The sequence below is a fragment of the Astatotilapia calliptera genome, chromosome 7 (genome assembly GCF_900246225.1).
Source record: "Astatotilapia calliptera chromosome 7, fAstCal1.2, whole genome shotgun sequence".
Classification (NCBI taxonomy): domain Eukaryota; kingdom Metazoa; phylum Chordata; class Actinopteri; order Cichliformes; family Cichlidae; genus Astatotilapia; species Astatotilapia calliptera.
In genome coordinates, this window is record NC_039308.1 from 58163617 (window position 1) to 58307795 (window position 144179).

General features: G+C 39.1%; 2 protein-coding genes across 11 annotated transcripts; both read left to right on the forward strand.

The window, feature by feature from the left end:
* The first annotated feature begins 2070 nt into the window (after positions 1-2070).
* LOC113026874 (voltage-dependent calcium channel subunit alpha-2/delta-1) lies at positions 2071-80231 on the forward strand. 10 transcript variants are annotated; one of them, XM_026176104.1, is made up of 42 exons: positions 2071-2383; positions 10892-10973; positions 11199-11315; positions 28713-28772; positions 31105-31140; positions 32033-32162; positions 39399-39530; positions 42899-42968; positions 43590-43640; positions 43862-43961; positions 47399-47557; positions 49208-49312; positions 50260-50338; positions 50769-50818; positions 50924-51013; positions 51142-51216; positions 51295-51375; positions 51747-51821; positions 53700-53759; positions 56656-56712; positions 56986-57057; positions 57595-57656; positions 57992-58068; positions 58972-58983; positions 60337-60345; positions 60684-60744; positions 60823-60914; positions 61922-62003; positions 64075-64137; positions 64732-64835; positions 65322-65411; positions 65499-65566; positions 65658-65696; positions 65783-65854; positions 73234-73386; positions 73571-73623; positions 74039-74094; positions 74225-74351; positions 74991-75103; positions 76017-76099; positions 76433-76512; positions 78173-78279. In XM_026176104.1, the coding sequence occupies exons 1-42, from the start codon at positions 2295-2297 to the stop codon at positions 78207-78209; spliced, it is 3303 nt and encodes a 1100-aa protein (XP_026031889.1). In that variant the 5' UTR covers positions 2071-2294; the 3' UTR covers positions 78210-78279. The 10 variants fall into 10 exon arrangements, with proteins under 10 accessions (XP_026031889.1, XP_026031890.1, XP_026031895.1 ...); XM_026176105.1 differs by lacking the exon at positions 76433-76512 and having other exon boundaries at positions 78173-80231; XM_026176110.1 differs by lacking the exon at positions 53700-53759 and having other exon boundaries at positions 56641-56712.
* Positions 80232-89326: 9095 nt separating this feature from the next.
* hgfb (hepatocyte growth factor b) lies at positions 89327-108639 on the forward strand. The gene is made up of 18 exons (XM_026176113.1): positions 89327-89478; positions 91940-92096; positions 92357-92469; positions 93054-93168; positions 94840-94988; positions 96567-96687; positions 97729-97847; positions 100999-101164; positions 101261-101394; positions 102194-102287; positions 103429-103559; positions 104439-104468; positions 104960-105065; positions 105619-105693; positions 105825-105974; positions 106065-106171; positions 106331-106473; positions 107012-108639. Exons 1-18 carry the CDS (start codon positions 89427-89429, stop codon positions 107183-107185), a joined length of 2136 nt encoding a protein of 711 aa, XP_026031898.1. The 5' UTR covers positions 89327-89426; the 3' UTR covers positions 107186-108639.
* Positions 108640-144179: the final 35540 nt, after the last annotated feature.

Sequence of the window (144179 nt, forward strand, 5' to 3'; positions counted from 1 at the left end):
GACTGTATTGAAGCTGGTTTGTTCTTTAATGTTTCCAGTAATTTTTGTAGATTACCTATAGGTGGCAGTATCCTCTGTCAAATAAACCCAATACAGCTGCTCTTTAACCAATTATGGTTCAACACATTATTCACTTATACTCATTATATAAATCTCCAGGTTGCTCTTGGATGTCAGTATTAACTTTGAGGTTAATATTCAAAATAAATATTCTGTACTCTGTGCAGATATTTTCAGTAAATTCCTCATATGGAGTAAGAAAAAGCCCATACAAAAATACATTTTAAGGCAAATTATTTATTGTATGTATTCCTGTTACGGAATATATGTTAATCAATCTAATCATCTAACTACATTATATGGAATACAGTACATTAGTACACGGATAGAGAAAAACTGACTTCTACGGCCTGTCTGACTGATGCCAGAAGATTTTATTCTGGTCTTTTTCCAATGATCATTTCTTAGACTATATGAGAAGGTATGTAGCAGTGACTCCTTTTCAGGGTGCACTGCAAGATCCTTGAAGTACTGAATGGGATTGTCTGCAGAAGAGGCCACCATCTCTCCATCTCCTTCTCCCTCTCTGTGCTCTTTTCTCCTGTCCAGTTCTCACTATTCGTTCCTATCCCATCATCAGGCACATCTGCTTCTTTTCCTCTCTTAGGAGAAATGAGGGTGGAAAAAGGTGTAGGGGGAGAATTTGGGAAAGGTGATGTCACAAGGTGTGAAGGATGAGAACAGTGGAAAAACTGAAGGGTCAGCGCAACAGTGTAGTACAGTAAGAGCAATGGATAGGTGGGGAGGGAGAAACAAAGAGAGAAAGGGGGAAATGGGAGGAGGGGAGGGTGAGAGGACAAGAGAGATGGTGTGTGGTTGCCAAGCAACAATTGATAACCAAATCCCCAAGCACCGTGCTTGTGCCGCCCTGCCCTCCCTCCAGGCTTGAATTACACACACACACACATGTACAAACAGACACATGCACAAGCACACACAGGCACTTTGATAGACTAGGTTTTATGGTTTTGCTTTAATTATTCAATTATTCACAGGGTGATGATACTAACAACTTAAAATATCAACAAAAACATTACTACTGCAGTTGTGCCAGACTTTGAATTTATATTGCAACTTTTAAAATTCGATGCGATGTGCAGCACATCTTTAGAAATGCAATTTTATAAAACATGATGGATAGTACTGAGATTTATTGGGCTCTAATACTGTACTTTGCTGGTAATTTCACTCGTGCACTATATGTGTGAAATCAATGCAGCTGCCAGCCTAGTATTCTCATTCATTCTCATGTGGGACAGTTAGTCTGCTTGCTGTCTAGCATAACTGGTAAAGATTGTGCAGTCAAAGGCAGTAAATTCTCCCCTATCTCCACATTGTAGGCAATGATGAGAGGTTTTGAAGTATTTTAAAGAGAAAGCCCTGAACCTGTATATATTTGACTGCATATGTTGTGTGGGTGGTATGCCAGTTAGTCCCTTCCATTGTTTTGTTTTTCTGACTGATGTTATAAAAAGAACAGAAAAATTACATATTTGCTACTTAAGCTGCCCACCTGAGAGCAAGCACACATGGTGCCTGTTTGAAGAAAAACAAAAGTTATCAAAATTTATTTCAAAAGACCACAAAAGTTATTCATTTCAGTTCAACTCAATTCAATTCACTTTATCTATATAGTGCTTTATTGTGTAAACCAGAGACCCTAATACAATAATTCAGAAAAACAGTCAAACTGAGCAAGCACTTGGCAACAGTGGTAAGGAAAAACTCCCTTTTAACAGGAAGAAACCTGTTAAAGGGGAGAAAGAGAGACAGGACAAAAACACACTGTGAAAGAGAGCCAGAGATTAACGATAACTAATGATTAAAAGCACCAATTAAAGTTATGCTTTTTAGTAATCATTTGTGACACCATAATTATACCTTTTCCTTTTATTGCCTACACAACTACTGTTTGTCATAATTGCATCCGGTTAATTAAGGGACAGACAAAAAGAGCGGGAACAGCGAGAACGAGAGAGTGAGTGAGTGAGTGAGAGAGAGAGATAGCGATAGCGAGAGAGAGTCTGGCATCGCATTCAGATCCAGTACCTGTTAGAGCGCTGGATGGCCGAGTGATCAGATTAGAGGTGTCAGTGTTCGTTAATCTGTGAGGGAGCGACAGGCGGCTACACGCGCTGCTTTCGCCCGTCGTTTCATTCAGCGGCGGTAGAGGGGAGTGGAGCAGATTCTATATTGACGTCCATCGGGGAATTTCCCCTCTTTTTTTTTTTACAATGGATTCCTGCGGGGTACGAGCCTGGGTGTTTCTGTTCCTGCTGTGGCAGGACGGTTGTTGGGCATCGCAGTTTCCGACACAGCTCATGTAAGTAGGCTACAGCTCTTGTAATCCTGTTTCGATCAATTGATGTTCTGGTTTGCAGAGACCTTGTTTCAGGGAGCTTTTTTGCTTTCTCTTTTTTATTCTCTCTCTCTCTCTCTAATGAAACACTCACGAGTGTATAGGCTTCATGGTGTGCGTGGGTGTGAGAGGGTGGGCAGGTCATTTCATTCATGCGGTGGTCATTTTGATAAAGACAGCTTTTTTCAGACCTCTGCCTGCTCGCGTTGTTACGCTGATTAATGTTGGTTACCCTAATCAGCAGTTTGTCACCGGTGGCTTGGCGAGCCGTGACAGCTCTTCTATGAAGTTGTAGCCTAGAGGAGAGTGGCTTTGCTCGGTCCTGCTGCTTTAGCCAATAATAAATGATAAAAGTTGGCGTTTTTCTGGGGACCCTCATTGGCCAAGAACCAGGTGATTCTACCCTTTGAGGTTTGTTCCTCATATTGTAAACTGGAGTAAAACGCCCCTATTTTCTTTTAGAATATTTTTTGGATTATCAACATAATATGTAAAAAAAATATGCTTAAGTATCGTTTACAGGATATTTAAACTGTAATTGATAATTTATTATAAATTTATGTAAAATCTTGTAAAAGGTGCTTCTTTTCTCACAAGAGGGGAAGGCCTCTGAGAGACATTAATTTTCCTTCATATCTTAAAAATACAAACTTTCGCTTACTGCAAAATAATATTTTTGTTTGATATTAAACTAGATAGCCCCCAGGGTAACCTATTACATCAACTCAAAACTATTTTTTTCTTTTCGTTTAAAAAAAAAAGTTATATATTTGTTTCGTTATATTAAATATATTTGCGCTATTCAAACATGACCAGGCCACCATCTTCTAAGGAAAGATGAAACGTGAATGAGTCAATATATTTGTCAGAAAGGAAATTTCCGGTGGTGGGGGTGTAGAGAGGAGGGGGGATGGGGGATCTTAAACCGGTTTACCCAAGTAATAAAATAGCCAAATATGGAGAAAAAAGTATATCTCAATAATTCCAAGTCTTTTTTTCAAAAGATGTTTAAATTCAGTATTGCATTGCTGCCAGAGCATATAATACTGAACTAATAATAATCATACGCTTATCCACAACCACAAGACAAGATTCTGACTCATAGATGGAAAGGAAACATTTCTTCTTTATCAAAATGTAAACAGTATCAGAAAAGATGAAACAGTTGCTGAAATGTTCACTGGCCTAAACTGCTCTGGTCTGTTTAGATTATAGTAATGCTGCACTGTTTACTTTGGAAGACTGATCAGTGCACCCACAACAAGTGCTCAGAAAATCCAGAAGCCATTTTATTTGAAACAGACTTACTGAAATGTTCTACATTTTTTTTGTGTAGCTTTAAAAAAAAGCATTTTTTTTCAAGATGCTTTCTGCATTTGATTTGCTTGTGGATAATCTCCTCGCTCTTATTTGTAAACTTCATTTACTGCTAACCCATACTCTTTCTGTCTTGTGTTCTTTAGACCTGCTGGCAAATTGGCCAGGTTTCAATTGTAGCGATCCTCAGTTTCATTCAGCTTCTTCTCTGTGACAAGCTTGTTCTTCATCTGCAGAGAAGAGCTCATCCTGTCAATAGAAAAGAAAATGAGACTCCAGCTCCACCTTCTTGAACAGCAGCAGTCCTCCTTTGGCTCAGGTGCACTGAGAGCTAGAGGGCCACTCTAACCACAATCAACAGCAGGTGAAGAACTGCTGTTGGAGATGGTGGAGCTGGAGACTGAGTGGAGATGGCATATGATTTATTTATTTGTTTGTTTGTTTCTCTCCCTCCCCACCACAAATAGATTCTCCATCTGTATTAAACTATATTAAATAATTCAGTTTCACCACCTTTGTATCTTAATGTCCCTTCCTCTTTTTTTGTATACTTGAAAAACATTTTGCTTAGAAGTGGAGGATGCTGTGGGGATTCATTTTTGAATGAAGAGCACAAACCAGATAGTCCTTGTTCTTCATACTTCTTTCTTGCCAAATGGACTAACAAACAGTAAGCATGAAAGTGATCAGTAAAAACATGACTGTCCTTGCATGCTTTTCTGCACGGCACAATACCAACAAAGATATTTGTGAGAAATAACTGATGAATGAAAATAGTTCCAGAAAGAAGAGAAACTAAAGAAGTTTCTTTTTTTCCTTTTAAAAAAAAATTTGTTATATTGTGCAAGCTAATGAGATATAATAGAATTATTAAACATAGGCATCATGAGCAAAAGAGATATTAAAATGAACTGTATTTTACACTCTGTTTTATTAAGTGCATCCTCCTGGATTACACTGATCAAATGGATGGAGAGAAAACATTTTCATTATGGATAAGCTGTTCTGGCAAACTGTAAACACCTGCTCTTCTGTCTCTTGACAATCCTAAATAGCTCTGTTGTTAAAGTAGCAACTCTGGAGACAAAACATCTTACATTACCTTAGTTCTCTTCAGCAACTATTTAAAGTTAACAGAAAATAAAACTGGGGCAAAAGCTTACTTTAAAGACATCGCATGGGAGTTTTTGAATCTATTACTGTGAACCCATGTCGGCTGTGGTAGGAATATATCACAGTTCTACTGTTTGTCCCACGGTTGTAGAAAAAAAACAACAACCCCCCCTCCCAAAAAAAACAGATTAAGGGTCATGAGGTGGTCAAGTAATTTTGATGTTCAAACCCTTAACTTCACATTAAAGCAACGTTTATTATCTAGGTCATGTTGAACAGGAACTGAATTGGCCACCTGGGTGTCAGAGGCTTCAGAGTGAGGGCAGGCACTGCAGGTTGTTTTGGTGCAGCTGGTGTTTCCATGCCTCATTCTGCTTTTCTGTCTGGACTGGACCTGCTTCAGTCTTTGCCTCTATAATGATGCGTAATTAGACTGTGGTTTAATACAGCCGCCTACCGAGATACACATCATGGGCCAGCTCATTACTCTCTCTAGTTCCAAAGTGATTGTACCACAACATCTGTCTCTCTCTTTCCTGCCTTGTTTCTCTTCCTCTCTTTCTGTTTTTTGCTCTCATTTGCTCTTCTTGTGTCTGTAAAACAATGTAGGGCAGTGCCTGACCCAGTTGCCATTGGTATATGCATTTGTGTCTGCGTATGTGTGTTTAATTATCCAGCATTGTACCACAGGCTACAGTAATCAAAGCCCAGAAACCAGAGTAGAAAAATGTTGCTACCTCAGCTTAACAACATCGACTTTATTAATGTTTATTACAGGCACCTCTGGATCACCTTTTTGATTTAGCCATTGATAACAGCCCACCTTCACCTTATGATGAGTGCTAGAGTGCTAGCGCTGTGAAAGATGATAAAATGACACAGATCAGAGTACTTTGCCTTTTTAGTCTAGAAATAGAATAGATCAAATTAAACAAGATGGATGGTGAATATGAGAAAGAAATATATATATATATATATATTTATTAGTAAGGTGCAAGGACACCATGTTCAACCACTACAGCTTCACTGTGACTCTGCACTGATTCTACAAGTGTCTGAAAGTCTACTGGATGGATGCAACACCATTATTTCAAAAGACATACCCTCATTTAATGATGGTGATGGAGAATGCTGTTGAAAACATCAATTCAAAACTTCCCATTTGGGAGACTGGATTGAAGCAGCAAAGGTAATAAAATATGATTTACACCAATTTCATAGCATTCAGTGACACCTTGTGCCCCAAGGCTGGTGCATTGTCATCTAAGACAAGATTACTTCAGTCAGGATAGATGTACTTTATCATAGGGAAAGGGTGATCAATCTGAACAACTTTGTATTGATTTGCAGTAAATCCTAATTAAAAAGAATATTTGATTTCAAATATGCATATAAACTGACAGATATGGCTTTGGGGTGTAGCATTGTTCTATACTATTTTCCTCTGCTGCAGGAGTCTAGTGAGGTCTGTACTAGTAAGACCAATTCCCTTGCATGTTGCAGTGCTTGGTTTCTGTGTATACATAAAACAAATGAGCTTTTCATATAGGTTTCCAAACAAAGTGAGTAACAAAAAATTTCCACGCACCCATACTGTACTTGAAGAAGAGCACATGCACACATACCCTGGTTATCTCACAACCAGAAATTTACGCTGATAAGATTCCACAGAAGCTAAACTCAGGAAGTCAGGTGAAAGTGCCTCTGCCTTTCTGAATGCCAAATTCCAGGAAGCACACATACACTCTAAATCACAGTTGACTTGTCTGTGCTTCAGGCTTCAAGAGCTAAGGTCCACATAAACACACACAGTGTGTAAACAGTACAGTTTTGTTACACCCAGTGAACAACAGGATATTAAAAAGGGTCACAAAATACTTAAAGTCATGCAAACCCTGGCCTATACTGCTAAAATTACAAGGCAGAGAAAATTATCATTCTCTTGGTAAGGTTGTCAAGTTGACAATGATTATTATGAAACAATTAACAACTTATGACAGCAATAGATCAACACAAAATATGGGTAACAGGCCCATCAGCATAACACGTATAATCTGTATTATCCAATAGGCCATAGGTTCAGTGGAAATAAGCAGCCTACATGTGACAGGTAATAATATTTGCAGAGTTCAACTTTCCTCAAATCACTATGGAGTTTAAGAAGCTGTACTTTTTTCAAGTTGGAGATTGAGAAGCAAAGATTAAAATCTCCTGACTTACACTAGTAAAGCTTTCCCTAAACTACTGTATTTCACATTCACTATTCCCTGTGTTATTCCCTATCTTGCAAAGTGTCTCATCTTTCTCCACAAGTGTGCTTGCTTTGAATGTTCCTCATTCACTGTGGATTTTGTATCCCTGATGCATTTTTTCCTTGCTTTTTGATCTTCTGAACCTTTCTGTCTTGCCAACCCCCTCAGCTGTACTAAATGTCACGGTCGATGTTTTTCACGTAGTAAATTGAATGACTTTCAACACACCGCTGCAATGACAGTTTTTGAAAGTATTTTCTGAGTATGAATATTTGATTTTCAATGTTTGTTCCTGCGTGTGTGTGTGTGTGTGTGTGTGTGTGTGTCTGTGTCTGTGTGTGTGTGCATGTTGCTTCAAGGCAGCCGAATTGTGAAATGGATGTTAATGAGAACCTCTCTATGCTATATAAACTTGTCATCATTCTCATACAGTATACATGGCAAAAAAAGTTTCTACATCATTGATCTGCAGGGTCCATGACCCCTATATGGGAAGTCTGTTTCAGCTCTCTGATTAAAAAGTCCTAAACTCTGATTCTATAAGTCTCTTACCCAGTAAGTAATGCAGAGTTCAGCTGGAGCCGATATATGTGAGGGGACTCACCCCTCTGACTGCCTTGTAATCATCCAAATGTCCTCCACTGTCGTCATCTGATAAGAAAAATGCCCGAGTAGCCTTGCAGGATCGGCCTTATCACCACCACTCATTACTAAACGGCAGCTCCCCTCTCAGGCTACGTCCACACGTACACGGGTATTTTTGAAAACGGAGATTTTCCGTTTTCGTTTTAAAAAATAATCCCGTCCACACGTAAAGGCAGAAATGAAGAAAAACGCTGCTAGGAACATGCCAAAGCAACAGGTGGCGATATAATCCTAACCTGTAGAAATGTTGACCAATCAGAAGTCTAGAAGCCTCGGTGGGAAAAAGTAAACAAAGCTGGGGCATTGAAGCAGAACCGAGTCATATGTGTGGAGGGACAGTAACTGTGTATATGTAAGCATTTAAACAATGCAGAGAGTACAATTAACAGTAACAGTATTGTTGAAATTCATTTCACCGAAACAATAACGTGGCGCACAGTGTGACGTCAAAAAAGGCGCACACCTTTGACGCTGCGTTTTCTCCGTTTTTCTCGTCCACACGTAAATGCAAAAACGGAGTTTTCAAAAATATCCACCTTGGCCGGAGTTTTTAAAAATCTGCGTTTTCAGTAACCAAAAACGCCGTTTACGTGTGGACGAAAGGTGCAAACGCATAGAAAAATCTGCGTTTTCAAAAATACCCGGCTACGTGTGGACGTAGCCTCAGTTGGGCACTTGTTAATAACTGGGTTGATTTTAAAAGCCAAGACAATAGGCCCCAAGGGAGTGTTGTATTCAAATGACTAGAGTAACCTGTAAGAGTTATTTGGACTAGTAAAGAACGATACTCAGATTTTTACCAATACTGTTTCACAAAAGGTTAAAAAGTGAATGTCCACAATTTAGACAAATTGCAGGAAATTTTATTATAGCGATTTAGCAGGAGCAGAGCAAAATCAAAATCAAAAGTCATAATTACAAAATCAATAATCAAATCACCTGAACTATAATTATCTTATTAACTGACTCTGAGCTAATGCTGATTTTATTCTTATCTTCCGTGAGGAGAGGTTGGAGAAAGGGTGAGCACAACCAGGCCTAAAGATGCACTTATCCCCGTGTTCTGAGTTGATGATAATCACCCAACAGGAAATGAGTATCCCTTGGGAATTTAGTGGAAGTATGTTGTACACACGCGCACACACACACACACACACACACACACTGAGCAGAGAGGAAAGCCAAAAATATACAACCATTTTGCTGGTCCACAGGTCGGGCTGGGTCAGTCCCTCTAGCGTCTCTGCTGTAATTTTCAACTGTGAACATCTCAGGTCCAATCTTCTGAGCTGCTCATCTCACAGAAGACAAAGGGGAAGAACCCTATATCTCTTCTTCACTTAACTTTTCACGCTCACCCTTTCTCCCCTATCTTACTGGATGTCACATCTTCTGAGACGACCTCTAACTGGGGACATCCAGTCACATTATTGGAGATTATGTATCGGAATTTCAGGAGCAGGACCACGCCTCCAAGCACACTCCTTCCGGTTGTCATCTATATAGGTTCCCCCAGTTCTGCAAGCTGTTCATTCTCGTTTACGTGCCCCACCCTCCCTCCCTCGTTGTTCTCAATTCTTTAACTTCTTCACTCCTATTTACTACGTGGGGATCTGCCAGGCCCGGGCGCTGCCGCCAGTCCCCTTCGAGGCCTTCCCCACACCGCAGCTCAATTCATGTCCAAGCTTTCACCTTTACCTACTAAAACGCTGTCAAACTTAAAATGAGGACGTGGGCCCAGCATTAACATCTAATCACCTGATGTCCACCCACATCTTATCTATCTCTATTTATCTATCTGACTTACGTGATTTAACGCAAAGTTTAAAGTTTAAATTTTAAAATCACTTCATTACATTTCATGTCATTGTTAACACAGAAACCCCATCACATTTAAACATTCAGTCACATATGGATATAATTCACTTCATGTTTCATTCAGTTTATGTAATTCTACTTCAGTTAGATTTGTTTTTAGCAGATTCTCAAATGAACATTTGTTGTAACATAATCCCTTTTTAATTCAAATACAGAGGAATACTTTCTTTTACTTTCTTTTAAAAACTGTGTTTGTCAATCATTTTTTAATACAACTTCTTTTTATTAAATCATACTTTTTATCAAAAAAAGTCAGACATTCATAGACTGGTGGCTCCTGTGTGTCACTTTCACCCCTACCCTGCACGACACACACATACACACACACCCACACATACCAAGGTCAGACTCTGTAGAGGTTCTCAGTGAGGTCTGTTATTAGAATCAATGCACAGGTTACATTTTCTTATTTAATATCTGGGTTACACTTACACCTACTCATTTTCAATATACCTGATGATATTCTGAACAGTATTAAGGATAATTTACTATCAGCAAATTCATTCATTCATTACAACTTCACATCACCTGACAACATGTGATTATCCTAACAAGCCACTGTCTCATATCATGCATAATGTCTTAGGTTCTACTCTTCCCAGTGATCATCCATGGCCACTTTGTTCAAGTGGTACATAGTGAGTAATGGAGGAGGATGAGACTAAGGTATAAACCAGTGTGTGGCACAGTGACTGATGTACCACGACGACACAGAAAATAAATAAATAAAAATAAAAGGCAAGCATCAGGTGAGCAATTTTCACTCAAGCGAATGGGTACCATCATTGAGTCTGTTGTTTGGTTGCTATTATTCGTACATCAATGGCACCAGCAGGCTGGAAATGATTAAAGCTCTTTGAGGTATAGAAAAGCATGTTGGTCTTAGCTACCGCCCACCTCCTGCCTGTCCACTCACATCACTGTCACTAGTCACAACAATAGCTGGCACTTATCTGATTGGTTGACTTCATGTTTGATCTCTCTGAAAGCAATTGTATTAGTTGACATGCAGTGACACAAGCTTTATTAGATGACATTGTGTTTGTTTCTGGTGATCTGGGTTTGATTGGTTGACATTTTGCCCGACCCACAAGAGTGATTCTCTTTGACCTTGTTTGTTTTTGCATCAAGTGACTTGGTTGGTCTTTTCAGATGATTGATATACGGTAGATTGAAAGACAGTTTAACTGAAATGCATGCAACGTCTCTTCTAAACTGGTTATATCTGAGCTACAGGATTGGTTGTGTGCATTTCTTTGCCCCATAGGATTAAAGAATGGGTTGATCAGATGCAGAAAGAGCTTGTTACCCTGGCAGACACAGCCGCAGCTGGGAAGAGCCTCACTCAGGTATAAACACCGGAATATACACAGACATGCATAAAATCTGAGCATAATCCTATTCCTTTCTTAAAATTTAAGTCAACCCCTTGTATATTTTCCCCTAAATGTTTAAACTCTTAATTTCCTGTGAAAATTATATTTAGTTTTAACAATAATTTAAACAAATGAATGTGTGTACAAAAAGTCTTTTTTGTATTAAAACAGCAATTACATTTGTCTTTCTCCATGTAGATTTTTCTGAGTAACCAGCACCTCTACACTGTGGAGCAAAACGATGCGGAGGAGCTAGTGGCCAGAGCAGCCAGGAACATAGAGCAGCTGCTACACAAGAGGTCTGCTGCCTTGGAGGTAAAATTCACTCCTCTCAAAAGGAACCAACTGTCAGTTTGCAATTTGTTTGTAGCTTTTGATGCTGCACAGGACAAACTCTTCAAGTGCCATGACAGCGACCAGTTTTCCATCTGTTCTTCTCTAAGACTCCACCATGGATATTAAATAATCAGAGTGTGATTGTAAAAACCTAAAGATAAACTGGAGCACATTAGGTTTTGGTGACACAGGGATGTTTGTGGTATTTAGTCATTGTAAAAGTAATACAATACAAATAACAGCAGATGAACCGATTTGTCATTCAAGTGAAAATCACATCAGGAATTCACTTTGGGTACATTTAATTCATTGCAGACCAGGGATGAAAACTGCCAACACGGATAAAAGCAATTTGAAAAAGATGATAAAAAATTAAGTTGTTCTTATGTTGTTTTTTTTTTTGTTGTTTTTTTTGTTTTTGTTTTTTTTTTTTGGCCTGTCCCGTTTGGCTCTTTTGCCATCAGAATTGTTGTCTAAAGGCAAAGAAAGATGCCCAACGGATTTACTTTACCAAACTGACCATCCCAGCCTTGCCGTAATGGTCCATTTGATTCACCTTTTATTGTTTATTTTATTTTCACTTACTGAATACGGGACAGACTTGACTGGGGGAAAGAAGGGGAGAAAGAAAGAGGGAAAGAGAAACAGCTGAGAAGAGGGACGGGGGAGAAGGGCAAAAGACAAAAAGTTGTTTTTATGTTTGATTTGTCTTGAACAAGCACGACACCCTGTGCTATGTGTAGATTTTGTGACAGTCCCAAAACTAAAAGCAATGAGATACAAAAGCCTTCTGTTTTCTGAGCTGCATCTGTCACAGACAAACTTGCAAAGTCATGATCATGTGTTATTAAAGGCAACAAAAAAGTTAAAGAAAATTCAGTCTCTATATAGCATACAAATTTAATAAAGGTAGCTGAATTATGTTTATTGATGCATATACTGTATGCATCTGACTGGAGATTTAAATCTTCACATACATTGATCTACATCCACATACAGTAAAACGAAGTTTAGTTGAATATCCAACAATCACACCTACCAGCACAGCAGTTGTAAATGGGGAGAAACTATATTTTTATGCCAAACTGAATGATTGCTTTTCCTTAAGTAGGACACAACATATAACTGTAACAGCATTATTGTGTAAAGCATGAATAGTTAAGTTGAGTAATTCACAAGTTATTGCCCAAAACGTAACACATAATTCTGCATTAACACCACCATCTGCGCATTATCTATTTGTTTGCATATTTTTCTGGCTTAGTTTTCCAAATGTGGTTGTTTTTTATTTGGTTGAAGTCCAAAGCCTTTAAATAGAGTATCATTCAAAACATTTTTAGAGTGGTTTAGTAACAGGATCTTCTAGTTGTTTTAAAGTACACAACTACCCAACAGTTGTTCAGAACAACCTTTAGGAGGTCTGTATTAGGGGTGCAACGATACACAAAATTCACGGTTCGGTTCGGTTCGATACTTTGGTGTCACGGTTCGATATTTTTTCGATACAAAAAAATGTTCATGCATTTTTAATTTGTCATTTATTAAAATTATAAATATATTTTTTAACTCAAAAGTACAGTTTTTAAATTTAACCCTAACCCTTGTGCGTGTTTTTTATTTTGACAGCGAATGCGCACCTGCGGACCACTTATGTGCAGCCCTGGTTATTTAGCTCATCATATCGCAGCCACAGAAATTATTTTGTCCATGAAACCATAAAGCTGCACTTTCTTTTTGCCTTATTGTCTGATTTGTCATAACTTCTCCGTTTTGTGGTAAGCTTTTCTTTGGCTGTCACTTCTTCACCCTGACCTGTCTTATTTGGCTCAGCAGAACTGAAATGCTTTTACACATGCACTCACATAAGCTCAGCGATTCTCTGCGCGATCAACCTCTCACATGTTTAAGCTTGCTGCGGGAGATTTCACTTGTCATGTTTGCATAGTAAGCTAATGATTAATAAGACGATGTCAGAGGAATTGGTGCACAAATTATCATCACTCACAGATCAGTGCTGTCGCTCTCTATACACAGTTCGCACGATTGCAAAGTGAAAGCAAAAAAACAAGCGCAAATTCAAACGCGACTTCAATATGTCACATATTGACAGTGGCTCACCGATGCCAATGACATAATTACCCAGCTACATTTCTGAAAGAATGCAAACGCATTGACATATATTTTTCCTACAATAGCCCGACGGGCAGGGAAGAGATCGCTGATGAAAAAATCGCTAGCTCCGGGACGTCGGGCTAGCGATATTGCAAGCCCTGTATCTGATTGAGGAATCACTCATCTTTGGAAAAGAGAGTTTATTACAGAGAAATGTCTCTTTCCAAAATAAAAGCTATACTATCCGCTTCTTCTGGGCTATATTCTCAGCAGCATAAGGAGAATCATGTGCTAACAGCTGTCTAAATGACTCGGCTAAAGTTAGTAGCATGCTTGCTTTTTTTTGTCTGCTTCCACTTGTCTTTGCACTAGGATGATGTCGGCGTAAATGTGCAGTCATATTCGTTGTGTTCCCACTAGTGCTTTCAGGTTAATCTCGTTGAAATGACCTTAACGCCACAACACGGCAAATCTCCGTTAACGAGCTACCGCCGATCGCTCCGTGCATGGGGCTAGACGGCCAACACGTTAACGAGCTAACTGCGCTAACACACTAGTTCACACCAATGTAATTGAGCATTGCATGGCACATCCAACATACTGTTTTACTTTAGTCCATGACTCGCTTACCTTCAGGGTCATGCGTCACATGAAAACCAAAATAATTCCAAACGCCAGATCTGAATGAGGTTCAATTTTCCTGTTGCAAGGAGAGCTTAACTTCTGTCTCGCTAGCTTGCCCTGCGCTCTTCCTTCTGACGATGCTGTCTGTGTTGAGCGCTCAGTGGATCTGCGCTCGGCAGTGCAGCCTAGGCGGAGTAGTCGAACACAGATTCACTGAGCGCTCAACACAGACAGCATCGTCAGAAGGAAAATTGATAAAATAAATTACAAATGTTGTATTGTTCGATACATATGCGTACCGAACCGAAAGCACTGTATCGAACGGTTCAATATCGATACGAATATCGTTGCACCCCTAGTCTGTATGTTATCACAGTCTAAACCTGAGGAGTGCGTATTACTTTTGATGGACATTTTATAGCCAACTAATGTTTCTGTTATAAAGGTATGTGTGTGTGACGATTTATAAATCTAATTTGGCTCCATAGTAGAGGATAGATGCTGTATGCTAAAGGAACAGTGGGTGAAGCATATACTTAAAAGAGTAGAAAGCACGGACTGAGATCTTTCTTCTTTTGGACTGAATGTGATAATGAGAGCCTCGACCCTCGGGATGTTCTCCCCCCCAATTTCTTTCTTTCTTTTTTAGGGCAGAGATTCTCATCTCCACTAGGAGTCTGAATAGCAAATTGCCTTTTTAAGGCCTTGCAGTTGTTGTCTAATTAGTAATGGAAAGGGAGTGTTTATGAATGTCCATAAACATGTGTCCTGCCAAGTGTCTGTCTTTTGTTTGTTAAGTAAAGCCACTCATGTTCTTATCAATTTTCCGAGTGCTGGTGCCACAATTTGCATCAGCAGCAAAGTGAATATTGGCTCTACTGCATGGAAAAGCAGTAGAAGAGAGAAATGGCTGCAATACTGGGCAATGTTACGGTGTATTTTCTATGTGAAAAGTTCATAAGGGTAGGTGGTGGGTGGGACGTCAACTTTATGTTGACAGTTGATCCAACCTCCACACATCGATCACGTCTCACTCTTTATTATGCCTCATCTTCTTTTATGAGTAACCTCAAGGCACACTGATATTGGATTCTCTGTCATGAGATGTATAGATGAGAAGATAAATGATAAATGCATGCTGGGAAAGAGGCAGGTCCACATGAAAATAATGGCTATGTGGATTGATGGACAGATAGACAGTGAGCAAAGGATCATAGTGAGAGCAGCTGAGGAAATAAAGAAGGCTTTTAGCGAATAGTGCGATTGGTTTCCCTTTTGGGTATAGTCTTTCTAATACTTGCAGACCGCATACAGTAGGAGTGAGAATAAACACCAGCAAACTCAAACCAGAAGATAGTATACAGGAAGCAAACTGTCCCACTAGATTTCAGTTGTGCTTTGAGATTTTTGCTGACCAATCTTCTAAGTCAAAGGAGGGCTTTTTGCTCTAAACTTTATTAGGCAAAATGCAGGAAGCGAATCTTCATTGCAACTGGGACTTCCTTTTTTGCTCAGTGCTTTTGATATGAGGTTGGAAGTGACTCGCAATGTCAATATAATTGGAGATTGCCCAAGGCACTCAAGCCATTTTCACTTACTTGACAAGTGCTTTCAAACTTGCATCCTCCCGTTGGCTTTCGTCTTTCTCTTTCTTGTGTCTTGTCTGTCTCTCTTTATCTGATATCTAACTCCGTGTGATGGATGACCTTCCAAAGGCTGCAGCTTACCTAGCCACAGGTGTGTGAAATAAGTGTCCATTTATGTGTGCCTATTCATGCTTTCATAAATAAGTGTGAGGCAGAATGTAGCATGCATTATTAATATGTACTTGGCTGCACACTGCTAGGAGAGATCACTTTATCAAAGGTTTTACAATGGATACTGTGGCTCGAAGCCCAGTGGGGAACACTCACACATTTAAACATGGAAACATTCACCGTTTGGACTGTCCACCTGCCCACTCACTGATCCACCCACTATACATCATTTGCTACATAAAAAACTCAATAGGGGATATTGGCAGACAGTTGTTTGATAGAGCTTAGGCACTGAAATGTAGCCACCTACACACGCATGAGCCAAAGGGCCAAAGTACCAAAAACTCCTCTATAAATTTATAATAAATTCTAATGAATGCATATTTGTATCTTTAAATTCAGACCACTTACTGTTGATTTCCATCTTATTTTTATTCTTGTTACTTTTATTATTATTATTATAATACAGAGAGCATAGTCCATATGCTTAAACAGATTTCCATTATAATGGATTTATCTCAACCAAGAATATTCTTGCCTCTTACGCTGAATAAATGGCTATCACACCTTCATAAAAAACAGTATGAAGCTGTGAAAGGGTCATTAGAGTAAATAATTCTGCTTAGGGTGATATCATAATGAAAATCTTGATGTCAAATACGCTTGACCACTCGGCAAAACTGTGTGAGACTCTCCTGGCTTGAGTCAACACATCTTGGAGAGATGAGTTGATTCACAACACATCTCTCCTTCCTACATATTCAGCTTGTTATCTGTTTCCCTGAATGCCTAAGTACACTGTAATTAAAGGCTCAATTATTGATACAGCTAAACTTGTGCTACAAAAGATAAACTAAATAAACACTGAAGAAAGACACTGATGCATGCTCACACATCAAACTCCCTCTTTAGTATACCTACTGCCCACACAAGTGCCCTGTGATTGTGTGGGGTCCCACAGTTTTTTTTGGACGTCCATTTGAGGTTTGCTTCATTGATAACATCACTTGAACTGAATGTAACATAAAGCAGATGTTGAGTTTTGGTGTTGCAGGCTGAGTTATCACTCTAAATAATATACTAGCATATTTTTAGACACTTGCTCTTTGAATGGGTTGTTCCCTACATCCAGAAACCACATATCAGCCGCAGTTATTTGTTTTTACTTGAACAGTCTGCATGGGGTAAATGTGTATGTCTACAGTACTGTATGTGTGTGTCTGCACAATTCCTCTTTTCTCCTGAGGTGAAGGGCTCTATCCAGTGACTAATGAGCCACTCCACAGCATTACTTAGAGTAATCCCTCAGCCTGCAGCACACAAAAAAGGAAAGAAAGTCTACAGGACACAGGTGGTGGTGTGTGAGACTCTGCGCTGTAAAATGGGGTGTGTTGGTACATGGATATTTGCAGATTAATGTGTCTTTGCTAAATAATCTTAATTTTACAATGTTGGCAACATGATCATGGAACTCTCTTACAGAATAGCATTTAGCAGTAAGTTGATAAAATACTTAATTTTTTAAATATTTATTTTATTATTTCGATTTAATGCAGTCTACAGACGGATACAAGAAAATCAAAAAGCCACAGTTTGTGGCACATACACTACTTGCTGGCCTTTTAAGGCTAAATGAAATAGAAATAACAAGAAGGAACAGAAGGAGCACTGTCAAGCCCTACAATGTGAGCTCTAGTAGGCTACTCATGTGCATGTTTCTGACCAAACTGTCAAAATCAGACTCATTGAAGGTGGTATGAGGAGCCAGCATCCTTTAATGGGACCTGTGCTCATGCAGCTCGATTGGCATGCTAGATAATATTAAAGCTTGTAGGTCCACCACTGGTCGCAGTTGCTTTTGCAGATGATAGTGCAGGCATTGCAACGTTTGCCACCACATCTCCAGACTCTTTCATGCCTGTGATATGTGCTCAGTGTGAACCTCCGCTCATGAAGAGAAAGATAAGAAACAAACCAGAGGAAGAATCAGTCATGTCTGTGACCACCACCTGCAAAACCATTCCACTTTTGGGGCTGTCTTGTTGTTGTCTTTGCAGTGCAACTGTTGTCACTCTGCATCAGATTAATTCACAATGGTTTTATGCTTTCCAACTGGAAAGATTTTAAAAAGATCTCTGAATTTTAACTGAGTTTGTGTTACACTGAAATGATCAAGTGTTCACTTGTTTTTTTACCAGTGTTAGCTAGCTGCTAACTAGCAGCTTATGTGTAAAACTCATCTTAATAAAAAAGAAAAAGAAAATCCTGATTTTGAGGCCCAGTCGATGTGATCTAATACATTGATTAAAACTTTGCTGTTAGAATTTCCTAACACGATTAGCCCACTGTCTTTAATTATATACCTTGTTGGATATGCTAGCTGGTACAAAGTTTTTGTCTTGGTTATTTGACTGTCAGACTGACCAAAATACAAGCAAATCAATGACTCATTGACTACTTTGACATTCTGTAACTTTATCTATAGTAGACATAGAATAAACAGTAAAGTGGTAAAAATATTATATTTTTCAGGTAGTCTCCACTACCAAAAACGTGGTATTAGGTAAATCTGGATTGTGCAAGAGTTGGCAGTTCATCTTGTAATCGGAAGGTTGCCGGTTTGAGCTCCAGCTCTGACAGTCTGGGTCGTTCTGTCCTTGGGCAAGACACTTCACCAGTTGCCTGCTGGTGGTGGTCAGAGGGCCCAGTGGCTCCAGTGTCCGGTCGCCTCGCCTCTGTCAGTGCGCCCCAGGTCAGCTGTGGCTACAGTGTAGCTTGCCATCACCAGTGTGTGAATGTGTGTGTGAATGGGTGAAGGACTGAATGTAGTGTAAAGCACTTTGGGGTCCTTAGGGACTAAGTAAAGCGCTATACAAGCCATTTACCATTTTTCAGTGATTACTTCACTTAAAAGAGGGAAACAAATGCAAAGTATGGTTCAAGACAAACAACACAATATCATAACATTGGAGTGCTATTTTTATATATTTATACATATTTATATATTTTACGTATTAAGCATATACGGAGGAAAGAAATGTCCCAGCTGTCTTTCAGACATTTCCCTATAATGTAAGCATGATATGGTAATGAAAACATTTAGATTACAATCATATCAATAATGAAAAAAAATCATAGTCATATCTATAAAAGTGTCATTCTCAAGATTTCCAGGGTAATGCTGCAAAGTTCAGTTATCCAGTTCCCTCTGTTTAGAGATGTGTGTTAAGTGTTTAATGTGGTATTTGTAGATCTCTTTAATGGAGTCTTTGTACCCCAGGTGTTGGACCATATTTTTATTAATCTGCTGCCTGCTGTCACAATGTTAGAATAATGAGCAGGAGACGCATTTATGTGTGTGTGTGTGTGTGTGTGTGTGTGTGTGTGTGTATGTGTGTGTGTCTGTGTACCAGTGTACAGCAATGAGTAGTAGCTATGACACGATCAGAGACATTCTAGTCTCCAGAACAGATGTTACTCTACATCCCATCACAACTGTGCGCTGATCATACTGTATTAAGCAGGTAAACGGTGTTTTTGTGTGTGTGTGTGTGTGTGTGTATGTGTGTGTCTTTTTCTGTGAGCATACATTTATATTTATTGTTTGTGTGATAATGAAAAGAGAAGGGGGGGAGGACTGCAAATAGGAAATTCTAACTAGACTTCTAGTAGGCCAGGGACAATAGCCTAATACGCTAATCAAGATGAAATCCAAACTGTGTTAGTGGATTACAAAATGTATTAAAGCCTTTTGTGGTCTAAAGATACTGTTCCTTCAAAATTAACACTGATCAATGCCAATTAAATGTGGCATGTAGCATTTTTCAGAATCAGCATTTCCATACTTTGTAATTATTGCAATAATTGAGATGAAACAAGGTAATTAGGATCAGCTCTTACACTAGCATGAGTGTCTCTCTGCCATTCTGCTCTCAGCTGCGATTACTACCAAACAGTATATCTATGCTTCCTTCGCACATGTTAATTCTTTTACAGATTGTTATATATTGTCTGTAATCTAATTATAATTAACCAATAGACAGTGAAATAATAATATTTCATAATAATAAAATGAATCAGTCTAACCAAGGATAGTAAATCCTTAACATTGTTTTTCCTCGGGAAACAAGCAGAGATAAACTGAGCAGTCAGAAAATTGCAAAGAGTAGAAAAAAAATGAAATAAATGTGTTTTTTTAATACTAAGATTTGTTTAATGTAGATTTGAAACATGAAAAAAATTAAATACTGCAGTTATCACCACATATGATAGTGGTGTATAAAGGACAATGATGTATATTTTCCTACATATTATGGTGTTCTGTATGCTTATGCCATAGTTTTGGACATAAGGTTTTCTCTGATTTGAATAGAAAACGTTCATAAAACCAGAAGATATAAAAGCTCAAGTTTTAATTAAATGAACATTAATAATCTAATCTTAATAATCTTTTTGTAACAGTATGGTAAGCATTGTACTCATGATTGACAAAATTGATAAGTAAATAATAGGTATATATATATATATATATGTATAGATCTTAACGGTAAGTAGGGATGGGTATCGTTTAGGTTTTATCCGATACCAGTACCAAACCGGTACTTCTGAAACGGTGCCGGTGCTTAAACGGTGCTCAAACCGGTGCTAAAAGAATGGAGAACACAAAATTGGTCCAAAAACCTCTCATGTTCAGCTGTTTTTCTTATAAAAAGATAACAACGTTAGCCTTTTCTGCAGCTATAGGGGATTTATGGTATCAGTCTTGGCTGGAAGCAGTGCTTAAACAATGGAAAAAACACAATCTTTGTCCAAAAATGTTTAACTGTTTTCCACTTTTTCTTTGGTCATTTTAGCCTTTTTTGCCAGGGTGAAGGGAGCATCTGCCATCAAACAAGAAGACAGCCGCATGTAACTACGATGGTGTTTGCTAGTTCACCTTACATGCATTAATGTAATAACGCGGTTAGCGTACTCAACGTAAATTACACACGAACAACATTAGACTACTCATGCAGAGAAGCTGCTGCTGCTGCCATCATCATCCCTCATCATTTCTGCTACACTGGCAGGGCAAGGGGCCAGGACTCTCCTCTTCGGGTTTTTGGGGGATGTTGCTAACTCCGGGTCCAATAACAGGCAACCCACCTGCAGTAGATGTGCATGGTGTGAGGTCTCGCAACAAGCTATCAAATACGGCGCATTTCTCGGCTTTTAACAAAATGCTATATGTCGCCAGGTGTTTTATCAGATTCGAGGTGTTACCTCCTTTGCACAGTATCACAGTATCACCTTAAAGCACTTGTTGCAGGCTGCTGAGTTTGCATCTTTTGCTGTGAAGTACAGCCAGAGTTTTGACCACTTCGCCTTGGGCATTTTTAATCTGTAGCTCTGCTCTAAAAGAACCTACATACCTGGGCCCGCCTACTATCCTTGGAAACGTAAAATGATTGGCTAGAATCTAAAGTGTATGACATATCAGGAAGAAAAAGCACCGAAATAAAGCACCGAAATGTGCGCTGCTTTTTGGTCTGGTTACTACCGTTTATGTCAGAACCGGTGCCATAATGGCACTGGATACCAGTACCCATCCCTAATAGTAAGCATACAGTAAGCACACCTAAATCTACAGTCTCTCCGTGTCAGAAATTCTATATTATAAGATAAAGCACATGCAATAACAGAGAGAAAACCCCAACAATTAGACACCCAATAGGAATTTTTGATTGGTGACAGTGGGAAAGAAAAACTCCCTTTTAGACTTCAGGTAGAAGCCATCTGCCATGATTGGTTAGGGGTGAGGGGAGAGAGACAGGACAAAGTACACACTGTGGAAGAGAGCCATTCTTGTTGTGAAGTGGTAAGCATGCAAGGTTTCTTTAGATCAGAGTGTTTGTAAATCATAATAACAATTTGAGGTTGTACGAGAGGCTTTCAGGGGGACCGTCCAAACAGTTGTGACTGCATATCTTTGAACACAGCTGATATACTACAAGAACATGGCATTCTCCAAGTGTACTGGAAAGAAGTATATTAATACCAATTATCCATCCATGGTGTCCACATAGGGGATATAGCTACACTTAGCAATAGATCTCTGAGATACATGCATGACAACAAAAAAGCCAAAATACTAAATGGAATGGGGAGCAGGTGTACATTTACTGTTCCTATCAGCAAGGCTCTCCCATGGGTTCTCGCAGCTGCAGATACCTCAGGTCTGTCACTCTGTCTCATGCTTTCTTCCTCCTTTTACTATCTCACCTTCTTCTCTGTGGATACTTCCATCCCTCCCACCTTTTCTGTCAACTCTCTGTTCCAGTACACCCAGTGCTGTCTCCTCTTTGTTCAAATCCTGGCCTTTTGTCACAGTTCTCTGTCAAACTGATATTTAAAATCAACCTTTTAGCTATCTCCTCTGACATCTCTCACTGCTTTATCACTCACTCTATTCTTCTGCCATCTGTCTCTTCTTTCTCCATGCAGCTTTCATTTTAAACTACTACTGTCCTGTCTGTCTGTCCTTTGCCCTGCTCTCCATGTCTTGCCATGATATGAATTCATTTATTTTCTTACTCTTTTTGTTCTCCTTTATGTATATTCCTGCATATATGTAAAGTATTTATTTATTAGACACGGATGAAGGTGTTTTTGTTTGTCCTTTTCCAAACACGGAAACCATCCCGTTGCTCAGTAAATCATCCATAAGCCACCCAGCTATATGTTTTCCTCATTCCAGTGTTCATTCTGATGAGCTTTGTTTTAATGAGTTTACTTTGAAGGCAGTGATCATGCTGAGTCAGAGTATTGTTTTTTTTCCTCTCTCTAGACTGTCCTTTCTGCTAATACATCTGCTCGTTAATTATGTCCTTCCCTCTTCCCTTTTCAGAGTCATCTCTTTCTTTTCTATTATTTCTTTTTTCACACCTCCCCCATTTTTACTTTTTTTGCCATCCATTTGAGACGGAGCTCATTATGGCAAGTAAAAAACACGATGTCTGGACACATCAGAACTGAGAAAGAGTAAGATAAGAGCGAATGTGGGTGTTAATGATCATTTAGACTGTTACTACTCTTGTAAGTATTGCTTTGTTGTCTGTGGGAGTTGGGCAGTGTGCACTGAACAGCCTATTGATTTCAGTGTCTGGAGCCTTTAGACACACATAAACACACACACACACACACACACACACACACATATACACAGGGTGTCTGGGTTGCTCTGTGAGGTTTAGCAGAGCCTGTCTCATCTTCTCTGTCTATCCTTTAAGCTGTGCTCTGCTTTCTCACTAAATGCATGGTGGGCTGCTGGGCGGCCCTGGCAGAATGACAACTAAGAGTGGTGAGAGCAGGGCAGAAATATCTCTCTGTGGGACTAGTAGGACTACCTAGCACTCAGGTCAGCTCTCAACGGCAGTAGAACAATGATCCTATACATCAGTGAGTAATGAGTAGTTAAAAGCTGTATCTGCCCTATTTGGCTCTTAGAATATTAATCTGCACAGCAGTTGTTAGAGTCATCATGAGGTCATTTTTATGTTCATCTGAGAAAAAAGATAGAGCTCACTACTAACTAGCTTCAGTTGCGCTGCCTGTAGGTTTTATTGAACATTTTTGTCATAGACTGCATTATTCTTGAGAACTCTCTCTTGTTCCCCCTGTTCTCCCTGAAATCTCTAAACCGCCTCGTCCCCCAGAGAACACGACCCAACTTCAATGCCACGTTGAATGAAATGTAACTCGGTTTTTAGGTATATTTAGATGTCTTTTAAACTTTTAACCAGTAAAAATTTTTATCAGTACGAGTCTGAAAACAACTTCTCTTCCCAAGAATCATATACCCAATTCTCACTCTCCTGGTACCCATGCTACGCTCTGCTGCCAATTGCAGAGGAGTGATAGTTCTTCTCAGGTCTCCAGTGGTCATGAACTGAAAGAGTGAGCTCATCATGGTGTCCAACTTTCACAATTAGTGAAAGTGAGACTAAAAAACCATTAGGTCGGGCGTTTTGCAGAGTGTAATCCATTATAGTGCAAATTTGTGCATTTTAGTGGAGTAACAGTGGCTTCTAATCAATTGGCAGAGACAGCAGTTTTCAGCAGCTCTAATGAACTGTTGTGCTCATTCAGAGAGTTTAGCTGTCACTCACTGAGTAGCCTCTTCAAATCTAGATCCCTCAGTGCAAAGCGCATTTGATTATGTTGTTGCTTTCTTTGGCTAGACTGATAACCTTTGTATGTGTTTGACATAAAAAAGAGAGAAAGAGAGAGAGGGATGCAAGCAAAATAGAAGGGTAATTAGGTATCTTTCCTCGCACACTCATTCTCACCCTCCCCCATATCTCCCAGGGGGTAGTGGAGACTCGTCAAAGCCCTGTCATGAATTTTTAACATGCCTGTTGGTCTCTTAGGAAGCGTGTGTAGATGTGTGGTATCTGCATGTGCATGTTCATATACAGTCAGGCAAAAAAAGGGATTTTCACATGTGTTTTTTTCACACAAAGTCTTATATAATTCATGAATGTCACACTAATGGCTTAAGTATGATGTACGATGTATCAGGAGTTGAACAGCTGTTGGTTATATGCATGTATCATTTCTGATACAATGTTTTGCTGAAGGAGAAACCCAAGGGAACATATGGATAATGCCTATCCATATGTTTTTAGACTACCTTGATTATGTGTTCCTGTATCTTTTTGCACTGATATTATGCAAGCTTATCATTTTATGAGCAATAGCCTGGTTTTCTGTTTATCTGATGAAGCTCAGTTAGTGCACTTGGGTTGATGTGATGCTACACTGTTGACATTTGACAACTCACAAATCTCGCCAGTAGATCAAAAATGCTCTATTTTTTGCATAGCGTATCTGCTGAAGGCATTTATGTCAAACTTAGCCGAGTCAAGTTTCTTTGATAAGTGATGGTCTCATTTTGGGATCTCCCTGTTGCTAAGCAACATTATCAGGGGCACCAATGTCACACTTATCTATGACCTCAAGATGATTTTACAAGTGCATCGGCACAGTTTAGAATCAACTTCCACTGACCGACACATACAGTGGTGTCAAAAAGTGTTTGGCCCCTTCTTGATTTACTAGTGTTTTGCATATTTGTCACACATAATGTTTCAGATCATCAAACTTATTTTGATAAGATAAGTTACAATGATGATTTCATTGATTAAGAGAGAAAAGTTATCCTCGTTCTGTTTGAAAAAGTAATTGCCCTTCTTATTAAAATAATGAATTAATTGCAAAAAACTGCATTTTTTGGAAACCTGAGCTCAGTTTCACCAAACACACTCAGCCCTGACTATTGGCAGACCTGTTGAATCAAAAAATCACTTAAATAGAACCTGTTTTATAAAGTGAAGCAGGCTAAAAGATCTCAAAAAGCAACACATTATGACAGGATCTAAAAAAAAACCCACCTGAAAACAGTAAACAGTTAAGTATGGTAGTTGTAGTGTGATGGTCTAGGGCTGTTCTGCTGCCTCAGGAAATTTAAGACTTGCTGTGGTAAATGGAACCATGAATTCTGCTGTTTACCAAAACATCCTGAAGGAGAATGTCCGGCCACCTGTTTGTGACCTCAAGCTGAAGCACACTTGGGTTCTACAGCCGGACAATGATCCAAAACAGGAAGTCCACCTCTGAATGTCTTAAGAAAAACAAAATAAAAACTTTGGCGTGTCCTGGTCAAAGTCTTGACCTGAATCCGATTGAGATGCTGTGGCATGACCTTAAAAAGCAGACTCATGCCCGAAAACCCTCCAATGTGGCTGAATTACAACATTTCAGCAAAAAACAGTGGGCCACAATTCCTCTACAAGTCTAATATTTAAATTTGTTTGGTTCATTTGAAACATTTAAGTGTGACAAACATATAGAAAAACAGGCAATCAGAAAGAGGGCAAAAACTTTTTCACACCACTGTAGAGTCAAAAAGATTCAAAGAACAAGAAATATGAAGCTGGAAATGAGCATAAGTGGCCAACTTTAACATTTTAAAATAGAGTAGAACATGCCGATCTGCAGAGTTAGGCTTCCCTAACCAAACACATGGTTTTAAAAATAGCAATGGTTTCATTACGATGTGGGAATGCTTAAAATAAATAACAAGACACCTCATGTTTGTCTGCATTGTGCAACTGCCAGTTGGACATGTTTTCATTTTACTCCAAAAACTGTAACTTTTAACAGAGCTTTTGATTTAGATATGCAGTTGGAATCACTGACAACATCTAAACGCTTTAGTGATTGGTGGTAGCAGGGAGCAGTGTCTGACTCTGTTTGACTATGATGCTTGCTACCACTAACTGGTAAATACGATTCAGCACTTGATGCATTGTTAGCACATGCAATTTTTATGTACAATGTACATCGGTCACAATGCTTGTAATCATTTCACATTTTTTTCACTGTTTTGGGTTGGTCAGTGTGTACGTGTGTATATAGCTGCAGCAGGGTGTATATTTAGCGGTTGACATCCAGTGCATGGGAGCTAGAGAGAGGTCTGGAACAGAGCCCAGGACTGGAGGCCAAAGGAATGGAACTGTTGATCAAAATGGAACGATTGCCGACAGCAGACACAGGGTCACATAAACATACTCCGTAAAAATACCAATTCAAAATAATATAAGCATCTCATCCAAAGATGTGTCCATCTAGCATGCCTGTTATATATGCTTGCACGAGCCAACAGATGGTTGTCAGACAAAGATGCAGCTATAAAAACAGTTTTTCGTAATCATATAAAAAGATTTGATTCTAACATGATTTAACTTTGGTGTTGTGAAGGAAGATTCTTTGTCCTGCTCTTTGCTTTCATTCCTTATCGCACTTTTGTTCTAACCTCTTACCTTTTCCATTTCTATGGCACTAGTTATGAAACTTGGAACAAGATGTTTTAAAAATTGATGCAGGCCTCGTGGTTAAATTAGTCCACAAATCAAAGTAAAAATGTAGAAATAAGGTATCTATCACTCTGTCCCCTTTTTGAGCCATTTTTTCCCCTTTTGTTAGCACATTTCTCAGTTCTGCCTTCCTTTCCATTAAAAAAAAAAAAGAATTCAGAAGATGAAATTACACTTTGCTAAATTATAATGTAAGCATCACCTGAATTGTATAGCACAACTGGAAGGTAATATCTCAAGATTTTTCAGTATCAAGACATATATATTACATTTCAACCTTGTGATCTTGGATAGATGTTTATTTCGCTGGATGCACATCAGAACTTGTTTGTTCCCAGATGGAAGACGCATTGTTATTATAGTTTGTACTTGCAAGAAGTAACAAAACAGCACGTATATGTGCAATTGCAGGAGAGATGACTAGATTAAAGGTGAGATTAATTACATTTTCAATTAAATTCAATTGCATGTATATAGTGCCAAATAACAACAGCAGTCACCTCAAGGTGCTTTACACTGTCAGGTAAACACCATATAATAATACAAGTGTGGTTAATTACATTTATATTCCTTTATATAATTCCTTTTTGATTGATAGCTTTTTCAGTGGGTAATTTATTTGTTCTTCACTTTATTCACTGATCCATCATTTCTTCCTGCACTGAACCCAACTTATTTTATTCAGTTAGCTCTATGTTTCACACTCTCTGACTCGCTCACACATTCAGCCACACACCCACCCACACACTACTTTCTTACAGTACAACCTTTTCATTTTGACATTCTGATACTCTGTGGCGTGGCCTTTAGCGGACAGTGAGTGCTGCAAGACCTTGATAGCCCTGTGGTTTGAGCTCTGCAAGTGAGATCATAATCATTTCTCTCTTGTCTCTAGGGTGGTCTCCACCGCGTTTTCTAATGTGCTCTCTTTTGCTCAGGTTTTCTCAAATGAGAGAGATGTTTTGAAGGAAGGATACCCAGTATATGTTCCAGGCTAGGGCTGGGCTGTATCATACCGTTCACGGTAATACCAGTGTAATGTTATGCAACGATAGGAAAATGAAATATCGCGATAGAATATGGGTAAAACGCGCATGCGCAGTGCCTTTGTTTACATACGCACATGGCGGCGACGCAGAATGAGAAGAGCAGAAGTGGATCGTTAAATGAAACAGATGAACAGAATTGGTTTGTAAAAATGCTGCAACTTCAGTGGTGTGGAACTGGTTTAGCTTTCATCCGTCAGATACACAACAAAGCACTATTTTTGGTAGAGCATGCCAGTGGGCTGTCATTATTACCGTGTTTTTTTGGAAAATATGGCACACTTAAAATCAATCCTTTGATTTTTCTGAAAATCGACAGTGCCCCTTATAATCCCGTGTGCCTTATGTATGAATTCTGGTTGTGTTTACTGACCTCGAAACGATTTTATGTGGTACACGGCACTTGAAAATTTGTCAAATGTTTCAGTACAACTTTGCTGAGCTACAAACCCGCACCGCTTGGTGGATTATCGGAGCATTACGGCTATCGTAGGCAGGCGCCTCGCGGAGTGATACGTACTGTGCTTCAACATAATATTACCGTATTGTGTGTGTATAACCTCTTTTTAAGTTTTGTGAATATTATACATGGTTATGCTGAGGATATGTTGGCCAATTTCCACTGGAAATGCCTTTTGGTTAAACTGTCAGCAAGGAATTTGCATTTGCACTGTTATTTTTTTTTATATAATTTTAATGCACTTAAAAAAGCTGCTTGTTTAAGTGAAAATACATTGATGTTTTTTGGGGTTTTTTTGCACTAATAAAGTTCAGGAGTTGTAAAGTATTTTGTCTAGTGTCAATTATATCATCAGTTATATCGTTATCGCAAATTTTCAAATGTATATCGTGATAAATATTTTTGGTCATATCGCCCTGCTCTGCTCCAGCCTAAATCTTTTGTCATATTTCACTTCCCAGAAACTGGCCACAGCTGCTGAAGAGTTTCAAATGAAGCATCAGTGGAAAGACGATTTCGAGGTAACAGAGAGAGAGAAAATACAGAAAAAAAATGTTTATATGTGTTTTTTATGTGCTATCTATTAGGGATGGATGAAAAAATGATACAGCATTGTCACGGTCCGCTGTGACGGACCGAGTGGAGAATGCGTGTAATGGACCCAGGTGCGAACACAAGCGAAGATACAGGAGTGGATTAAACAAAAGCGAGCCTTTTATTATGGCTGATGAAAGGAACAAACCAGAGTGAGGGCAGCATAAGAGTAGTAGCTAAACAGAAACCTAAACTGGACATAAACTATGGAAAGGCTATGGCTGGAGATATGGAACACAGGGGGTGGGAACACAGACGACGCGACGCAGACTACATGAAACACAGAGACTAAATACACATGAGGAATGATCAGGGGAAGTGGCCACACATGGGAACGCAGCTGACACACATGAACTTAACGACAGGACAGGAGGAGTGAAACTGAATACACTGACAGTGAATGCAGGCCTTCAAAGTAAAACAGGAAACATGAGACATGAACCAGGGAGACGTAGTACAGGGGGAGGTGACATAACTGACAGCATGAACTTGACAGTACAAGACACACAGACATAAACACACGAAGGGCAAGGGAGACGTAATGCAAGGGTGGTATATACAGATGGCTGGACTAACTTAATGAACCTAAACAATCAATAAACATCAAAATAGACTAAACACAAAACACTGGGTCGCACGACCCAGGACCATGACAAGCATAGTACTGCTGTATTTAGGATGGGGATAATATATCGATACAGGGACACTAAATATTTATATTTGATTAAATTAATTAAAATACTCTGGGAATACTAGCTGTCTGGGAAACAAGACGACTTGTCTCATGCACCATTATCCTGAGATAACATTAGCTGAGCAAACCTACATTAACAGGTTGTGAAAAACTGTCTGGACACTGGAAACATTTAGCTCAACAAACCTACCTCCTAATTCAGAAAAGGCTAATGACTCAGCCATACAAGTAAAAATAGGGCAGCAACCAAACAAAAATTAATGGCTGCCTGGTAATTGTATGGTAATTGTTCACATTCCTTTGCCGATTTCAACTAAGGGTGACTTAATTGTTGCCCAGAGCTTGAGGGTGTGGCACAGTAATGACCATTTTTGATTGAAGCTTTTCAAATAATTCACATCTAATTTATAAATGCAGACAGATTGCCATCATATTGGCATCAGTTTGAATGAGTCTTTGTCAGTGAGCACAACTCGAGGGGACTTGACTCAACTGGCTGCCAGCTGGTTGTATTTATAGAACAGCAAGATTGCTGAGCGCAAGTGTAGTGGTTAAATGTGAATTTCTGTCTATGCAGACAACAACAGATTTTGTGATTTTCTACGATTTATCACAGTTAACTGGTGCATTACCAGAAACTGAGTGCATGTGACGTTCATGCAGCCAACATCAACCTATTCGATCTCAGACAGATAACTAACTTCATCTTATGGCAACATTTTACCGCAGGCTTTAGTGATAGTGTTGGCATGCTTTATAATCTCATTTTGCCAAAAAAAAAAATTAAATAAATAAATTAAATTAAATTAAAAAAATATCTGAAGTGAAATCCAATTTATCTTATTGGATAAATCTGATAGTGACAAAGTTTGAGGACAAAATTTGATGTTGATTAATCACTACTGCAATACTCTACATATTGCACAATGTTAAAAATCATACTAATATTATTGTTTTGTGAGTGAATAATTGTGAAAATATCATATTGTGTTCCTACGTCTAGCAGACGCACAGATACACAAATGGTGATGCATGTAGTCTAAGTTTGCTAGACTTAGAATAATTTGATTGTGTGAATAGTTTTTACATGTTTTCAGCATCCATCATTAGCAGTGAGTACAGTTCCTTTTGTTAACTGGTTTATTGCTCATTATACACTGTGTTATGATACATGCCCCTCATTTTCAATGACAGATGCTTTGCCTTCTAACAACCCGGGTGGCAAACAATTATATAAGAGAAAAAAGCAATGCTCAGGAAAAATACTTGTCACAGAGGCAGTTATTACATTGCTATCTCAGAGGCAAAAAATGCTTACCTGGAGCATTGCAAATGGCTGCAGGGACAGAGGGACATGGTGAAATATGACCATACCTTATTTATTTAAGCAAAAACACAGACTAGTATCTTTTTAAACTAAATAATAGAATTAACAAATGGCAAAATAAAGAACTGCTTAGAAATTGATCAAATATTTAATAGTTGCATAAATGTTAGGGTTCTTTGTGCAACACCCTGAAGCATCCAAAAAGAATTTTTTGTGCTTCTTTGTCACTTGTTTACAGGATGATGAAATTGCCTACTACAACGCAAAGGACAATGTGAGTGTGCTTTTTTGCCCTCCTCTGTTAATTTATTCTCTTTCTCTTTGAGCCCCTGCAAACACATAGGTCATACATGCATCATGAATGTGCTTTTGCTACACAGCATCCCCACCCCCACCCCGCCTTCATTGCCTCATATTCCCTCATCTCCCTCATTTTACTCCTGCAAAAATCACCACATTTTCACCCCCGCTTTCTCTTATCGTCTTAGCTCTGTACTGCAGCCCCCAGTTTGCTGCTTCTTGGAGCTTTTCTTCCCATGTAGCTACCTCTCTGTCATCCCTCCTTCCAGCCTCTCTCAGGTGAAGAGGTCTCTGCCATGTTTCTCCTCTAATTGACAGATGAGATGTATGAGCTGGCTAGGCTCTTGCTTTATTAGGAAGCAACTGTTCGCACCATTTCTCCCTCCCCCTCTGCCTCTCTCACCACCTCACTACCTCGGCCCCTCTCTACCCTGCTTTCGTTCATCGGTATCTCATCTTTTCCTCCCTGTCTCTACTGCTCTCATTGATGTAAATTGGCAAATGCACGGCAGGAGTTATAAATCTCCACAAGGGGCATAAACAATCTGAGTGTCTCCGGCTCCTCCTCCCAAATGAAGATGATAAAATGAAAAAAAGCGAGACATCATCACGTAAACAGTCAGGTTTTTTTTTAAAGCATGCAGGGTGTGAAAAGTGCAGCAATGTTGTTATTATGGTAGCGATGAGCTGTTGAGAATGTGCGTTCAGGCTGTTGTAAAGTCTTTCGTTTTTATGGAGACCAACAAACCATGTCATATATGTGCAATGTGCCTCATTAATTTACATAAAGATGTCTGCTATGATTTCTTAAACCTATAGTGAGAACAGCCATAGATAGTGCTTTGAATCTTTTTTTCCCCTTTCAGCTGGATGCAAATGAGACAGAGGGAAGAAAGAACAGGATTCGACCAGACTTTCAAGAGGACCCCTCGTTTAAACGTTTGACTGACTACAACCACACGGCTGTCCACATTCCCACTGACATCTATGATGGCTGTGAGTGCATCGTCACACACACGCACACATACCAAAGTGGTTACTATGGATACGGCTGACACACCAACCCATTATGAAATGTTTTTTACAGACTGTGCCTCAAGCAAAGTTGCCCTTAGCTAAAAGATGGGTTTAACAAAAAAAGCCTCATACAAGTAATAAGCTCTCCTGTAGTAATCGGTTACTTAACAAAGCTGCCTGCCCTTGGAATGTAAAAGAACAGGAGGCACGACAACTGAAAGGATTTATGTGTTTATGTTTTCTTTTTTTGTTTAGAAATATTTTTGCTATTGGTAGTTATGCAGCTTTCAGTTTAATACTCTGTTTAACCAGAACTAGAATGATAAGTATGCATTTATTAAAATTATAAATCATAAATGTATTATTCATATGAATATTGCAGCTATTGAATGTCTTTAGGAACAGATTGATATAAATAGATAGATATAGGAGATATAATACACTTATATCTATAGACTATATTATAGATATTGACTATAATAGATATATGCATGCAATTTTTGCTTGAGTGGACACTTATATTTATTCTTGGCACAGGTATTTTATACTGTTAGCCATAAAAGAATGCAATGTGCAACTGAACTGCACTATACACTGGATTGTGTGTAAATCCTGAAACAATAATATCATCTGTTGAAATATATCAATCAGTACATTTGCATTGTCAGCATTTTTTAAGAACAGAATGGTTCATTTCACTGCACCTGCTACTTGTGAAAGGTTGGTGAATGTTCACTGAACATGTAGTCAGTTTCTCAGAATGCGAAAAAACAAAAATAGGATCATGTATACTCAAGATTATAGAGAATATTAATGATAATCTCTTAAAAACTTAAACATGTTGAATAAACATTTGGTTGTCATGATCTGGATACAGGAAAATTAAAACCTAAGCAGCTTTATGTTATAGTCATGGCTGTTTTCATCTATTCATACCATCCCATACTCAGGCTTTACTTGATGGGGCTGTTTCAGTCACATTGGATGTTAAAAGTCTTTAGCCTGCCAGCTCATACTACAAAGCGAGTGCAATATTTACTTGAAACAGTTTTAAAATATAGCAGGTAATCATTTGACGGATTCATAGTGAATGATCGTCACATATCCTGTAAGTATGTCTTGTAGTGAGAACATGTCTGAGGAGGCTGTTGGGTATTGTTGGACAGCAATAGTCGAAGCAGGAAGAAAGCATTATCTAGTAACATGGATTGGAAGATATCCTGTTAAAGAGTATTTTTGCTCCTTTTGTTATAAAAGTACATTTCTGATCATTTCAACATCATGTGCTGACATTTACCTTGAGTGATACAGCATAATTTAAATCTCGAGAGTCTCCCTGACATTAGCACAGCTCAAGTTGAATGTCAGTGACTTAAGGGTGCCTGGCTGAATAGCTTAAGTGTGGTTTGAATTATGTAATATTTTTAAGTGGCTTTTCCTTTATTCTATTTTTTAGATTTCAACTTGTGGGGTGATGTCCTTAATATAGTGTGACTTACGAGGAGAGGAATAAAGCTTTAGGTGATTTGCTCAAGTATGTGTCACCACAGTAGGCCTTGGTTCTCGAAGAACTTCAGAAAGATTCCAGTTTAATTACAATCTGGTTTTTTAAACCATCTTGCAGCAGCATTACTGAATGATGTGTGTTTGTATCTGTGTTTCTGTGAAGAAAGACATCTGTGTGTTTGTGGTAAGATGTTCAGTAATTGGTGTAGTGGAATCAGTGCAGTGGAAAGTAATGCGTCAGCAGTGACTTGGAGAGACAGCAGGATGGAATGACTTCCTCAGCATGGACCTCAGCCTGCTGGGGAACCGTCTGGCCCCAAGGTTACCTGCTTCACCTTGTTGCTGACCCCAGACACATGGGCAGAAAAGGGAAATGTAGATTGGAATGGAAAGCTGTCAGGTTTTGTTATCTGTGGGTGGAAAGTCTAGTTTATTAGCATTTCTTTTGAACTTGCTGTGAATTTGTCAATTTTTCCCTGAGATCCCTATCTGGCCTTTAATCTGGGCTGGGTGCCACAGCTACTCACGCTGCCTTTCTCTCACAAGGATGCTGTTTATTGGTAGCCTGTAATGAGTATGCATGCATACGCTGAGCTTCTGGGACCTACCCAGCGAGATGAAAGAAACTTTAGGTGTGTGTGTGTGTGTTTACGAGGAAGGACTCAAACCTGGCGGTACACTGTGGGCAACAATCTCAGGTATGGAAATAAAGAACCAGACCATGCAATTTTGTTTTGAGATTGAGACTTGTTTTTCAGATTTAAGTTTAAATTTCAAACTCTAGGAATATCTAGCTAAAGAAAATTATTTAAAATTAACTAATGTATTCAAAGAAGCACTGCGAATATGGAGAAAAACGTATGTCTGAGAGCATACGCAGGCTCATATATTGTGTCAGATATGGACACATGTGAAGGAGTATGTATTTGGTATTCCAGGTCAGAAGATTCATAGTTATTGAGGTTTCAACTCTCCAATTTAATCTCCACCCTATAAATGTTCCCGGAATAGCCTTTGCTCAGCTGGAGAAAATTAGATTTTCTGGGTAAAGTGGGTGACAAGTTTATGAAATCAGACTCATGTGTGTGAGGCCAGTATTGGAAAGGATACAGGCATGACAGAAAGATCACAAAAGCATAAAATGTCCATTGAAGGACATAGTACCAAAAAAAAGTATATCAGACGAAATAGAAAATAATTTAATTCAGTGGATATACAAGTGGAAGCTGAATATAAAAATGTAAAATTTAGTAGTATTTGTGCCACATTTCATGTCATCAAACTAATTTCATTATTAGACATAGATAAATGGAAATAGAAAAAAAATGATTCAAACACAATTACTCTAAACCTAAAAACTGATTGTGCCACCCTTTACGGCAAGAACTACAATCAAGTGTTTGTGACAGCTGGCGAATGGCAACGAGTAGGGATGAGTATCGAAAACCGGTTCTTGTTGAGAACCGGTTCCCACTGTTTCAATTCCTTGGAATTGTTTGCCATTTTTGCAAACGATTCCCTTATCGATTCCAGTCGCCCCGAATGATGTCACCACGTTGCGGAGTGTGTCATTTACCTGGCAGGAAACATGGCGGCTCAAACGCTCAAAGGTTTGGTTATACTTTACGAGAACGGATGACAACAGGGCAACTTGCAATACTTGAAAAGTAGATATTTCATTTAAGGGAGGAAACACTACGAATATGCAAAAGCATTTGCTCACAAAACACGCGATGACCTCAAATGAATGTCGTGTTTTTAATTCCACTCCGGACTCGTGAATCTCAACCCAGCAGCAGCGGTAACGTTTGCACGTCCTCTCCCGTTAATGCGGCAGGTAAATAATCAACTAACAGTGCATATTATGTTAGCGCGATCTGCCTTATTACAAAACCTGCCATTACTGTGCATTTAGGCGACCATGATGAGAGAGACAGAGTCTGGCTGCCTCAGATGCTGGCAGTTCTCACTGCAGTCTACCGGTAGCGTCTCCTTTCAGGCCAGGATAGACGAATGTCACCGAGCAGTGATTAAGTTTGTGGTAAAAGGCTTGCACCCATTTGCCACAGCAGATGCCCCGATTTTTGGTAAGTGAATGTGTTTAATTGTAGGCAGGGACATTACTGGATATTCTTGTGTAATTGCTACTGAATAATTTATGTTATACTTTGTTATTGCTACAGAAGAATATTTATTTTATTATTTTACATTTACAATTTTTTTTCCTGGGGACCCTGTGACACCCCATTGAAGAGCCATAGGCTGTGGATCTCTTAAGATCTCACTGTTGGGTTTGTAAGGCCATGTTACTCCTAAATTTCTATCTTGTTCAAAGAGAAGATATAAAACAAAGTTCTAAGCTAATCAACCTTAGTGTTCTCCTTTTTTAAAAAGAATCGATAAGAGAATCAATAAAGAATCGAATCGTTAAACAGAATCAAAAATGAAATTGGAATCGTGAAAATCTTATCAATACCCATCCCTAGCAACAAGTCTATCAAATTGCTTTGGACCAATTTCATCCAGCTTTTTTGCAGACTTGTTTTCATTCAGCCACACTGGAGGGTTTTTGGCAAGTTATCCATCAAAGAAGTCCCATACTGTTACATCATCATAAACATGTTTGACATTGTTTAATGTCAGATGTAATGCAATTTGCAATTGCATTGCAAAGACGAAATCAGCAAGGTGACAAAATCTTTTTTTCAGAGCACTATAGAATACAGACTGTATATGAAGGATAGACCCAGTTTCCAGCCAATGTTTAACTGTCTTCCATCTGCATTCTGCAAGGCTGGTTACAATAAGAAGTTCAGCTGCAGAAATCCATAAGAAAGTGACCCTTTGTCTAATGTGATCTCTGATCTCACTAATTATTTTCCTGATGAGTTCATGGCCTTACTGGTTTCAAGTGAAGCTGAATGTAACATAATGTTCTTTTGGTAAATTATGGTCCCTAGCCAAGGGCAGCACAGTGATGTGGTGGCTAGCACCTCACGCCTAAACAGTCCTTTCCATGTTCTACCCGTGTCTATGCAGGCTCTGTCCAGGGACAGTGCTGAATGGTGTGTGTAAATGGTTGGTTCTCTATGTTTTAGCACTGTGACAGGTTGGTGACCTGGCCAGCCTCTTGCCGTATGGCAATTGTGATGTCACCACCTGTGACCCTGAATCAAATGAGCAGAATACATTGAATGGATGGTCTCAATGTGATCGCTACAGTCTTAGGAGGGAGTGTCCCTTGGTTTCACTCTCAGATCCATGCTTGATATTTAAGTTCATTTATAAAGCACCAATATGGAAAAAAGCACTTAAAACTTTACAACAGATGCTTCACTAAGCAATGAGTGACGTGTCAGTGGCCATGTCCATCTTTTGTATTCAGTCGATTTGCTTTTATTTTAATCATATATATTAAACATGCATTTGTTTAATTTTTAAAAACACCCCAATGCCTCCTGGCTATAGGCCAGTCATATAGAAGAATTTCTTGTGAGCTCAGCACAAATGTAGCCTAAAGTAAACTTTAAATATGTTTCCAGGTGTTTCTTGTGTTAATGGTACATTTCTTTTTTTATTATATATAAGAGATCACTGCATTTGATATGATTGAAATAATAAATCCTGTTGGGTTAATTAACTTGTCCAAGACTGTGGAACGAGTTTTTTTTTTTTATTATTCAACAATTTCACACACGTCTGTTTCTGCAAAAATGATTCCTAATTTACAAATTCACACATACTGTAATGTCATCTTGTGTCACAGGGAGCTCAGCAGACATCTTTCACCTCTCACACTCAGGGCAATACTGCTTGTGATTGGAATTCAAGTGCCAGATTTGTGTAGATGCAAAAATCCCTCCAGTTTGCTGCCTATCACTTCTGTCATCCAAAGGCAATTTTCACCATAGCTTTTGTATGGCATAAACAAATGTAGCAGGTGAGCAAATTTTGTGCCGCTTAGAAAAACAAAGACGGTTTTTATCTCCAATGATTAGATATTTAGCCAGCAATATTTCCATATCAGAGGTTATTTTGTGACATACATTATAGTCTTTCAAATATCCAACTATTCTTTTAATTAGTAATGATGGGAAATTTAATGTCTTGTAGTTATCTCTCTCTTATGTTAAACTAACTATAAATAACTGTTTAACTGAGCATGTTGTACTGTAGCTGTATAGAACATTTTTGCTTATTAGCTTTCACTGTTATACAGTGTGTAACTGTTGCTTCTATAAGGAAAAGACTGATAATTAAAGCAGTCAAAAAATAGGGAAAATATGCACCAATCCATATTGCATATTTTTGTGAATTATACTGCACCCACGATGTCCCAATGAGATTATGTCATCACTAGGTGTGAATTCAGTGTGGCATACATGTGTATCCAGGGAATTCATTAGTGTCATTGGCAATATGGGCAACCCGAGGATAGTCTTTCCCTTATGAAGCAGCAGTGAAGTTTAGCTTATTAAAGATTATGACTAACTCAGGGATATTCACAACCAGTGGAGACATTAAAAAGCAACAAATTACTAGTTAGAGGCTTGTGGTTGCCTTGTGCCATAATTTCGTCTTACAGTCTAGTACACGTGAGTATCATCTCGCTGTATTTAACTGTCAAGCTGTTTGGATAAAACAAGATGGCTTGTGCTATCTATCCAATGGCCTAACTTAATCAGTCTTCAATAAAAAGTATACATATAGTTTGCAGTTTTATCATTATCTAACAAGTGCAGTAGTATTTTTTTGACTCTTGCCTTAAAATTCTAAAATTCAATGATTAATGAGAGAAATATATTACTGTGTGTGCACATGCTTCATGCTCTCTCCCTTTCTATAATGAAAAACATGCACTCCTGGCAACCGAGGCTTCATTAACTCTTCACTCTAGAGACATAGATGCAAATGAACACTGTTTGCTTTGCACATCAATGAGACACGTCACGCTCAATACAGGATAGCAATATGGCTTACACACATGCACACTATACTTCTAGCCACATGTCAAGATGTACAGAGTCCCATAAAAAAATATATGCAATGCCACAAAGTACAAAAAAAGTGGAAGATGGTAAAAAAAAAAGAAGAGCGGCAGAGAGGACAGATAGAGTTGGGGGCAGCATGTGTTGTGTCTCCATCCATCATCAGTCTTAATGTGGCTCTGAGCTGTCTGGGTGCTGTGTCATTACATCCATAATGCCTGTTGCCTCTCACAGCACACACTATCTGTCAAAAGCATGCACACACACACACACACACACAAAACTTCTGCACATGCAGTCATGCAGATTATTTGGTGGTTTTAGGTAAAATACTTTAATTGTGTCTGTGCAAAGCCATTACTTGTCTGAGTACTATTCCTTGATATTGATGCCTAATGCAAGCGCTTTCTGTTTGTGCTGGAAAAATATTTGGTCGTGCTCTGCTGGGCAACTGGGGTGACAGTGAGGCCTGTGTGTGAATCTTAATGAATGTGTTAAACTGTGTTGTCCATATCTCTTTGCTAAGCCTTCTAAAGATGATTGCAGAAAACCCACAAGGACATGAAAATGTTTATTTTACAGCTGCACACAAAATCAAAATGTAATTAGAGTATATAATGTATTGAATTCTGCTTATGTTGGTGGGTTCATGACGTATTTCTTTTTCATATGCATGCTTTCTTTTGATAAATGAGCTTTTCATGTGTATTTGTTCATCCAGCCACCATTGTGCTGAATGAATTAACCTGGACAGAGGAACTGAAGGAAGTGTTTAGAAAGAATAGAGAGGATGACCCAACCCTACTCTGGCAGGTGTTTGGCAGTGCCACTGGCCTGGCTCGCTATTATCCAGGTAAGGAAACAAAGGAGGGGGGGGACAACAACCCAAACATTGCCTTTGAATAGGTTTTTATGTGTCTGTTCATATAATTCTGAAGTTGTATGTGCTTAAATACACACTGCTTAGTAATTGAGGAGATGAGATAGCCTTTATTTGTCAGTTGCAGTTGCCCACAACTGAGATGATAGACCTTGCCGACCGTACATACAATACACAAACATCACGTTGGGGTGACAGGTCAGGCTAGGTAGCAAGGGAAAAAAAACATTGAAATGTGTAACAAAAAAGGATAATCCAGGAATGCACAGATATTAACACACCATAACACAATAAAACACAGACAAGCAACATGGGAGAATATTCCACTGTGTACAGCTGGATCTGGGACCGCTGCAATCTTCGATTGTGCCTCCAGCTGATCCACTGCCCGCATAATTAAGCTCACATTGACTTTATGTGCGTCTGCACTTGTCTATTGCTGTTCCCTCTTGTATGCGTGTTATCTTTGCCAAGCTATTTCTATTCATGAGATTCCCTGTCATCATCGACTCTATAGCTTTATGACAAAAGTTTATGTCTCATATTCATAAATTTGCATTGGCTTTGATTTATCCTTTCTTTTACTTCTTAGCATGCATGAAAGGCAGTCACTCACTCTCAGTATACTTCCTTGTTTTTATGGTGCCTTTCACTAATAGCTGTGCGTCTCCGATAAATAATTTGTGCGTGTTTTCCCTCATAAATATTTTTAGTGATTTAAAACATGTTATAATGTAGACGGTATAATAAATTGATCGATCCAATAAGCCTGTCATTATGTCACAGAATGTAGTATGTACACAACGGCTCCTGAGCAGAATATGACACTAAATACAATATGATTTTATCATATAACAATAATGGATTGGATTTATATAGCGCTTTTCAAGGCACCCAAAGCGCTTTACAATTCCACTATTCATTCACTCTCACATTCACACACTGGTGGAGGCAGCTACAGTTGTAGCCACAGCTGCCCTGGGGCAGACTGACAGAAGAGAGGCTGCCATATCGCGCCATCGGCCCCTCTGGCCAACACCAGTAGGCGGTAGAGATGGCACGATACCACTTTTTTATGTCCGATACCGATACCGATATCATAAATTTGGATATCTGCCGATACCGATATGAATCCGATATAGTGTTTTTTAATCAACAAAACTGTTTTTTTTTAAATATCTTGCTGCATTTTGTATAAGTTCATACTCAAGTTTAAAACAACAACTACACTAAAGCTATTCTGTTATACCTATATGCAAAAAAAAATTAATTTCATAGTTCAGCAATACTGATCAATCTAATAAACTTAAACCTACACCATCCTCCCTATTCTGGTATTTTAAAGAGTACTTAGCGTAAATATTAAGCAACCTAACTAATAGGGTTCCAACTCCCAGCAACAACAAAAATAAATAAATAAAAAATAGGGAACCACCCCTAACGCTCCACCTCATGATGCTTAATCGACGTAATCAACCTTAATTTGATGCAGTGTGAAAAAAAAGCACAGAAATCAATTATTTTTCAAGAAATATTAAATAGATTCAACATCTTTCTTCAACAAAATTGGAGACTGCACAGATGGTACCATCCCAAAGGTACTATAGTACTTTTTCCTTTGGGAAGGAAAAAGTACTATAGCTTACTAGGGTATATATATTAGACTTAATAGTCACTATGTACAGTAATTCACTTCTATTCATTTTACATCAAATTAAAACTTTGGGTGTAAGATTCGGATAATTATTTATTAAAAGCTAGACATTTTAAATGAGAATAAGAAAGAAAAGTATGTCTTTGTGCCCCCTTTTCCCTGTTAATGCCCTATCGGCATTAACTGGCTAAACTTTGCTAGATCCGCCCCTGCACAGTTACCTGTGGAAGCCCGTTTCCGCCACTAAAAAAAAAAAAAAGCTAGTATCCATAACTCGAAAGTTCGAGTTATTTTCTCGAAATTTCGAGTTATTATCTCGAAATTTCGAGAAATATAACTCGAAATTTCGAGTTACTTTTCTCAAAATTTCGAGTTAGCTCTGCCAATCAAAAATATACGTGAATGAGGTCGCTTTCTTGTTACCCGGAAGCATATGGCGCAGGACCGCGCACTCAAAAACGGATCCCAACAAATTAAAGTATGTTTGCTGATAGTAACACCATGTGATTCAGCTAATAACACAGGGATTTCATCATTTGTGAAGCCAGGCTGAAAACACTCAGCAATCTGTGCATTCACGACTGGATGTAATACCGGTAGCTTAGCTGTAGCATTTGTAGCTGAGGGCTTCAGCTTCCGGGTAACATGGAAATGACGTCATTCACGTAGATTACTGATTGGCAGCGCTAACTCGAAATTTCGAGTTGCTTTTCTCAAAATTTTGAGTTAATATGTCGAAATTTCGAGATAATTACTCGAAATTTCGAGAAAATAACTCGAAATTTCGAGATAATAACTCGAAATTTTGAGTTATGGATCCTTTTTTTTTTTTTTAGTGGCGGAAACGGGCTTCCATAGTTACCAGCCGTCAGCTACGTAGAAAAAGATCCTCGAGTAGAAAGTAATAATAAATAAATTCTAACAACAGCTGATCAAGCTTAAACGTGCTGCTGTTGTTCAGCCGCTGGTTTCCTCTTTCTGGTGCAAAGTGGGCCAAAAACAAACCTGAGAGACGGACTCGCGACAGAAAAGCCGATCAGCTGATCATTAAGCAGTTTCATGATTGAAGTAGCAGCCAGAAGAGGCAGTCGCTCCATATATCGTTTGGTAAGCTTAACGCAGGAATGCTTTACAAACATTCAGAGATGGACTTACACACTTGCTTTACTTCTCTCGGGGATAACTTGAAATGCCGGGTTGCTAGCGAAGCTCCACATGCTATCCAGACCACCGACAGGTCCCGCATGCCACAGCCGCTCTATCACGTGATGCATACTGCTCCGACGTGCTAACGTTCTGAGGCGAGTTACGGCGTGTTGCAAGTTTTGTGAGGTGCTTTCGTGATATTTAATGGATCGGATTACATTTTTTATTTTTCTCCGATATCCGATCCAGTAATTTAGGTCAGTATCGGACCGATACGTAATATCGGATCGGTCCATCTCTAGTAGGCGGTAGGGTAAAGTGTCTTGCCCAAGGACAAAACGACCAGGACAGAGAGCCCGGGGATCGAACCGGCGACCTTCCGGTTACAGATGCGCTTCCCAACCCCCTGAGCCATGGTCACCCCATATTAGTTAAATATATTAGAAATTTAGCCAAAATAGTATGTAGTGTGCTGTTTTTTGTTTGTTTTTCTGCTTTAATTGTGATGAAAACTCAGTACATCTCAAATCTCGTCTTTTAGCTTCTCCCTGGATGGACGCTCGTAAGACCCCTAGTAAAATAGATCTCTACGATGTGCGCAGGAGGCCATGGTAAGAAAACTGGCTCAAGGATAACAGTGTTAGTCAGAATACAAAACTTAAACTTTTATGTCATTATGTGTCTTTGTATATCTATTTCATTGTTTACATGTAGAGCTAATTAGACGTAAGCAGGGTTTTTTAATTCAGTCAAATAATTCAATTAAATAATGCCTATTGCATTTCAGTGGAATATTGTTATGATTATTATTACTGTGAAAATTTGGTGAATACATTTTTTTTAGTCTTTAATTGATTGTTCCGTGCAGGTTGTATAAATTTGAGTGCATTCACACAGCACACAAATTGTATTCACTACAGGAATAAAGATTTTTTTTGTGATAAAATTTTGTATTGCTCTAAAAATAATAATTTGTAAAAACAGCTAATTGTTGATTGCTTTGAATAGCTACTGATTTGACCTTTTTTCATCTTTAAATCATTACCATTGAGTTATTAACATAATGTCATCCATATCGCTCAGTCTTATATTAATATGACAATGAAAATATGACTCAAGTGTGTAAAGTGTTATTGTATTTTCTCAGCATAAATGATTATGCAAATGGTTGGCCCTCAGAGTATATGTGTCTCAGTCCAGAAATGTGTTTGCATTCATTTATGACCATCTAGGTACATTCAAGGAGCCGCCTCACCGAAAGATATGCTAATTCTCGTGGATGCGTGAGTTGTTTGATAATCTTACTGATCCATAACCTTCCTGCATCCATCATGATTTCCCCTGATTGAAATGCATGCCTTTCTAGCTTTGCCACATAGTGTAATGTATTTCCCAAGGCAGAAGCAGTTCTAATTACATCGAGTAAAATCTCACAGGACAAGAACTGAGCAGACAGATTGCTGTGAGAAGCTGTCAGGTATTTCTTTCTTGTTTTTTTTTTTAGGAGTGGGAGTGTGTCTGGCTTGACGCTAAAACTGATCAGGACCTCTGTCAGCGAGATGCTGGAGACTCTTTCTGACGATGACTATGTCAACGTAGTCAGTGTGAGTATTATTAGACTGCCCACTTGCTGAATGTTGGGTGGTCTGTTTATTGAAGGTGACGGGGGGGGGGGGGGGGGGGGGTCAGAATTTACACCCAATTCGTATCCATTCACATACATCTTTACACATACACAACAAATGCCCATACACAGACACACACATATACACACAAATAAAAGAGAGGCAGAGAGATGGATGACCAGTAACGAAATATGGATTTCTCTCTGGTCTGGCCACCATGAAACAGGCCTTTAATGAAATACCCACTGCTCTATTTGGTGTACAGGATTAAAACTCTGCAGTACATGGCCCCTCCCCACCTCTAGGCCCTCAAATGTGGCTGTGGCTGTGTATGTCCATTCCCAACGCTCCTAAAGGAATTAAAGCTGCACCTCTGAGTGGAGTGAACCCCAGGAAACATTTATCACCCTCTTGTTCTCTCCATCATTTGTTCTTTTCATCACTGAGCCATGCAATTTCTGTCAGCATTTCACCATATACCTCCATTCATCTCTTTGTGTCAATGAATGCCCTTCCTTTACACTGTATGCCTCCACTTTTCTATACACAGCCAAGAAACATTCCTCTTCTCACTATTCCTTCTGTTTTTTACCTTCATTTTTACTTTTCTCGCCCACCCATCACTTCCATTACATTCTTCCTCTACAGCTTTTCATTCTCTGGCCATCTATTCTAAGCTTTCCACACTTGTGATTACACTTGAATAGAGCCAATCAGGAGATTGTGTGATGCGTAGATGGGTGCCTGTGGAGGTGTTTATTAAGACAGGTCTTTATAGAGATTGGAGCTGTCTTCGTTCTCCTTGCAAATGACAGCCATTCCGACTTTCTTTCCTCTCTCGAGGGACCTTTTGTCTTGGACGTAATGTATTCGGTTTCATGGTGGACTTTTGATTCTGCAAAGATGTGCAATTATTGGCTACTGTTGGTGTGTGTGTGTGTGTGTGTGTGTGTGTGTGTGTGTGTGTGTGTGTGTGTGTGTGTGTGTGTGTGTGTGTGTGTGTAAAATGAGATGGTGAGAGATTTGTAGAGACACTGAAATCCAATTCAGTTTTGACTCAGTTTTATGACTTTTGAACTTGAACCCTTTAAAAGTACAGTGCATGAGTTATGATGAATCTATAGTCCAAAGAACTTGCCTGGTTGTATCAAGGTACTAAAAACTTCATTTAGGTTTGTTGCAGTTTAGACAAGTATTAAGACTATGTGGCTCAAACAAGCCAGCAGTATACCTATTTTATATAGCCAAGAACCATAAACTAAAGTTTGGTTGATAATTTTAACAATAATTCTTAGGACTTATTTGCAACCTGTAATATCATACGGCTACCTGTTTTCATTGTTCCAGTCTGTCTTTTTTTACATTTCAATTTTTTAGCAGTTTTGTATTTTTAGCTGTCAACAATATTATTTGCTAAGCATAATGTCAGTATAAGAAACAGGGAGGGTATCAAAAACAACAAGACAGCTAAAGTCAAAATGAAATGGATTTATAATATTCCTGCTGCAATATATCAGTTACATAATGGTAAGTCAGTGTCAATTTCCTCCTGTTTCAGCAAAAATCATTATTCCTTCTGTCAGTCACCATATCTATTTCTTTCTGTCATTGATTCACTCATTTATGCACACACACGGACACACACACACACATGCATACACATATCCACTGCCCGATGTCTGGTCCTCAGGGTGTTGTTACCTGTCACTAAATCATTAGTCTCTGATATTACCCACAAATCCCTCCTCATTAACAGTAGCCCAGGGACTAAGTTGGCATTTGGTCACGGAAGATGCTCGCGCTCGTTCTTCACAGCAGGTCAGGTCAGACGATTGCTGATGGCTGCCTCTCTTCCTTTCCTTTTTTGCTCTCTCTCTCTCTCTCTTTCTGTTTTTTTACCCTTGTCTTCTCTCTTTCACACACCTCTCACACCACAAGCCTCCACCACATTTATCCAACCTGCTCAGCCATGTTTTGCTGGCATCAATCTTTTAGCCAGCGTCAGTCCAGTGAGCAAGCCTGAGTAGTAAACCAGAATAGAAGACAGTCCGCTGGGATTAGAGCTTGAAGATTAGTCTTCTCTCTTGTGTCGTCACTAATCCATTCCCAAGGCCTGGACCATCACACACACATATAAGAGCTGTTGTAATAGGATCACGGCAGAATAGTGGAATTTGCGGTAGACTGCGTTCACATTCATGTGCAGGGCCAAAAAGGCAGTCTTACAATGAAAGAATATGGCTTTTTCTTAGTCATTCCACAGGTCTCTGTATAGCAGTGTTTATTTTTTTTTAATAAAGTAATTAAATCAGATAAAACTATAATTCTCTGTCACGTACCCTTTATGAGATCATTATTCTCTAAAAGGCAAACACCTCACATTCGTGCTTAGCCCCCCACCACCCGCCACCAACACCACCACACACACACACACACACACACACACGTTCTCTTCCTCTCACTTTCTGCTCCTCACCATCCCACATGCTAGACCCACCTTCTTCACTTCTGCTTTAGATAGATTATGTGATAACAGATTCCCATCTGCTCTACACAGTCAGTCATGTGAACTTCCATTGTGTGTTTTGGTGTTTTGTGTTGTGCATGTGCCATAGCCAATATTGTATTGCTTTCCGGTCCAGCAGAGATGTGTATGTCTGTTATTGTCATTCTAAAAGGAACTTCAAGGCTGCCTGGTTCCCTGGAAACGCACACAGACACACATGCACACATACTGATCAAGGCAGACATATAGTCAGGGCTCTTTTTGCCCCCCTGCTTGTCTTTGTACATCAGTGTTTCAGCCTCCCTATCGGCCATCTCGCAGGGATGCATTGATTAGTTGAGATCGATGAGGTGCAGTATTGTTTCAGAAGAGTTCTGCTACACAATAGATGTGCTGGGAATGGGACAGCTGGCTGCTCTGCTGTCCCATGCCCTTCCTGCACTATCATTAGAAGTTCTTTTTGTGTTTTTAATTTATTCTGTCTTTTTACTTATTGCCATTGGGAGTTCTTTAAAAATGCCTTTCCTCCTCACTCCTAGGCACTCCTGAAGCAAACTCAAACATACCTCATTTTTTGGGGGGTGGAGTATTTGTGCATGTGTGCACTGTGAGGTGGAAATAAGCAAGTCTCACCTTTAAAAAAAGACGGTGAGGTTGCCTAAGCTCGTTTCTATATAACAGAATCTTGTTTCCATGGGTACCAAATCGTTGAGCTCTGAGGATGTGAAGCAATTAGTGGAGCTTGATGAATGTGTCTGTTTACCACTGCCTGATAACAGCCAAGGCCAGGTGGTAGTGTTTGTGTGTCTGTGTGCGTGTGCTGCATTTGTATGATGTGTTGAATTTGCACACATGTTATAATTGTATGAATAAATTTCAGGTCATAACTCCTGTCCTGTCTGTTACCCAGTTTAACACACTGGTGAAAAACACGGCGTGCTTCGACCGTCTGGTTCAAGCCAACGTGAGGAACAAAAAGCTGCTGAAGGATGCCGTGCAGAACATCAGCGCTAAAGGAATTACAGACTACACAAAGGGCTTTGAGTTTGCTTTTAAGCAGCTCTCTGCGGTAAGAAAAACGTGTTATTTTGTCTGACTTTGGGCTGAGAGAGTGCACAAGTTGTAAAGCAAGTTTTGAATGAGTGTTGCCTCCATTTTTGTTGACAGCCTCAGATTGTTGTGTTTTACTGCCATCTGCTGGTTAAATGTGTTGCCTCAACTCAACTGCCTGGTCAGTGAAAGAAATAATGCAATGTTACATTTGATTGACGAGAACCTCAGTAATGATGGAACATTTCCAAATAATACCTCCTACTGCTATTTCCTGAACACATTTCCTTCATCTGATAGAAAAATCCATGAGGTCAGAGAAAGGTGTGAAGGAGAATTTATAGCGACTCAGGAAAAGAGAAGCAAATGCACCTGCAATTTTGCCGACTCCTTAATAATGTCCAGAAGATGAACTACAAAATGTGCGTCTTGGTGATCCAGTGTAACTCGTTTTCACCCCCTTGTTTAGAATTTCTACTAATAAAGTAAAATTCGCTCCAACCTTAAATGCACCTCAATCAATTTTATAGCTCATAATCTCGATTTGAGTCTGTATAAATCTACATTCTTCATGCATTTTTGGCAAGAAGCAGATTTTATTGCAGCAGTGGAATGTTCATAGTCCACCTGTAGGTTTAACAGCCTGCTGTTGAAAATTCAAAACCTATCAGCAGGTTGTTGTGTGAAATAGCTTTTAAAACGCTTTTAATTAACATTTTCATGATCTGTGCCACTTTGTCAGGTTTGTTGACGCTATAAATTTTGGGATGTTATTGTCTCACTTCCTGTCATAAAGGATGGTTCAGTTTATCCGGTGCCAAAGGAGCTAATAAAGGAAGCACTGAAGCACATTTCAGTGTAATTAGACATTTCAAACCTCTTATTATAGCTAACACACAGAAACGTCCAGGACAGTTCCCTCAATTATGAACTTTCCTAATTGAAATTGACTATTCAATCCCATCCCTTACTTTTTACTGAATAATATTAATGCAGGAGGTTAGAAGTAGTGCATATTTGATAGGATTCAGAGTAAGATGCTTAGAATTTCTGCCAATGAATCTAAGCAGCTGTTCATAACCTTTTCTGCTGGACAAAGCAAAAATATATGTCACTATATGAAATGCAGGTGGATCTTCATAACAAAAGGTTTTATCTATTGGGTGAAAAACGTAGGATTTGTCTACTCATTTATATATATATACATATATATATATATATATACATATATATATATATATATATATATATATATATATATATATATATATATATGTGTGTGTCATCTTCATAGATAGAGGCTGCATTGTGGTGGAATGGTTCACACTGTTGCCTCGCAAAAGAAGAAGATCCTGGGCTTAAATCTGCTGTCTGAGACTCCTACAGTACCCAGGCTTCCTAACAGTATAAAAAAATGCAGGCTTTCTCTGGGATAGAAGAAAACTGCCTTTAACAATTTTTTTTAAGTTGTGTGGAGTATTGATTATCCAAAATGGGTGTTTTTGATGAAAATGCTAGATAAAATCTTATCTAAGCAACAATGCAAAGCAAAGGCTTTAGTGAATGCCTGAATATTTTTATCCAAAAGAGTAATTGATCCATGTGCCCACAGCATATGTGGCTAAAAACATGACAAATAATTAATCTCCATGCTTATTTTCTTTGATAGACTAATGTGAGCAGAGCAAACTGCAACAAGATTATCATGCTGTTCACTGATGGAGGAGAGGAAAGAGCCCAGGCCATATTGGAGAAATATAATGCTGACAAAAAGGTATACAAAAGACACACATACACACACGTTTCTATCATTATAGAGGACAGTTAACTTGCATAAATTCCTTACTTTCTCAAACTAATTCTGCCATACTTTGAAATTTAAGGATTAACATGTTGGGGACTCGCTTTATGTTCAGCAGTGGAAGTGGGAGCAAATCGATTTACATCACACATTATGAATAATACAAAAACACACCAACAAACTTGTGTGGTGCTACCTCTTGGAACTCCCTTTGGGTTGTGTTTTCTGTGTGCACATTCTCTTTATGGAAAATTTCTTCACAAGGCAGATGAGGGTGTGAAACTAAGGCTTCACACAGTTTCCAAAATAGCTGTGATGCTGTGCAAAATATGAACAAAAGCAGAACTGAATGCCTCTGCAAAGGAACCAGGCTAAAGTATGAAATTTCCATTTCCTGCTTTATGCTTCCTAAAAAATGTAAACTCCTAGATTAACATGCGAAAGCCAGATCATTGCATTTCTGATAATAAAACTTGAAACTCAATGTTTTTTGAGCCCAAACTCATTTAAGATGGAAAACTTTCCTGTGGTCTGACAAATTATTTATCTTATTCTCTCCTGGTCCCCACATTTTCCAAAATTCTTTGAGTTTCATCATTTCACATGTTGTTTTTGTACTATTTTCAAATAAATACAGGTTCTAAATGGTCTGTAACTCATTTCATTTATTCATACAAGGATTTACACAAGGTTGCATCACATTTCAACATGTCAAAACAGGAAAAAGATTACATATGATGCTCAAAGTCACATGATCAAAGACAGATTTCACCTTTATTTTGTGTTCAGCTTCAAATGTGTTAAATTGATTAATAATTACAAGTATTTACATTAACTTTTTGTAAAACAATTTTTCTTTGTTGGTTTTTCAACATTGTAAGAGGTAACATGGAGAGATTTTTTTTAACCTTATGCTTCAGGTTAGGATCTTCACCTTCTCAGTAGGACAACACAACTATGACAAAGGACCCATTCAGTGGATGGCCTGCTCGAACAAAGGTACAACACTGATCCCAGCATGCATCTGTGCTTAATCTGTTCTTAGTATTAGATAACATTATGTTCTACTGAAGAATTATTTCTATGATTAACTTGGAATATTTAAGGACACCATAAAACATGCTAGAAATGCTCAAAGGGCATGAGCACAGGACATCCTTGGCCAGATGACGGAAATCTTAACAGGAATGGCTGTCTTAAATGAGCCTTGTGAGACTAATCAGAAAACAATCTCATCAGTGATGCACAAGCAAGAAATCTGGATGGCAGTTATTTCATCTATTTATTTGTGTCTTGTAACTCAGCTGACACAATCAAATGTTATGATGCAGTAAATTAAACTGCAGATTTACACCCTGCATCATTTACTCCTACATGGTGTTTTATTCATACCTACACACTATCTATTGTTTCCTAATCATCTATCCAGGTTATTTCTATGAGATTCCATCCATCGGAGCCATCAGAATAAACACACAGGTGATTTTTTTATTGTGTTTAACATTAATTAATGTTAAACAATGAACAAATATGTTTTATTTGAAAGAATCTGCAGTATTAAATGATGTTATGTGTCCAATTTAGGAATATCTAGATGTCCTGGGAAGACCTATGGTTCTAGCAGACAAGCAGGCCAAACAAGTCCAGTGGACTAACGTATACCTTGATGCTCTGGTATGTATTTTGCAATTTATGTTACAAATTCTTTTTGTTTTTTTTAATGAAAAAATCACCCATTTTGCTCCCAGTCTCATTTGCTCAAGAATATTGCTAAATAGGGCTTTTGCTTTATTCTCGATCAGGAGCTTGGTCTCGTCATCACTGGAACGCTACCTGTCTTCAACAGAACCAAGACCATAGATAAAAGAAACGAGGAGGTATAGTAAATGAATGCATGAACACATCACGTGAGGGCTCGTATCTGTCCTTATCTTTTCTCTCATACTTCCCATTAGCACCAGAATCAGTTGATTCTTGGCGTAATGGCAATTGACGTGTCTCTTGATGACATCAAGAAGCTCACACCACGCTTCACAGTGAGTGTACCACCCATACCCATGTGTGATCACATGCATGGAGACAAATGCGTTTGTTGTAAAGGAGCAACTTTACACGACTTGCTCAGTTGTAAAGCACTTGCTCGGATGTTTCCCTCTGGAGCAATTAGTGAGTGATGTGATTCATTAGATGGCTTGTTCTTTTCAAGTCTGTTTAAAAAAGGTCACGCACTGATAAGACTGCTTTTGCTATCAGTTACTGGTCCTTTTTCCATTGTGTACTCATGTTTTTGGACCAGTGGAGCTGCTCTTTTGTACAGTGCCTTGACATGTCAAAAATCTAACATAATCATGGGATTTTATGGACTCACATATTATATTCCCTTTCCTCTGTACCTCTTTTGCATCAGATTGGTCCAAATGGTTACTACTTTGCCATAGATCCCAATGGATATGTGCTGCTGCACCCCAATCTCCAGCCAAAGGTATGGCGTCTGATCTTGTACATAACTTTGTGTGGCTGAGTAGGTCCATATCTGAAAGCATTAAATTATATCTATTTATCATGGTTTCACAGTAACTGTTTGCACTCAGTAAATATTATTCTGGTTAGCATATGGTGCGGTCTTCTTTCAAACTTTCCCATGTTCACCACGTCACCTCATCAGTCTTCATAAAGAGAATCTATCCCTCTGTTAGAGTATGACTTGCTATCATCAGTCCTCAGATATTGGCTAGAAGGTCACTCTCCCCTTATGGGATTAAATAGATATATAGACTTGGCAAAGAATATTTTTTAAGAGTAGCAATTACTGCATTCAGTCTCAATAAAAAATAATTTAATGTTTTAGTTTAAAAAAATTAGATAATACATATTTAAAGCTGAAATATGGAGGAAACGCTTCCATATAAAGCAACCAGAATGCCACCGAGCATACTAACTTTCAAGCTGCTTTTTTTGACCTGTCAAAAGCTCCGATTCATCTTACAATTCCTCAAAGAAAAGCACTAGTGCTTCTTGCCACAGGCATGTATTAAGATGTGGCCCATTATGAGTTAGCAATAACCTCACAGATGGTCTCTGCCTACTTTTCAGCAAATCTCTGTGCATTTCACTACTTTCAGCCAGAGGCAAATACACACTCAGAGCCTCCATTAGGGCTTTATTCTGCCCAGAACTTTAGAAAAGCAACTCTTAAATCCTTTAAGACACACTTGCGCTATCAATCCACTGTCCACACTCAGCTCCATTAAGGCAAGGCAAGGCAAGTTTATTTGTATAGCACAATTCAACAACAAGGTGATTCAAAGTGCTTTACAGAGACATTAGAAACAAAAAACAAATAAAAAGCACGATTTAAAATGGATTAAAACAAGCAAACAAACTAACTAACTAATTAACAAACAAATAAAACAGTATATAAAATCAAAACAGATAAAATCAGAACAGTAGATAAAATCAGTAGTTAAATGTAAGTTTTGAAATTTAAGCTTAAAAGTGTGGATTTGGTGCTTTATTCAAATGCAGCTGAGAATAGGTGAGTCTTCAACCTGGATTTAAATAAACTGAGTGTTTCAGCTGATCTGAGGCTTTCTGGGAGTTTGTTCCAGATATAAGGAGCATAAAAGCTGAATGCAGCTTCTCCGTGTCCGGTTCTGACTCTGGGAACTGATAAAAGACCGGATCCAGATGACCTGAGGGATCTGGAAGGTTCATACTGGGTCAGGAGGTCACTGATGTATTTTGGTCCTAAATCATTCAGAGCTTTATAGACCAGCATCAGAACTTTAAAGTCTATCCTCTGACGGACAGGCAGCCAGTGTAAAGACCTCAGAGCTGGACTGATGTGGTCCACTTTTTTGGTCTTAGTGAGGACTCGAGCAGCAGAGTTCTGAATGAGCTGTAGTTGTCTGACTGATTTTTTAGGTAGACCTGTAAAGATGCTGTTACAGTAGTCAAGCCTACTAAAGATGAATGCATGGACTAGTTTTTCCAGGTCCTGTTGAGACATCAGATCTTTTATCCTTGAAATATTCTTGAGGTGATAGTAAGCTGATTTTGTTATTATTAAGACAAACATGTATGGAGCCACTTATTTTAAATAGTAAACATCAGAAAAATAAGGCAGCCCTGGGCTCAAAAAGGTTATACCACCTCAGCACTGAGTATTTTTATGAATCTTGATGTATTTCTGTCATTGTGTTTATTGCAAAGCTATATAGTGTTTGTTTGATCTGTTTTGCAAACTTGTGTATGTTTCTTTTTTCTTTTTAGTCTCAACAAACAAAAATAATTCCTCCATCTCAAAAAACTTCAGAGAAATCAAAGTGTATCTCTGTATCTTTTTTCATAAATTTCCTAGAAAAGAATCCGTAACAGGAAGCTCAGACTCAATAATAAGTATGCTGTCACTTTTCATGAGGTGAGATAAAGTAGATGCACTGTAGTTTGCAGAAGTAGTCATGTAGTGTTTTCTGTAGATGAAGAGATTTCAGTGATGAAGAAGCAATAACCACAGGTAAATATCACCTTTTGCAGAGGGTATTACTGCTCCTTTTAGTAGTTTGCAATTCTGTCTGAATCACCTATGCGGAAGCCATTCTACTTTATTCTGTTGCTTGTGATTATTGCTCTGCTGCTATATATATTGTTTGTTTTTGCCATTATGCACCATCCATCAGTGTGGGTTTATTCTGTCCCAAGGCTGGTTCTGACAAAAGTGAAAAATAGTTAGTCGTTTAAAACATATACTATTTTTAGTTAAACTGAAAGATGGCAGCATTACATTAATAAAAATATACAGTGAAGTTAATCCAAAAAATTAGACATATGATTTTTTTAACCTTTGTAGAGAGTGTATTTGCTGCATTTGCTATTCTCCAACATTTCCATGGCTGCTTGTACTTTCCTTGTATACGTGAGGTGAACAACTACACAGAAGCAGACACTGTTTTATCATTTTACTTGTTTTCTGCTTTTTTGTATCAGTAATGTGACAATATGAGTTTAGATTTCTTCAAATCTGTATAAAAAGGCATGGAAGCCTAAAGCAGTCTTACTGTAATAACACACATACTGTGCTCAACCATACATAAGCATCAAAGTTATTCTCTGAATGACCTCATGTTCACGTGGCATTCAAGCAAGCTATTTTCCCATCAGCCCACCACACACTTTTTAAATACAGTATGTAAGGCTTATTGTCTGAATGGGAGATTGTATGAATACTGATGGGGCCCTCTCTTTCTTTTTCTCTCTCTGTCTTTCACACTGCCTCAGCTCTCTCTGTATTTGATTATGTTTGTGCATATTTCATATTCATCACGCAGACCTACCCTGCTGCTAGAGTGTTTTCATTCTGATCTCACACCCCATCTCTGCTCACTACATTGTTGACATACAGCGCTCCCCTACTTTGTTAACCTTTCTTTTCTAACTCCTTACGTCTCATTTGATTTTTTTCTTTGCCGTTCACACCATCCACCGTTCCCATTTCCCTTCTCTTCATTTTCTTTCCTGTCTAACTCGTGTTTGATGTTTCATTCTGTATCACCCAGTGTTGTACCTCTTGATCTTTTATTCTTTCTTTTCTCGTTTTCATGCTGAGATGCTTCGTCGTCGTCATCTTCCTTTCTTGCTTCAATTTATTTCACTTACATGTAAGAACCTTGACTGATGCCCTTTAGTGTAAATGATTATTCTAGTTAGTTGCTTTTCTTGTCCATGTGCATTTCCCACAGTAAATCATACTTCATTTTAAAACTTAAAAAAAATCACAGTTATTCTTCTGTATCCAACATAGCCGACTTTACAGTCAAATTCTATGTGTTTTGAGCTGCAGTATGGCTTGCACAATGTATACCACCGTGCAAGAATCTATATAGAAAACATCACTTCAACACTGCTATGCTCTCACCACCCAACCCTTTATTTTGAGTGAAGAACTATGAAGGACACGCTGGTATCAGATTCCATGTACTGCTGTTTTATAGAGAAGCACAAGATTACTGCTACTATTTTATACCACCATAAAGCCACTCAGACGTATAGGGTTTTTAAGAGAGGACATTCATAGAGTTCAGTGTCACTTTGTATCAAATCTGATTTAGCTGTGTCTGATGTCAGATATGCTGTCAAACTGCTACCATATGTTAGCCTTTATTTTTTATTCCCAAGATTGAACTAGATTCATGTGTTGAGGAAAATTAATGAACTGACCCAAAAAGAACATCTCAAATAACTGATGTCTCGTTCGTATTAGTAACACCTAAATGCATATCTGCTGCCTACCTACCCAGTACTGTAGTACACCATCTGTTATACCATCTTCTTTTTCCACTTAAGGGTTTACTCCTTAACAGTTTTTTCATAAATCGTAGATCTTTAACCATGCTCTAAAAATGTTCCCAAAACTACTAAAAAGCACACTTTTGTTAATAATGTTATTAAAGTAAAAAATCCGAGGGTTGTTGTGTCATTGTTTAAGTACACAAACACAATAATGCATATTTGCACATGTTTACATTTTTTGTTAGGGTTTTTTGTGCCGTTTATATGAACAAAACCTTTTAAAATTATGGAATAATGTGTTGTATAGCCTTTCTGACCACATCAACCCAGTCCCTTTAGATACATAAGTAGTTGTGGGAGCCAAATTCAAAAGACCAGAAGTGCTCACAACTATAAAATTAGCTTTTAAGAAAAGGAAACAAAGGGAAGTGACACAATATGAACCTATTCAGCTAAACTGCACATAAGAAAATTAACAGAAAATAATGAAGTGAAGCAGACTGTCTATGAAACTGTGCAGAACTGTTTTAGTTTGATACGTGTCACTCTTTGGGAAATTGCAGAAAGCTGTGTGTAAGACAAGACAGATTTCCCTTTTTTTTAAGTCAGCATTAATAAAATATAATTCTTTTTGGTGACTTTACTATTCTTAGTGATACACTTTGAAAAGGTTGATGTAAATGTAGATGAAACTGTCTTACTTGTCCATCCAAGTTACAAAATGCAGAGGAATCTGTGGTAGACTGATGATGAATAACAACTGCAAAATGGTCCCCTGGAACATTTTTCTATATTAGCTCAGTAGACTTTAGATTAATTGATATGTCTGAGTGAATTTTATATTACAAAACTCATAATATATTATTTCGAGCTCAGCTAATCAAAAGTCTATAGTTAAATCAAAATTCTCTTTTGTTTTGATTACACTGATCCTGTCAGTGTGATCGATTAAGCTGTCCTTAGTTAATCTAAAACTGTGCCTCTCTCTGAGTGAAATATTATTCTTTCCACAGAATCCTAAATTTCAGGAGCCTGTTACTCTGGACTTTCTGGATGCTGAGTTGGAGAACGACATCAAAATAGAGGTGTAGTATATAGAAGCATGTCAATCCCCACCAAACAAACACTTACACAAGTCAAAGTTTGCTACACAAACATACAGATAAGTATGCTGTCATGTCATGTCCTGTCACAGGTTACTATTCCTAGTATCTGCAAGTGATTTTCCAGGTTGTCTGACTAACTTGTTTATATGAAGCCATGAGACAAACTGTTAAAATGATCTATTATTATCAGTCAATCAGATTTTTTTTTTAAAAAAAAGTCTAACTGTGGTGTTTGTTTGTCTCGATGTGTAGATCAGGAGGATGATGATTGATGGTGAAACAGGAGAGCGCACCATTAACACTCTGGTCAAAACTCAGGATGAGGTAAGGCAATATGCTGAAGGGGATTAACATATTACAGTGCAGTAACTGGTGGAAGTTTTTAAAATCGGCAAACCCAGCCACAAGCTACATTATATCTTCAATGCAAAATTATATTAACTTTATGAATGAGGCACTGAGAAATGCTACAGGTACTGTAACTGAAAATGATTGAGCCATATTGACATATTAAGTCAGCCATCGGAATAAATATGTATTTCAAGCTTTCTTAAATGTTTACATTTATTACATTTAAAGAGTTACAACTTATGTAGAAACATTTTTATCTCCTGCTACAAGAAAACAGTTTTTGTTCTTGCTTGCTATAACGAAGGTCCTTTTACGTGAGGATATTTTGGACTATTTTTGCACCACAAGTGAGGCGCTAATGATGTGACAGAGCTCCTGGTTTGGGATGAAAATAGTTTCTTTGTAACAAATTTATTTATTTTTCCACAACTAAAAGGGAGCTTGATACATAACTTTACCATTTACAGAACAATTCTGAATTCTCTTTTTTGTATGCACCATCTGTTGCAGAGGTATATAGATAGTGGAATCAGGACCTACACGTGGGCACCAGTCAATGGAACAGACTACAGGTGACACATATTACAAAAAATGTTGTATTATATATATTTTTTTAAGGATGCTCGAGCAGTTTAATGTAAGCTCAAACCCAGTTAGCACTGAGACATCAAATATTGGAAGATGCTGCTGTACCTAAGCCAACAGGGGTCACTCTCTTGTTTCTAACACCAGCCTCTGTTGAATGAGAAATACATTGAAGAGATCACATGTGTAGTCCACCATAAATGTATTCCGGAAAAACAACTCGTTGGAAAGCATCCTTTATTTTATTTTTTATATATTTAATGTATAATTTCGTACTTACTGTACAATTTTATTCAGATGTCTGTGGTCATATTTTCTGCAGCCTGGCTCTTGTGTTGCCTAAATACAGTGAACACTTCATTCAAGCTAAACTGGGGGATGATATTAAACAAGCCATGTGTAAGTATGACATATACAGCGACGATAGCCAGCATGCAAACAAATCATTACCCCCATGCATACTGTCTTTGGGTTTTTCTCTTGAGTGTCCCCACTTGCTTTGTACTGCTTGTTCATAGCTGGAACCATAGCGACTCCTTTGTATTTACTCCTCAAAACTGCCAAATCCCTACAGAGTTTCTCTTTTCTAGTGCAACCCACTGGTCAGTCACCCTTCGCTCCCACACAAACTCTTCCACATGCTTTCCCTCTCACATACCCAGCCCAAGCACTGGTTCTTTTGATCTTATCTCTTTTTTTTACTCTTCCATCCTTCTTTACTCCCTTCATTTGGGCTTCTCTCATCTCCTCATTATCATCTCCATTACCAAACTGGTTGTTTTTCTTTTCCTTTTTTTTTTTTTGGACATTACACTTTTAAAAATATTTCTTTGGCCAATTATGTCTTCCTTTCTGTCGTTAAGTCCAACTTTTCTTTCCTAAATTGTTAACAGGGTGATGACCTACCTTAAGCAGACGTACCTTACCCTGGATTGTTTTCCCTGACTCTCAACCTATTTCTCTGTCTCTCTATCTTATCTATAAACCTGTCCTCACCTCACACTCTTCATTCTTCTTGACACCCCTCTCCCACCACCCCCATGTTCGTTTTTTTCTTTAGCCGATTTATTTATTTTTTCACTCTGCGCTCCAAAAGCTCTCTGTATAATGCAAACTGGCTGCTTCTTTTAACACCTCAGAACATAGCGAATGTAATAGTTGCTTATAAATCATGAAACCACAGCTCAGGCACACGCTAACATGCACACATTCTGTGTGCCACTCTTTGTACAATTGCTTGCATTTTGATTCTGATGCAGCTTTTTCTGTCTCTTCTCCTGCTTCTGAACCGGGATTTTACAGCTTCTTCTTGGGGCAAGTACTCACTGTTCTGTGTCCTCTGTTTCCTTCTTGCTGTGTGATGCTCTTCCATTGCATAAACCTTTTTGTCCTTTATTGTTTGCATTATTGCATTGAGATGTTTATTATCTTATCAAAGCACAGAGGGCCATTTTAGTCAAAGGTTAAAAGTGGCTGAAAAAAGCACTGGATTTGGCATATCTGGCTTTAGTTAATTTTTTGCTAACTTTGATGTAAACACCACAAAGCATAAGCAATGGTGTAGCTATTCCAACAGATGAGATCTTGACTGACTCTTTCAGCCTTTGTATCACTCCCTCGGTTACCGTAACGACTTTGTCACTGTGCCATAAATGCTGTCAGAACGTTTACAGGCCTGTTAAAGAAAGTAGCATGCTGTGCCTCAGTGCCACAGTCTGCACTGATAGGAAGATTGGACTCTAAAGTTCTCCATACAGCCATATTGAGTTTCCATTTGGGGCCAGACCACCAGAACACCACCTTAATCCAGTTTATCGAGAATTTCTAATATCCTACAGAACAAGTGAGTGCAGAAACCACCTTGGTTTCTGCACTCACTTGTTCTCTAGGATATTAGAAATTGTCCTTATAGCAATGGGTAAGGTGGATGAATATATGTGGGACTTTTTCTTTATCTATATAGTGGAACTTTATATTTGTTGATGTGACCCAATACTGTGGTAGAGGAAGTGATGAGAGAAAAGTAAAGACATAAAGACACCCTTCCTAGTCTATAGAGACACAGCAACAATGAATCTGCTTGTTATGTTTTATATGTGAAGGACATTGTTTCATCCTGCACCAGATTTCTATGACCCCAAAGAAACTCGGCGCTCAGTAATTGTTTTTGCAGACTGCACCGCACAAGTCAATATATTTTAAAGGCAATGTCCAAAAAACTCTTCATTTTAAGAGACTACAGAATGATGGCTATTGATGCCTGCCGTGTCATTTATACGATAAGAATTACCAGACTGTTTTTTTTTTAATAAAATCCAGACTTGCAGCAAGTAACACCCTGGAAGAAAAATTTTCTCATATTGTTTTATATTTACATCTTGTTTCCTTGCATTCCCACAGTCTACCCCACCTTTCATTGTTTTATGTTCTGTTCTTTTCTACAAAGTGCAATCAATCTCTGTTATTTATATATTCAAGGTTTGTCTATTAGTCCTAATATCCTTTCAGTGCAGCATAGTATTTCATTACCTACTGTAGGGAATATACACATCTCAACATATTTTCCCAGGTATGACATCATTCGTCAGATGACAAACTCACTTTTATCACCCTTTGTCTTTCCTGCTTTCCCCTCTCTCCTACTCTTTTTCTCTGGGGTCACAACAGGGCAAGAAGGCAAGTATTTCTCAGTCAGTTATTCTCTCATAGCTTCCCATTCTAACTCCATTCACACTCTCTACTTTAATCCATCACCTCATATCTGTCTAATTCTCTTGTGACTATGTATGGCTATGGATTTTGGAGCTTGTCATGGAATTTGGACTCCTGTGTGTGTGTATCAACCAAAATAAATTCTGTTTGTCTGCTTATCATGTCATCTCACAGTGAATACTTTCACATATAGCCATCACACAGCTGGCTCCTATTCTACTTATCTGTAAAAATATATTTTTGGATAATATAATATTTGATACTATGAGCCTAAACAAGGTTGTTTTTTTGTTTTTCAAAAGCAATGGAGACCTTGCAGCAGGAGAGATTTGAAGAATTTGGTTATACCTACATTGCTCCAAGGTGAGTGGTCCTCACATTTACTATACATCCTCTATATACTATACAGGAGATTCCAACTGACCAATGCTGTTTCTTCAGGGAGTACTGCAAAGAGCTGAAGTTGTCACTCAACAACACCCAATTTCTCCTCGACTTCAACCAGTACATTGATAGAAACACTCCAGATGCATGTGAGTCATGCATCTTTTTCAGTGTTATTTCACTGTGCACATTTGTACTTGTTTCCTGCACTGTTGGTACTCATATTGCATATACACCCAGAACAGCAGACGGTATGTTGCATTTCTATATGTGTGTATGTATTTGTACATTGCATATTTTACAGTTTATCATGGTCTAAAAGATTTTCCACTTGCAAATCTTGATCTCAAGGTCAGAGCATGACTGTGATCATTACTATATCCTAAGCAGGATGATAACAGAATTATTGACTGAGTTTCCTACAAGTCTGATGCTGTCATGCTGCACAATGACTCATAGTGTTTGTCATCACCTAATGGATCTCACCCAGAGTATGGCTTACCACCATCATCCAGCTAATGGATCAGTGTACCATGATCCATTTTAACCCAAGGTCAAGTCATGTACTTTGGCATCAATTCTCTTTTTGCTGTTGTTTATGCAGTACGTTGAGTCATTGTGAAATGTTATGGACATGATTTAAAACAACACTCGGGAGATGTTGTGTTGAAACTCTATAGAGAAACGTGCTTGAATGATTTCATTTTGAAAAGCACGTTTTTGAGATTTAAACTTAGCATCTTGGCATCATCTCCCTCCTAAATATACAACAGTCAATCCTTCACAAAGTACACCTGCTTTCTGAATTGCAATAGCCACACAAGCCTCCCTGCTGGATGGTTTTCGGACAGCTGTCATTTTCCCTTGATTTATTTAGAGAAGAACATTGGCTGAATACACCTGCAATTTTTTTTCAGACTCTGACTTTCACCTGCATGACAACTTGTTTTATTCTAACTTTTAGCAAATTAGAAGATCTGATTGGTTTCAGCTCACTGGTGCACATTCCAAAAGCATAAGTTATTAATGTTACCTGCCCAGATTTGTAAACAAGAGACTGCTTTTTGCATTACTATAATTCACCTGTCACGCACTGTTGTTGTGCTATGTTTCACTGCCTGGAATATGTAAAAAATACCTTGTCTTTAATCTATAGGTAATGTGTCCCTTGTGAGTCGACTGATCCTGGATGCAGGTTTGACAGCTGAACTGGTTAAACTTTGGAGCGAGCAGACCGTGTGAGTGCCAAAACTTTTAGGTCTTGTGTATTGAAAGCAATGCAAATAAACAAATGTGAAAATCTGCACTTCAATAAAATAGTGATAGGGAATTTAAATAAATTTTCAATATTATGTGGTGATACTCAGGCAAAAGATGATGATTAGAATACAAAATTTCAAATTTGGATTCATTACTCCATAAGACCTGTTGCAACAAATGTTCAATCCAGTTCTTGTATTATTTTCTCCCTTCTTCCCATCTTGATTTGCTTCATTCCATTGAGACCTTATCTGACGAGGCTTCGGCAAACACTAGATGTAGCAGGTGTTTGCTGGAATTGTTTCCTGTTTCCTAATTACAAGTCTTTTTTTGTCCTCAAAACATTTTTTTTAAATGAAACACTGCATATAGTGCTGGGATAAGCCATATTTTCAGCTAATAACACTTTGAAAATATTTTTGGTGCAAAACTACTATTTCATCTATGTCAAGCCATTTTTCATATTCAGCTAAAAAGGTTAAGGCAAATTATGTATTGTTTTAAATAGGCTGCTAATGATGTGCCTGAAGATACAATTTAAAATAGGTTATTTGCTAAGTTGTCTGTGTAGAGATGAAACAGGTTAATCCCTTGAGTTCGGTCTGTTTTTTATGCTTGAATGAGACATATGTCAATGTAAAGGGATTTAAAAAACAAACCAAAAACACCCCTGCCGTTCATTTTAAAATGCTCAGCTACAAGGACTAGAGCAGCGGTCTCCAACTCCAAGCCTCAAGGGCTGGTGTCCTGCAGGTTTTAGATATCACCCTGGGTCAACACACCTGAATCAAATGATTAGTTCATTACCAGGCCTCGAGAACTTCAAAACATGTCGAGGAGGTAATTTAGCCATTTAAATCAGCTGTGTTGGATCCTGCAAACATTAGCTGTAGCACACCGGCCCTTGAGGTCTGGAGTCGGACACCCTGGACTAGAGGGTTAGGGTTCAGAGTTGAAAATGAGCGAAAAAGCAGCTAATGTCTAAAGAAAAACTTTGAAAGACTTTTAGAAAACCTGGGAAAGTACTGCCTAACACCATCCATTCATCCATCCACCCATCCAAATTAAGTATGAGTCACAAAACCCACCCTGGAGCCAGGCCCACGGAGACATTGCTGGCAAAAGTCTGGTGATGAATGATCTACATCATTCCACCACCCATAGGAGGCGCTGTAGAAGTCTGGTGCAGTATGAATCAGATGGTGATTGAAGCCAGAGGCCTTGGCAGTCCGATCCCCTGAAACTGCTTTGGTTACATAGAATGCCATGGCTCTGGTGCAAAAGGAAGCTTAAGATAGTGCTAGTGATGAGGCCTAGTGATACTGGCTAAATTTAATTGGACTTTGGCCAAACGTCTGATTGAATCCAGCCAGGGGTATACTTGTACACCCTGAGTTGGGGTGCTGGAAGGTGCCCCATCTGGAGACTCCATTGTCTTGCGAAATGACAGTGTGACCTGAAGGAATGTGATTGTGATGTCTTAAAAGAATTACAAAGTCTTGTGGCTCGTTGGAAGGAAAATTTAAAGAAATGAGGGGTGACTCAAGACATTTGCACAGTACTATATACATTACAGAGTACTGTGCAGTGGAAAACTTTGTTCTATTTGTACACCACTGCTCTGAACTACCCTAGCTGATGATTACTTCATGCACAGTTTATTGGCTGAGCCAACGTTTCACTTCTTTCTTGTCCGCCATGGATGATTTGATCACAACTTATGAGTGAAATATGATGAAAGCAAAGTATAAAATGCATATCACACCCAACCACATTGTGCTTTGCCAAGACGCTGTTTTGAGGGGAAAATAAAATAATTACGTCAGTGTGTTTGCTTTTATGGTATGCCCCCTTGTCTGAAATAATCCCAGCACACATTTACACACACTGAAGGGTATCTGTTTAACATTATGACATATAGAGACAATCGAATGGGTATAAAACAGTTTGTGTCTGTAGTCTGATCTCAGTTCACAAAAGCTCTTTTTCTGTAATTGTGAGTGTGATTGACTTTGATGTTTGATTTTCTGTTGCTTTCCATGTTCTCAGGGATGGGATAGCGGCCAGGTTTGTAGCTACAGATGGAGGAATCACAAGAGTCTATCCAAGAAGGTACTCTTAGTTTTTTCTTTGTATTTACATTGCTATCATTAGCATTGGGAAATATCACTGAATTCTTTCCCCAAATACCTTGTGGTGAAAATGTGTAAAATGAAAATTGATACAGACTGTAATACTCTTAGGTTGAATGGTTTTGGCTGCTTTACTCACTTGCTTCACTGGGCTATTTTACAGAACATGGAGGATTAAACTCTTTCAGCTGAACTCCCAGGGCTTGCCAGACCAGTATAGGACAGGGGTTAAGACTACAAAAACCACAGCCAAATACAGCAGTTTTTCCTCAATTTCTCCTCAATTGCCTGAACAACATTTAGGGGCTCCACTTTTCAAATATACAGCAACATTGCAACTAAAACTGAATGCACATAGTCTTTGTTCTCACAATCAAAAACACAATATACAGTTCGTTATTGCTTTTATTATAAGGACGTCACACCCTACAAAGGGTGTGAGCCTATTTTTATGAGTTACAACTGGCTATAGATTAAAATATGAGTTGTTTAGAAAGATCAAACACATTTACTTGGTGTTTTATGGCTGTAACAGACCCCATATAATATTACACACCTTTATTAATGTTTTCAGTGCTGGGGAAGAGTGGACTGAGAATCCTGAGACATATGAGTCAAGTTTCTACAAGCGGACCCTGGACAATGAAATTTATATTTTCACAGCTCCATCTTTCAACGGCAAGTTTTCTGAAAGGTTTGGATTTGCATGCACATTTCCGTGTGTGAGGATCTTCAGTGTGGTCTGGCACTGAGCCTTTTCTGTTCTCTGCCTTTGGACGCCATCCCAACCCTACTGGCAGAGATCAGGCTCTCAGCCCTCTGATATCACTCTCTTTATCCTTCTTCTTTTCCCGCTGTGTCTTAAAGTGCTCATCCCCACCTTCCCTCCCTTCTGTCCTGTATACTTCCTGTCATCTCCGCTGATCAATCTAACAGACATCAGTGCAGTGATGAAGCCATGCTTAAAGCTCCAGTACACGTGACTAGATTAACACGTGCTGGCTTTACAGGGTCAGCTCTTGTAAATTTCGGCAGATAAAAATGTATGGAATTTTGCACTGGGAGTGGAAATTGCTCTCTGGCGCATACTTCTAAACATGATTTCAATTAAATTGCAATGATAAAAGATCATCTAACCTTCTTTCATCTTTTTCCAAATTGCAGCAGAGAGTGGGGAGTCTGTGTCTGAGTCAGGTATTCTGGTGAGCAAAGCAGTGGATCTTGTCATTAATGAAGTCACGCTCAAACCAGCAGGTCAGTCTTGCTAATACCACGCTGATTGCTTCTTGTGATGAAACACAAATAAAAAGACCTCTGCCTGTTTTGTGGTTTGTTCTGTAGTGGTGGGAGTGAAACTCAATGTCTCATTCTGGATGAACAGTTTCATGAATGCCACACTGAAACTGAATGTAAGCTGTTCATTTTATTGTTTGAAATATCTAAGAAATGTATATTTTACTGAACTTTTTTTTTTGCCTCACTCAATTTATTTCCTTTTAGTGCAAAGATGAGATTTGCGGCTGTCTAAGGAATGACAAGGTATAACAATATTAAAAAAACTACCAGTTTATTTAAATACTTTTTTTGAACGCTTTTTCAGTTGTTTAACACTTTTTATCCTCCAGCATGTGGACTGTGTGATACTGGATGATGGAGGATTTCTTCTCATGTCCAACAAGGATGAGTACATTACCCTGGTGAGTTATCATCAGCAATCTTTACATTATTGCAAACATGTAAGCTTCACTAATTTGGAACATTCCTTTTTCTCTCTACAAATTGTGATCATAAAAATGTGTGGCCACATGTTCAGAAGGGGCGACTTTTCCAGCAGTCATGTTTCTTGTCTTTTCTATTCATTTTTTACTTGTCTACAAACTCAGTTCCTCTTACCTTTGACAGAGAAATTCATCAATCATATATACGGGTCAAATAAAGGACTTATGACTCATTTACAAGAATGGCCTGTTTGCTTTTAGCTCTACTTTTCTACTACAGCAGTGCACCCATGTGTCTGGTAAAGTAGAGCACTAGACTCTGGACGAAGATCAAAGGGAAGGCTCCGATGGGTCTTAGTCAATCATGGAAGCTGTACTGAACTGTTTCCCCTGTGTATGTGAGAAGTCCGCTCAACTGTGTTAACTCCACTCTTTTAGGCTGCCTTCAGCCCCAGCCTGTCAGTTGTAGGATATACTGTGAGCTCAAAAACATCTCATGTCAGTCAAGTTAGGACATCGGCTGTCTTTGATCCATTCTACCATCACAAAATCTGACACATACAGTTTACTCTCTTTGAGTATTCTTTTCCACATTGTGAAACAATTGATGTCTTCAGAGACGATGCCAATCCTTTTGTGCTATTGAAAAAAAGTAAATGTATGCAGTGACAGTAGTTCTATGATCCAGAAAAAGGATCCCTTTATTAGGCTTAACAGTACACCTCTTCACTTAGAATCTTTTCCAATCTATAATAGAAGAAGTGGAATTCTTAAGACTAAAAATCTTGTTCTGGGCCATGGATTCAGATATATAGCATTGCCTAAGATGTGTTTCAATGACAAAGAAAAATTAACTGCTCAGTAACCTAATACACACGGTTAAGTCAACATGAAAAAGTCCTGTGACAATGACCTCAGTCGAGCATCAACATGTGTAATTGGTGACTGGAGGATTCCACCACTTTCTATCTAGCGAGATCATATGCCCTCTGTGAAAAATTTGAATGGGAAAGCAATACAGTGCATGTACTTCACAAAGTACAATCTGATTGGTCCCAAACTCATCCTTCAGCATAACAGCCACAAACATGCTTTTGTAAAGAACTCTTTTTAGCCACAAGTAAAACAAAGAGTCTCATAACAGATGGCAAAGCCCCACAGAGTGCTGATCTCAACATCACTGAGGCAGTGTGGGCTTACATGAAGAGGCAGAAGGCTGTGAGACAACCCAAATCCACAACAGAACTGCAGAGAAGCAAAGTTTATGTGGAAAGGTCTACATTTTTGTGAACGACTCACCTGCCAAGCAAAGTTATGATTTTGTACTAAGTCTACAAGAAAAGTTAAAGCTAGCTGTGGAAAAAACGTTTAATTTGGAAAAAAGAAACTAATTGAAACAATATTGCGTATTTGCATAATTAAAAAATATACAGGAAATGACGTAAGTTTATCAGTTTTGTCAAATTTGCCATCACAACAGTCATGAGGACGCTTTGTTGCACATGTGTTTATTTAGACTACGATGTTTGTATAACTGTGGCTCATCTACCTCTGCAAAGTGCTGTGTTTGTATTCTAATACCTTTTCTGAACTTGCATCTTTCCCATGGAAACTTTCTACATATTAAAGCATCAAATACTAAAAATAATACAATTTAAAATTAAAAAATTGCAATTTATAAAAAAATAGGTTACACAATAACTAACCTAAAAATAACTAACAAATCATTTAATGGGTTGTAAATTAATAGTTATTAAAACAGCAATAAATACTGCTAAATAAATATTGTCCATTGTCAGTTATTGTTAAACTAACTCACACCTGATGATGATCACTGAGCACGTGTAATATTTTAATTTAAATTTATTTTTGTTGTTGTTTCTAATTATAGAAAATTGTAATTTTATGGAATATAGATGAGGTGATAAAATTAAATTTTAATTACATCAGCACACATAATTTTTAAAGCCTTATGTAGTGTTTAATGGTATCTCTATTTGTTGACAATTCCCACGTACAGTATAATGGTCATTTTGTTATAAAGTTTTTATCACTGACCTATGAGCCTGTTCTTATTTTCAGGGTATTTAAATATTTTGGTTTTATAAAAGTTGCTGCTATCGTAATAGTAAGAGCATTCTCTTATTATTACGATATTCTCAATCCCACCTATTATATATGGAAACTTTTTTTACTTTATCATTACAGCTAACATTTTTCATCCAAAACTGCATTTGTTTTCTAAACTGTTTAAGTACTTTTGGTACCTAAAGCTAACTAGTGAACAAAACAGAACACAAATAATAGTACATGTTGCAGTTATTTGACTGACTCCAGTGCCAATCTGCCCGACTTTTATGGAAACTTAAAAAGGTATACTGTAACGTAGAAAACATTTTCAGTTTTACAATAGCTATCAAGATAATATTTCTAGATACCCAATACCATTTACAAACGTTTACTTAGGCAGTATCATTCAACAGCATAGCATGCATTTTTATTGCTATGCAGATGATATCCAGCTTTATTTATCCATAAGGCCAGATAACACACACCAATCGGCAAAACTGTAGGAAAGTCTTAAAGATGTAAAGACGTAGATGACCTTTACATTTCTGCTTCGAAATTTAAATAAAACTGAGGTTATTTACTAAAACATAGCATCTATCAAGTACTTACTCTGGATGACACTACCTTGGCCTCCAGTAACACTATGAGGAAAGTTGGAGTTGTTTTTGACCAGGATATGACCTGGTCGTTTGGAATCCTTCGCACATACAAGGTCTTGAATAATTAGGCTTCATCTTACGTTAAAGACCTCATAGTACCCTACTCCAATAAGGCAGTTTGCTCTCCAACTGCTGGGTGACTTGTGGTTCCCAAGATGTGAGGTAGAATGGGGGAAAAGTAGAATGGGAGGAAGAGCTGCCAGATTTCAGGCCAAGAAACAGCTCTCAGTTTGGATTCAGGAGACAGACACCCTCTCTGCTTTTAAGATCAGGCTGAACGCTTTCCCTTTTTGATAAAGTATGGCTGCCTCTCCCCGAGCCTGGTTCTGTCAGAAGTTTCTTCCTGCTAAAAGGAAGATTTTCCTTGTCAGGGTTTCCAAGTGCTTGTTTAAAGTGGGTTGTTTGATTGTTGGAATTTTCTCTGTATTATTGTAGGGTATTTAACTTGTAAATAAAATTAACTGAAAAAAAAGCTATTAACCTCAGACAAGAGGTTCATATACATATATATATGTATATATGTATATATATATATATATATATATATATATATTAGGGGTGCAACGATACTCGTATCGATATTGAACCGTTCGATACAGTGCTTTCGGTTCGGTACCCATATGTATCGAACAATACAAAATAAATTTTTAATTTATTTTATCAACTTTCCTTCTGACGATGCTGTCTGTGTTGAGCGCTCAGTGGATCTGCACTCGGCAGTGCAGCCTAGGCGGAGCAGTCGAACGCAGATTCACTGAGCGCAGGGCAAGCTAGCGAGACAGAAGTTAAGCTCTCCTTGCAACATGGCAAATTAAACCTCCCCCACCCTCATTCAGATCTGGCGTTTGGAACTATTTTGGTTTTCATGTGACATATGACCCTGAAGGTAAGCGCGTCATGGACTAAAGTAAAACAGTATGTTGGATGTGCCACGCAATGCTCAATTACATGGGTGGGAGCTAGTGTGTTAGCGCAGTTAGCTCGTTAATGTGTTGGCCGTCCAGCCCCATGCACGGGCGATCCACGGTAGCTCGTTAATGGAGATTTGCCGTGTTGTGGCGTTAACGTCATTTCAACGAGATTTACGCTGACAGCACTAGTGGGAACATAACAAATATGACTGCACATTTACACCGACATCATCCTAGTGCAAAGACAAGCGGAAGCAGACAAAAACAACAAGCACGCATGCTACAAACTTTTCCCGAGTCATTTAGACAGCCGTTAGCACATGATTCTTCTTATGGGGACCTGTTATGTTTAATATGCTGCTGAGAATATAGCCCAGAAGAAGCGTATAGTATAGCTTTTATTTTGGAAAGAGACATTTCTCTGTAATAAACTCTTTTCCAAAGATAAGTGATTCCTCAATCAGATACAGGGCTCGCAAAATCGCCTGCCTGACGTCCTGGGGCTAGCGATTTTTCCAGTCGGGCTACCAAAATCTATCTCTGCCCTGCCCGTGGGGCTATTGTAGGAAGGAAAAATATATGTCAATGCTTTTGCATTCTTTCGGAAATGTAGCTGGGTAATTATGTCATTGGCATCGGTGAGCCACTGCCAATATGTGACATATTGAAATCGAGTTTGAATTTGTGCTTGTTTTTTGCTTTCACTTTGCAATCGCCTGAACTGTGTATAGAGAGCGACAGCACTGATTGGTTAGTGATGATAATTTGCGCACCAATTCCTCTGACATCGTCTTATCAATGTTAGCTTACTATGCAAACATGACAAGTGAAATCTCCTGCAGCAAGCTTAAACATGTGAGAGGTTGATCGCGCAGAGAATCGCTGAGCGTTATGTGAGTGCGTGTGTAAAAGCAGCAGGATACATACTGTAGCGGGTCAGGGCTGTTCAGGGTTCTGTTTGTACAGTTATGTTTTGTTTATGTTGCCATAGTGACGGGTGACGCCCTCTCGCTTCGACGGTGTGTCCTTCCGGGGTCAGAGGGCGCCCTGTGTGTTGTTGTTGTTGTTGTTGCTGTGCTGTTGCCGCACTGAGCAGTTAGCTAGCGGCAGTGTTCTTCTGCAGATGTCAATAAACGGCTGTGCTCCCTGGCTAGCTCACGGGAAGCAAGACCAAACGACACCTCCGTCTCCTCCTTGTCTGAGCTCGCCACATTGGTGTCAGAAGTGGGATGATGGTGGCACCCCATGTTCTGACCCGAGTGACTTTCCCCCCGCCGGTCGTGACCGGTGTTGTGCCACGGCACATTACAATGTCACGAAACTAATATTAAATTCATCGAGTCTGCTGTTTTCCAGCTTTTACTCTTTATCGCGTCGACTGCAGATCAGTGACAACTAGCGTACAGAACGGAGCTGGGCAAGTTGCTCCTCCTACTTTGCGCGCTCCCTTGAATGTGGAAACAATTTTTGAGGGGGGTAACTACTTTGGCACAACACCGGCCGGTGCGCCAAAAGAAGGCACCTAGACATTTGCAGGACTTTGTGTGGGGTAATGGGGTCGTCGGGGACGACTGACCCCTTAGGTGGGGGCTATGTAGCGGGTCAGGGCTGTTCGGGGTTCTGTTTGTACAGTTATGTTTTGTTTATGTTGTCATAGTGACGGGTGACGCCCTCTCGCTGCGACGGTGTGTCCTTCCGGGGTCAGAGGGCGCCCTGTGTGTTGTTGTTGTTGCTGTGCTGTTGCCGCGCTGAGCAGTTAGCTAGCGGCAGTGTTCTTCTGCAGATGTCAATAAACGGCTGTGCTCCCTGGCTAGCTCACGGGAAGCAAGACCAAACAACACCTCCGTCTCCTCCTTGTCTGAGCTCGCCACATTGGTGTCAGAAGTGGAATGATGGTGGCACCCCATGTTCTGACCCGAGTGACTTTTCCCCCGCCGGTCGTGACCGGCTGGTGCGCCAAAAGAAGGCACCTGGACATTTGCAGGACTTTGTGTGGGGTAATGGGGTCGTCGAGGACGACTGACCCCTTAGGTGGGGGCTATGTAGCGGGTCAGGGCTGTTCGGGGTTCTGTTTGTACGGTTATGTTTTGTTTATGTTGCCATAGTGACGGGTGACGCCCTCTCGCTGCGACGGTGTGTCCTTCCGGGGTCAGAGGGCGCCCCGTGTGTTGTTGTTGTTGCTGCTGCTGCTGTGCTGTTGCCGCGCTGAGCAGTTAGCTAGCGGCAGTGTTCTTCTGCAGATGTCAATAAACGGCTGTGCTCCCTGGCTAGCTCACGGGAAGCAAGACCAAACGATACCTTCGTCTCCTCCTTGTCTGAGCTCACCACAATATTTTAGTTCTGCTGAGCCAAATAAGTCAGGTCAGGGTGAAGAAGTGACAGCCAAAGAAAAGCTTACCGCAAAACGGAGAAGTTATGACAAATCAGGCTATAAGGCAAAAAGAAAGTGCAGCTTTATGGTTTCATGGACAAAAGAATTTCTGTGGCTGCAATATGACAAGCGAAATAACCAGGGCTGCACATAAGTGGTCCGAAGGTGCGCATTCGCTGTCAAAATAAAAAACGGGCACAAGATAAGAAGTTGCAACGAGTGTTTGCATACATAAGATTTTCAGGAGGAGGACAGAAATTTGTTTAAAACTCTTAAAGATGTCGAAGAAGCAAGCTCCTTTAAGCAATTACTGTGATGTTCCTTCACCTCCAAAGAAATGTCAGAAGGAGTCCGAACCACAAAAGAAGCACGTATTCTCGGAAAAGTAGTTGCAGGAGGTGAGCTGGCTTCAAACAAATGATGAACGCACAGAGATGTGGTGCGGAATGTGCCGTGAAAATTTAATACATTTTGTGTATTGTTGCACCCCTAATATATATATATATATATATATTATATATATATATATATATATATATATATATATATATATATATAATCAATGATGGAATATATTCTACAACCCTAACTCTAATTATTACTTATTTAAGCTGGTAGAGTTATGTTGGACTAACATTTTGATGCAAAACCTCTCAAAAGTCTTCAGCTGACTTAATAACTGCTAATATCTGCTATGTGAGGGTCATACTGTAGCATATGATTTACATCATTATTTTACTCAGTTGTATATAGCATTCGTATTCTATTTTTATCTTATTGTATATTTTTATTCTATTTTATTCTACTGTATATAGTATATTATTTTATTCTATTCTGTACAGCTGTGTACTGTATTTATTCTTATTGTATTCTAATTTTTGCGTCATAACTTTTGCACTGTCCACTTCCTGCTGTGACAAAACAAATTTCCCACGTGTGGGACTAATAAAGGTTATCTTATCTTATCTTAAACCATTCGCTGACCCTTGTGCCCTATGAATAAGGCATTGTCATTCTGTAAGAATGCAGTGATATTAGAATAGAAATGTTTTCCTCACTGGATAAAGATAGATCACTTAGAACAGCAATGTAATGATTTTTTAATGACCCATACGTCTAAGGGGATAAAAAGGGTACCTCAACCCTGCAAGCAAAACACTTACCTAATAGCGCCACTGCCTTTTCTGTTAATTTACTTATACTCCAACCAATGCTACTTTAAGGTAAGTAGGACCCAACTCCGTGCTTTGTTTACAAAAAACAAAACAAAAACAAAACAAGACTTACTTTTACACTGCTCTTACTCTCTGTTATGTTTTGTGTGTGTGTATATGTGAACCTGTCTAGATAGGTCAGTTTTTTGGTGAGGTGGATCCAGTGCTGATGACCAACCTGGTCAACACCTCCCTGTACTCCTTGAACAAGACTTATGACTATCAGTCTGTCTGTGATCCAGAGAAAGACAGCAAGGCAGCAGCTGGACCCCGCTCCGTCTATGTGGTTAGAAACCTCACTGAAACCATTACTGTATATGTTATTTGGTTTCTATTTGTGCAATAGTAATATATTAACGTAAAAAAACAGAATTTATTAGTTAATTTGATTTATGAAGCCTTACTCGTTTTTTCGGAGGCTTTTTTGTGCTTGTTTTTTCACTAGCATTTCTTTTCCTGTCTTTCTACAGCCTACCATTGCAGACTTTCTCAGTATTGGCTGGTGGGCATCCACTGCTGCCTGGTGAGTGTAGAGGTTGTGTGCTTGTGCTTCTATGTTTCATTGATTTGCGTGTGCATGTTAGAGTGGGAGCACACTTGTATTTCAGGGTGGGAGTTTGTACGGGAGTGGACTTGCATGCTGTTGAAGGATAAAGTTGGCTGGGTCAGTGTAAGACAAGGGCAGTTACACAACATGATACCGCATCATTTTCTGCTTAGCTGTCCAACTGCAATATAACCAGCTTTTAAAATAGAATGCCTGATACTTCCCATGACATTTACATCACCATTTACTCTAACTTTAGACAGATGTGTTGCTTTTAGTAAACAGCTATCGGTTGAACGTAGTTTTAAAAAACAAGCTGTTCAGGCGATTTGTTGCCTCCTACATGTGACTCATTTTGTTTTTGTTTTTACTTTTTATTGTTTTTTCCTAGGTCAGTACTTCAGCAGCTCTTCTTGGGTCTCATGTTCCCCAGCCTTCTACAGGCAGGCAAGTAACATAAGCTGTGCATAACCATCAGTCTTAGTTTGATGAGACAGAGGTCTGTCACTCCAGTTTTAATCCATGTATTTCTTACTAATCCTCTTTTCTATTAAACCGTCCCTCTTATTTCTAGCAGAGTCGACAGATGACGACATATCAGATGCCATGTTTAAAGAAAGCTGTATCACAGAGCAGACTCAATATTTCTTTGACAACGACGAAAAATCCTACTCAGGTGTCCTGGATTGTGGAAACTGTTCCAGGTATGTGTATGTTAGTTCACAAGACTCCCCATATGCTTCCATCTTAGTGGCTCTTTCCACTGATGACTTTAAATGGCTGTTGTTGAAGATTTTCAGGTTCTTACTGGGCGTCCATCTGTTTAATGGCCTGTGGGGATTGATCCAGAAAAGAATTGGTTTCCTGGTTTCGTTCTGTTTTGCAGCCTGATTTCAGACAGCTGCTTTCTGATGAGTTCTGATCACACACAGATTACCTTGATCTGTCAGAGCCCGGAATTGCAGAGGAAAGCAAAAAAAGCCTTTTTTTATCTGTTTTTCTTCCTTTACACTCTGGCAGTATGTCAAACTCACTAATACACACATTTACAGGCCGCTGCACATTTGCTTTGCTGTAACCTACGTTTGTATCACTTTGGGCTGTCTGAGGGGTTAAATATGGCTGTAATTACTGGGTGTTATGAGTCCCACGTGTCTGATGCTTTACTCCCCAAAGTTAACAACTGTAGACACAGATACTTTAATGACTACCATAAAAAGTCAATCCCGTGAGGACGGAGGTGGTATGAAGTGCACTGTTTGTGCACAACTGAACACATACCTGCATGTACATGTGTGCTGCATTGGTACCACGTTATACGTGCTTTATTTTCCTTTTTCTAGGATGTACCGTGCTGAGAAGCTGCCAAACACCAACCTTGTGTTTTTAATCACTGATGCCAAAGCAACATGTTTGTCATGTGACCCCAGACCACTGCGACAGGCTGAACAGCCCTGTATCCTTTCACTCGGCTTAAAAACTGTACTTTCTTTTGTCTCTTCAATCCTCCATAAACCACATATATAGCAGCACTTTAACCTGTCAGTACGAGGACACACACCTAATAAGTGTGCAGTGGGTCCCCACTCAGTGTTCATGTGTGAACCGTAAACCAGATGCACAGCATATGAAAGGTGGTCTCACATTACTTCTAGATTAAATTTCTATGTTTATCTTCATCTGGGCTACAGGTTGCCATCAGGTTAAATTAAGATTAAGAGAAGGGGTGTGTATGTGTTCTGGATACATGTTTGACAGATGTGTCTTTAATGTAGGTTTCTGTTGATTGGACAGTAAAGGTGTCATCACCAGAGGTCACCAGGGGGCCACTACAGAGTTGTCCATTTGGTAATAGTAGCACTAAATGTTGCTGCCAGAGCACATTAAAATATTAAACATTTTATAAACAATACTTCTAATCAATGATCAAGGCTACCTTTCGTCAGATCAATAATCAAAATTTCTCTTACAGTCTCCAGTGTTTTCATATAAAAAGCTATTTTTAAAACACATATTACTAAATGATGTTTATTAATCTCTATTAGATGTGAAAAATTAAAATTCGTAAAAATTAGTCATTCGTAATTAGGTCTTTGCAGATTGTTGCCATCCATACTTCAGCAGTTCTTTCTCTTAAAAATGTGTTTTTTCTCTCCACTGTTGCTCCAGTGCTTAGTCATAAGGGATCATTGTTGTCTGTCTAACTATAATGATGCACTGTTTGCAATATAAAGTACCTCAACATGACTGGTGGTGTCATTTGGTGCTATAAAAATGAAGTGTTTCTGAGTACATAAAGATGCATTATTGAGTTTTTATTGTTAAAACGTGCACAACAGCAATTTGAATTTTCCTGAGTGTCCTTTCAGCTGAAGGTCCAGATCCATGTGACATGGTTGATAAAGCCAGATATCGCAAAGGGCCGGACGTGTGCTTTGACAACAATGAATATGTAAGACACAGTCACATATGTGCCCTTGTGCAGAGAATATTTTCTGGAAACAGCTCTATTAGCCAGACTAAACGGTTGGCTTCTGTCAGTTTCTGTCTGGTTTTCATCAGCAATGTGCTTTCTGCATAGATTTAAAGCAATGTCAATTACCTGCCCTTTGAGCTTCCTTCATCTTTTATTTATCTATCCAGTTTCCATGTTATTTATCAGTTTTTAATATTCATTGACAATTCACTCATTTGTTTATATTCCTTTCTGTCTTCTTATCTCTCATCATTTTTTATTCTTCTTTTATGTTTCTGCTTCCCAATGGCTGCTGCTCTTGTCTGACAGGATGAACCTTTGTGCCCAGTCAGCAAAGGTTCTGCAATGAGCCCTACACCTTTACTGTTGTTTCTGGTTCTGGCTTCAGGGTCAGTGCCGTCTCACTGCTTCAGAAGGCTCATTCCTAACATATTAACTTCTATGATATTCAATGTTTCTTGGCGATTGCAAAGTTCTTTTTAGGGGCAGTGTAAATCAGGTAGTATGATGGACATTCAATCCTTAAAGCTGATTTATTTTTCCATTATGTTGTAATATGTAATATGTTGGTTATTACAATTTAAAAAGTTTTATAAACAGTAAAGATTTTAATTTCCATGAGGTATTATACTCACTAAAATAATTTAATAAGGAAATAGCTGATGAGAAAAAAGTAAGAAGTATAACACAGCTTAATAAATAGGTGAGATCTTTTCTTTGTTGAATAATTCCCTTACTCACAGAATGTTGCATCTATCTTATATTGTACATAATTTTGCACAATTTTGTTTAAAAAAATAATGTTTAAGGTATTGTACAAAGTTACTAGTGGACCTTTATGTATCATATCAGCTAAATCCATAAAACAAAAGAGAAAAGCAGATAAATTATATGTGAACTCGTTGAGTCACCACCCAACTGTGAACAATTTATAAGACATCTAAATATTTGGAAAAAAAATATCTGGCATATCTTTGTGAACTCTGCCTTTCATTGTGCTATAAAGGAGTAGAACATACACACAACAGGCCACCAATTCATGTGCCTTTTGGTGTTTATATTATGAAGAGGCCATGCTGGGAAGCAGAAAGGGAGGGGAGGAATAACGTAGGAAGTAGATGAACAGTAAATGTAGGCCGTGTCCTTTTCCTCTCCCATCTGTCCCATTACTTTTGGCTAAGCTCCTCATAGGAAGACGGTTTGTGTCCAAACCAGTCCATTTTGTCACTGGAGTAAACAAAGGAAGCTTCACATGGCTTTCCTGCCCTTTGAAAATAGAAGACCCCCACCTCTTTCTCCTAGGCCTTTGGCATGCACGGATATCCTGAATACTCCCATTAAATTAAAAAAACAGCTACACACTGAAGCTACCAGGTGCAAGCCATTGCACAAAGATTGAGGTCTGAAAACACCTCTAAATATTTGAACAGAGCTGTTAAATTAATATTTCAGTTTCCTTGCTTTTTTGCTGACAGTTAAATAAAACATAAGTGTATATGTTGATACCGCTCTCGCTGATTATTATAACACTGGACCGCATAGCTATTTAGCCACAGAAAGAGCTAACCTTTCGCTGCACTTATCCAGGAAACACTCAAGGAGATAACACCATAAACTGTTGTTTTTACACTTCAGGTTCTGTATGGGTAAAACTAATGATATCTAAATAAATAATCTGTATGCGCTTAGTGTGCTGGGTAGATGTTTTTTGTCAACTTGGGATTAAGCCACACAGTTTTGAGTATTTCTGCTATGCTAACTATCTCCGGTTCCATCTAGTTATAACAGATATAATGTGGCAGGTATGTACGTTGTTGTTGTATCAAGGGGAAAGGGGGAAAACATGCTTCTCTAAAAACCTGTCAGTGTGAAAAGTAGACTTGATACAACACCGACAGTAGACTATAGAATGACTGAATTTGATATAGTATAATCATAAAATGCTTATTACTGTTAGTAGCAGCAATAGTGGTGGTAGCAGTTGAGATAGAGCTTTTGAATGTCAGAGAAGACTGCTTCTAATTTACTTACACTTGATCTGTCCAACAGGAAGACGATTCTGATTGTGGAGGAGGGACTTGTCTAAGACCGAGCCTTTGGCCAGTGTTCGGGTTTCAGCTGCTGCTGTTGTGGCTCAGCACATCTTTGCAACACTCATGACCCCTACACGCGATTACATACACTCATACACTGATCATCGAGTCATTTCGCTGGAGGCCAGAAGACACTCGAGTTGCACCATACAGGATGTATGCAGAATATTTGCAACAAGACATTTTTATTTTCTCAAGACCAATATCAGCATTTCCATTTGCCAATGCCAAAGGGTGCTCATTCATTACCTCCTCATTATTTTCCAAGAAGAGAGACACATTTACTGTGCTCAGCTGCACTCATTTTCATGATATACTCCTTAATATTCTCCTATGGTGCAAGAGTAAGAGCTAACCAAACCCTTTAATTCTGCCTCATTTTCTCTTGTGTGTCTGATTTATTTTGAGGAGGTTGAAAGACGTTTTCCCACTATGCCAACTAAATCTCATTCGAAGCCTGTATGTTCACTGACAGCATTGATTTGTGTGGTTGTCGGTATTGTTTGTTGCTTATTATATTCATTGTGTATGAATAAGTATGCTGTAAGGATCGTTTATTTTGGCAACCAGAGCAAGTATTAAGAGTATCCCTTTTGATTTGTTTTTAAATGTACTTTACCAACCTATCTACATTTCATTTTTGTACTCAAAATCAGTAAGCATTTTGTGTCTAGCTAGGTGTTGTATTGTAGCAGCATGTGCTCAGTACAGAGCGAAAGACAACACCGACTTTTTGACACCAAAGCTCCACACAGTACCAATGACCGCAAACCTACTAAAGAGAATCTGCACAATAGCTTAATTCGAGATATTCCTCAGATGTGGGTGTACATCAGTAAACAAGCTACATTATTAGCTAGATATTATAGATATTTCACCAAGAGATAAGTGAGGTCAGGTTGCATCCAATGTGATAATCTATTAGGATATTGCAATTTTCAAATATATTTGTACTTCAAGTGACAGCTTTGGTTGTCTTCAGTTTGATGCATCAAATTCCCAGTGCCTATGTAGTAAATCAAACTGTCTGGTATTTGAATGAAGCAACACATCAGATTTGTATTCTTACCACGTATGCTTCTATGCTAACGCTTGCTGCAGTTTAGCAGAGAGGGTATCCCTTGCAGTAATTTGTTATGAAATAGTCCAAATCTGCTGCAGTTCTTCTGCTTTTTTGGCTTACAGATAGGTGATGGAAACAACCGTTGACTTTGATGATGAGAGAGGAATATCATTCCCCTCTTTTGCCAAAACAAAGCTAAGCCAGGCTTGAGCTTGGGTTCCAACACCTCTCTTTATTAATCCTGTTTCTGTTTCCTTTCTGGATCGCCAGACTCAGGAGCCAAGATGACTTGTGAATGAGATCAGCATATCAAAATGACTGTTTCTTTGTTTTCTTGCTGTTCTCTTTATGCTTGTTTCCTCTTTGTGTTGCTCTATAAGTGCTGTGAAGCAGACGCTGAAGGCTCAGTGTCGAAATGCTGCAATGTCATGGGATGAGCTTGTTCTGTGTTTGAACTCTGTCTATGCCTACGATCAGCATCAGGGCATGCTGGAGAGAACTTTGAGAGCACTCTTTTACCAATGATAATTTTCCATTGCCTTACTTTGTCTTAGGTTTTAGTAAGTCATAAAGATCATACATAAGTTCATCTTTTCCCTGTTTCTTTTTTTTTTTTTTAAGAATAAAAGTAATGTTCTCTCCACCTCGCCTTCATGGTGATATACTGGTGTGATCAGGTTATGCTGTCTAGCAAAGTTATGTGTTGACTTGTGTTTTACCCTGAGGGTCCCCTGTCTGTGTGCAGGCATGTATGTGTCCCTCCGATATCTGATTGTGCTTTAATACCGTACATGAAATACTCTTTTGTGGATCTTCACTAGCCTGAATAAATTTTGTATACATTTGTACACTAATACTATTTACTGTAAAAAAGAGAAAATGGAAGAAATGAAAAAAATGTTTATAATATGGTGTTAGTTATTGTGCATATATAATAAATTCACAAAAAACATTGTATTAGTATGACCTGAGATTCTCCTTATTGCTCACATCTGGTCAGATGCTTTGGCTCCACTGGGAGCAGACCAAACATGTCATCCTTCCTGCTGACAGAGACAGCTGCTGAAAAAGAAAGACCATCTGCATTTGTGGTTCACTGTGTCTGTGTTGGTATATGAAGGAAGGGTGTGGGTGATTTGGGATTAGTCAAGTAGCTCTTTACACTACAGTTTTCTTATTAATGCCTAATTATCAAATTACTGAAAGAAAGTACAACTTAACACCTGGCCGGCTAAAAAACATCATGCCTAGTTTGTGTCTGACCACACCCCAGATCTCTGATATGTGGGATTTGCGGTTGGGTGTTGTCATAGCCAATAGCCTGTCTACATCAGTACAAGAAGGTAATAGCCTAAATCATATTTCCATGGTCTTGGGTATTTATTTCCTAAATATGCTGGCGGATGCGTGCTAAAATGTGTAAATGTTTGCAGCTTTATTTCATTTTATCTTTCATTCCAAAGTAAAGTCTAAATCTTGTTATGAAAACACTTCCTTTACTTCAGCATGTTAAATACAGTAATTGTGCAGTTCAAATGACCACTCAAAGAAGTCTAAGTGCTACCTTAAAAGACATGATTTAAGACATTTTTTTCTTGTTCCACTTCCTTCATACCTCAACTACACATATAAAACCATACACATCCATTTTTACATGATTTCTGGGGTGAGGAAGGCAGTGGCTCCTCCGGGTGGAAATCTTAGCTGTATGTAAGATGTCAAACAGAATGGCAGAGAGTGCCCCACTGAGTACTGTCAGAGGCCTCAGTGTTTTTGATTTTTGTGATGCCTGTTGCAGCATTATTGACACAGACAGCTCTGCCATCCCCTGCCTAAAGCAGCAAGCAAATGTCAGATGCTAACACCAGTGAGTACTTGAGCATAATCTACACTTTACCTGTTGGGGTTTGTGTTGTTTATCTGACCATAATATAAGAATGTGTAAGGCCACAATTTGGAGTAGTAGCTATTAAAAATATTTGTTTTTCTTAGAGATGTGTCTGCCTGGGAGGTCTTTGTATGTGTGCTACTCAGCAATGATCTAGTAGGGAGGTTGTAACGGGACACCCTTGTAAATAGGCACAAGGTCATACCCTTTAACATGCCTGGCTTAAAATCCTACAGACATAGAAGAAAAGCAGGAACTAGTTAGACATCTCTGTTTAATGCTTAACAAATCAAAAACCTTCCTTCTAACCAAAAATAAAATAAACCTGTAACAATGTATTCAAAGTCAAAAAGATCCCTCATTTTACTGGTTTAACTTACTAACTGGTACACACATGTAGATTAACAACAGCATGGTATAATATAAGGAATACACCTTGAATCCATTGCTTCTAAGGATTTACATCGGGTGGCTTCAATCCAATTTAACTTTTTTGTTTTGATTTTTCTTTCATTACTCAATATTTCTGAGGAACAGTATTAATATTAGATCCCCCAAGAAAGACCATGACTCATCTGTGGTTAAGTTAAAATCTTAGAGTGGCTTTTTAGGTTTGTTCCACTAATTGCAGGAAGTGGCACACTAGACTAATGCTGCATCAACATCGTGACCCGTGACTGGATCTGCAAGGATCAGCATGTCATCAAGTACACTCCTCCAAAGTTCATTAACTCTTTTGTGAAGTAATATAACATCTATTTGTGTAGACCTTTACCGGCAAATGGTTGTTTTTTTTGGAACGGTGTTGCAACTTAATGGCACTCTAATTTTAGCTCCAACACTCTCGACAGCCTTTGGGTCATGAGGTTCCCGGGGCAGTCAACCCACGTCTGAATAAACTTCCCTGAATCTGGTTAATATAATGTGGTTTACATTAGCTACAACATTTTTAATTGGCACTGTTTTTTTTTTTTCTAACTGTTAAAAAAAGCACACTTCCTGTAAGCCGTGACATAGAGGTCACAGTTTTTCCGTCACTACAAGGCTTCAGCCGGGCAGGGGCATCGGGGTCAATAAGGTTTTGAAGTGTAGTAAGAAAAATTTTTCCAGTATCTTCTGTAAATGCTCCCTGATTGCTTGGGTATATTTATGGTGTATTTTCCTGTGAGAGACACACTCTTCCCCCCTCCAAGCTAGGATCAAACAGTATTTGTATATAAATCTTTATGTTTATGGAAGTCCAAAAGGATTTAGCACACTGGAAAAGGAAAAGAGAGAACGTGTCAAATAAGTTGTTAATCACACGAAATGATCCCAAATAGTCTTTAAACATTTTCCTGTTGCAGTTTACTTTTTTTAATCACCTGTTTTTGTGATCCCCTGCACACAGGCTGGCAGCAAAGTCAATCAAAGACAGCCTCAACAATATTTGCAACACGGTGAGAAAGATGTGTTAAACAACCTGAAGGTCGGGCAGAACACCAAACATACACTTGGCATGGACTTTCAGGAAATGCCACAGTCTTTTCCAAACCCATAAACATGACCACACACTTGTCTGTTCTTCCTACCTTGTTTTTTTTTCTCTCAGTTTGTAATCATGTTGTAGGTACAGTACATATCTGCATGTGTGTGTCCTGAATGTAATTGGTAGCCATAGCCCGGGTAAAATCTAACCAGGTGAATGGTCTTAACATAACACATTCCACTCTAGCCCCTACTGAGTCTTGATTTGTGGATTTTCTCTGTGTTTAGAGTGGGGCCTAACATATAGTATAACTGGTAACATGAGGTGTTAAGTTTGTTGGGGCCATGTGCATTCACCGAGGTTCTTTCCATGGGATCAGATATTTTTATAAGTCTCTCAACATAAAAACTTACACTTTTGTGAATGACATAGAAACTGTACAACTTTTAAAGGTATCCTGTTAAGTTTGTGGCCACTAGTAGCACAGTGTAGTAGTGTTTTTATAGGCTCATTCCTGTTTTGCTTGTACTCTGCACATTCAAAACAGATTCTGCAACTGGTTTCCCTTTATTCTACTGATCAGCAGATATGGGTACTTAGATGTAAAGCAATGTGATGTGAGGCAGGTTGCCACATAAAGGTAAAAAATAACACACTTTAAGGGGTGGTTGCAAGCAATACAGGACTAATTAAATAACACAGTCGTTTTTTCAGTCTATTTGAGTATTTGAATAAAGAATATTTTACTTATATATATAGATTGATTAGTGTGTAATTAGATCTTCAAACAAACTGATTCTCACAATCTTAGAATTAATTGATTTAAAAAATAGGGCGCCACTTTGTGGAAGGTGCCATGTTGCTCCACTATCTTGAATACAGTGGCCAAGCTGGACACCACTGTTACACCTGATTACATTTTATATATATGGCTAGAGATCATGTAGGTAATATGCCAAAGGTGGAGGAGAGTAGAACTCGTTGGTGTACGTGTGCATCTTCAGGCTCAAGATATGAAGTATCATGCCTACACTAAACTGCCAAAAGTATTCACTCAGCCGTTCAAATTATTGAATTCAGTTATTCCAATCACTTCAGTGGCCCCAGGTTTATAAAATCAAGCACCTAGGCACGCAGACTGCTTCTACAAATATTTGTGAAAAAATGAGTCACTCTCAGGAGCTCAGTGAATTCCAGCATCGTGCCATGATAGTTATGAAATTTCCTCCCTACTAATTATTCCTGTTTGGAAGGACTGGGAACGACAGCAATTCTGCCACAAAGTGGTATGCCAAGTAAAATCGCAGAGCGGGATGAGCTGATGCTGAGGTGCATAGTGTACTGCAGATTTCATGTGGCCTTCAGTTTAGCTCAAGAACAGTATGTAGAGATCTTCTTGGAATGAACTTCCTTGGCCAAGCAGCTGCATCCAAGCCTTACATCACTAAGCACAATACAAAGCTTCAAATGCAGTGGCGTATTGCACGCCACCGCTGAGCTCTAGAGCAGCCGAGAGATGTTCTCTAGAGTGATGATGAATCACATTTCTCCATCTGGAAATCTGATGGATGAGTCTGGGTTTGGAGGTTGCCAGGAGAGTGGTAGTTGTCTGACTCCACTGGGCTAATGTAAATAACAGTATTGGTTATCAAAATCATTTCTTATATTTCTGTAATATTGAAATTAATTCATTTAAACTCAATGTTATTTATATACCAAATCACAATAACCATTGCCTCAAGGTTCTTAATATTGTAAGGTAAAGACCCCATAATAATACAAAAAACCCAGAGAAAATCCCAACAATAATATGACACCTATGAGCAAGCATCATGGTGACAGTGGGGAGGAAAAACTCCCTTTTAACAGGAAGAAACCTCCAGCAGAACCAGGCTCAGGCCACATGCTGTGTTGAGGTGAAGGGAGGCAGACAAAGACAAACAAAGACACGCTGTGGAAGAGAGCCAGCAATTAATAATAACTAATCCACCAGTACACATAATCTGTTTAATTGAAATGATATTTTTAATGTCAAAATATAATTACTGCTGTTATCTGTGAATTTTCAATTTCACCGTTTAATAAAAAAGCAGAAACACAGTATCTTTTGATTTAGATGACAAGATAGATTTGCATCACTGCTTTAAACTTAAAGCATGCAGCTACAGACAGTGTTCAGCCAAAAGAAGAATGGGATTTCCTGGAATAGACTGACTGGTCCCAAAGAGCTTTGAGCTCAGCATCACAAAGACAGTTTGGCATTACACAAAAAGATAGATTACCCTGAGACAGACTACAGCCTGCAGCAGTTCCGTGATAAGTTCTCATAGACACTTGTACTACCTGACATGTATCTTTAAAACGTATGTAATGCAATGCTGCTTCAACACAGCTTGATTTAATTCATATATTTTTTGCCTATATTGCTACTGCAATCATGGCAAAGGTGTCCTCCATTCAACTCGTGCCTAAAATGTGTGCACAACACTCAGAAAACTAAAAAACATATGAAAAAAAATATTAGACAGACAGGAAGGGAAAATGTCACTTGGTTCACTTGGTTGTAATTGTTGCCCCATTGACAATTTAGCAGGCCCTCTGCTAGAAACGGGGGAGCAGTAGAACTTTGGCAGGTGGTACAAAGAGACCTCACAGAGCTGGCGTGAACATTCGACTTTTTGAATTATGTTTACATCTCAAGTTACTTGTGTGTACAGCATGTGTGTTTGTGTGCAAATCACTCAGGTAGGTACTAAGAGACTTACAGATCGCTTGCAATTTCCCCTACTCTATGCCATGTTGACAGTCACAACATAGTGACTACGTGTACAGGTCGGACACAGACACATGTGGGATGAAGTGTACCTGCTGACCTGGAGACGCTTTTCTGTCTGTTCTTTAATTTAACCAATCATCTTTCCTCCTCTGTGTGTCTCCAGTTCTATACGAATCACGTGGGGGTAAATTAGCAGTGAGGAGCAGACAAGACAAGGTGACTGTTTGCAGATGTTTAAGAAAGAAGGAAGCACAGGTTTAGGCACTATTTTAGGACCTGCTTCCAAATGTCCCCTATTCTAAGTCATTAGTTTGATACTTTGACTCTCTGTTGTAGTGGTCGGAGTGGATGTTTGTGTGTTTTTTGGATAGTCTCTTGTTGTTTAACTGGAGTTAGTTTTTACTTTTTACTGTAATCACGTCATCGATCAAAGTGGATCTTGGGAATTAAATTCATTTTCTGTGGTTACTGACAAATTTCATTTTCATCTTTGTTCACTTCCGGAGTAATCTAATTAGCGAGGCTCCACTGGGAAGAAATGGATACATCTGATCAAAAGGGTTGTTTAAAAAAAATAACCATGTGTATGAAAGAACATGACAATTGTATTAAATAGCTTGACCTTTACAATAAATGCTGAGCACATAAACATGACCCATTTGTGTGTTTTTGTTCCCCCACTTTGTTTCTGTGCTGCACACATTTGAGTGATCCGCCGTCAAAGGATTGGCACAATAGACTCAGTGTGGGATGTTGATGTGTTTGTGTCACAAGCTCCTTGTGTACTATGCTAAAGGATGTGTCATTTAAACAGTTCGGGGTTTTGTGGATATACAAACTCACAAGGCCATTTTGCTTATGAATTGTTCCAAGGCTCAGTCTCAAATGTTCACATCACCACCCATAAACACAGGAGAAGTGACAGACAAAAGGCATTACAAGAATTCTGCTCTTGAACTGAGTGTGGTCTCTTGAATTGTTTAAGTAATATTTCTCAGTACAGGAATTATAGTGCAGAAATTTTTGAGTTTGAAAAATAGCTTTCTAACAAGAAACCGACTGAAGAGTCAATTTAACATCACTTTTTCCCCATAAAAGAGAGTAAAAAGTGCAATTTCCATGGTGCATCTACAGATATGAACCTCAGTGATGACTCAGCAGTTTAAGATGAGTCATATGTAAAATTTTGGTCTCTACTTTCTGTGATCAATAAGTTTCAGTATGTCCATGGCAATGACAAAAGCACTTGTTCACTGATGAATTATCTGAGAGGAAAATCAATGGCGTATTGAGTGGTTTAGAACTGTAATGGTTTTCTGATCCTCTTTAAAGCTATTTTTAGGAATATGTTGGTGACTCAGTTTGCTATTGTGCATGATAATGAACTGATGTGTTAAAACTCTAGGTTTGCATTTCTGTTAGCTGCCCACTCTGCAGCATTTCCCTTGAAATGAGAGTCAGAAATAAAAATCAAATGAAAATTTAACTTGAAGGCAGACAGCGGGGCTGGCATCACACACATTTCATCTCACACGCTGTGTTTTTATTTGTTTGTACAAGAAGTGTGTGTGCAGTTTATTTGTGCTGCCTGTAACTGTCAGTGGATCACAATTACGAGCAGTGACTATAATCGCATGCACTGACAACAGGAAATGTGTGTTTGTTTAAAGGAGGATGTCTTGACACAGTATCTGTGTTTACAGAGTCTAGCCCCAGCACTGTCATCACTAACTCCAACAGAGCTAACACAACCCCTAAATTTGACTCTTTTCTAATTAGACTGAAATACCTGAGCCACCTCCCCTCTGCACTCCCACATTTCCTCATACAGAGTCCTTTTCTGCTTTACGTCGCTCTCTGTCTTGCTCAAACTATTACCCCATTGGTACGCTATTCCCTCCTTTAATTTCTCATTCCGACTGGCTGTAATCTGGAAGAGAGGCTGGAATGATTAGAGGTCAGCTAATTTGCTGCAGATGAAAATGTCCACGTAATGGGACTTGCGGGGAAATAATAGTACACAACACAATGCACACAAAATTTCCAAACAAATCTGCAGGAAGTCTGTTAATACTCCACACACTCCGCAAATATGCACAAAGACAGCCCAGCCGTCAGTACCCTGCTCTGCATTGTACCTCCCTCATAAAGAAATTGGTTTTTATCGCATAACTCTTCATTTATACTCGTATCATATCAACTTCTTTACTCTCTATATCATCTCCATCTCTTATTGAACTTCCCCCTTCTATTGCCAGCAGGATGAAGATAGGTTTCTGCCAATAACTTGCCACAGATGTCAGGAGTCTTGCATGGTGACAGCACTCTTATGAGGAAAGTGGTGGGCTACTGGGTCTCTCTAATTTCCATCTTCTAGCAGAAGCTGTTGCTCTTGGAGTCAGTGAAAACACCCACTGGATTCTTGCTAAGAGAAGTCAGTAATGAGATTGTGGTGAAGAAGTCTTTCTGTTGGAAACTCAAACTGGTAAAGGTTATCCAGTCATCTGCTGCTCGTTATGTGTGAACATGCGTGTTTTTGAATCTGTGTGAATGTGAGTTCTGGAAAGACAAAAGAGAGAGAGAAAAAAAAGTTGGAATCAATCTCCCTCAAGCATACAGTGTGTGGTTTAGTTATATTATGTGGATGTAGATGAGATATGGTACACAAAGAAAGAGAGTAAAGAAAGGGAGCTTGAGCATTACTCCAGTGAAAGTATCTGACTCATGCCTGATTGTTTATTATTGCAAATGACTGTAGTCCTCTCAGGAAGCCACAGGAGTATTACTCATTGCACCAAAGAGAAGATAGCGATGTAGTCTGTCTCCCCTTAGACATTTATTCGTCTATTGGTCTGTTTTTGTTTTGCACACATGGTATGATTTGAAAGAAAATACCGGGAATTCCCATAATGCAGCAAGCCCCTGCCTTGTGATAACTTACATGATGTCTCTTTACTGCACTTCTCATCAGGCTCCTATCCAAGGACTGCTCTGTGACTGCTGCATTGAAGGTATTTAGAGAAAAGCCAGCTAAGTGTCATGCCTGCTGTCTTGTGCTGTCGTCACTGGAAATAGACATGTCACTCAGGAGATGGATGCAATGTCTTCATGCACCCCCACCGGTAATTTCACTACTTAGAGAAAGAAGTAAAGTAGCATAAACAACCTCCCTGTCCTTTGCATCCCCATTAGGTTTATCTTTGTTGACAAGTGCCTGCTGATATCTGTTTTGTTTTGGACTCAGTGTTCCCTGGTGAGGTTGTAAAAAAGCAGAGTGAAAAGGGTCCAAAAAGATGACTGAGTAGTAAAAGGTGAGCGAGAGTGAGATAGGTAAAGAATCCGCAGAACAAAACAATTAAAATAATGGGGTTTTTTGCAGACTTGTAGGAACGCATACTGCAGTCTGTCCAAATGTATAACTGTGGTAGCACTGCTTTTCAATTAGATTTTGAGGTCTTCGTAGTCTATGAAATTTATGGATTACAGCAGAAAATGTTTCCCAAAATTTGCCACAATAGCAGAATCATTTTTCCTTCCTTCTAGACATTAAAACTTTTTTTAATTATAAGAAAGTAACCCTCGGTGGAGGGTGTTAAGGAAGAAAAAGAAAGAAAAAGAAAGAGAGGATTTAATATTTCCTAAACCACGGGTCTGAAGACGCAGATGCACGTTGCTCATATAAAGATCAGTTATTCAACGTTGTTACGGAAGAGATGGCAATGTGTGTGCGTGTGCTTAACTAATTGAAAATTGGTGGTGGTTAAAATAAAGGAAATGAGAGAAAAGAAAGAAAGAGAGAGAGGGGTGGAGGGATAAGCAGACTCACAGATCGAAAGAGAGAGAGAGAGAACAGAGGAGGGGAGGAGAGGGAGGGAGGGGTGACGCGGGGAAGTACTTAGAGAGAAGACGCATCATCTGTGCAGTGGTGGGAGCAACATCTCCTGGTTGCAGTCCGACAGCAACGCGAGCAGCTTTTCCGACTTGTTTCCAGAAACCGTTGTTGCGTGACGAGACCATGTGGATTTACAAGCTCGTATTCGGATTCGTTTTCGTCGTTTCTTGCTCTGGTAAGTTTGCCGAAAACTACTCACAACTGCTCCCGTTGCTGCCCAACGTGTGACACCAGAGCCAGCGTGTGAGCGCACTGGTTTGCGCTCCCTGCACAACAAACTGTCAAGCACGAGTTAGGAGTGCCTTGAATCATCTGATTTTATTACTGTCGCTGCGATGTTCGGATAATAACACATTCGTCTTGTGTTTAACTCTGTATAGGTGTGTTATTAATGCAATCTGGTGGTGCGCGATTTATGGGTTAGCGTTACTTAGAGTCAAAACACATCCCTGGCAGTATTTTTTAAGACTGGACTTCAGTGAAAAGAGATGCTTTTGCTAAGAGCAATTACAGAGCTTTTTCATTCTAACTCACTACCAGAGCTCATTGGACTATACAGTATCGCTTTGAAATTTAGCTGAATGAACACTGGGTAAGTGATAAGAAAAAAACATCTGCTTATACGCTAACCCACTGTCACCTAAAGTGACCTGTTAAAATCCAATCAATCGTGCAGTCACCCTCTAGCTGAGTGCAACTTTCGCGGTTCATTGCTTCTTGGCACTCAGCCGGTCAACTCAAGCTGACGAGCGGACAAACACTAGGCCTCTGGTACTCGGTGCTCCCCAGCTTGCTTACCACATAGTAAACTATCCAGACACTGAATCTGAAATCAACTCTGATGTGTGACGTCTTCCCTTCAAGTGATTCAACGATTTTTGTTTGTATGTTCTCTATGTGTTTGTGTGTGTGTCAGCCTCGATTTCATTTGGGGCCAGTGACAAATGACTGTGCATCCCATTGGACGCTGTAAACCTAATGGGATGCACAGTTAAAGCAGACTTCTTCACACATAAAGTATTGTGCAAAAGGCTTGAGTCACTGCTCATTTCTTTATATTTTAGCAGGAAAATGGGGAAATAGGTGCAGTGATTTATTGAAACGTTTGCAAACATAAATGGAAATATGGTTTTTGAAAGCAAGAACAGCGTTTGCACGATTCTTAGAAACTTGAAGTCAGTATTTGGTATGAGCACCTTTATTCTTCAACGCAACCTGAACTCTTTTAGCCAAGCTGTCTTGCAATTCTGCAAGTAGTCTTCAGGAATAGTTCTCCAGGCTTCGTGTAGGTCATTCAAAGCTCTTCTATGGATGCTGCTTCAAAAATGTTGAGGTCCGGTCTCTGGGGAGGCCAATCCATGACTGATAGTGTTCCATGGTGTTTTTCTACAAGGTATACTTTTACTGCATTGGGAGTGTAGTTTTGATCATTGTCATGCAAAAAAATGAAACTACTGTTAGTCAGATGCTTTCCATGGTGACCAAAATCTGTTGGTACTTTTATGCGTTCATTCAGCTCCAAACATTGACAGAGCATCCACTCTGTTTCACAGATGGCTGTAGACACTCACTAATGTACGTCTCTGCTGACCTCCATATTTATTTGGATCTGATTTCTCTTGTCACTCATATTCAGTCCAGTTCTTGCACATTACCTATGCATTTTCTCCTTGTTTCCCTTCCTTAAATATGGCTTTTAAAAGCCAGCCTCCCACTGAGGCTATTTCAGATGAGGCTTTGGTGAGCAGTAGAGAGAGCCGCTAAAGGGCCAAAATGCATCTCTCAGGTCCTGTGTCAGGTCTTTTTTTTTTTTTTTGCAGTTTTACAGTTGTTTTTGTTTTTTCATTCCCTAAGGCCATGGATTTTTTTAAAGACTTCTTCTTTTGTCTTCCATCTGTCCAGTTTCCTCAGTTTTTTTTAAAGTGCACATCAAGCCAGATATGCAAAAGCTTTTTGGGAATCATCTTGTTGGTGCAAAAATACTATTACAGAGTGCACAAGATGCATTTTTAAATTGTTTTGCTAAGTTGCCTGTTACATGTAGACACAATACTGTTTTATTGCTTGGTGTAAGTGCTTTTTTTTTCTAATGGTTGAATGATTCATAGTTTTTTTGTTTGTTAAGTGACTAAACACACAAAAAGAAAATATTTCTGTGAAAATGATCACAAACAAGGACTGGAGGGAAAATAACTGAAAAAGAAAAAAACTGAAAGATATGCAGAAAGTCTGAAGAATTGAGACCACTTAAAATTAAATGAAAGTCTGGCTCTTTGCAAAATAAAAAGAAATGAGGTGTTTGAGACGTTTTCTAGACAGTCTCATCAGCAGACAACAAAGAATACTTTGTTTGTGTGAATTCATTTTATTATTATTATTACTAGAAGTAGTATTTAGTATCCCTTGTGTTAATATATACAATTTAGAATGGGCAGACTAAGACTACTTTTGTCATGGATGTAGAGCCAGACAAGTCTGTAGACTGTCATAAAGCTATCTGTCCGTGTTCAACCACAACAGCATCAGGCCCTTCCTAATGATGCTCTCTCTACCTATAGTTGAGTCTCATTAATAATGTAAAATGTCAAATTAATGCTACTCAGTAATTGTGACCACATTTTGTAATTGTGTATCAGAAGGCAGAAGAAATGCTCTCCAGGACTACCAGAAAACTGACAGCATTCAACTGATGGTCCATTCTGATTCCTCCCACCTGACCAAAAGCAGGAAGCTGAGCTTATCGAAATGTGCTAAAGCCTGCAGCCGCAACAAAAGGCTCCCCTTTACCTGCAGGTTTGTCCATGCTAATGTCATTACCCTTTCAGTTTCAGGATATTACTTTGGTAACATGGGAATGGCTTTCAGTTCGTCTTACTTAATTAATGTTTGCATGAATTTTGATGGTTAGTTTAGCAGGCCTCACCTTTGTGTACTCACAGAATCCCCATGTTACTGGTTTCCTTTTACTTCAAGATGTCATAAAACTGACCATTATTATTCTCACTCTCCCTCCTGTTTTCTCTTCCTCCTTTCCAATCCTCTTTATTCTCTAGAGCATTTGTGTATGATCATAAAAACAGGAAATGCCAGTGGCTGTCCTTCGACAGGAACTCACCAGGAGTTCAGAGCCAGCAGAACATGAACTACCAACTGTATGAGAAGAAAGGTGCTCTACATTTCCATGTTTTTGCTCACCCAGCTGATACATACACAACAAGTGTCTCTGACTCTCAGAAAAAACACATCCTTGAGGTAGCCTTTCTTTCAATAGACACCACTGCTTCTGTAGAGGTTTTGTTGATTTACATTTTTTAGAAAAAAATAATATCCATTTCATAACAATTTATGCTAGAGTGATTTTAGCTCCGTGATGATGGGAACCCTCTGGGGGGAAGACTAGGAAGGGCAAGGACTATTGGCATGTTTATTGGGTTGGGCCACATCATGGTTCATTTTCTGTCATTAAGCGGTGTTTATGTAAATAATGGAAATTCCCACCCGTTTTCAATCACACTGACCACAACTGTGAACTGTGAACATGCCGGCTGTGTAACATATTTTTTACTGAGTCCAGATTTTAAAGATGATTAGGAAAGCAGATTTGACTTTTGGCATTGTCGCATCTCCGTTAAGCTCAGTGTTTCAGATGAAAATCTCCTTCTGTCTGTTTTCTCTATTATCTGTTCTGGCTCTGTATGCAAAGCACTTATCACATTTACAAGACCATTCTCTGTGTCTGTCTTATTTCAGACTATGTTAGAGAATGCATTGTAGGAACAGGGCAGAGTTACAGGGGGCGGAGGTCAGTGACTGTGAGTGGGATCCTGTGCCAGGCCTGGGCTTCTCCTGTTCCTCATGAGCACAAGTAAGAATCTGATGTACTTTACACCACAATGTCAAACAAAATAGTGTTATAAGCTCTTTCTTACTGTTAGTTTTGGCCTGCTAGTAATGCAATTAGCTAGTAGCTAGAGGCTGGTCTGTATGTGTGCATATGTATATATGAGTATGATATATTAGGGGTTGATTAGGCTCCTGGGAGCAGTCATTCATCAGAACTGACCTCATTGTAACGCCTTACACAGTCACAGATCATTTCCTGCTGTGGACCTACTGTTTATCTAGATGTGTATGTAGTGTGAATTCAAGTGTGTGTATTTTACTTTTACTGGCATATGCCACATTTGGTTAAATCTAAGTTCTAGGTATGTCCCCTAAATGTCTAAATCTATTTTTGCTGATAAGATATTTTTCAAAGTAAGAAAAAAGTTAAAATAATAAGATGCCAGTAAAAGATGACAAAAGTGAAATTTGCACTGATCTCGGTTACATTGCACAGTGCAGTTGCATAATTTTTTACCCAGTAAGCAACAATATAGTTACATTAATCTAAGCCTATATGACTAAGATCCACTGTAGACTTAATAGCGACAGAGAGAGCTATGTGCTTCCTTGAAAATCAAAGATGACTGTACTGTACACTAGCCATACTTTATCGCTGAACCCTATGCTACCTCCTCTCTCTTTTGTTTTTAAACTGTTTTCCTCTTTTTTCCACATTGTTGGAATTCTGTTCATTATTCTCTTTATCATTTTCATATTTAAAGGTAATCCAAGATTGAAAGATAGCCACCAATTTCCTGATTTCCAAAACAAAGAGCACATGAATAGTGTTGAACCTTCAGTAAAAAAGAAAAATCCCACTGCCCTTTCTCCTTAGAGATTTAAAACGACTTTGAAAGGCTTTGTAGTGTCGAATCAAAGCCGGCAGTGTACGTTTGCACCTCCAGTGAACCTGCTTTATCAGGCCGTTATTAACTTTTCTGTAAATCAGGTAATTAAACCCAGGCACTTTGTATGTTTTATCAGTTCACTTACAGACATGGGAAATTGACATACACGCAAGCACAGATTAATGCACGCACATACACACAGACACAAGTTCAAATAGCATTTTTATCAGTGTAAGGTTTCCCCCTCCATAGATTGCCCACCAAAGACTTCTCATTTTTGTACCTGTCATTACCAAATCTAGTGAAGGACTATTTCATAGCTTTATCTTTTCCCCATCATGTGGAAAAACACCGCTTGTCTAACAAGCTATGCTTTCTGTGTCCATCATCACAGCTGGTGACTACAGCCATGTGCTTCCCTGATGTAAAAGATATGAGTCATTTGTCAGTATGTTTATGTTACGTCCACCAACGCCAACCTCATGGAGAACTAACTTTGCTTTTAAGTATTAACCTGTTTTCCCTAAAAAAAGACTGCTGTGTCACTGATGATTCAGTCCTTTGGCATAGTTGTCAGTAACTTTTATTTTTGTTAATTTCCACTGGTGGTGTTTACAGAGCAGCACTCTTGTAAATGAGCAAGGAGAAGTCATTCTGTCAGAGATTAAAACCAGAGACCACAAACTGTGACCTTTTGGTGTTTTTCAAAAAGAACTTGCTCTGCATGCGAGCCGAAACGCTGTATTTGGCAGCAGGTCTTGGTACATGTGTTTGTTTTGTAACTGCAGCTCTGCTTCTGACAGATTCATGTCTAAGAGGTTCAGGAAGACGGACCTCCGGGAAAACTACTGTCGCAACCCAGACAACTCTGCTGTTGGCCCATGGTGCTTTACCACTGACCCTCGGCCACACTTCAGACATGAGGAGTGTGGCATACCACAGTGTTCAGAAGGTGGGTTTTACACACAGGCACACACGTTTGCAGAAATATATCAGTGCTTATATGAGCACATATTAATGTTAAAATAATACCCATTCTGCAATCTGCATTATCTCATCAATTGAGGCTTGATAGCCTGAAACGAGCTCCGGCAAACTAGGCAATCATATAGTTGGACTAAGCAAGTTCACCTAAACTGTGCTCTCTTGTGATATCTATCTATCTATATGTGTGTGCGTGTGTTACTTGCTGAGGCCAGCTGCAGCTGTTTCCAGGTGTGTGGTTTGGTTTACACTGTCCTCTCTCATTCCATCAGGCTCAGGGTTTGTAAAGGGTTTGAACCTGAAGAAGCGGGTGTTGGAATGTTACGGGATATTAATCCCCCTGTCGTCTACTCAACATCAATTGTTAGCCATTATATCCATCCCTGTGGCATACATGTGGTTGTGATGAAAGAAGAGGGCCTCCTCAGCATGTTTTAGCCTTTATGTTATATCGCACAATGTTACTGTCAGGCACTGAAGGAGGGGATGATAATGACCTCTGTTATCTAATCCTCGGGGATTCATGCTGTCAGAGGGGTTGTTTCCTCAGCATGCATGGCACTGGATCACTTTAATGAGGCGCCAGGTTGTGGTTGGGTAGGACAAAATGGGAATCCTTCTTGCTCTTTAACTGACACAAGTTGTACAACAAAGATAATGACATTTTATTTTGATAAAAAGCCTGTGCTCTCCCAGTAAAAAAATGACTGGGAGGGTTTCTCCTGAAATTAAGTGGTCCTAATAGGAAACATACACACAGACACGCAAACATGGCGTGTACAAGCACAAATACATGTGCAGCCTGTGGACTCACAAACATCTGTTTCCAATCTGGATCCTTGCTGTTGTTCACACTAGACAGTGTATTCTACTCACCAGGCAGAAAATGAGGCTTTGTCTTTATCCAAGAAACTTTTTAATGTTTGCATCCATATTTTAAATATCTTTGTTTATAACGAGTCTTCATTAAAGCTGAAGTATGCAAGAATAAAGTACTTTGATTGGCCAAAACTGATCATTATGATATACAGTGGAACCCCGGCTTACAAAGTCCCCATTTAACGAAACGCCACCTCTTCCTCCACCAAGAACTTCGTTTCCAGCCAGCATCGCCTCACTCAAAAGGCGATGGAAAAAGGTGCTTCGACTTACGAAAGACCCTCTGGAACGAATTATTTTCGTAAGTCGGGGTTCCACTGTAGTAGGTGTAGAAATCCAGTTCTTGCACAGCCCAGTTGAAAATCTAGTATGGTGAAAGGCTGTTAACGACTTGTTTGTCTAGTGTAACAAACAAAAAAATGTTGCTTATCCCACTTTAAGTATTATGTTATCAAAATGTTTAGTTCAAAATGTAGCTTAACAGTTTGGGAATCTAATATTAAACGCTAAAGTGTATTCAATTTGATCTTCAGCTCTATTCCTTTGTGAGCCCATGGCTATCCTACTAAAAAAAACACACCTCTCATTTATATTCTGGATATATGATTTTTCATTGATCAACTTAGCATTTTTCTAAGATATGTGCATGTGTTTTTCTGCTGTATAGTTGAGTGTATCAACTGTATTGGCGAGGATTACAGAGGACCAATGGACCACACAGAAAGTGGAAAAGAATGCCAGCGGTGGGACTTGGATGACCCACACAAACACCTGTACCACCCCAAGAGGTGATGCTCACAATTGCACACACACAGATACACACTTACCTCTGCAGCGCACAAAATTTGTGCAAGCTCAATCACATCTACTTGCATGCATGCTTATAGCATGAGAATACATTATGTTTTAAAAGGTTCATAAAGTAATTCAATGTAGTTTCGCTGCACTTACTTTGGTGATGAAGTGATTTGGATTCAGTTAGTGAAAACCTTCCCCGAAGGAATAATATTGGAATCCAGTGTGTGTTTATGTGTTTTTTTTTTTGTGTGTATTTAACAATAATATGTTGGGAAAATGCTTCATTTTGACTTAATTGTCCCAAATTGCTTTAAACTCTCAGACTTGGGCCTAAGCTGTTATTCATTTATACCTGTTTTAAGGTTTCATATATTTTAATCTATATTGTTATTCGTTGCACGATCTTCAAAAAGTGTGTGTACACGTCAGCTGTGTGCATCTGTGTCAAGACAGCTAGTGGGATGGCAGGTGGTCTGGATTAGTGGGGACTCGTTAACACATCCTTAATCATCCCACTGTTTATGTAAACGAGGTCCCAGACTGCTCATAGCACTAATGTAATAAGAGGGTCCCACTGCCTGATACTTCATGCCTAGTGGCTACAGGCCTGAAGGGATGTAGGACTTTGGGATGACTTACTGTAGAACACCTGTAGTGGTGCAACTCATTATCTTCCTCACTCCCCTGAGCTCAGAAGAGTTATTAGTGTGTCGGTTACATGCAATGAATTGTCTCTCAACTATTTAAGATAAGATAAGATAAGATAGAACTTTATTAATCCCTCGGGTGGGTTCCTCTGGGAAATTCGACTTCCAAAAAGCACAGCAACGACCGAAATTACAGTTACAGTTACACTGCTTGTGAATCAGCAGGAAAATAGAAACATGGATCTCTTGACTTTCAGAATATAGTGGCAGTTAACATCCTCATGAGTCCTCCAAGTGTGTGATAGTTGTTTTATATTTTATTTATTTGCAATGCTTTTGAGTCTTGTTTCTGCTTACATATTTTTTCTGCCTGTTTTGTATTAGGTACCCTGACAAAGGCCTGGATGATAACTATTGTAGAAACCCAGACGGACGCCAAAGACCCTGGTGCTTTACCACAGACCCAAATACACCCTGGGAGTACTGCAACATCACAGTTTGCGGTGAGCATATATTCATGTTTGTTTGTGTGTGGTTGAATCCATTACCATTTGTCATGCATGTTACGGAGCAGTCTATGCCCTTCTGTTAGTGGCAGTGTTGCTGCTCAGTGCGGGTCGACAAAGTATGACTGACTGCAGCAAAATTTACTGCTTCCTGTACCTTTCATTTTACCATTCCTCCCCTCTTCCTGGCTAATGCTAAAGAATATACAAACACACACTCACCCACCCACACAAACAGATGCAGAGCCCCCCTCCCCTCCCTCTTAGGGTTGGCTCTCTGTTATGTCTTCTCTGATAGCCAGAATGTTTATTTTTTTCCCTGCACCACTGGCTTTCTGTTTATTGTTCTATGCCAGCTCTTATGTGTGGTAGTCAAACTGCACAGGTCTGAATTACTGCTCTACATTAACCTCGTGTTACACATGCAGACACAACACCAGGGTCACACACACTACAAGCAGATCATTTACACCTCATACACTTAGTGCAAACGGTGTGATTGATGTTTAAGAGATCGTGTGTGCGTCACATCTGGCTTTGGCTTTGTGTGTCTTTGCACTTGTAGTAAACCAGCAAACACTGCGTGCTTGGAGTTCACCCTGCAATCAGTGACAAGTCAGACACTGGATTCTTCAAGAACATAAAATAGAAACAGAGCTGGTGTTGTTGTTGGACTCTGCTTTATTCTCTTTAGTCTGTGACCGGCCTGCTTTCCTGCTAGAAGCATCAGCAGTCCTGGCTCCATGTTTACTAGATGGCACTCCACCATGTGGACCCAGTGATTCACTGTTCTCTCCCCCTTATTTTCTCCTCTCTAAAAATTGTCTTCTACCCAGGGCATTCAACCCTTCTCTCACTCTTTCTCTATTATGGGAGCTTTTTGGGAACAGACCAAGTTTACGACCCAGTTAGTCTTAATCAAAACAAGGCACACAGAGACAAACAGATAAAGTGTTCATTTGATAAGGCCCCTTCTTTTGTTTACTGTCAAACTAGTTCAAATCTATTTTTATGCATCTACTATGCACAGCAAATCTCTGTTTTAGAGACTTGAAGATCTGGCGCTTTGTACATTTTCGGGTACAGTCGTGTAATGCTCAGGTTAATGAACTTGTAGCACTATCTAATGAGGATCTCCGTGAAGACAAGTACAGCAGACTCAATTTCGTGCCTTGGTTATCTTTTTGAGCCTAGCTAAACTGCATTCTTTCAAAACCACAGCTATTCTGTTGATGTCAGATAGTCAGTGTACTAAGAGTATTTGGCACCATTTCAAATACACTGTCACACTGAATACATCTATAATCCTGGCTGTTTGCTACTATTGACATCACTGTGCACTAATACAAAGTGGATGTATCTTGAGATCAGGGAATGATAAAACCTGGGGATGAGGACAGTGTCATTTTTAGGCCAACTAATTTGGCTGCCATCAGAGCAAATTGTTTGTTGCAGTCTGAATTGTAGGTGTTGGCAGTTGGGAGACTGAATTCTGCACAGTGAGGGTCTAAATTTACCAGGAGGCAATTTACCCCACAACCCCCCAAAGTAGTGCCCCATTGGCAAGCTGTACTTTTCTGAACATACATACACTTTTATGGCAGAGCATGCAACATTAATCAGTGTAATTGTATCTATTATATTAATGTTTTCCACAGCAATGTTACACAAACACACTTTTTGTTTGACTTCAGTTCACAGTTACCAATTTTTTTTTGCAGAGGATGGCATTCAGACTAACATATTTTGATATATTGGTAGACTCATTTGTTTATGTTTCGTGTGAAAATGTAAATTACAACAGTGGCAGAACCTTGACCCTGTGGAAGTTCCTGAAACATCTTCCTGGAAAATCATTCATGGAGAACGAAATACAAATTTCAGGCAAATAAAAAACCTCCTGGGGGGTTTTTCAACTTTCTATACAGTTCAAAGTTACCATAATTTATTCAGTTTTCATCACTTTTTTTCTCTTACCGCTCTCATTTCACTGATCTGTAACTCACAGCAATTGTTTTCAAAATTTCTTCATACACCATTTAAACTAAATAAGCTTTTATCAGTTCTTCACCATCTCTGTGCACAGTGTAAATTAGGTGGCCAAACTTTTCACACTGTCTTTTTTTCTATGTTAGTGCAATCATAAATGGTAAATTTGAGCAGATTCAAACTAGCCCCATTCAGTGTTGCCAACTCCTCAGTAAGGAAAATCGCTATTGGTTGTCCTAAAAGTCGCTAGAAGTCGCTAAATGACGTTATCGCCTAATTTGCATAATTGGTCATGCTAATCTAATATTAACCTATGTCGTTGGAGAGAGAAATAACATCGTGGAAGAGACATAAAGTGAGTAAAAAACGTCCTAAATGCATTTAGAGTTTATTTAGAACTACAAATTAAATTTCTTTTAGCAATTATTGTTTTTTTTTAATGTCACAATTCCAACCCTGCTCCTTTACCCGGGCTTGGACCGGCAAAAGTGACCCGAAATAGGCACTCTGGTGGAGTTACTTTGTGTGTGTGTGTGTTTATAAGTAATTATATTAAACCTTGTGATCCACAAAACAGCATAAGAGTAAAAGAGTAAAATAAGAACTGACTGCGTTACAGCACCCGCTGCTTGTTGAGAGTAAAAGTGATATGCGCTTTCACGTCTTTTTTAGCGACTTTTTTTTAGAGAAAAAGTCGCTAAGGGGTCTGAAAACTCGCTAAATATAGCGACAAAGTCGCTAAGTTGGCAACACTGGCCCCATTTATACACTGTAGTTGAGGCATTTAAAATTAATTTTCATATGCATTTCATATTGCCTTATGCGTGAATTCCTTTTTTATTTCAGCATTACATATGTTGAGGGAAACAACCACGATTTTAAGAGTTGGGTTAGCCCTCAGTTGTGGTTGGTAGTGTTTAATTCTCCTCATATACCAGAGATAATCCTCATATCGAAGAGGATTTGTTTAGCTAACATATGTAAATAAAGATTGACTTTTGGGGGTTATGCTGAAACATCTTTAGTTGCAAGAGCACAAGATCTTGAGCCTAAATTACTAAGCTTTCTATATACTATACTGTCCTTGCTATATTTTGGTTTGCCTTTTGGTTTGTTTAAGAACATGTGTTATTATTAATTTTTTGTCTATATTTGTTAGAAACCCCTCCTAAAAGTAATGTGGTGGAAACAACTGAGTGTTACCAGGGCAGAGGAGAGGGTTACAGGGGAGCAGTAGATATGACGCCCACTGGACTTACCTGCCAGCGCTGGGACTCTCAGTATCCCCATAACCATACATTCCTGCCTGAAGCATACCCCTGCAAGTGAGTCAGAAACTTACATGATACAACCATCCACTCACTCACCCTTGCACTTACATTTTAGCAGATTACAGCATGACTTTCTCTTGTGTTTTCCAGGGACCTGAGAGAGAACTTCTGTCGAAATCCAGATGGCCAAGAATTCCCCTGGTGCTTCACTACAGACCCAAGAGTCCGCACAATGTCCTGCATTAATATCCCTCAGTGTGGCACCCAAAACAGGCTTGTCAGCGGTGAGAGACTCAACGGATTTATTTGGCTTTGACAGGAGCAAGGGAAAAGACAATTTTCTCTCCATCGGAAGCAGATAAATGCGCATATTCTGAGAGAGATCTTGTAACCACACACATCCCAGCGGAAAGCTGTTGCCCTGTAAGAGTGTGGGAAGGACTGACCACCATGTATCACACAAATAAAATCTGACAGCAACTCAGGATGGTCAGTTCTTACTGGTCACTAAAAAAAGATCGAAAGATTAGTGCCATTTGAGATTCTTTTCGAGGTAGATTTAGAAGTTCTACATGCAGATCTATAGCTGAGTAGGCAAATTCAGATTCCCTAAGGGATTTTAACGGATATTCTTTCGAGACTGAGTGGGCTTGAATTGGAATTATAAAACCACTCTGAGGCTATCTTGTGGTTTACGCTTGAGAGTTCAATACATTCCCATATACAAAATACTGTAAATTAAATGAAGGGTAACAAACAGCTAAAAAAAATTATGAACGGCGGTATTTTTCTCATTTATCATTGTCAAGGATTACTTTTGTGTTTCCAGCCAAGCATAAAGTAGGACCACTACAACAACTACGATAGCTCAGCTAAGGGTTGTGTATTCTTTTGCTCATATTTGAACACAATTCACAGTTTTTTTTTTACTCTAGCTTTTCAGTTGAACAGCACCACATGCATAATTGTACATTTATAGAGACTGTTTTGCATGTTTTTGTTTAAAGCCCTTATTTGTTTGCACACGCAGTATGTGTCCAGACAGCCTATCTAATTCTTCTATCTCATTTTGTCCAAATCCAGACTGCTATGAAAGATTTGGAGAAAATTACCAAGGACAGCAGTCAAGGACTAGATCAAACCTGCCCTGTGCTCCCTGGAGAGACCACAGCAACAGGTCGGCCCACTGGATCTCTGCTACTTCCTAATCACTTTCCCAAACTTCACTATGATGTAGAAAACAGACTTGCACCATTAATAAAACTGTAGACAAGCACTACTGGCTAAAATAGACATTTAAATTGTCACACCGGTCCACAACATGTTAACCCACAGACCCCAACAAAGTGTAAGAGATTTTAAGGCACTCAGTGAGACAAGAAGAAGAAAGAAAACACAAATTTTGAACAGAAGACGACCTTGTGCACGACAGTCCTGCTATGCAAGTGTATCTGAGTTTTCTAGAACCATGTGTGCAAATCTGAAACATGGTGTTGTTTTAGGGAGGCACTTTGTAAGTGACCTCTACTTAAGTCTCGCTGTTGTTAGTCAGTCAAGGCAAGCCACTGGTTCTCAGAGGAGAAAACAACTCCTAGCCTCCCCTACAGCTTTTTTATGGCTTGAGAAGCGTTTTCCTGAAAATGACCCAGCTGAGCAAGAAAGACTCCCAGAGATAACTTGGCTGGGCGATGCACTCTTTACAACTCACCCTTGACCCTAAATTCGCTCCTTTACAGGAACACTTCAAAGCCACTCAACCCCACTGTATGGCTCCTTCTAATGGGTCAAAAGCTGGGGTTAGGAAGTCAGAGAGAGAGCTGGCTACACCAGAAGGATAATATAAATAAACATGAATTTTAAACCCTTGATTGCTATGATTTCACCACCTTATTAGTTAAGGAATTTGGTGTGAGAAGGGATTTAGTTTGTGGTTTTAAAATTGTAGCGAGAATGCTTCATGTGTGGGATACGTCTGCACGAGTATTAGATATGTGAATGTAGGTGGGAGCATACTGTCTAAGTGAGTAATTCCTTTGCAAATCACCTCATTATCTTGTCTGGAGGGAGAGAGCCTACACAGCTGTGTATTTAACGGTCCAAATCCTATCTGGCTAAATTCATTCAGCTTTTTACACATAGTTATAAATCAGTAGAGATCCTTTTTTTAACTGTCAAAACAAGACAAATTATCTGCTTAAACTAAAAGAAAGAACGAAAGCAAAGGAGATGTTTCTTTTGTTTTCACATTGTCTTTGGGGCTTAATAAATGTTGATGAAAGATTTGTTAAGGGATCATTCGGGTTTCTGTGTTTGCTCAGTGGTGAGAGGGGCATGCCGACGGCTGGCCTGGAAGGAAACTACTGTCGAAATCCTGATAAAGACAAACATGGTCCCTGGTGTTACACCAACAATTCTGCCATACCCTGGGACTACTGCAATGTGAAACCATGTGAGTGTCAATCCATACAATATGAGCACTGACACACACACAGAAACATAAAAGTCACTTAGATAATGTGTAATTGAAGCTTTATCATAGTCCTAGAGAAAAGACTGAGCTAGTGTTTTTTGTTTTCACTTCTGTTTCTTTCTCTCTCACTCTAACACACACACACACACACACACAGAGAGAGAGAGAGAGAGAGGGAGAATAATTTGGAGTGGGTAAGTCTGTCTATACTCACAGGAGATCCATAGTCATCAGGAAGCCTGAGGGTTTTTGTATGGAGCCAGAGGCATCATGCTTGCAACTAGCTTATAAAAGTTTATGAATCTTTTTCTTCTTTTTTACACTTTTTTACACTTTTAACTACAAGACCATACCCTTGTTGTATTTCACGTTTTAGGATTCCTTCTCATTTACTGTTTTGTAAATAACTGTGTTACAATTCTGATTTGTTATTTAATATATTATCCTTACCATCTGTTATCTTGCCGAGCCTCCATTAGTGGTGTGAATAATGCATCCATGTTTGATTACTTGACATGAGCAGATTATCAGAATATAAATGAATTCATGACTCCTGACCTTAAAACTATGAGAAAAGTGCTTTAAAGTATATAAATAAAACATAAGCAGTTGTGCTCTTGTGGCGTCTGTTACATCTAAAAATCTAAAATTAGGAAGCAGCTTTAACCTACAGACACACTGCAACCCTTTTAAGGCGTGTTGCATTCAATTAAACATGACATGGAAAACAAACTCATTGGCTCTGGTAGCTGTTGCTCTATGCTCACTGTGAAATGTACACCCCTGTGTGAGGTTGGCTCTTACCTTGTATGAGTTAATGCGCCCTGATCACTTGCTTGTCTCCTTGCCTCTCTGCAGGTAATGCTTCACAGAACACCATCCAACTGGGTGAGAGTCTCTCTGTGCTCATCTGTCTGCCTGTGTGTGCGAGTGGCTCAGTTGCTGAACTGTATTTGATTGGCTACAGAACTTGATGGGGTGCTTTTTATGTCCAGCTATAATGATGCATGAGATAATGAGGTTGTGGTGGCATCTGTTTCCCTTTCTGTGTGTCTCTGTTGGTCTTTCTGTGTTACTTTGTACTCTTTTTCACATAGTAATTGAAGAACAAATGATGAATCCTCTGCTCTCTTGACATACAGAGTTCAGAATACAAATGGGTTCTGTTAACATTTTCAGTAATCACCTTAATTATCGGCCTCATCAGTTAATGTTCTTATGATGATGATTGAGCTGCGTCGTTAGGCAGCTCGAGTGCCTCTTGTATTGTGACTATGTAAACAATATATGTCCGTGTTAACTACAGTGTCATTGTGTCTGTGACCGTGTCTTTATGGCTAAAATTTAATGTATATTTTATTTGCGCTCTCACTTTCCAGGTGAGGAGGCTTCTGTGAGCTGTTTTGTCCATAAGACAACGAGGATCGTAGGAGGAAGTCCAATGAGCATATCAGAAGGCAGCTGGATGGTCAGCATACAGAAAGGGTATGGGATTTAGCGTTCGACACATTTTCCTCTACTAAAGAACAGTGGAGGATCCTGCCCAGACTATTGATTAAAAAAAATCTGAAGGGTTGCTTATTCTTTTTCTTTTTATCTTGTCGACTGGGTTTTAGGATTTATGTACAACATATGTTTGTTTTTGCTTTGAACCTTGACATTTATGATCAGTCAGCATGTACATATAGAAAAGAAACAGGGTTAAGAAAACAGATTACCACTGTAAGAAGTTCACTTATAATACTCTTATTTCTCTGAACAACATAAGGATTAGCCTATTAAGCCAGATTCATTAAATACAATGACTGTCTAGAACATAATTATTAGTTGTGTGCTTATATATTGGTGAAGTTTCAGATGTATTGACGAAGAGCTTGTGATGTGATTCTATTAATTGTATTGTCAGGTTGTCATAGTATGATTACAAGCTTTTTCCCCGAGATTTTCTCCCCAAAGTGGCGCAGTTTCAGGTCATGTATGCTGTGGGATGTCATAGATTTGACCTCAATATAATATTTGTGTTTTGTGCTGTTCTCAGATCAATGCACTGGTGTGGCGGTTCACTAATACGAGACGAGTGGGTGCTTACTGACAGAGAGTGCTTCTCCTCATGGTAATGTTGTCTCCCTTTTTGGTTTTTGGAGTAGGGCGGTAAAAAGTTAAAGGATTTGAGCAGTTTTAACCCGAAGAATGATAACTGTGCAGTATTTCCAACTGTATTAACTTTTTCTTGTGCCTGTTCAGTGTTCCGAACCTCAGCGAGTATCGAGTGTGGCTGGGGGTCTCTGATATTCGAGAGGGCGCTCCTGACTGGTCTAAGAGGCAGGAAGTCAGTATAGCCCATGTAATATGTGGCCCTGAGGGCTCCAGCTTAGCCCTCCTAAGGCTCTCTAAGTGAGTGCCTGGAAAAATAATCTCAGTGATATATTGATATATTTTTCTGTACTTGTGATGCTAATCATATTTTGTAAATATGTTTTTCAGGCCTGCCCTTCCTGCAGACAATGTCCATACGATTCAGCTACCTGTGGCTGGGTGCAGCATCCCAGAAGGAACAATATGTAAAATGTATGGATGGGGAGAGACCAAAGGTACTAATATTATATATTGGATTATAGTATACATACCTATTTTCTGGTTCTTATGCTTGCAATATGTTAACCCTGGGTTCTTCTTAACATTGTGTTGCACTGTATTATATTTACTACAACAAAACACAGGCAATGAAGTGCAATTTTTAACTCTTTCAGGCACTGGCTATGAAGATATGCTAAAGGCAGTGGAACTGCCCATTGTCAGGAATAACCGGTGTAGAGAAATGCACAGAGGAAACCTTCACATCACCACCAACAAGATCTGTGCAGGAGGGAAGAGGAATGAGGGAGTGTGTGAGGTAAACTGTTGTAAACAGTTTGTATTGTTTTCCTAAAGAAGTGTTTTGGTATTTACACACAGGGCAAATAACTGTTTTAGTGATCAGAAGGAAAAGTGCTCACTAGAATTCATACAGTGCACTCAAACCGTGTTGGTAAACAAGAACAGGCTTTTACTCCTATGGATAAAGTAATTGTTCCCAGTGTGAATCTACGTGGGCATTAGCGCCTTTGTTTAACACAGTGCTTCCAAAGCCCAGTTTGATCTAAATCTCAAACAAATGTTATGTGAATCCGTGGGCTTAGTATTCAGTCAGTTGTAAATAGAGCAGCTGGAGACTGTTGCGCTAAATTTCATCAGCTATCAAAGACTTGATTTTGTGGTTTCTGGCTTTAGAAAAGAGCTGCCCATGTTTGGATATAATATCTATAACAGAACAATTTCATTTGAGTGTCAGAAACGTAAAACATTAATGTTAGCTGTTTAAAACTACGGACAAAGAAAAATGTGCTATAAATTTAATCTTTCTTCTTTTTTTTTTCTTTTTTTTTTCGCAGAGGGACTATGGAGGCCCTCTGGTGTGTCAGGATGGGTATATCAGGGTTATTGTTGGAGTAAGTGTCCATGGCAGAGGCTGTGCTCGGGCCAACCAGCCTAGCATCTTCATTAACGTGCCCTTCTACACGCAATGGATCTACAAGGTTTTCAAATATTACCCCAACACCGTCTAGAAACGTAACCGAGAATGAAAAAAGTTTGGGGGACTAAATCTGACCAAGACCACCAGTGGTGCACGCAGGATGCCTGGTTTATATGTTTTGCATACTTACACAGTCCAGATCAATAGGAAATTGATCCAAGGATGTACTTACACTATGATGTAATATTTAAAGTATCAACAAGAATATTCAGATTCCAAAAGGCACTGATGGCAGTAGAGTGGATGTTTTATCTTAGACATATGGTAAGAAAGTCAAGAAACAACAAAGTATGGCTTTGACTGAGTTGGGAGCAGAACAGACAAACATACACATATATGTATATATCTTTTTTATCCAATTCACATTTTCCTTTGGGTAGCAGTTCCACCATAAATTGTGTATGTGTGTATGTAATTACTCTTGATTCCTGGCATTACTTGAATATTTTAAATACCAAATTCGGTGGTTCAGCAGCTGCTTTTGTAGAGTACGTCAATGGGCCACTTAGAAAACTATCCAGTGGTAGGGCAACGTTAAGGACACTATGACGAGCTTTGATAAAGTGGTCCTTACTGTACATACTATTTTAATGAGTGTGTTTGTGACACTCTTAATTCATTTAGGTCTTATAGATCTATTATAAGGGAACTCAGATGTTGGGGTGGATATAAAGTGTGCTATCTCCGTGTTTTAGCTTTTAGCCACATTTCTGTTTCATTGTGGTGTCAAATAAACAGAAATACCTAAATAAACTGCATCTTCAGTGTTCTTCTCCTAACACAATACACCTGACTGAAAGATGCTCTTTGCTTTCTGTGTAAAAAAAAATGAGTGTATGGTTACCCAGTCTTCACAGGATTTGAAAAACATGTATTTTTTTTCCTTTTATGTGTGCACAAAAGTTCTTTCTGTACAGAATATAATATTTCGTTTAAAAAAAAAAGTTGAATAGTCATTGGTATGTCTGTTTTTTATGTTTGTTTTTTATGTCTGTGTATGTGCAGAGGGAGAGTGAGTTTTGCCTGTGAGCCTGTGCACGTTTAAACCAGAACTGAATCCACTCTCATACCTTGGCAGACCCTTATTTTAATTCCACCCTAGATATTAGCGTGTCAGAGTCTGCTGTTTCCAACTCTTGTGGATGGGATGTGGTCTTTGTAACATTACTGTCTGTGATGGGTTTCACTGTGATGACTGAACAGCCCTTGAAACAACTTGACACACTTCTTTTTCCAGTGTCAGTGATTGAGATGGCTTTACAGCTACATTATTTTTGCATGAGTGAGAAAAATGGTCTGTGTGTGAATGTGTGCACACTAAAAGATTCTGCAAGCTGCTATATTCCACAGACTGTACAGTAATGCCTTATAATATAAAATGTGTATTGTATTGAGTGCATTTACTATGAGCGTGAAATGTTAAACCCAGTTTCAGCATTATTTTCAAATGATGCCTGTCATTATATTAAACTCTTTTTCTACTTATCTGTGAATTGAATTTTAATTTCATGTTTTAAATGTTGCATTCTTTGCATTCTGAGTACAAACATGCATAACTGCAGTCAGTTTGCTGCATAATTAATAGAACAGAGGTTGGTTGTTGTATTTCACTACCAGAAGATGGCACCATGGTAGCATAGAGACTATGAGGACGAATTTGTAATCTTGCTAATCTCTCTTTCTCCCTCTTTCTCACACACACACACAGACACACACAATCCATACAGCCACATTCACTTTCAATTGCACACACAAAGTGGCATATACTCACACACACCACTGGTTCCAGCCATGTAGCTGTTCCTGATAAAAACACTACACCAAAATAGCCGAATTTTGGTGTCACCACATTCAGAGTTTAATAGAGTGGGAGTGTGAGATAAATATGAGGGGGCACGAGAGTATATGTGTGAATGCGAGTGTTAGAAATAGAACGCATTAAGGTGAAAGAGAGCAGCTACTGCGAGCTGGAGATTAAACGCTGAATCCATTGATGCTGTATTAAGAAACTTATGGAGCAAGCAGAAAATGCTCTGGGATCGACACTTTCCGTTGCAACGTGTGTGCTGCTTGCTGATGCTGAGACAACACACACAGACACGCGCGCACACACTCGTACTTATGGCTGGGACAGTACAGTATCTGTGATAATGCATACTGTAGGCATCAAAGAAATATGACGTGTAAGAAGTTTGCTTTCATGTGCAGGTCAGCAGGGTGAACGGAAAGACATGGAAATGTAGATATAAACGAGCAGATAAACACAAGGACACCGGTCCCCTCCCCGCTCACCCCCTCTGTGCTACAGCATGCAGGAGGCTAATGATCCACTGAACATGGTTTGTGTCACGGCTGTTCGCTCTGGCATGGAAGCACAGTCTACAAGACATAGGGTAAAGAAAATGATTAAGAGCAATAATCAATTTTCAAACAACGATTAGTTGTCGACAGTGCTGCGATGTGACAACTTGAGGAGTAAAATGAGACACTTTTATCTCTCTCTATCTGGCTGGCCATTGAAATTCAAACACAGTAGCAGGATAGTCTCACATGCTGCCACAGTTGGCTGACGACTCCAGGCAGAGATCTGCTTCTCAATCCCTCTGTATGTGTGTCTTACGTATGCGACTAAATGAAAGAGAGGGAGTGGCTAGAAGAGAAAGATGGAAAATGAGAGAGGGACTGATTATTCCAGAGAAAGGCTTTTATAAGCCACAAGACTCCCATTACAGATCATTATGTTTCAGATTTAGTTAAGAATATCTTTCGTAATCTAATTGGGTTGTCTTTGTAATGTCATTTAACCTCTTTTTAGGCACTTTCACTTCTCTCTGTGGAGTCGTCGGTTTTGGGCCTCTGTTATACCTGTGTGTATTCGAGTATGCTTGTGCGCGCGTGCGTGTGTGTGCCCATTTCCGATTGTCAGATTATTATTACTTCCAAGTGTAGGCTTACAAGAGTGTAGAGAGGAAATCTGATCATATCCAAGCTTTTGAAAGTATCTTTCTCCTGTCAGGATTTCACCTTGTAAAATGACACACCTTTCCATCCCAATACCAACTCTACCTGATACTTTTCATAGTATGTTCAGTTAAAAAACACACAAATGCACCCACACTGGACAGCCATACATAGCAAAGCGAATAGTAAAATAAATCTTTGTCAAATAAATTTGAATAAAGCTCATTTTTATTTAATTACTAAAACTGGAAAATTCTCATTGTTATGAGTCCCACATTAAAAAAAAAAAGATAATATAAGAAACATGGGATGCAATTGAGTTTTCCAGAAATTCTGACAGGTACAATGGTCTACAAACAATCAGCGAACACAGCAGAGCACATTGCCCATGAAATTAACTCTCCACATCAGCTCAGCTTCTGATCTTCTAGACACTGACTGAATAACTGTTTGATTCACATCTTATTGTAGAAATGTTTGAAAATGAGCGAGAAGAGGTAGTAGCAAGCAAACTACAAGAAGGCACAGATTATTTTTCAATTTATTTAGTCAAGTGTTTTCTTTCTTAAAGCAAGTACACAATCTTGTTATACTTACCACTTGTATAGTTTTGCTCATTTTTGACCTGGATTAGCATGTTTGGAATCATCTGCTGAAGGATTTTCTTTTTTAATTTTACATTTAATGCTAATTTGTTTCATTCAGTGTTTCATTAAAAGTGATGGGAATAACGGTGTTACAACTAACGGCGTTACTAACGGTGTTACTTTTTTCAGTAACGAGTAATCTCACTAATTACTATTCCTATCGTTACAACGCCGTTACCGTTACTAACAAGAAAATGCGGCGCGGTCGCATTACTATTTTTCAACAAACAGACGGCTGAAGCTGTGTTCAGCCTAATGCATCTTATATCAGTTGCACGGAAGTAGCTGTCTGCACAAGTAATCTGGGTGCAACAGCTTTAAGCTGCCGCGGACAGCAATCACGATCACTTTTTGGCACAACACCTGGAGCTAATGGGGCAAAACAATCGCATGGGTGCTGCTGTTTGACTGAGAAAGAATAAAGTAGTCGTGGTAAGCCAATCACATGACCACTTTAGGATGACAAAGCAACAATGCGATATATATACCAGTTTTTAAATTGTGTTGATAGGCCACATAAAACCAGAGTCATGATAAACAATATATACGCGGCGTTTTTTCCTCAATAGTTTCGTCACGTTTAACGTCTAAGGACAGCGCTAGCAAGCACTCGCTGCTTAAGACCAAAAAATACAAAAACAAAACAAAAAACAGCCCTTTCGTGTTGGTGGATAAATGTACCATGTCGACCAATCAAAAAATGATATGGCAACATGACATTTGGTTGTTTAGGAAGAGGGGGAAGTTTTAGGAGTGACGGCGAGATCTCCTCAGCTCTTTCTGGGACAGTGGCGCGGCTGCCCCTCTGTTGGTCTTCCTTGGTCTCTTGTGTTCTGGGGGCCTCTGGATGTCTGGAGTTTTGATCTCCTCCATACCTGCTTCATGCCCTGGAGGACGGGGTTGTGGCTCCCCCACACCCTCTAGCAGATCATTACATGAAGGAACCTTTTAAATACAAGCGCGCTCATGCTCACAGGTGTACACACGGATGCTCACACACACAAACTACACCCTTTTTGGCTCCTACCTCAAAGCACACTGTGTGCTGTCGATCTTACGAGCTGCACAATAATGTTCAATATTTAGTATTTACTGTTATATTCCCATAGATCATCGTGATGTTGTTTATTATATTGCTCTTTTTTTTCTTCTGCTTGTTTTCTCTTTTTTCTTTCTCAACAGGTGATCCAGGTGATTGATATATGTGTTTTTTGTCTGCTTAATTTGTTGGTTTTTGTTGTTTTCCCTTTATCACCTTTCCTCTTCCCTGCTGTTTTTCTTTCCCTCTTTCTTTCTCCCCGTTTCTTTTCCCCAGTCAAGTCTGTCCCGTATTTAGCAAGTGAAAATAAAATAAAATAAACAATAAAAGGTGAATCAAATAGACCATTACGGCGAGGCTGGGATGGTCCATTTGGTAAAGTAAATCCGTTGGGCATCTTTCTTCGCCTTCAGACAATAATTCTGATGGCAAAAGAGCCAAACGGGACAGGCAAAAAAAAAAAAAAAAAAAGAGAGACGGCGAGTGAGAGAGAGAGAGAGAGCAGAAAGAGCGAGAGCGAGAGAGAGAGAAAGACAGCAGAAAAATGTTTGTGGTTGTTACAGTAAAAATATTACTTTTTCTACTTGGATTTTATGTTTTTTTGTCTGATTTTAGATCAATTATGTTAATACAGTATGTCAAAATGAAAACATAACTTTAAATTCAGACATTTGAGGTTGTGCTGAAAAGAATGATACCAAACAAGGCAAAGTAAATAGTTTTTAAAGGTGAAATGTAGAGGTAAAATCAAAAGCAGTCAAAAATGGCCAATTATACCCTGGACCCCAGAGGGTTAAGTGTTTTTTTTAAAGTAACGCAATAGTTACTTATCAAGTAATTAATTACTTTTAGAATATTGTGACTCAGTTACTAACTCAGTTACTTTTTTGAAGAAGTAACGAGTAACTATAATTAATTACTTTTTCAAAGTAACTAGCCCAACACTGTTTATTAACAACAACATGATTATGTGTAATATGAGAGGAGTGACTTGTGGCAATGAACAGAGAACCTTAACCTGATGCTGCATTTCTTCCTAGGCTACGTCCAGGGGTATTTTTGAAAACAGAGATTTTCCGTTTTCATTTTTTTTAAAAAATCCCGTCCACACGTAAATGCAAAAACGAAGGAAAACGCTGCTAGGAACATGCCAAAGCAACAGGTGGCGATATATTCCTAACCGTGTAGAAATGTTGGCCAATCAGAAGTCTAGAAGCCTGGGCGGGAAAGAGTAAACAAGGATGGCGCGTTGAAGCAGAACTGAGTCGTATGTGTGGAGGGACAGAAACTGTGTGTGTATATGTAAGCATTTAAGCACTGCAGAGAATTTCACCGAAACAATAACATGGCGCACAGTGTGACGTCAAAAAAGGCGCACACCTTTGACGCTGCGTTTTCTCCGTTTTCCTCGCCCACACGTAAAACTGAGTTTTCGAAAATCTCCACCCTGGGAGGAGTTTTTAAAAATCTCCGTTTTCAGTGACCCAGGTACGTGTGGACGTAGCCCTGGTGTTACAGTTTCCAGCCTACCTACATCTTTGTTTTGATTACTTCTCACCTGTGTTCAGTTTGTTTTTTTAACAAATTAGCTCCACTCTTCCTCGCCTTTCCAGTTTGACACAGTTGATAAAATTAGCATCAACCGATGAAAACAATGAGGCATTTAGCAGCTAATAGGAAGCTACCCCTCCAAAAAATTTGTGGAAACCAAAATAGACTTACAAGGAACATGGAATAATACTGCAGCGATTGTGTGCTGCTGAATGTGTAAAAAAGTCATTTTATTTATGGGTTGGTTGCTGTTTTAGTGTTTGTCTGTGTGTGCAGCTTTCCAATTGTATTGGCGTAATGATTGGATTTGTTCTAGATGGATAGTGACAGTGTTGTTGGAGAGTTTCACTACACTAAAATTAGTAGTGCCATTAGAGCCATTAAATAATGTGTTAATTATATCTGTAGAAATGAAAGCAGAGCAACAATGTCTGTATAACCAGGACCTTTAGAACCAGTTAAGCATCCATATTTTTAATAATTGTGATCACAAATGTTTTAAAACTGTACAGTGGCAAAATCAGTGTGGCAACAAAACAGTGTTTAGAAAAGTTAGCTAATATCCAGATACTGTCTTTCATATTTTTTATTGAGAAATCTGACAAAGGCTCTATTTTTGCTTAGCAACTGCTTTCTCTCTTTTTTTATAAGTCCCTCAATAAGCAAGTCTTGACACTTCCCAGTCGTCTTTGTTAAAGTCACAGGGAATTTTCTTTTTGGCCTAACAAGACCAGGCCCTAACTAAATGAATAAGAAGTTCCAGTTCAGTGGTTTTTAAAAAAAATTTATTATATCATATCATCACATGTTTACTTGATTCTCAAAAAAAAAAATCAAAAAAATCAAAAATGCAACCCTGTTAGATAACAGATTTTAAAAGTTTTGCCTTGAGCAGTGTTTTTTTTTTTGTTTTGTTTTTTGCCAGCATACACAAATTGTGAAGCTTAGATAATGTAGTTTTATAAGCCCTTCATGCCATTAATTCAGCAATTTCAGGACATCTCAAGGTTTGGATCAATGGATATGGTAAATCAGTTGCTAAGGCAGTGGATGTGCTGATATTAATCTGGGGTTGTTCAACCAGGACCACAGGAGGCAGCATGACAGACTAAGGGACAGACAAGCAAGAGGCAGGAAGGCAGACACGAAGCAGGGTGAATCATCAGAAGGGGGGAAAAGGCTGGGGGACATTAAACAGTATAGTCTGGGAGATCACAAAGTCTCAAAGTGACAACCAACTTCCAGGTTTATGCCCAGAGGTTTCACATCAAAAATGACTTTCCATATTTAAAAAACACTGTGCACTTTCTGATTTGATTATGAGATTCTCCTTGCCTGCTGCACATTGCTGAAAAACAGGGTCAAGACTCTATGTGAGGGCAACTACACAAGCAGAAAAAAAACATAAGCAACACACAGTATATGTAGAACATGTGTGTTTAAATCCTTAACCCCATGCATTTGGATTTTCTTGTATACACATACCCGGTTTAGACTTCAAATAATACACTTTAAAGTTCTGTACAACACAGCAAAAATATTTGATTTCTTCTGGGACCAGATGCTAGCAGTGCCTGCACTGTCTGTCATATAGTGTCAGTGTTGATGCAAGGATTTTTCCAAATTATATATCCAGCAGAATCTTGTCCATTATCCGGAAACGTGAATTTAAAAGAGGCAGTCTGTTACTGCACCAATCTTTAGTCTGTCAATCTGTCTGACAGTCTTTCTGTGTCTTTCCCTTTCACCTTGCCACTATCTGTCTGAGTCTTTCTATCAGCGACACAGGGATGCTTTATCTGGGTAAAGTACACCACAGTGCAGTAACATCTCCCAAGACAGCCAGGGAGCTGATAGGTATCACTCTACAAACAGGCTGTTCCTCCTAGGACTCTGCACACAGATAATGCTCTGCTTTCTCTTCCACCTTTTTCTCAGTTCTGTCTGCCTGTGTCTCTGACTCGGTCTCTCTTGGTTCCCCAACCCCCACCTACCCAGTGTGTCTGTGTCTCTCACTACATGGATCTCTTTCTATCTGCTGGTCTCCCTCGTTCTATCTTTCTCTGTCAGGATGATCTCATGGGGATAGAGGTGCATAACCTCTCCCAGTTGGAGATCCTGCAGATATTAGCCTTCTGTGTTCTCTCTAACCCAAGATGGAATTAGAAACACCACCCTCTGAGTGAGCAACATTAGTGCTGGATTAAGGTGCAGTGAAATTACACAAATGCGTTTTCATTTGCGTGCATTTGTGCTGGATGCCAGCTGTCCCGCAGTGTGAGTGTGTGTCTAGTGCGTCACCCTGCTTTCTCCGGCCCAGGTTCCCAGTGGCGTTCGGCATATGGTAACCATGGGATACAGGCCACAGATAAAACTATGTATGCTACCAGCTACCCTTTTAGGTCACAGACCTCCTCTCCTCCCTTCTACTCCACACCACTTTGTGCTTATTATGCTTTATCAATAGATAGCATTGGTTAACTTGATTAAAACTACTTGCAAACAGGCAAAATACACTCACAGACAAATACTCTTAACTAAATGCTATTTTTCTCACAATGATGCAACTTATGTTTGGAGTTCTGTTTGTCTGTCCCAGCTTTATACAACTATATTACTACAAATTCTCATTTTATATCCTTTTGAAATTCCCTGCAGTATTTAAACTGGAGAAAATAGAACTTTGCGCACCACAAAGGGGTAACTGACTGTTACGTTACCAAAGATGGAATTTTTCGCAAAGAGCTCTGAAGATAAGACCCTTTCTCCCCAATAAAGAACCCACTGACAAATAAAAGAAAGAACAAAGGGAAGGTACTAGGAAGCAATGCCATCTTAGAAGCAGTAAAGCAGTTCACTGACAAGGTGGACACACCTGCTGGAGAGCATAGATGTGGCAGCTGAGTTAAAGCAGAGATCAAAGACCTGAACTATAGAAGTGGTCCTATAACTTGAACAATGAGTGGCACTAAAAGTTTAGCATGAAGGTAAAATAGGAAAAAGAAGGTAAAGATATATGTAAGGTTGCTCCTACTAAAATTCTGATATTTTCAATTTCACTACAGTAGATGTGTGATCAAAGATGCAAGAAACAAGAGCAGCTGCAAAATGCAAGTATCAAATATTTTTTGCTGGGTGTACATAGAAGAATATCTACACAGTTAATGAGTAAATCAGGTCTTTTTATTCTATGAAATATATTTTATAATTCATTAGGAATATTGCATATTTAAGGGACATTACTTTCTTTGGTACTTAGAAGTAATTAATAATGAATGGATTAATAATTTTCCTCAAAAAATCTCAATACATCTTCGATAACTCTATTCCATTTCACAACTTATTAGACTCCTGGTGATTGAAATATCAAGGCAGCAAGCACGATTCCTAGCCCAAACCAAATTTTGCAGCAAAGTCAAAAAATTGATTTCTGGATAATTTCTCTCTCTGTGATGTACCTTGTTTCTGATTGCTGCATGTCAGCAGTGCCGCTCACAAATCACTTTGTTATTAAGTTGATTTTTAAATCTCCTGGTGTTCGCAGCACAAGGGAACTGGAAATTCAATTCCAGTTTATTAAAATGCCAATCAATTTTTGATGGCTCTGAAGCCATAATATCTAATGCAGTACTCTTAAATGTGTATCAGGCTAAAGACACTTTTGCTAAATGATATGGGTACCCCCACACATATACTGCATAAAAATGTGTTGCATATTAAACTTGATGTGTAACACAGCCTGTTAAATTATGTATGAATTAATCTTTTCATGCATGCAATACTATTATTTGCTTAAACATAACTATTTGTGCATGGCACATATTCTTAGTGAGATTTCAGACTTTGAGGAGTATCACAGGGTGTTTTGGTCCTAGGGCAGCTGGAAATTGTCTGGGAGAGAGCCTCATGCCTCAAGCTACAGTCTTGACCTGTGCTGACTCTGGTGAAGGAGGAAAACTCACATAAATTCAAAGCAGTTAACTGCTTTTCCTGTCAATTGTTGGATTTCTGTTCTGCACTGTAAAACACATTAGTGTATTCATGTAAACAATATAAGCACTTTTTTAAATTCAGTAAACGCACCAGTAAAAGATGAACTGAATGATTTAAAGGGGGTATAAATGAACTTAGTTGCAATCTAGACCTCAGTGCAATAGTTGATACTGTTTACCATAATATTTTATAACAGAGAGTAGAGCATACTGGGCTGCAGTGGTCTGAATCAAACCTATCGTTTGTTACACACTAAGGGTTACATAAAGCTTATAGTTAGGGCTGGATCAGGTGACTGAATCCTCCCTTAGTCATGCTGCAGTAGGCCCACATTGTTGGGGGCGTCCCATGATGAAGTGTTTCTTCTTTACTCACCTCTTTTCGCTCTGTGTGTTTAGTTATCATTATTCTCTGGCTCACTTTCATAGCATGTCCTTTTTCTTGTCTCACTCGTCTAACCCTTAACCATTCGCGTTATATGGCAGTCTCTCTCTGATCCCGGTTCTGCTGGTGGTTTCTTCCTGTTAAAATTGAGTTTTTCCTTCCCTCTGTCACCAGTTGCTTTGGGGTTTTCTCTGTACTTTTTACAATATAAAGTGAATGCTGTGATGTTTTGCTATATTAATAAAACTGAAGTGAAATAAACTGAACTGAATGCGTTATCTTAAAGCTTCCATTAGGATTTATCATGACAGAATAGCAGGACCAGCTTCAAATCTCGTTGCTGTTTCTCATTTCATTTGATGAAACCTTCAAACAGATATTAAAAAACACACACGAAAACAAAAACTTTATTTAGTCGATGTTAAACATTCATAATTGTGTACGTGTTCCTGTTCATTCATTTATCTTTCCATTAACAGCAAAAATATTCAAATAACAATAATAATAATAATAAACTTGTATTTCTGGATGTTTAATTGACAATTTTTCATGGTAAACAATAACACAAAAATATTTGTGACATTTTATGAACCAGCTTCCTTTGTTAATATGCTGGACACTGATAGACACACTTATGATGTGTAACATGTAGCAGACAGATGCATGTCCAGTGCACATGTTGTCTATAGTTTTCTCCCCACAGGAAAGTCCTGCAGGCCGTTTCTCTTCATTGACCACTGTCACTGGAGCCACTGCTCCCTTACGGGCTCCCACAAAATCACCCTGGAGAGTAAATTCATGTTTATTAGTGAGAGAGTAAAATGTCATTAAACCAATGAAACAGAATGATAGTTTGAAATAATCCCACTAATTGTGCCACTAATTAGATATTTTACATGTGAATAGTTCTTCACAGTTTGCAAAATCAATGCAAACAGTGCACAATTATTCTGACTGATCAATGCATTTGTTGTAGTTTTTGATCAAAAGAGATAAAGTAGCGATAAGCTTAGACATATGCATTTTTAAATGCTTAAAACGTAATTAAGGCCATTAAGGAAAGTTGTAAGTAATGTGAACTTATAGGGGCTTTCTCAGTTGACTTGAGCTCAAAGAAGGGAGAAAAAAAAGAACTCACAATGCTCTGTTATTTTATAAACATTTCCTTAATATATGGAGCAGAAAATCTGCTAAATTAAATGTGTGTTAAAACCAATATTTGCACAGGACTCTCATTCCATATGTCTATTTAAAGAGTTACTGATGTGGATAATCAATTTACCTCTTACATTCAAATGAAGATAACTCCAGGCTTCAACAAGTGAACACCTTGCAGCATTAGTGTTTATTGCAAAATCCTATCTTTGCATTTCCCTTGACAATAATCCCTTAATGAGCTGTGTGAGTCACATGAAGGTTTTGCTATCACTTCACTCATAATAAAGCTTCAAGTGACTCCAAGAATAAAGACTGCTTATCAGTTATTTATACTATAATGGGATGATCTTTGGAAGTCAGTTTTACTCATAATAAAGATGCAATACAATTTTGTTTACCCAGTAAATATTACAAATATTACAGCCTTTTCTCGACATTTCGTCCAGGTTGAAAAACAGCTCCAAAATGATGCATCAAAGACAGAGTGTCGTGCTTTGCTTCATATCCTTTTAGCAAACCAAAGTTTACGTTCAGCAGTTTTTTAATATATTAATCTTTTAACAATTAAAACTAAATAAAGCCAATGACTTCTTGTGTGAAGGAACAAAAAACTCAAAAGATAATCCACCAAAGACTCAAACTAGCTCTCCAGTTGAGCTAAAAGAGCTGTGCACTGTGGGTAGCTCTGCCACACAGAACGGCAGGGAACCAGACAAAGACAATGTGTTTTTCAAGGCTAACAGGTGTTTCTCTTGACAGAATCATTTGTGCCGCAGAGAATAACTCCAAATTGAGTTATTCTTTGTGGCAGAATAACTCTAAACAGAGCACCACTTCACTCCTTTGCTGTGTACATTAATGGTAAGATGATACACTACCAGTCAAAAGTTTGGACACACTTTCTCATTCATTGTTTTTCCTTTATTTTTCCTACTTTCTACATTTTAGATACATACTGAAGACATCAAATATATCAAGCAAGATATATGGAATTATTTAGCAGAGAAAAAAATTAACAAATAACTCTAAATATGTTTTATATTTTAGATTTCCCAAAGTAGCCACCCTTTGATTTGTGGACAGCGCTGCAAACCCTTGGCCTTCTCTCAATGAGCTTCATGATGTAGTCACCTGAAATGGTTTTCACTTTACAGGTTTGCCTTGTCAGGGTTTATTTGTGGAATTTCTTGCCTTCTTATTGGGGTTGGGACCATCAGTTGTGTTGTCAGCTTGGTACACAGCTGACAACACAACACAACAATAGAATTCATATTATGGCAAGAACCAATCAGCTGTGAGACTGTGGCTCAGGGGGTTGGGAAGCGCATCTGTAACCGGAAGGTCGCCGGTTCGATCCCCGGGCTCTCTGTCCTGGTCGTTGTGTACTTGGGCAAGACACTTTACCCTACCGCCTACTGGTGTTGGCCAGAGGGGCCAATGGCACGATATGGCAGCCTTGCTTCTGTCAGTCTGCCCCAGGGCAGCTGTGGCTACAACTGTAGCTGCCTCCACCAGTGTGTGAATGTGAGAGTGAATGAATAGTGGCATTGCAAAGCGCTTTGGGTGCCTTGAAAAGCGCTATACAAATCCAATCCATTATTATTAGTTTACAAAGAATTGGCATTTTGTTTTAAAAAAAATTCCCACATAAAAAACTTTTCATTTCTGCAATCTTACATAGATTTGTTTTTAATCAACAGATATACAGTTTAATTAAGAAAGGTAACATGGAAGAAATTATGAAAAAAAATGGATTGAAAGTCTTGAAGTCACATGACTACATGTAAAGTAAACCAGACAAAATATGGATCTATCTGCTCAAAGTCATTATGAACCTTGTCTATCCCCACAGGCTCAGCAAAAGTGTGCTGAACGATTTCAGCTGTTAATATGATAATCAATTCTACATGTGTCAAAACTAATGGCCTTGGCCAACACAAAAGGACATCAATGTTGAACTGCAAGACCAAAAGAATTGTTACAGGAAGTGTAATTTCCCTCCCTAGGATACTAGAAAGGATTAAACTAGAGGGCTTGTGGGAGACTGGAATTGTTTTTCCTCTCAGTGGGGTTGTCTCAGGTAACAACTATTCTAGTATTATTAAAGAGCTAAAAATGGCCCATACAGTTACGGCAACCTGAATTCAGCTACCATAGGGTATTTGTGTGTGTATGTGTGTGCAAGTGGTGTGTGTATGTGCATGTAGATGACATGAGTGTGTATGTGTCTTTGCATTCATGTGTGACTGTCCCTTGGAGATGTATGCGTTGTGTGTCCGTACAGTGACGTGTGTGCTGATGGAGGCAGTTGGTAGCTGTGAAATGTGTCTAAGAAGAAAGCAGGGTGAGAAGTCCTCCTTAAATGTGCACAGCGCTGCAGAAAACAACTCTGGCGTTTGTGCTGGAGCACTCCAAATAAACACCCGATAAGTAGGTCTGTTTTGTCATTTCAAACTCTGCATATATTTCACTGTGTTGAGCATTTTTTTTCGACTATATTTTCGTTTGCTGTGCATTCAGAAGGTGCACTCTGCTCCAAATGTGGTTTGTGTCTGTCACAGGATATATTCACATCAAGTCTTTTGTCTCGCTCGCTGCCTTTTTAACTGCAGGTTTTAGCAATCTCGTTACAGTGCCACTTCTGTATGTTGTGAATGCAAAAGTTAACAGACCCATACATAAACACACACACCCTCAGATATATAGTACACGGCATGCACTGACAGTTTTAGCAGTACTCCACAACTACATGCATAATGCCTTCCTTCATGTGGGCTGACCCCTTTCTTTTCCTCTCTGCTCTACTCTTCTATCAGCCTGCACTTCCATTTCATTATGAATCCGTCATACATTGCTGCTTTCACTGGGCTTTCTCTAAATGCAAACAAGATTTAATATCTTTTATGCATGTTCATGTGTGGTGGTCCTGAGAGCCAGAGTGCTCTCAGCATGCAGAAAATCAGGTCAATCAGTAATACTCCTCATTATCCGGTACTATAGTGGCAGACATCCACAGACGTGGATGGCATTTATTGCAACTCTGGCGACAGAGCGTGCAGCTGTGTCTTTCTATCTGTTGACACTTGTATGATTTATGAAATGTCTCTTTACACTGATCCCTGTGTTGCTCTGAACATGCAGTAAAAATGACTAGATTGTAAGTTCATATGTGGGCACACACAACCTTCGCGGTTTTGTAGTATACAGTATGCATCTACTTACAAAGTGCCTGTGACATTGATTTGTATGCTTCCTGATGCCAAACATACACCTGAATTGATTAAAACATCAGCCACATTCACTGCTAGCTTCTAACCAACCTATGTGTATTTTATGTCTTCCATCCAAAAAAATCGGTATGGGAAGCCACTAAAAATATGTCACATGCCAGTGATTTCCCCACCACAGGGTGCAAAAGCTTCTCATGCTATTTTAAGTGACTGTTTCTGACAAATAAACAAATTTGTTCTTTCTGGTGTCGCTAGGTAGACATGTGCCCCACTGAGTCCTGACTGTGTGTGACTGAAGCTAAAGTGAGTTTTAGTACACAACTCCACAGCTACCTGTGTTCATGTCCCTTTTCCCTGGGTCCTATCCTGGTGAAAGACAACAGACATTTGCTGCACTCTGACATCTGTTTTGTGATTAGCCTGCCAAGCTGCACAAAGGTGCAGACCCTTGAACACTTGCATTCCCAAATACCTGTCGCTCATAAGTTTTTTTTACCCCAATCGTCCTACCTGCTGCCTCCTTATAGTATTATCTTCTTATATTTGCTCAGGTTCCACTTTTAAGGAGCCGATTTATGACAGAATTATGTTTAGCCTTCTTTTTGTCATGATCTGGTACAGGGATTCAAGCGCAGAGCGGTAAGGTATCTCCAAGGTGTGGTTTATTTACAGTGCAGTGCAATATATGTACAGTGAAGGGATCCAAAACTCCGGGGGGGAAATCACAGGGTAACTCGCTCACGTCTTCTTCTCTCACACTCACACACTTTCCCGCAGCAGGGAGGTCGCAGGTCCGGGGGGGGGGGGGGGGAATCTGAAGCAGACGAGAAGGCAGGTCACCAACTAATCACAAGTCACGGATATGAAGCACAAGAGCTGTGAGAACACTAACGTTAGGGGTACAATCATCCAGCGACGAGAGGATCTGTGTTCCAGCCTCAAATAGTGCTCCCGGTGATGATGGGTGAGTGTTGTCAGGTGTGTGTGTGGGCCAAGGGCGGGAGCCCACAGTGAGCTCCGCCCAGGCAGAGAGGGAGAAAACAGCAACAGCAATTGTAGCCTTGTGGGGCCGACCGGGCAGGCACGGAGACCATGACACTTTTAGACTTAAAGTTTGGTTGAAATTGCAAAAGATTCAATTAGAGAAATGCTCATTTAATGTTGTCTCTTATCTCTCTTTGTTTTCATACAGTTTTGATGTGGAGGACTTAGAATCAAAGAAGCAGCTTTGCCATTCATTAAGCAGGATGACACACTTGTAGTGTCAATGTGTTATGTTTATGCAGTATATAGCAGGAGACTATAGACTTTTATATTGTATTATCATATGTCTGTGTAGGTTCTCAGTCATCCAGATCATGGTAGGCTGAGGAGTTTGGAAATAAAGCGACTGTTTTACCTCTGATCTAAATGGCTTCTTCAATTTGAAAACTAAATGGTGAAGAATTCCAGGTATTTAAACCCTAATGAGGGTTGTCCCTTAAGAGGGTCATTGACCCACTATTAATCATGTACCTCATCACATGTGCCAAGGTACGAAAAAAGGCGTGGGTCTGTACCATCAGAGGTTTCTCTGATCTTGCCTCACCATATCATGCGACCTATTGAGGTCACCTGACACAAGATGTAAGTGGGGGTTGAGGGTCTTAGGAAGGGATCTCAAGACTGCATCGTAGGTGCCTCACAGTCGGTGTCAAATGTCACTAACTGTATAATATATTTCAAGAAAAATTATTGCAACAAAAATAATAGTTTACACTATGCACACCAGTAGCTTTAGCTGGGACCAATTGGGTACCTATTGCAAGATTAAGAGTTACTATATGCAGTCTAACAGTTCTGGTAGCCAGATACATGTACCACAGCTGAGCAAGCTGCAGGCTAGTCAAGGTTCCTTTAATCGGTAATATATATACAGTGGGGCAAAAAAGTATTTAGTCAGCCACCGATTGTGCAAGTTCCCCCACTTAAAATGATGACAGAGGTCAGTAATTTGCACCAGAGGTACACTTCAACTGTGAGAGACAGAATGTGAAAGAAAAAAATCCATGAATCCACATGGTAGGATTTGTAAAGAATTTATTCGTAAATCAAGGTGTAAAATAAGTATTTGGTCAATAACAAAAATACAACTCAATACTTTGTAACATAACCTTTGTTGGCAATAACAGAGGTCAAACGTTTACTATAGGTCTTTACCAGGTTTGCACACACAGTAGCTGGTATTTTGGCCCATTCCTCCATGCAGATCTTCTCGAGAGCAGTGATGTTTTGGGGCTGTCGCCGAGCAACACGGACTTTCAACTCCCGCCACAGATTTTCTATGGGGTTGAGGTCTGGAGACTGGCTAGGCCACTCCAGGACTTTCAAATGCTTCTTACGGAGCCACTCCTTTGTTGCCCGGGCGGTGTGTTTTGGATCATTGTCATGTTGGAAGACCCAGCCTGGTTTCATCTTCAAAGTTCTCACTGATGGAAGGAGGTTTTGGCTCAAAATCTCACGATACATGGCCCCATTCATTCTGTCCTTAACACGGATCAGTCGTCCTGTCCCCTTGGCAGAAAAACAGCCCCATAGCATGATGTTTCCACCCCCATGCTTCACAGTAGGTATGGTGTTCTTGGGATGCAACTCAGTATTCTTCTTCCTCCAAACACGACGAGTTGAGTTGATACCAAAAAGTTCTACTTTGGTTTCATCTGACCACATGACATTCTCCCAATCCTCTGCTGTATCATCCATGTGCTCTCTGGCAAACTTCAGACGGGCCTGGACATGCACTGGCTTCAGCAGCGGAACACGTCTGGCACTGCGGGATTTGATTCCCTGCCGTTGTAGTGTGTTACTGATGGTGACCTTTGTTACTTTGGTCCCAGCTCTCTGCAGGTCATTCGCCAGGTCCCCCCGTGTGGTTCTGGGATCTTTGCTCACCGTTCTCATGATCATTTTGACCCCATGGGATGAGATCTTGCGTGGAGCCCCAGATCGAGGGAGATTATCAGTGGTCTTGTATGTCTTCCATTTTCTGATGATTGCTCCCACAGTTGATTTTTTCACACCAAGCTGCTTGCCTATTGTAGATTCACTCTTCCCAGTCTGGTGCAGGTCTACAATACTTTTCCTGGTGTCCTTCGAAAGCTCTTTGGTCTTGGCCATGGCGGAGTTTGGAGTCTGACTGTTTGAGGCTGTGGACAGGTGTCTTTTATACAGATGATGAGTTCAAACAGGTGCCATTCATACAGGTAACGAGTGGGGGACAGAAAAGCTTCTTACAGAAGACATTACAGGTCTGTGAGAGCCAGAGATTTTCCTTGTTTGAGGTGACCAAATACTTATTTTCCACCCTAATTTACGAATAAATTCTTTACAAATCCTACCATGTGAATTCATGGATTTTTTTTTCACATTCTGTCTCTCACAGTTGAAGTGTACCTCTGGTGAAAATTACTGACCTCTGTCATCACTTTAAGTGGGGGAACTTGCACAATCAGTGGCTGACTAAATACTTTTTTGCCCCACTGTAAGTACTGTAGAAAACTCTTGAGTTGCTCCTCGTTTCTTTATATTTTTTTAATAAGTTCCTTCCAGGGGGCCAGACTTTCTTGTAATTTTTAAAAGTGGTTTTGAATATTAGTTCTTCTAAGTTTTTCTTATTCAAAGTTTTTCTTTGGCTGCCTTTTCAGTCATTTTCAATCCAGCTATACTGCCCAAAAAGAACACAAAGGCTTGTCTCACATTTGCCAAAAAAAACCCTCTGAAGACTCCCTGAGACTTTTGAGAAAACAGCCTGTGGACTGACAAGGCAAAAGTTAAACTTTTTGGAAGTTGTGTCTCCCATTACATCTGGCATCAAATTAATTCACCATTTGACAAAAAGAGCACCAAGTCAGCAGTCAAACATGGTGAGGGTAGTGTGATGGTCTGCGTTCTGCTCTGCTATTTCAGAAATCGGTGAATTCTGCTCCATACCATTAAGTCCTGAAGGAGAATGTCATCAGTTTGTGGCCTGAAGCTCAAGTACAGATGGGTTAATGAGGAGAATAATGATACAAAACATGTAATGTAGAAGAAATGAAGAAGAAAAAAAGAAAAGAAAAAAGAAAGCTAAATGACAGTTTTGGAGTATTTGCAGATGTTTCAATAAATCATCATCATCATAAATCAACAGCAACAGCTTTTGAGCAACACTGTAATAGCTTACTATGTCAATATAAAAAAGACTCTAGAAACACTAGCACCCTGTCAGCATGGTCTTAGAAAGGTAGAGCCATTTGAATGATTTTGTACAAGAATGCAAGCGATATATCTATTCATATCAAACATGATTCAGACATTGTAAGACCACAGTTTCTTATGTTGCTGTTTCACTTGAGGCAGCTGCCAAAATGCAGCTAAATTCCAAAAAAGAAAAAATCTGACCTTCAAGCTTTATTTTTTTAATATGTTAACATTTGTGTATGTTATTTATGTTTATCATATTCATACGTGAGGACTCACATTGGTCCACTTCTCTCCTCTGACCAGCCTGCACCGTTTAGACCATTTGCTTGAAATTGTGTTTTGTGTATTTCTGCCTCAGCCTTCTGTCAAATTGAGCAAGTGGACTCCAAACAATTTCACACAATAAACAAAACAAATATGACCTTTAAACACAGAAAGGCAGAGGAGTAGATGGTTATGCAGGCGTTAAAAAACAGAGAAAGGGCAGAGGATACATTCTGTATTCATGTTAAGTACCCTTAAGGATAATTCCAAGTAAGAACATAATATTTAACTTCACATTTTCAAAAGTGCAGCACCAACCAGAACTGTTTGCTAGAATGAAATTTAAATCATCTCTGCCATTGCTTGGGTCAGTGTCATTTGGAAGTTTATGGGGGGTTGACTGCAACAGATGCACAGTAACAGTGATCTGGTTTGCACATGTGGGGTGTAGTTGACCACATGTGGATCTGGTCATCAATCAAATATAATCACTAATATCAGCCCATTGTGAGCAATGGTCAGTTCCTTCTATACCAGCAGTCCCCAACCCCTGGGTGACGGACCGTTACTGTTCTGTGAGTCGTTTGGTACCAGGCCATGAGAGTTGAGGCTCGGGTGTGAAATGTATGGTTTTCGGGGTTTTTATCATTATTTTTTTTTATCATTTTTATTGTTAACTGGGCCTTTCCCCGTGTGTTATGACTAAATCTTCTTCTTTTTGGTACCGGTACTGGTTTTATTTTGTTGTATTTACCCGTGACACCTTAAAGGCCGGTCCATGAAAATATTGTCGGACATAAACCGGTCCGTGGTGCAAAAAAGTTTGGGGACCGCTGCTCTATACCACCAGTACTGAGTTTGATGCTCCAAAAAGAGGTGTATTACATACAATATTTGTTGTTGTAATACAAAACAATACAGTACAAGTTACATATTTACTCCATTACATTACTTTCCCTTTAATCCACAAGATGGCCTGAGATGCACTGTCAGACAATTAGCACTTAGCTATATAGATGTGAGCCTATATCCACACAACCACCTATCGCAATTTGAAGGCACAAAGAAAAACTTTGTGTTGGTGTTTAAGTATCAAACACAAAGCTTTCAGCAAAGTTGACAAAAATCAGTCCCTAAGAGCACTTCACAGAAAAATGTTAGTGCAACAGTGATTCTCAGGAGTAGGTCTTTTGGCTGGGTTCTTTGCTACCTTTGTGTTAGCATATTCTCTTTACTTACATGGAAAGACTTGATGTCATGTTAGCAGCAGAGAACTGTTGTTAATGTCCTGGAAGATGGGTACACCGTGGTCATAAAGGGATGGACACAGTATGCATCTTCTGTCTGCTTTTTGGTGAGCCTCTGCAAAAGGCAGCCTTAATTTCCTGATCTTCGCTTACGGCAGTGGCACTGGTGTGCCCTTCTTCTGTACCCCATCTGCCTCAAAGTTCAATATGTCATGCATTCAGAGATGCTCTTCTGCATACCTTGAATGTAAAGACTGATTATTTGAGTTGCTGTTCCCTGCCTATCATGTTGAAGAAGTCTGGACATTCTGACATCAAAACCCACAGAACTGCCAGTCGGTGGATATTTGCTCTTTTTCATACCATTATCTTAGTTTACAGAGTTTAGTTGTGCAAGAAAATCCATGTAGATGAACAGTTTCTGGAATAGACTAGCCAGTGTCTCACCAACAATGCCACATTCAAAGTCCTCTAGATAATCTTTCTTCCCCATTCTGATGCTTAGTGTGAAATTACCGGGCTGTCTTGACCATGTTTACATACCTAATGTATTGTGTTACTGCCAGGCTATTGGCTGATTATGTATTTAAAATGTGCTGAAGTGTGAGGAAGTCACTCTATATCATGTGAAAAAAAAGGTCTGTCAATTTAAACATAGGGGAGTATCTGGGATAACAAGCCCCATTTGATTGAGGGAATAGCTGGAAGTAGTACTTCAATATATCTCTCCATATAGTGCTCAGTGACTTTATCTAGGTATCCATTGAACACAGAGAGGCACCAGATTATGCCATTGTGTAAAGTAGAAAGGATGATAAGCATAACAACAGGAGAGGATCCAGAGCAGTTCAACTGCACACTGCTGGGGCTTCTTCCAACCGGCTCAAAGCATTATTGTCAAATAGCCTATCCCATAACTGTTTTTAGAAGGCCTTTTAAGTATGTCAACAACTGCAAGTGTAAGTGCCTCTTTTTATCCTGCCTTAGTGCACTGTTTTAGATCTGTCACAACTTCAGAGTGACAGCTCTAAAAAACATCCTTGTATATTTGAGCCGACACAGCTCAAAGAGAGAACACCAAAATGCCATCCTTACTTTAAAAAGGTAGCCATGGTCAGATTTTATTTCATATTTGAAGTTCAAAGTACATCACAAGGACATAATATTTCCTCACCCTTTTTTTAGTGGAAACACACTGCACATAAAACAGTGTTTATTTTCTGTAACAGAATTTTATTTATTTATTTTTTTTTTACAAATACCAGCAACAAAATGTATTCAGGTATTGAAGATGTGAAAAGATGTGGACACCAGTGGTTTGAACTGGTGCATGCAGCATGAGATTAATCATATAGACTAAGAAGTGATAAAAAGGCCCCAGGATACTCTAGCTGCAAACCTGAATAGAGAATGAATCTATATGTCCTTCACTGTGTCTGGTAGCTTGTGTGCATTGGCGTGCACCAAGAAGTGCCTCACACATTGTAAACACTGTCTACAACCTTTAGTGTTTGTGTTTGAGATGGTGTCTCACTGTGTATATATCGGCTTGTGTAGGTGTGCGTGTGTGTGTGTGTGTGTGTGTGTGTGTGTGTCATTGACAGAGGTCATGTCCGAGAGAGGATTTTTATCTGTCTAATCGTGTCCACTAGTTTCTGTGACACTATTCAAGATAATGCCTATCTGAGCTAAAGAAGAAAATGTGGCCTAGATTGTATTCATGGATCGGATAACAGAGGATATTTTAGATCTTTCAGGATTTATACATTTATGTGAGCCAGTGCTTAACCTTGTTATTTTTGACATGACAAAACCATTGCCTGTGGCAGGAGAAGCATTTTAGTCGAGTTAAGAGTTCAGACAGTTCATCACAACAGTGAAGCTCCTCTGAGACTGAAGACTTGCCCCCCCCCCCCACACACACACACACACACACACACACACACACACGCACGCACACACACACACAAATCACAAAGTAATAACAAAAACAAGCCACTGTTGTTGGAGGTATGCCTGCGCATGTCTCTGTTTCAGAAGTTCTCATGTCCTTATTAGCGGTAATGAAGAGTTATGAGCGTGTGAACGGTCGCAATAGCAAGGCTACAAACATCAACACACTATTAGTCCACCAAAAGACCAAGTATAATATATTCAAAATACAGCCACCGGGTCCTTGTTTCCACAGTGGTGTTTTAATAGTTATATCACTACTGTATGAAAAAGACAGCAAGCTGTCCTGTCTTTCTTAAATGACCCCTGACTGGATCTTAGTGACCAATGCAAGGAGAGGAACGCTTGTTATTACTCATTAGAGTGGAGGTCAGATGAGGCCAGACTACTGAGAAATAGAATTTGAGAGTGGGTGGAAGAACAGAGAGTGAGAATGTTTTGAATGAAACAGAAAAGCTAAATTGCAGCTGAGCCTTAGAGTCTGATGAGTCATACATCTAGACAAATAGACATGAGAGAGAAATGAACGTGAAAAGTGAGACAATGAGGGTAGAAAGTTTGGAAATGAAAAGTGTTTTCGAATCTTCTGAGAAATGCCGGTACAGGTTTTGTTTTGGTCAACATAGCCGTATTGTTTTAATAAACCCAAACCCAGAGAAAGAAAAGGAGCAAATACAATAAGCAGATTTCTATCAGAACTTTTGATAAAATACCGTCAACAAGTAATCAAAAATATAAATAATATCTTTTGAAAAGTTATACTGAACTTGGCAAGTCATAATAGTAAGCACATTCATATTTGTTGCATCAGACTGCAGATTCAGTAACTTGATACAGACAGAGTTAAAACAGATAACCTGAAAAGAAGTGACAAAAATAAATAATGAAAGTCAATATCAAAGACAAACACTTTGCAAATATTTGATTAGTCACAGAATATTCACAGACACTAATTTCAGGATTCCAGCATCAATATTTGTCTTTCTTCAGCATTAAATGTGATTAATGTAGTTTATGAAATGTCATATATATTGTTAAGCTGTTAAAAGAGGAAAATACTGTGTAGTTGTCAAACTGTTATCAAGCATCAGTTCAAGTGGCTCTGCCCAATAAGTTAACAGTGACACTGAAGAAGCAAAGTGTGGAAATGAGTACTGTACTTGTGTTAATTAATACACAAAGTCTGAATTTTTCTCTAAATGCTGAACAGTTATTGCTGCCATAGCAGAGAAAAATTAGACAAGAGACTGTGCCATATGCCTAAGAATGACCCTGACATTTTTTTTCCATGAGGCTAGTAAGCCTGCCACCTGGGGCTGAAGGGTCAGACCTTCAGTATGCTCTGTTCCGCAGAGAATGATTATTATAAGGTCCTCAACTACAGGGACAACCTGAAAGTAAATGTTGTGGCCCGGGTGAGGAAAGAATTATTGCAACAGCAGAAATGGGATTTTGCTGTTTGAATCCATGGTAAAAATAAATAAATAAGACTAACAACAAAGCAACAAACAGATAAATACAGATTCTGTAGAAAATAAATAAATAAATAAAATGCCCTGATAAGTTTCTGCCAGAACATTATCTTTTCTTTTTTGAGGTTCATGGGCATTTTCGTAAACTTTAAATGGTAGAATTGAATGCGCAAAGCATCCATAAAGTATAGCACAGAAAATTCCACCATTTTAAAATGGTAGATTGTACTTTTAGTCTCTAAAAGGAATAAAGGACTACAATGAAGTTTGAATGCAGCTGTGGAACTATAGAAGAGTGGAGGCTTGCAACGCACAAACAACACATGTAATCGTTCTGTTTGTGCATGTAATTCAGTGCTGAGCACTTTGGAGTACTGACCAGGAATAACATATCTATATACATCTGCTGACTTAATTTTGACTTTTCCACATGACTTTATTATACAAGATGTCCCTGTTTGAGGCTTGTTTAATGTATTTTTCCATAATTATTCAAATCATTGAAAAAGAAATGGGGACATCTCAGGCCCTCCAAGGTTTGGAGGCCTATCTCCCCCCACCACCACTTCCCCTGCCAGTGGCGGACTCCCTCAGGTATCGGTGCATTGGTGGTTCTTTGTGTCTGGGGGTGGGCGTCCGGGTACACACCGGCTCACTCCTTGGCGGCCGCTTATCGGGGCCTGGAGCCTGGGGCTCGCTCGGGCCACTTCGGAGGTGGGGTGCCCCCGGCCTCTCGGCCTGGGGCTCGGTCACTCAGGCACAGCTGGCTGCAGGCGGAGCTCACGGGCGCGTCACTGCAACTCCCCCTGGCTTCTGCTCCGCGGCTGCTGAGTGAGCCCTCATCTGGGACTCTCCTCAGCTCTTTCTGGGACAGTGGCGCGGCTGCCCCTCTGTTGGTCTTCCTTGGTCTATTGTGTTCTGGGGGCCTCTGGATGTCTGGAGTTTTGATCTCCTCCATACCTGCTTCATGCAGGACGGGGCTGTGGCCCCCCACACTCCCTAGCAGATCGTTACATGGAGAAAACTTTGGAATACAAGCATGCTGATCCACACAGGTATGCACACAGGTGTACACACGGGTATTAACAGACGCGGACTACAGCTTTCTTGGCTGCTGCCTCAAAGCACATTGTGCGCTGTCTATCTTGCGTGCTGCACAATATCGTTTATTATTTAGTATCTACTGATATCTACTGCTAGCTAGTTTATTGTGATGGTGCTGTTTTTTTTATTATGTTGCTCTTTGTTGTTTGCTTTCTCTTCTGTTTTTTTTCTCCATACAGGTGACCCAGGTGTTTTGTTAGTTTTTTTTTTCTTCCCCCCTTTCTCACCGTCTCTTCTCCCCTTTGGTTTTCTTTCTCTGCCTCTCTTTCTTTCATTCTCTCTCCCTGTCCTATCCCCCAGTCATGTCTGTCCCGTTTGTAGCAACTGAAAATAAAATAAATTCATAATTATAATAAAGGTCAATCAAATTGACCAATATGGCAAGGCCATGATGATCCACTTGGTAAAATAAATCCGCTTGGCATCTTTCTTGGCCTTAAGACAACAATTCTGATGGCTAAAGATCCAAACGGGACACAAAAAAAAAAAAAAAAGAAAAAGAAAAAAAAGAAATTTTATCTTAAATAATAATTCTATAGTTTGTTAAGATTCTTTTTTTTTCTAATTACAGTGAAGTTTACCACAGGGACTTCAGTATGTTTTCTTTACTGACATTTGTATAATGCTTTTCTGGTCTTATAGTGAGCTGAAAGGTGTTTATTTACAACTCAGGTTCAGATTTTTACACCTGTTAATGTATACATTGATGTATTGTAAATAGCTTGAATTTACATATAACATAGCGTAACATACAATGCCTTTGGATTGTGGGACTGAGTAACTGACTACACACAACGGCACAGAAAGAACATGCAAACTCCACACAAGAAGGGTGTAAGACAGATGGTTCTTCCAGGATCTGAGGTACAAGCCTCTGAAGCTGTGGCTCAGAGGGTAAAGCTGAATGTCAACTAGTTGGAGGGTTAGTGGCTAAATCCCTGGCCTTTCCATGTTCCCTATAACACCGAACACCAAGTTTCTTCCTCTTCTACTGTAATTTCCTTTACTAATAATTTACTTCATAGTTTATATTAACAATTACATCAATGTATTGACACTGTCATCAACAAATAAAAATTAGATGAAAATAAGAAAACAAGATCCAATCTAATTAAGTTCTTTAAAAAGGTGGGACGAGTGATACACTGAGGAATAATCTCCTTATGCAGTAAGGTTAGACATGCATACGTGACCTGCCTCAAGAAACTGTATAGCGTTTTTTTTTTTTTACTCACTGGTATAAACATGACAAACTTTTACACTTTATAGATTTATCAACTTTAGATTTATCAACTTTAGATTTAGTCAACTATAATCTTATGATATTTAGTGAAGTAAAGCTAGACTAAAATGAAAAGAATTTAGATTCAATTCAATTTTCAATCCTCCTGAGAACCGAGGCATAAAGAATCTTCCCATTTAATTTTTTTTTGTGATTTGCTGCCTCTTTGGAGCTATAAGAGGCCACCCCACGCATGAGATATCAATGGATATCAATGTTAGGACTCATCAGGCTTATTAGGGTAGCACAATGAAAGTCAAAAGATATAGACCAAAACAAATGTCTATTATAAAGGACATAAATGAATAGGCTGGTTCCCAGGAGGATGTAGCGACAAATTTACAACACAAGTTGCTTGAATGCACTTCCTATTGTAAGGTAAAGATCTACAATAATAATGAGAAAACCCCAACAACTGCTAACGGTGGCTACGTTACCATCGGCCACACCGACTACAGGGGCCTGGCTACTTATTGGTTTTAAGGGTGCAGAGCGAGGTCTCCAATTCAGTGATCATGGCCTCCAGAGCTGTAAACAGGTCGCGGCAGATAGCCGCCCCTCCCTGAGCCTGGTTCTGCCGGAGGTTTCTTCCTGTTAAAAGGGAGTTTTTCCTCTCCACTGTTGCCAAAGTGCTTGCTCATAGGGGGTCATATGAATGTTTGGTTTTAATCTGTATGTATTATCGTAGGGTCTACCTTACAATATGTGCCTTGAGGCAACTGTTGATGGGATTTTGTGCTGTATAAATAAAATTGAATTGAATTAAAGAGGTTACATTTATTACAACTATCATTATTGCTAAAATAGAGAGTCGAGGAGTAAAACATATTATACACTGATCAGGTAGGTACTGTAAACAGGAAATGATACAGGACAGTGATACTGTACCACAGACAGAGCCAACACCAAGTGACTGCCTAAACTGACTAAAACTATATCAAAATCTCATGTCAAAATCAACACTGCCATCAGCTAGTTTACTTTCGGAAAAGACATGTTAAACCTAATCACTATAACGTTGTACTGTTTTTCAACACATGAGGCATTTTTTCTTTTCTTCAAGTGCCTAAAAAGTTTCAGGATTTAGATGCACTCGCACAGTTGGAATAAAACTTAGACTAGTTCAGGTATTTTTTTCATCTTGGGTTATTTTACCCTGTAAACTTGACATCACTTCCCTGGTACCTAGAAGAAGCAAAATGTCCCGGCAAAACTTGTGGAGGATGTTTGTGTGAGAGAGAAAAATTGAGAGATATTATGCTGCTATAACTTGAAAAGGTTTGAGTACTTGGTTGGACAAACAGCAATTTAGGTCTCACCCAGACATATAAGTGATATATGGGTAAGAGTTACCATGTGCTCTCTCATCACTCTCTGTCTCCCTCTCTCTCTCCTTTCCTCCCTCCCTCCCTCTCTCTCTCTCTCTCTCTCTCTCTCTCTCTGTCCTAGTGAGCGTGACTGTACTGACAAAAGCTCTCATCTGGGGAAGATGGTTGCTCTCTATGTGCAGACACCCTGGTTGCCGGGGAAACCAGTCTAAAGTTGTGAGCAAGAGGCAACGCAGGCCTCTGCAGTGCAGCAGAAAAACAGCAGCACAAGTCTGAACTTGGAGTGACGGCATGCACAGCAGCAGTCATCACGATACACACAGTCACACGATTCTCCAAACTCTCACTCTCTCCCTCCCCCTTGCACCTGAAGATATAACACACAACAGCTCTGTTTCGCGTGTAGGCGGGTTTCACCGTGGCTGGAGCTGTTTGCTGCGTACCATCAACAAGTCAAGTCACTTGGAAATCAGAGTGAGAAGAAGCCCGAGAGTAAACACTTGATGTTCGCTGTTCAGTGTGTAGTTGAAGAGCGCTATTACACAAGAGCTAAGCCAAACAAAACTGTCAGATATACAAGACACCAGATAAATTTATTTATCCAACAAAAACTGTGCAGCATATGAGAGGAATTCTGTACTACTAACACTTTCTAAAAGTGGACCTTGGTAACAGCTGCTTCTTGACCGTTTTCTTTGTTTTTAGCTTTTGTTTTTGTTTTCTTGTCTTTTGCTTATGTCCTTCAAAAAAATGGCAGCATCTAGGTTGAAATTTATCATTAATATAAATGCTATAAGAATTAAAAACAACACAACAGCAACTGCAGTGAAAACATTCAATATATAATTTTTGCCAAAGAAAAGATTTGAGAACCCACTGAGAAACAGTGTGGCTTATATCTGAAAGCCGTTATGAGCCAAATTTGAAAGAGGTTTAGTTTTTGGATTTTAAAACCAGAAAGCCAACTTTATGATCTTGCCCTATATACGGCGCCATGTTTGCCATGCATTCATTTTCCAGTGTTTGTCACCTGTGAGTGTAGCAGAGCAACAACAGACCTTGAAGTCTTTGGGACTGTTATTGTTATTTCACAGGACAAACTGCATATAAATAAACTTTGGCTGTCAGGCTAAAACACCTTGAGAGAGTAATACTTTCATAAAATCCAATTACATTCTTCAAACTGAATGATAATGAAAACAATATGTAAACTTTTAAATTCAACGACATGTAATTTTGCATAATTTTGAGCAGCCGCGAAGAGTCTGCATCTCTTATTTTTGCATTTTGTGTAAATTCCAGGTTAATATTGCAGCTCTTGACAGGTACTGTATACTAGTTTAGCCCATCTAGAAAATGACTACTTAAAAAAATACTCTGTGTAACGAGGCTACAAAGAGTGACAATCATAGGGTTATTTGATGTAAAGATTAGTCCCACTTTACCATCTTTTGCGTTTAAAGCCATCCAACGGTCACAGCAGTCGTTTGTCAGTTTAATATATGACTATTGTTTAACACTTAGAAGTGACTAAGGGAGAGAAAATAAAATAACTCATTGGAAGAGTCATCTCTTGTTCTGTCAGCAGTCGAATCTGTATTATTAACCAGAGAGTTAAAAGAAAATCAGTTAGAGTTGCTTAGAGACACTGTGTCAGCTAAAACTCAAGGCTTTCTTTCACCCGCTCCTCCTCATAATTTCTTCCTTACCGTTTCTGTGTATGTGCATGAATGGTATGATAGTATGGAGCTTTATAATGCTGATGGGCAGAATGAGAGCAGAGGGGAAGCTCCGAAATGGTGAGACCATGAGAGGTTGAAAAGGGAAAAGGGGGGGGGAGAGAGAGGATGCAGTCGCCTGTCAGTCAGAGCTCAAACCTTATCACTTCCAAAAAGACAAAGGGAATGAATGAAAAATAGAGGCTGGATTTGCTTGTGTGCACATATATGTGTAAATAGGTGAAAGGAGAATTAATAACACAAAAACAGGGTTACATCTAAATTAAGTCTATTTGTCAGGAAATGCCAGCCACTGTGCCCCCTGGCATTGCTATTGTGAGGAGTGTTGCCTTGCATATTTTAGCTGGAACGGATATTGTTTGAGGTGATTGAGATACATGAGCCTTGTTAGCGAGGTTTCTCTCTCTCTCTCCGCTTCTTTCTCTTTACATGATCGGCCGGACAATCAAGGATAAAAGCACAGCGGAAAAGAGAAAACTGCCGACGTGATAAAATAACAGATACTCTTTGCTGGCTTTAATAAGTTAGGTGTGTGCTTTGATTAATGAATCAGGAAGCTCTGACATGTATCAGCACTTTCTCTAAAGAGCCACTGTCACTTCTCTGTGCCATTTTCAACCGCTCAAGCTCCAGGTACACTTAAGGCGGCTAATCATCAGTACTGCAGTTACAGCATATTTTACATATATTAGTCATTAGTTTTTTTAGTTGTTGTTTTTTTTCCAGAATGTATTTTTTTATTTTTACTTTTTAGAAAGCAGTGTATTACACTATTTGTTGCATTTCTCCACATCACTGCTAGGGAAGCACTGTCATATAATTTCCTGTTAAAAATAATAAGACTCACACACACACACACTCACACACTCACACATTTCCTTCTATCCTTTTTGATAAATGAAACTACAAAACCAGACTACAAAGTTGATGAAAACCAGTCTAACGTGTGTTTTACACAAAGCCTTTTGTTGTAGTAACAACAGAGACTTTTGCCTTTCTAGCATCATTTCAAAAGACTTAAGGCAAGAAACATATTTCAGTGTTGTGTAAAGTGATTTTTAACAGATCAAATACACCTAAAAATACTCACTAAATGAATCAGATTATTTCATGTTTTCATTATTTCTCCACATTACCCCATTATATCTAAGAAGAAGTTCATGCCCAAATGTCCAGGCTGAAGAGCCACAAGCAAAATGCTGTTGATTTATAGTTTATGCAAAGTCTTTATTAAAGACGAAGGGTTCAGGATCTCTGTCTCTGACCCTGATGTTCAGATATTCAGTGACTGCATGTTGGAGTTGAAAGGAAGCGGCATTATCTTAAAAGAGCTAGGTTGGGCTCTATTGAACTGAATCTTGTTGCTCATCGTGTGTGAGACACAGTCACTCAAGGTGACTTATGAAACACAAGTGACATTATTGTTTGAGTCATTTTAATTCAGTTTTCGAAATTAGCAAGAGGAACAAGTTCTTTTTTTTGTTTTACAGGCAAGTCTAATGTGATATCCTTACAGCGATACATAATGACTTGAAACATGCTATCCTGAACACTGCTAACCATGTATCCATCAAGGTCTCTTCGCGTACCTGCACCTTACAAAATCTTTCTAGTGCTTCATTCTTGTTAACAACGGTCTTGTGTCTTAAGCAGGATATCAGTGGCTGTCCTTGACCTTTTCTTGCCTATTAACATCCTCTCCTCCTCCCCATTATGGGCTGAGGAACGAGATGGAAGAAAGGGCAGCTCGGGGGAGATGAGGCTGAGGTGTGGGTGGGTGTGAAATGGGAGACAGAATCAGTGTGTCTGAGTGTGTGTGTCCTGCTGATCAGCAGTGTTCACTCTGCTGGAGTCCAGAGTGAACAGCGTTGCCTTCAGGAGCAGAGTAATATATTCAGCTGATGAGCTCTGCTGTGCTCTGTAAAGTGTTCTCTCCAACATGCTCCTGTGTGCTTTCCCAGGGTGCAACATGAATAAACACTCTCAGGGCTCCCATGACTCTTACTTCCACAAGCTGAATATTTTATACTGTTTTATTTTATTTTTTTACTAGGGTGAAATGCTAATCAGAGCAGCCGCAGTTTTAGAACAATAAATATTGAACATAGTAACGTATTCAGAAAAAGTGGGCGATGTGTTAGTGTGTATTAGCTTTATGGATGTGTGCATGTGTGTCTTTGAGTGGGACAGATAGAAGTGGTTACAAAGGGGTGGCTGTGTTTCATGCGCTGGTCCTTATTTCCTGAATGTGGCAACTTGGAATATTAATGATGCTTGATTACCCACAGCACAGCCTCCAAAGAGCACATGCATACATGTATGCATACACACATACGTCTATATGTACATGCTCTGCAGCTGTAGCCCGCAGACACTGCCTGCCATGGGCCAAGCACCAGTTTACACTTTATAAACAAAATTGCACACATACACACTCTTGCTTGGGGCAAACTCTTAAATTGGATTTAGACTACAAACTGATCAAAGCAGTTTGCAGCAGGATTGATGCTCCTGGGAGTCCTAACCTGCTTGTAAGAAAGCTTCCCAAACCCAACCCACCAACCCCTTCTCCAAAACAGACACATGTGCTGGGATCTTCTTTTCAGACCACCGTGCGTGTCTGCTTCAGTCCCTCTGCCACTGCTTACTGCATCAAATCATTGCACTATGCACTCCAGATGTCACACGCACACAAGATTTAAAAAGAAATCGGTCTTCTCTCAAATATATAAAGTTGATCAGATTACCCGATTCCTGAAGATATACTGCTTTCTAAACTGATTAACTGACTGTTGATAGAAACAATGAGGTGAATGCAGCATACAGGCAAACAGGAGCACACTATGTACTCAGTTTCTGTGAAATGCAGTATTAATAATCATAATAATCAACCATACACATGAAAGTCATGCATGATCATTTTTTTAAGACAAATGATCTCATCATTGTTTCAACCTCAGACTAGCTGTGCAGCATGCTATTAGTAAAGAGAGGTCTATGCTGTAGCCAGCAGTAATGCGGTTAATGTGATTTAGTCATCACTGTGCAAGCAGCGACATTTACCTCAGATTATGACTAGAATGGTGCATACTTAAACAGTAGTCACACTTTGCTCCATTTCCCTTCATTTAAACCTCATGTCACTTAATATAAAGGTGTTATGCTATGGAAAAGTCCAAGAAACCACTTTTTTTTGTTTTGTTTTTGCAAAGTTTCCATCTAGACTGTCCAAGCAACTCAAGAATACTAGGACTGTCCTGTCAATTAAGGCTAGTGCCCAGCCACCCACATACACACATATATCATCCCTCACTTAATTCTCACTCCCTCCCTGCTCTCTGTTAAGACAGATGCGTCAGTGGGACAATAATGGAGTGCAGAGGCATATGAGTGAGTCCTGAGATGACAGAGAGCTTGGCGTTCCCAAATCCCCCTATACTGCACCATGGCTCTTTGTCACACTATAATCCATCCTTACTCTCTGAGAGGCTACAGAGGAAATTCAGCAAGTGAGAGAGAGAGAGAGAGAGAGAGAGAGAGAGAGAGAGAAGAGCAAGAAAAGGCAAGGAATAAAAAGCAGAACTTAATAGATCTACAGTTTCTTTCTGATCAACATATTGCAAAGGTCGCTAAAAAAAAATGAACAGAGAATATATTTAAAAGAGGTGAGCCGTGCTGAAAGGGAGTCACTCAAAGAAAATAGCTTGGAGAAGGGCTATGACTCAGCTGCAAAGGCAATTAGGACAAGGTGCAATTCTTAGACAGATTCCAAATTAAAAAAAGGCATTAAGAAACTGTACGAGCGAGAGAGGGAGAGAGAGAGTAAGGGACAATGAGAATCTAAAGCGAGTCAGTGGCCATTGTGTGTGGGTAGAAAGAAAGAGTGGGAGGGAGCCAAAATGAAAATAAGTAAGAGTGGAAGACTAAAGCAATTAGCTCATTTGAGTTGACAGAGCAGCGCCAGAGTGTTTGGAAGTGATAAGGTAGTGAATGTACAGCACATGCAGAAGGCAAAACAACTGCATCTTCACATCCTCCTATTAATACCACCGACACGCCACTGAACACTCTTGTTCCAACATACTCGTTTATACACAAATATGCTCACACGCACACACACACACACACACACACACACACACACACACACACTGGCCTGGAGCACATTTGCCGGTCCTAATGGTCTGCGTAATTCAAACACAACAGAGAATTAGTGTTGAAATAAAAACACATTTATGCCCCCCGTGCTTGTCAGCAGGTTATTTCCAAGCTGATAGCTTGAATTTGTGAGAGTGATTTGGAGGGTAATCTTCTGTGTATTAAGATAAATGCTTCTCTTAAGAACACATAATTATCCCACATACAGAATAAAACCTGTGCTTGCATTTCTCATTGATATTTTTTTTTTACTTCAGTGTAAACAAATTGGGGTTCTATGTCTTTCAATTACACAGCGAACATTATTGTCGTTTATCAGGCTTTCATTCTACAGAATGATTGGCCTCGGTCTAACATACACCGGCCAAGCACAGACACACAGGCACTCAAGCATGTGTATGTAATACACAGTGCTGATTGACAATTGTTCTGAACAAGTTTAGTATGTATGTTATGAATGTGTTTATGTGAATAATCTGAATCAAACTATAACAAATCACAGATTGCCTGAATGCCTTTACTTGTGGTTGACTTGTAACATTGTGGATGGAAACCTTTGTTTACATCTTCTGTTAGTATGTTTTCTAGTGTCCAGTTCTAATAATTTACTATTACTAGTGTAAAAATCCATCACTTACTGTTTTGGTTGTACACAGAATGTCAAAGCCTTTGCGCAGGACAAAGTTTGTTTCAGTTACTGTATTTTTTTGAATACAATTTTCTTTACTGTGTTACAAGTTTAAGTGCTGTTTATTTCATACATCCATACTTAAATAAGTTTTGACTGTGATATCACTAATGATGCTCAGGGTGGGTTGCCACTACAACTACTACTACTACTAATAATAATAATAATCCTAATAATAAAACTAATAAAACTAATAACAATGCTAATATTAAGGTCAAGTTGCATCACTGCATGCAGACCCCTGGTCTAGTACAAATAGAAATACATGGTTTTGGTCTCTACAGGTAATTCTAAACTTCATGAAAAGTTGGTGGGTATTTTTATCCGTTTTCTTTTTTTCATAACTCAATTATTTGAGCTTGACAGAGGCCGACGATTAAGCTGTGCACTGTATATACTCAACAACTACTTTGTTAATTACAGCTGCTCAAGTTCTCTTCTAATCAGCCAATCACATGGCAGCAACTTTGTCATGTAGATATGCTCAGTTTAAGCTAAATATCAGGATGAGAAGAAAGATGATTTAATATGACATTATTGTTCGTGCCAGCTGGGCTGGTCTTAGTATTTCAGAAACTGCTGATCTACTGGGATTTTCCTGCACAAACTAGGGTCTCTTTAAACTAGGGTTTAAAGAGACTGATCCAAAAGTAGGAAATATTCAGTGAGCAGGAGTTATGTGGGCAAAAATGCCTTGTTGATACAAAAAGTCAGAGAAGGATGGTCAGAGTGCTTTGTGCTGATAGGAAGGCAGCAGCAACTCAAATAACCGCTTGTTACAGCCGAGGTATGCAGAGGAGCATCTATGAATGCACAACTTATTCAGTTTGAAGCAGATCAGCAACAGCAACAGAAGACTATGCCGGGTGCCACTCCTGTCAGCTAAGAACAGGAAACTGAGGCTACCATTCCCACAGGCTAAGTGAAATTGGACAGCAGAACACTGGAAAACTGTAGTTGGGTCTGATCAGTCATGATCTCTGCTACAACATCTGGATGATAGGTGGAAACAACCTGAAAGCATAAAGATTATATCAGTGTTTCAGGCTGGCGGTGGTGCTAGGTGGTGCAGGCTGGTGGTGATGCAGGACATCTTTTCATGAAACACTTTGGATGCTACGGCCTACACAAGTATTGTTGCTGACCAATTCTATTTCTTTATCACCACAATGCACCCATCTTCTGAGGGCTGCTTCCAGCTTGTCACAAAAATCCGATAATCTCACAGTCACCAGATCTCAGTCTGAATGTATTGTGGATGTGCAGCTGACTACTTGCAGCAACTTTGTGTTTCTATCGTGTCAATAATGAACAAACTCTCTGAGGAATGTTTTCAGCACCCTGTGGAATCTATGCTATAAAGAATTAAGCCACTTCTGAAGGCAAAGGGAGGTACAACCTGAGAACTACTTTGTTAAGGTGTACTTAACAAAGTGGCTGAGTGTATAGGCTACTTTGACTGCAACTGGTGGCTTTCTCCAAGGCTCCTTATCTAATTTGACCAGTTGAACTGGACATCCTGACCATTTGTTTTGTTGATTCCTTTCTTAGCATTTTCAATACAGCTACCTCACCTACAGTATGACTTGTTATATATGTACTAACAGACTGACCAAGTATTTATTTGTAGGTTACTAATTAGCAGCCATCTTTGTATGTCTGATGCACCCATATGGGCTATGCTACATGTAATTATGCTTACAGGTGAATGAGATTATTGTGGTTACCAGTGTCCCGCCACTCACTGTGGTATCTACTGAGGAATACGCGTAAAATAGTAAGTGGTCCTTGAGTCAGGAGCTACTTTACAATGTAAGTAATAAATAAATAAATAATTCCCACATTATATACACAAAAAATAACTAATATTTAAATAAATAATATTCCAAGGAGCAGTACCAGCAATTTGGCCCGCTGCTTTTTTTTTTTTTACATATTTAGAGTTTGTGTTATTACAGCGTGAGTCAAAATCGGTGTGCCTCAGTTTATTTAGAGTGCTGCCTCATGTCACTTTCACACATTCCTCATCCTACATCTTAGATGGTTTAGATTCAATGCATTCAACATCCAGTATTGATATAACACACTTAGAACACACAGCACAAGCACAGTGCAATTTTTCGTTATCAATTTCCCATGACAATTTACAATTTAGAGAATTTAGCAGGAGTACATAGTAGTATGCACATTCACATCCTATGCACTACCGAGATCCAACTTTTAGAAACACAGGTTACAGTGTGTTGCTGTATTCCACTCTTGACTGTATTAACAAAGAGATCTTTGTTTTCCTCTTTCAGCTATTGTCTGCAATTTAATATTCTTGAGTCTCATACATCCCATTTTTGCTGGCACATATTGCAGTATGTTTTCTTAGTTATTAAGATAGTACAGAAAACATCTGTACTTTATTATAGTGTTTTTTGTTGCATTTTTACTGTAAATGTCATTGCTTTGTTAAATTGTAAAAAAAAAATTGGTAAATTGCTTCCTTCCATCGTGTGTCACATAAGAATGAATTGTAGAGCTCTGCTTTTGCGATTTGTAAAAAACATTATAAATATTTTTTTTTTCCTTTTTCACATCATTCTCCTCTATCTGCCACA

Coding starts and splice junctions, on each gene's coding strand:
- LOC113026874 (XM_026176102.1), top strand. CDS start 2,295: ATGGATTCCTGCGGGGTACGAGCCTGGGTGTTTCTGTTCCTGCTGTGG. Junction 51,376..51,746: donor AGCTCACACCACGCTTCACA/GTGAGTGTACCA, acceptor CTTTTGCATCAG/ATTGGTCCAAATGGTTACTA. Junction 73,387..73,570: donor GACCCCGCTCCGTCTATGTG/GTTAGAAACCTC, acceptor GTCTTTCTACAG/CCTACCATTGCAGACTTTCT.
- hgfb (XM_026176113.1), top strand. CDS start 89,427: ATGTGGATTTACAAGCTCGTATTCGGATTCGTTTTCGTCGTTTCTTGC. Junction 97,848..100,998: donor CTGCAACATCACAGTTTGCG/GTGAGCATATAT, acceptor TATATTTGTTAG/AAACCCCTCCTAAAAGTAAT. Junction 103,560..104,438: donor CTACTGCAATGTGAAACCAT/GTGAGTGTCAAT, acceptor GCCTCTCTGCAG/GTAATGCTTCACAGAACACC.